This window comes from Seriola dumerili, unplaced genomic scaffold (genome assembly GCF_002260705.1).
Source record: "Seriola dumerili isolate Sdu_G_001 unplaced genomic scaffold, Sdu_1.0 BDQW01000068.1, whole genome shotgun sequence".
In the NCBI taxonomy this organism is placed as follows: domain Eukaryota; kingdom Metazoa; phylum Chordata; class Actinopteri; order Carangiformes; family Carangidae; genus Seriola; species Seriola dumerili.
In genome coordinates this window covers 15,323,873-15,454,208 of record NW_019174323.1, presented here as the reverse complement: position 1 = coordinate 15,454,208, position 130,336 = coordinate 15,323,873, and the positions used below count along the sequence as shown (strand labels likewise).

The following is a 130,336-nucleotide window of genomic DNA, read 5'->3' as shown; positions in this document are numbered from 1 at the left end:
TGCATATAACATGTTTGTTACACCTAAAGAAACACACAGTGCACGTTGTGTGAGAAACACTGAATGTAAACATAACATTATTATATGTCACCTGTGTTGGTGCTTTCAGGCGCCTGTTACTTACAATGGCCACTGTTTGTTTTACCTTTAACAAACAATGTATATAAAAATCAATGCACATCTCCTGTTATTGTCAAATGCAAATACTTTAGCATCACTGGAACAAACACGCAGGCTTGCATTTGTAATTGTTAGATATATTTTTATACTTTTTACACCCTGTACGTCTCGTCGTTTTGTCAGTTTTTTGTCACTATCTATTATTGCTAGCGTCATTGTGGTATTCAAAACCACTATTTCCATGCGTTTACACGCCTATCTTGTATGTTGCCTGTTCGAATGCTTTCCTGTTTTGCCTTCATCCCCTGTCAGGCAAATCGCTAAAATTGTTTCATTGCACTTTGCTTAACACAATTTTAGTGCCTCCGATCAGCATTAATCAATTAGATTATAGAATAGAACAGAAATATCACCACGCTGTTTCCTCTGGAAAAATACGGACAAATGGCAGTTCACAGGCCGTCACAAATTTGAAGGAAAAAGTGTAATAACTAAAACAAATTCCTGTTAATTAAGCATCATCATAACTCATTAGTGGACTGCATTCAACATGGTGGTTCTCTACATTAAAACAGTCCCTCTGTGGCTTTTCCTTTCCGTCGCAGGACGTAACGAGCCTCTGAAGAAAGATCGACCCAAGTGGAAAGAGTGACTACCCGATGACGGAGGGCCAGCTACGGAGGCAAGGCGGGACGAGTTCTGGGACACGGCGCCGGCTTTCGAGGGCCGTAAGGAGATCTGGGACGCTCTGAAAAGCCGCCGCTTGGCACTGTGAGTGCAACGACCACGAGCTGGCCCCAGGCTATAGTGGAGCGTGAGCCAGTATCACACTGCCACATGGTAAAACAGAAAATACACATTCACAAAACCAAATAGTTCGTACTTCATGTCTGGGGAAAAGACACTGATGGACTCAAATCCACTGATGTACATCAATCACAGGTTGATCCACAGTATACAGAACTTATATTTAGATTGCACAGAATAACTGACCGTAGGTTTAAATAACAGCTTGTATTCTTTCCCTCTCCAGGTACTCTCACAGAGTGTTATGATGAACTCGGGAACCGCTACCAGCCTGCCCGTCTACTGCCTGGTCCACCTGTCAACCTCATCTCAGAACGCAGCCATGAGGACCCCAGCGACAGGCCCGAGCCCCCCGTAGCACCCAAAAAGGAATTCCAGCTCAAGGTACCGAACAGACTTATCGGGTTGTGTTATCAGATGTTACCTTTAATTCATAGAACCCCAGTTACATCATTGTAACTACTTTTAACATTCAACTACTACTTCAACACTGCCAGGAAGTATTGCAAGTTCCTGTCTTGGTTTATCCTTGACAGACAAATTTTTTTACCTGTGTTCCCCGTGTAGGTACGACTGTCCACAGGTAAGGACCTGCGCCTCAGCGCCAGCATGGCTGACACCATAGGGCAGCTTAAGAAGCAGCTGCAGGCCCAGGAGGACATCGACGCACCCATCAGCGCTGGTTCTTCTCCGGCAAGTTGCCTCACAGACAAGACACGGCTGCAAGACACTAAGATCCAGAAGGACTTTTGTCATCCAAGTCATCGTCAACCCGCAGGCCCTCCGAGCCCCGAAGCCATCGCCCACCTCATCTGAATAGCTAAGAACAAGAGGACAAGTGGGAGAGGTGGTGCAGTGGTGGCAGACACTAAAGGACCAGAGGTGCCTCCTAATGCTGGATTGAAATAAAACTGTGGAGTACAAAACTACATGAGGGAGAAACTCTACAAGTGCTGCTTTCTTTCATCTACCACGTGTTGTATTTGGTTTTGTTTTTTTTTTTGGGGGGGGGGGGTGGGGGGGGGGGTGGGAGGTGGAGGTGGGGTATTTTGGGTTGGCTTAACGTCAGTCCATTCACCACACTAACTCTGGAGATTCTCTTCCCCTTGTCTCTCTGAACCATTTCAAATGAAAGCAAAACTCGTGCTAATGAGCAGCCTTTTCAACCGCATATCAGACTGTGCACATCCGCCGTGCACACGCGAGGACTTTGCCGCTGCCGTTTTTCTCTGCACTAATAGGTAACTAAGTGCCAATGGAAGAAATGCAGAAGTGTTGTGTTGGTTCTAAAGCACATTTCTACTAGGACTGCACTGCAATCCTCTACTCCTCCACAGATACAGGAAGGGAAGCAGAGAGTGTGATCCCGAACATTTCTTGTTTCCCTTTTCTTTTCTTTTTTTTCTTTCTTTTTTTTTTTTTTTTTTCTTTTTATTGAGGAAATAATGTAAATCTGAGCTTTTTTGCACATTTAAGATATTACTATACTTTTGTGGTAGTTGGTGTGCCTTCTACATGAAAACAAAAAAAGGGTCAATGTCCTGAAAGATGCTAGTTTTACCACTAGATTAAGCCTCTTGTATTTTTTTAGATTCAGGAACTCTTAGATTGACCCAAGCTATAACTGCTGCCTTTTTTCTTTTTGTTTTTTGTTTGTTTTTTTTGTTTTTTTTTAAATGATTTCACAAATCTTGCTGACAAAACATGGTGTGTGGTGTGCTGGCAGTGTGTGTTTGGGCAAAAGGAATATGTAATTTTAGCCATATGATACATTTCAGTTTGACATAGCTCATAGGACACAAGACTGTTTTCCCTGGTCTACAAGTCATAAGCTTTGCAATCAATCATATCATATTGTCTAAGGAATTACAAATTCCCATGCAAAAAAAAATGGTCTTAAAATTGGTCTTATTGACCACTTAATGACCCCCGGACCACTAGGGGGCAGCGACACAGCCCTGATATAATCAGTTCAGTTGCTTGGGGCACCTGATGAATGTAAATCCAGTATTCATTCACCTTTTTATCCTCCGCATATGGTTTAGGAAATTATAATATTTGTCACTTTTGTTCTCTAGATGTTTGACTTTCCTTCACCAGCATACAGATGTCTTAGAGTGAGCTGGTTTGCCAGAAATGGCTGCCAACAAGTTTTATATGCGGGGGGTTGGTGAGAGCCGTTAGGACTTGACCATATGGAGCAGTGAACCGAAACAATGAGCAGAAAAAGCTGCGGATTTGAGCGTCAGTTCTCAGCAGATCCAGCTGTACAAACTTTACATACAGGGAGTTATTTGTTTGTTTTGTTTGTTTTTTTTGTTTTTCAATTTAAAAAAATATATATAATAATAATATAATTATATATGTATATATATTTATATATTTAAAGGGCCACTTCACTGATTTTAGATATGAAGATCAGTTTAAATTACATGGTTAGTACTACTTTGCCTTCAAAACCAAAAGAGGTGTGGAATTTCAAAGATGTGGGCGTTTAACATTTATTGGAAAGGGTTGAAACAAATTTATCATTTTATTTATGTTATGACTTCTTTTCTTCAATTGACAGCATACTTTGAATCCTGTACCACCACATAGACATTAGACTTTACTTTTGTTTTAACCTCTGTCTAGGTCGGTAAACACATTCAGAGTCTTTGCACAAGCCATTCTGCCTGACAGTTAAAAATGTTTCTAACGAAGCAGTAAGCTACTGCCTTTTTTTCCTTTTATATAGTTGTACAGAGACAAACAATGTCAGTGTGTGCGCCGTGACTCTGACTGATTGTTGTTGTACAGCAAAGATTATTGTTTTGAAAGGAAAAGCTTTGTCCAGGTTTGTCGCCAGCCACAGTGGCTGCCAGAACACAGAAACATGTCGGCCTCGAACACGACTGCCCTGAAATGATGCCGGCAGCTCATGGCGGACGTTGCCATTTGTCCTGACAGTCTGATTGGTACGAACGCATTAAAATACAGTGGCTATATTCACACTGCAGCTGAAAGTGCACGGTTTTAGATATTTCGCATATATCCAATGTGACATTGGAATCATGAGTGCTGTGCTGTGAACATCACAAATATCCACACCCATGTGAAGTTTTGCATTTTGAAATCGGAGACATTTATCGTACATTTGACTTACATGGCAGGTCATAAGGTCATATGACACAACAGAGAGAGAGATGGCAGTAATTGGTATTTTAGGAGCCCTCTGAGTTTGGTCCATATGGAAGCAAAGAAATGCCATAATGAATTCAATTTTAAAGGAGCTATTTGAAAGTTTTGGTATTGCTACATAGCTAGCGTTAGCATTAACAGCTGTTTACTTACCAGTCCAGTAGAAATGTTTCATGTTCAGTATCGAATACTATTCCTTCACTCACTAAGAGCTGTCTCCAGCACTGAAAAGCCAATGTTAACTCTTCTTCTGTTTCAATTTCTATCACTTCTTTCCTTCCACTGAAGCTAGCTCGCTAACCAGCTAGCCCTAGTCCAGCTGGCCTGTCTCATCACTTTCCGATAGCGAATCTCTGTGGCATCCACTCTGCCCTGAAGACGTGCCGCTGCTTAGACGTTGCATTACCTCTTGTATTGTAAATACAATCATTGCTGATGCTCTTGGCAAGCGACCATCACCACCGCCCGACAGCGTATTCCGCGGTGGAGAAAACGTACAAATAGCCCCTTTTTTTTTTAAATTGTGAAATTTAATCACTGTGGAATACTTTTGTTGTTGGATGTTGAAAATTAAATACCACTGAATTTATAGGACTGAAATATTTTAATTTGAAAACAATAACTGAATTTATATCGTTTGAATTACCCTCTTAATTAATTTTACTTCATTCAAACGACTTAAACATTGTTTTTCATTGTTACACACATTTCACATAGAAACTTCAAGTGTCCAGGGTGACTGACAGAATGTAACCTGGTAGGACGGAGGTCTGATGGCTAATGGATTATATTCGGATGATTCGTTTGTTTGGTGCCTAAATTTCTCGAGCAACTTGAGTTTCTGACTTTACTTGAATTTCTCTGCAAATATGACCTGCTCCGCTTCTGTCCATCGCCGTCACTTCCAGGTCATGTCGGTGTCAAATGCGTGTTATAGCTCAGAATAGGTCAAGGCCTGCTTTGTGAACGTAGCCGGTGTTGTACCGCTCATGGTGCAATTCTTCCCGACGCACAAGTCTGCGGCTCGATGAGCGTTGTTTTCATTCACTGCTCCTGTTGCACAGTTCTCCAGCAGTATGATCACTGAGGAAGTGAAATAGTTCGAAACCTAACTGAGCCACGCCCAAACACATCAAGAAAAATGTTTTATCTTTAAATGAGTTTGTTTTCTAACATCTTTTCTATACAGTTTCAACTTTAACGCTCATCACAATCACCCTGTTTTTTTTTGTTTTTTTTTATTTACAGGACCTTTTTTTGTTTTTGTTTTTTGCTTCCCTTTACCAATGGTTCTTTTGGGGATTTCTTGATCATTTTATGCAAACTTGAATAAGCATCATTTTTCTCTGTATGTGCAATACAATAGACATAGACCTCATATCTTCTTTTTGGTTCTGACTCTATAGATTTCATAGAGCACCAGCTATGAGTATTGTTAAAGTCATGTCAAGCGACAGGTACAAGCCTGCTACAATCTGACGCCTGTGTCGACTGTTTCAAATGTTCACGTTTGTCACTTTGAAATGTATTTCTAGTCTGATGCCTTGACCGTTCAGATGGGCTTTCATCTTTCACAGACAAAATATCTAAACATTAAAAATGCCTACACAACTTTTCTTCCCCAGTGTCCATTTAGCATTCTGCCCTGCACGTCTCAGCTGTGCAGGTCAGGGTGTCATTGAGCCTCAGGTTGGGGAAAAGCTCTGCTGACGACTCTATCGATGGCGTCTCCTGTTACAGCGTCCTCGCTGAAGTGAGCCGTGGGTGGGTTGTTTTTTTTTTGTTTTTTTTGTCATGTTGCGTCTCTGACTGTCATCTCTCCCTGTGCTTCACCGGCATTCGCCCTCTTTTTAAACTCAATGAAGTAACGTTGAGCAGAGGTTATCGTATCAGGTTAAACTTAAAGGTACATCTTAATGAATTGTAAAAGGGCTTAAGGAACTTTTAAGGTGTCCCTCAGGTTGCAAACTAAAGAGAACTCCAGAAGGAAGCCCCTCGTACCGTGCTGTAAAAATTACCAAAACCAATCCCTGTCCCACCAGCAATTCAATACAGTGTCTCTCATGAAGTCACACTCACAGCTAAGGAGCGCTCTCTGTTTTAAGGGAAGGCCATACAAATGCAGATAAGCTGCCCCCCCCCCCCGATAAATGTGCTATGAAATGGATGAGATCTTGTTCTTTTTGTTTGTTTTTTTAACTGATGGTTGCATGTGTGGAAACCTACCATGATAAATCATTGGAAGAAAAATGTAGCAAAGTCTAATCTGCAAATTAGTATTTGAAGTAAATGCATATGTTTCCTCCATTCCCCGACACTTGTGTTTAGTTGTAGTGCAGAAAGTTGAGTGTGTCTCACAGCAGCTGACAGTTTGACTAGTAGGAAAAGCAAAGGTGTTATTAATAACATTAACAATGGCTCTGTGTCCCAGTGAGCCAACATGTAAAAACCCAGAACCCTGAGACTGAAGCAGCTAAATGGAATCCAGCCATCGTTCATTTTATTATTTATACCTGTGCTTTAACCTTAGACAGCCCTGCTCTTGACAGGCTGACAGGCACCGCAGAATTAACAGCGTGAGCAGAGTTTGTACATTCCCACATAGTCCTATGGTCTCTAATCAAGCAAAGTGGAAACACCTGTGAGCCGACCCTCAGGGTGCATGCGGCTTCCGGTCTCGTTAAAATGCTCTTCTCCACCCCTCAACGCGGGACGGAGGCTTCTACGTTGGCTTTCTGTGTGAAATGATCAAAACTCATTGAGTTGAGAAAGCTTCATGGTTTACAGCGCTAGTCCAGTTTCCCTCCGCAAATCAGACTCATCGTCAGACACTGACATCACACCCTCTGCAGAGGGTCTGTGAATTTGACCTCAGTTGTGATTTTTGTTCTTTTCTTTTTTCTTTTTTCTTTTTTAGTAAAGTTTAATCCCACTGACACTGAGTCACATGTCTCATTTTAGTGAAGACACTTTAGAAAATTCTGTTCAAGTCTGCAAGAAGTCGAGTACCAAAAACGTTCAGGTGTAGAGGAAAGGAGAGGCGGTAGAAGTAGTGCTCAAGTCAACCCAGTGCAAATCTCAGATATTTGGAGATGTTTTATTTTGACACAAGATTTTAACACAAGGTCCACTTGCTAGCTTTTTCCAGACCTTTCAACCACATCTTGTGGTCTTCCTCAGTGGAGTTTGCTTAGTAAACGTAACAAACTCGGCAATCCCCCCAAACTTCTCTTCTGAGAAACACCTCGAGATGTGTGAAAGCCCCAGAAAAACTTTTGTAAGCACCGTTTTCCACAGTCAGGAGCAGTGTAAATGGACATGGATCATGACACCAATCAAGATGCAACACTTATTGTTTTGCACTCATTTCGAATGTATGTAAACTTTTACATCGCATATAAGACCTGACTTAGACAAAAATATAATGATGTCTGCATGACGTCGTGCACATGTATGTTAATGATACACAGATGAAATTGAATTGCATATGAAGTTGTTTATTAAGCTGGTTATACAGTAAAAAGCCATAGTAGGCCGGAAATATTTATTTTTCACTTGTAACAGCAAATAACATCACGATCCTCTCCTTTAAGATCTCAAATTCCCAAAAGACACTGCAGTTAGATAAATCTTATTGTATTAACACATTAACAGCTAAACCACTTAAAACAATTTTTTTTTCAAATTGTCTATACCACCTAAGGTATGGTGTTAAAAAAAAAAAAAAAAAAAAAAAAAAAAATCTGTATATTTAGTCAAAGACAGAAATCAAGTCGTTATATGGACATTTCTTGATGATGAATGACACCCACAATTTATTTTACTACTTGGTGTGTTCATTTATATGCTGAAATCATTTTAAATCATGTTTTTAAACTGTTGAATAAAATCAAACTATTGTAAAAATGAAGATTGTTTTCTGCTTTTCTTCCTTGGAATGAATTAAATCAGACGTGATTGAGTTAAGTTACAATTTGCCTTAAAATAGAAAATTCATACCCAGCTTGTTGATCACATGCTGCAGCAAGTCCTGATTTATCGTCACCACAAGATGGAGCTCTGCTCCTCTGCAAATACTCCAGTGAAGCTTGGCTTCTTCGACAGGGGGAATGAACATGAGTAGACTGAACACACACACATAGCCTTGTTTGTTTTAGCCAACATATTCAGGCATAAATCAGATGATTTACAGTGTGTTCCTTGAAAGCAGTGTTTCCCAACCTGGAAGGTTCAAAAAAGCACCATGGAAAAGTTATTTTTCAAAAAAACAAAGTTTGTGCTTTAGCATTTTTTGGAGGAAGGAATGAACTCAGAAAAGTTACTTTTTGGCTCACTCCTGCTTAACCCTCCTTATGTTTCCTTCATGCAATGATTTCCTACATTTCCCAAAATACCTTTCGACGCCCCTGAAATGAGGGTGTGGACAGTTGCAATCAAAGGTAGCTTTATGGGCATATAAATGGTTTGGAAGTGTTTAGCTGTGGGCTACTGTACACGTGTGTACAAGTTACTCATGCACAGAATTCAACAATCCTCAACAACTTTTCCCAGCAGCCACCTGTCAGTCACACAGGATGGGTGGGAAGGTAGGAGGAAGGTCTTTATGGAGTTTTCTTTTGATTAAGTTTGAGGTTCTGTAGGTGGGGCTCTTTTCTTCAGCTGCTGAATTGTGATGAGAATCAACAGTTGCGGTAATCACCAATTTTTTCCCCTCTGTTTATACCAAACACACCGTAACTGTAAAATCTGTAATTTCCTGTCTGAAAGGCAGGAAAAGGCTGCTAGACACCAACTATAAGTGAAGCAGAAAATTGTTCAACTGTGCTCAGGTTAAGTCCATACTTTGTCTTGTAAATCACCAATGAAGTCTCTTTCATACTGGCACTTCATGTGAAAATACTGCCCATTATTACTGTCATGCTGCACATCTTGTTGCAGCTAACATCACCCTCCTTGTACATGGAGAGGGAACTTTTTAAGCCGTGCAACTCTGACTCGTTTTCTCTTTCGGTCTCTGCAAATACAGTCAACACGGGGTCTCCGGAGGGCTGTGGTGCACCGGGCCTGGAAAAAGCCCCTATTGACGGTGGAATTTCACAGAGAGCGCTGTTTGTGGTCACTCGCCCAGTCAGCCTTATTCTAAGCTCTGTTCCCCCCACCGACAGTCCCAGGATGACCCTGACGCCACAGCAGAGAGTTTGGAGGGTTTGGACAGAGGCATATGTCTAAGGGGTCATAACAATGTCCAAGGCTTATGATTTTAATTTGACTTTGGATCTCATTCAGTCTGTTTTATGAAACTCCCACATTGTAATGTGTGTGTCTGATTTTCTCTCCCTCTGCCTCTTTCCTGTGAGCAACAAAACCACTGGAGTGGACACCATAAAGTTTAACACTAATCCTCCCCAATGAACTACAAAATCATGACTGAAATTTTATATGATAACTTTAACATACATTGCTCGAAAGTACCAACTGACAGTGAAGCCAAGACTTATCCCCTTTTTAAATCTATGTAAAGTATATTATTTAAATTATCTATTTTCATATCTATGTGCATACTGCTTTGAATACGTTTGGTTTAGGACTGACAGTAGGTTAGTTTAAACTTACTTATTCTGTGCAAAACTCTTCCAAAAAAGACAAAACAAACCTGAGTTTGTCAAACTGAATCACAAAGTCAAGCTACAACCACACCGTACATTTGCCCGGGTGAAAGTCTGTTCTCAGTATGATGGAAAGTCTGCCCCACAGGACGTGGTCAATCAAAAATGAGAGAAAAATAAAAAATTGTTCAGAGAAAACCTGGACTCTCCAGCATATTTCATCTACACCCCCACCAGACATGAGCTGTATGTTGTTTCATTGTTGGAAATTCCCAATTTATAGGCTGTAATTACAACTTCAGTGGGTTCCACTCCCGCTGACCATCAAACTTACCCGCACAAAACAGTAAAGCTAATGGTCAGCAGTGTTTTCTAGTTAGCGCAAACAATTTGAGAAGGGTCCAACTGTAGACTTATTGCTGCTGGGGGACCCAAGGTTTGCTAGCCCACAAACAGGCTTAAAATACGACCTCTACATCTTCAATGCAGATTGGAGGTTACAGTGAGTCAGTGTCAGAAAGTGACGGGTCAGGGCTAGCTGGTTAGCTAACTTCAGTAGAAGTAAAGATAATGGAGACAAGAGTTAACATAGAGGTAAATAAAATGGAATGAAGTTTGATACTGAACCTACAACATTTCAACAGTTGTTCATGTTAACACTGGCTATGTAGCAATAGCAATAATTACAAAGCGCTCCTATACGTTTTATAGGATGTTTGCAACTAATGCTAGTTTTTTAATGTTAGCAAGTCCAATTAAATACTAATATTAAATGTTCACCTAATGTGCTATTGATTAGCTTGTTGTGTAGGGTAATATTGTGCTTTTTTTCCAAAGTTACAGTGGTTACCCTCTAATCCCAAGTGAAAAAGAGTTTTCACGGAAGCTATGCATCTGAATTATGAGGACACTCCTCATTCTTGTTCCACTGGATATCTCCCCAGATGTGCGGTCTGCAGCTGGACCTTCATGGACAGTTTGCCACACAAGTGCGTTTTAATAGATAGTAAAAAAAAAAAAAAGGTGGTATTGCTATGAAGTGTAATATTTATAGCACCGGCAATTTATATCACCGACAACAGATAGCTGTGGCTCGGAAAGGGCGGAAAGTCCTGAGAAATCTTGACAGTCTCCAACTTGGAGCACTTACTTACATTTTTCCTAGTAGTAGTAGTGGAATTTCCTATTATCCAGCATCCCAGAAAAGCACCAAGTGAAAAATAAAGTTACTTCACAGAAGGTAATGCATGATTTCTGAGTGATGAAATGTTTGTGGTGCTAATTTTGCAACCCTGTTTGAGTTCAAAGTCACAGCTCTAATTTCTACTCATTTTCAGCCTTCACTCACTCTTTTCCATCAACAAAGCTTTTCCAGCTTTTAACACTTTAGGAGACGCTTTCCCTCATCACAATATTTTTCAAAGTAAATATTTTTGACACTAACTATGTGCATGGAGTAAAATCTATGCTTCATTTTTGACATTTAGTAAAATCTTGACTTCATTTTTGTTTTTCCTAATCTGTTGGCCTGATATATGGAAGCCTATAGGGAACTTTATTCAAATGATAATGTAATACCACACTAACATTTTAATTTTTCACATATGTATGTGTTATTTGAGCAAAAATGAAAATGAAAATGCAATAAACCAATTTGCATTTTTTGCACATACGTGCATACTATCAGGCATATACTGTACATACATGTATACATACAGTTACGCATGTGTGGGGCAGCAGCCTAAACAAACCACTGGGTATCACAGTTGCGATGTTTATTCTCAGGTGAATCGCGGTTTTGGTGTTGTTTGGCTGCTGTGGGACACCCTAGTTTTGAGGTGCGTTCTGTGCGGGACGCCATCTTGGTTTAATGTTTTCTTTTTCTCTCACGGTAAAAGGTAAAAGGTAAGCAGTGTTAACAGCAGCTTGTGTTTTTAAAAACTAACTTCGGGGCTGAATTAACTCTTTCATCCCCGAGCACAGTGTAGCCGCGGTGTTTTGCAGCAGGTGTGGGCTGGACAGGTGACAGGTGACAGGTGTGTTTACAGTGTTTTATGCTCTGAAAGACGTTTCAACAGGAAAGGGGTGAAAATCAGCGGGTTCGTCCGGGTATTGAGTTTATGTCAATGCCGATCGGAGTCGGAGCTGCGTCTACTGCAGAGCCATATTGCCGGGATGAGCAGTTCAGATCAACACTGGTTGGATAGTGAAGCAAATGAAGCATCTTTTTTTTTTCTTTTTACATATTTTGGCAATTTCAGGACAGTCGAGGAAGATGACAGTATTAAACATACAGCCAGTGCAGGCAGACAGGTTTTTCCTGGTCTTGACTGGCAAAGTCATTCACATGGCCTCAGTCCATCTGACCAGGTGTGTCACAAAATCAGACCAAAGGCAAAAGGTCAGTTTGCAGTTGAGGCCTAGCAGAGCATTAAAAGGGCAGATATCACAGATCCTCTAGAGTTACAAGCCTGTTTGACTTGTTTTCTCATTTATCCTCTCCCCTGCAGCTCCTGGAGCAGCTGTTTAAAAGAACCCACAATTATTTCTAATGCTGATCCCTTTCAGTGCAATGTGTCCTTGATGTTAGTGAACCTACAGTAATCTGCTGAGCTAACTTACAGGAACTGGAGGTCATTCATGAGTCATCAGGATGTTTATGAGAGGAGTGTGTGTGCTCTCTGTGGGATAAATACAGGGGATTGTTATGCACAGCAGACTTTTGTCCAGAATTACAGCAGACTCTAACCAGAATAGATGAAGAAGTAAAATCCTCTCAGGACAGAGCCCATGTGGCTGGTGTGTATGTGTGCACGCGTTTGTGTTTGTCTGCATGCATACGTGTGCTCGTAGGGCTAGTTATGGTGGCTTTAAAGATAATCCCTGAACTCCTGCTCTCACTGGACTCTCATCCACTTACCGAACGCTCACCTGGCGCGCACCTAAACCTTGCCTAATACTATGGTGTGTATGTGAGTCACCTAATACCTTCTACTGTAAATTGTAACTGTGAACCTGGTCACCCCATGGCCTGACAGACCACGTCACAGTGCCCAGTAGGAGCAGAACCAATGGAAGGTGTTACGAGACGAGGCATGTTCCAAACGCTTAGCATGGCGGGATGGTGTTTGTGTGTGTGTGTGTGTGTGTGTGGGGGGGGGGTGCTTGACAAAAGTTAAAGGTTTGACCCTGTTATGTTGACAATGTAGAGCAAAGAACAGGCTTGAAACAACCATTTTCAGCCATACTGTCAGACTTTGTACAACAATAGGGAAAATGAGAAATGAAAATCATGTCCAGCTGTTTGCTGCAAGATCGATTGAAGATGTTTCATAATCATTTTATTATATAACAAAACTGACACCAGTATTCACTGTAAATGCCAAGCCACCCTCAGGATTATGATACTTTCAACCCTGAGATCATGTTTATTATGACATCAGTTTGTAATTTTTTATGTTGTTGCCATTTTTTCCTTGTAAAACTGAAGAGTTTTATGGGCAGCTTGAATAGGGAAAATCACAGGAAAAGTATGCATGCCTGTTTTGTGGGGTTATGAATCAACAAGAGTCTGATCCGTCTCTCAGTCACAGAATTTATTATTAATTCATAATGTTTTCCCTTTAATGCTTCTCGAAGGCTGCATCACAGATGGTCAGGTCAGCCCCAGACTGCAGCAACAGGTAATTTAGCTCCTTTTATCCAAGTCTGATTTCAAGATGAAATACAGTAGGTTATATTATAGCAGATCAACAAGGCTTTTCTTTGCCTGAATTTGCAGCTTCACCACAAGCCTCCAGTCCTCTGAATTCAGGGGATGCTTCCCATTTCAAGACTGAATATATTGTACAAGGTCAACAAGGCCGATCCCATCTCACAGACGCCTCTAAATGCTGCAAACATTGCAAATATTTGCAGGTTTAGTCCACAATTCTGCACCACCTCTTCATGAGTTCAAACACACAGCACGTGTCTAATGAAGATTTACACATTATTAGATTAAAACTGGTTGCACCACACAAGCTACTTGTTATGTACACTAGATATAAGTTTTTAGCAAGGTGTAACTTGTGTAGCTAACTAAAGTAGCCAGGAACTGACAAAACAAACATTAGCTTGTAAGTGTGTGTCCCATTTGAAGCGTTTAAATGGTGATATTGAGAGCTTGAAAGTAGCTAGTATTTATTCAGAACTAGGGAAGGACTTAAAGTTTAAGATGTATTCTCCAAAGAACACATGGTCTTAACCCACAACACAACAACAGGAGAGACAGTAAGAAGAGTCTTCAGTGACACACACATCAGGTATGAGAGCAGGACAGATGGAGGTAGTGCTGTATGTACACCTTTCACATACATGAGCATGGGAACGCATACATGGAGAGCTTAATAACACTGAGACAGAAACCCAATTAACCACACTCTTTGTCCAGGATCAACGCAGCCTCTTCCAGCTCCATGTCTGACACTTGTTGGCCTCTACCTCCCCACAAAGCTGGCCAAGTGTGCCAGCCAACCACACAGATACACACACTTCCTCCCCCCACTGCAGGTGCATTGTACAAGACACACTGATTCAATCCCCCAGATTCAAAGTAACCATCTCCTCATTTCCCTGCGGCCAATCAGGAGGCTGCCAGGCAGCTCCGTTGTAATCGGCAGACTACCTCGGGGCTTTTACTGTACCAGACTGTAGCTTAGGAGAATCTCCCGGTGGCCTGCAGGGTATTAGATGCTGATATGAGCTCTATCAAAGGCAGACTTTCCCATAGTGGGGGGAAGAAGTGAGGCAGCGGTCGCCTGAAGGTCAGAGAGATGGATCTCTGACTGGAAGGGCTCAGGTTTGAATAAGACTGAAAGTGAAACCCTTTTGGAACTCACTGTGTATAATATCGACATACTGTACATAAACATACATATTTGTATGGGCTAGACATATATGTCAATAGAGGTTATAGGTTTTATATATAATTTGTGCTTTTATTTTATATGTACATACATGTCATATATGGAAATTTAATATGTATACATACATATTACATTTAATTCTGCTCCCTAATACCCTGAAAATGACTCTGGGCATCATGCCTAATTGTGTTTTTTGTCTTTTCCCTGTCCTGTCTCCGCTATAGCTCCGTCCAGGTCCACCCCGATTACTTCATGAGATGCACCTGGCCTGGGAAGAAATGCTTTAAAAACTGTGCTCCCAACATCAGAAGATCGTTTTTGTTGTGTTCTCTTGTGTCTTTTGTTGTCTTAATTTTGTGTCCTGATCCTTTTGCACATTTATGTTGAATAAACCCTTTGTTATTTTAGAGGTGTCTTGTGAGTTTGTTGGGTCAGTGGAGTGTGCTGGGGCTGAACAATTGCGGTCTGGTCCGGGATAGCTAAGCTAGTTAGCCATCTTGTTGGTGGCAGGTTGGGGTGCCATTTAAATAAACCCAATCAATCCAACCAGCGAAGGCAACGATCGTTAGCCAATCAGAGGCAGCGTAGGGCGGGGCATGTGAACTCTCGGTTAGGATTCGTAAGTTTACATCCGGCTGCTGTAGCATTGATAGCTAACCGAAGGATAAAGTCATAATGGAGGAAAAACGACCAGCTAAAGAGAGCACAGGTGAAGTCCAGTCTTCCCAGGAGAGCAGCTCCACCTGCACTACATCGTTTCCGTTTGGTTGTAACTTTTCCTCGGAGACGTAGACTGGAGTATCAAGCTAGCACCACCACAATTGAGGAGTCTGCTGCTAACAGGTGTCAAGCTAGGACTGATTTGGCGGCATTTGAGGAGCTTTTCTAGCCACACAACTTCAAATTTTCCGACCAGACGTTTTGGGAAAGAAACTTTCAGCCGTGTATTTACACCATCTTGGTTTGCTAACTGTAAGTGTCTTCATTACGTGGCGGAGTGTGGTCAGGTTCTGTGTTTTGGTTGCGTGAAGAGGCAGCTGAGGGGAAACGGTTGATTTGGTGCCACTTCACCTTCCCGAGGAGCTGGACCCAGGCCGTCCTGATCTCCAGCTCAAAATGCCGGACGATGTCACCGGAGAGTCTCCTGTCACAGTTCAAGATGAAGCAAGGTGTCCATCTAAGATCCATCCACAAACAAGAACTCTGTTTACAGAAGCTGAAAAACTCATAGTTATATCTGTTCCCGCTCATCTCTGTGGGCTCATCCGTGCGGACCTTCACCTTGTATCACGTGAAAACATGGCTCCAGCAACACCATGACCCAGAAGAGACTGACTGACCTCTCCCTGATCCATGTCCACACTGACATTTTGAACTCACTGGACCTCCATGCCCTTAGGAGAGACTTCATTTCCACAACACCATAGCGCAGTGCCACACTTGGATTATTATGACTACTGGAGCAGCTGACCTGCAGCTCAAGGTAAGACATCTGGTTTATTATAAACTGCCGCCGAGCAGTTTAATATTCAGTTGTCAATTACTTAACAACACACTGATATACCTTTTGAAGATGTGCCTATTTGGATATGTTCTTGTGTTCTGTGCTCAATGAGATTTTGGACCTGTTTGTTACCTTAGAGGCATACATTTGATGGTGTAGTGTTGTAAGCAGCCGCAGGGCAGTTAAATATTCAGTTGTCAATTACTTTTAACATCACACTGATATACCTTTTGTTGAAAAACTGTGCATATTTGGATATGTTCTTGTGTGCCCTGCGCAGTGGGCTTTTGGACATGTGTATTGCAATGTCACGGCATCATTGTGAGCCATTATTGTGTAATATTTACATTACTGAGTCTGAGTTTTATAGACATAGCTGCTATTGTTACTGCTGCTGCTTTTTCTGTCTGTGTTGCAGTAGTACTGTTGTAGGCCTATGTTGTATTTGTATGGGTTTGGGTAAGATGCTCCTCCCACTGCAGCACCCCCAATTTAATACATCTTCCCCCATGTAAATCAGTTGGTTGTGACAGAAGAGGGGCAGCAGTTACATTCTTGATTGAAACACCCACACATACACACACACACACACACACACACACACACACACACACACACACACACACACACACACACACACACACACTCTTAATATAGCATAATTACAGATGACCTACATAATGCTCTATCCAAGCCGCATGACATGGCAGGATAGTGGAAAAATGACAATTTATGTCACTCGATTTCGTCCTATCAGATTGCACTGGTGTGTGTTTTTCTCTCTCTGTGGTTGGTGATGGCATCTGACTGCCACTGCAGCTGTGAGGGAGAATCCACGAGCATGAAGTTTGACTCTGCTTGTGTTTCGAAGTCATTCAGTTTCGTGATAGTTGCACTAGAAGGCTTACTCATTACTTATGTAAAATGTAGTTTTAATGTTGACGAAGGCTTGAGTCACTTCCTGAGTTATTTGTAATTGGCTTGCTTGCTTGAAATGTAAGAAATATAGTAAGATTACACAGTTAACCCAGGCTTCATGCTGTGTTTGCTCTAGGAATTCTTTGTGGGTCCTACTTCCACAGAACCAGCTCTGGTTCCCATTCTGACATGATGCAGACACAGCATACTGATTTTCAAATTAGAGGTACACGATTGAACACCAGTTGTGTACAGATTGCTTTCCTCCATCTCACCTTTTTTAAAGGAAAAGTTTTGGGAAATAGACTTATTCGCTCTTTTGCTGAGAGAGTTAGTTGAGAAGCTCTAGACCACTCTCACGTCTCTGTACTAAATATGAAGCTATCTTAGCTCAGCATAAATGGTCAGCATAACAGGACACAACACTTTCATGTGCTAACATGAGGCTGGAACATGTTTACGGTGCAGCACACTGGCTGCCTGAGGAGCGAATGACGGAGCCTGAGTTTATTTCTTATAAACAGCAGATTTATACACTCCTCTTATTGCTGTCAGCTAAGCTGGCCCCACCTATGAATAATAAGGTATTATTAATATAATGGTTTGTTTGGTGTTGGTTATGATTGGGCATGATTTTAACAGTGTGTAGGCTTTAATATGATTTTAGATCATTTACCCTCTGTGTGCAATGGTGTATTTTCCATGCAGTCATACCACACCTACACTTTTTCTTTAGTCTGTGGTTGTTTTTCTCAGACTATTGTGTCATTCAAATCCACTTCTCTCGCTCGCTCGCTCTCTCTCTCTCTCTCTCTCTCTCTCTCTCTCTCTCTCTCCACTAAGCATTACTTTGCACATGGTGTTTAAGCATATAACTTTGCTGGATACTAATGTCAATGTACGAATGTATAATTACATTTCTTCTCTACTACACAATAGATGGTTGCAACCAAAATGCAGTTGTTGAAACGTGATTGAAACAGTCATTTAACCCTTAAGTCCTTCATTACATCCCCCACTGGAACACAGCAGTCAAATACCCGGTGACATTTCATGACTCAAATGTTTCTCTTCCATATACTTTCTATGAGAAGTTAAAAGGCACGACGAGATATGGGGATTAATGGAAGTTAGGCCTGCGTTATACAGAACCTAGAGAATTTGGAAAAGTAAGTTTGCACATGAGCACATGTGTGGGATGAGAGCCAATCCGACTCAAGCCAAAGTACTGCAGACTGTGGGTGTCCTGGCCGCTCAGTTGGCTAATGTGCCCACCGTGTAACTGTGAGACTCGTATCCGGTCCTTGACTTTGGTCACGTCATGCCCATTCTGTCTCTGGTCCTGTCTCTGGTGTCTTTATAATTTTAGGCGTCTACAGTTCCTTCCCAAACTCTAAAAAACAGGAGTCTGATGGTCTTCTTTAGGTGTGTGTATTGCAACTGGAGACGTCTGAAAGCTCTTTAGGGACTGTACAAAAATGATTAGGGATGGAGCGGAGGGTCAGCAACGAGTGAGAGTTATGTATTTATTATGTGTGTATGGATGTATTCATTTATTTTCTGAAGGGAGGGTAGTCAAATTTTTGGGGAAACACGGGGGGGGTCTTTAAACTTTCTCTCAACCTAGATTCATGTTTTATTTCAGCGTTCCTTTAGCCTTATTTAATTTAAATAATTAACAATAATTTTCAGACAGTCCCTTAACTACTACAATTATATCAGCATGTTTGCTTAGTTCTCCTACATCACCCATGATAGCTGTAATGAAGCAAATTTGAAGACAATATTCTCCACTTGTATGTTTATAGTTTAGTCCTATGTTTAAGTGAATCACACAATGAGAAGCTAAAATCCAAATGTAGGTGCTCACCCACTGTGAAACACTTTCCAGAAACAACTTTTGCCAGAACAATGTGAAAATGTTTTTCTTGGTTTGCATGTGCCTTAGCTTTATATACTGTGTGTTTCCACAGTATCCCATTAAATCTCCCTTTGAACCAGGCCACCCTTATTTTTCTTAATCCCTTCGAACAAGGTCCATATGTGTGTGTGTGTGTGTGTGTGTGTGTGTGTGTGTGTGTGTGTGTGTGTGTGGGTGGGAGTGTGTTGGAGTCTTGGAGCAAGCTTTGTTTATCTTTCTTGTTCTTCCCACTTCCTGGTCAGGGGGTAGCAAGGTAATAAAGGTTTTAAGGTACAGTCATCCTTACAGGAGACTGTCTGGGTCAAACTCAACTTGGACAACCTCCAGCGTTTCCTTACAAAAGAGTCTAGTTACTAATCATTAGTCTAAATTTCGCAAACATAGATAATACTTTTTTCTTGCTTGTTAGTCAATGCATGATTGCCGTCTCGAAAGAAATCAATACATCTTAAATGTCAAAATGACAACTTTGACTATTTCATTTGTTTTTATTAGCTCTCTACATCACATGACACATGAACATGTGCAATAAACCCATTGAAAAAGATGGGTTTATTGCACTTTATTGACCTTTGTCTGTTTTCTTCATTCAGCTTCGCTCAGCAAAACTGTGTACGCTCACTTCAATATTTGTTTATTTATTGCAAGTGATATTGTCATCACAAAATTGAACGGTGTCCTCGCACATCCCAAATTTTCCTCCTACCATGCAGGACTAATACAAGAGAACAATGGTGTTTTCCCAGTGTGGTGCTGTGGAGAACCACTTCAAATAGTTCTCCACAGAATTGTTACGGTACTGTGAAGTGGTGAAAGGTCACGACACGAGGTGGACTCACATGTCACTGTACAGTCAGTAAGGAGCCAAATACATATGAACAGCTTCACTGAGTTGGATGTGAGGGGGAGGAGAAGATGGAGGTGGGGAGGTGGGGAGGGGATACTGTGCCACACAAGTTGCCCCTGGGCCCCGAGTGGTCGTGTTGGCTTGGCAGGAAGAGGGAAGGAAGCGTGGAGGAGGGGGTGTGTGTGTTTATGTGTGTGTGTTAAGAGGGGGGGGGGGTCTGTTGAGGGCAGCTCCTGGTGCCACGTTTGCATCACAGAACTGTAATCCTTTCAGAGCTGAGCAAAGCAGAGCTGGCACTGTGGCTGCTTCACTTCTTCTTTTTTTTCTTTTTTAACCCTTTTTCTGGTCTGTGCATCCAAAGATTCATGAGATGAGGAAATTGCATGACTTCCAGGCTAATTGGACCCATGGAGACACATTGAACGACGTGTCTGTAATTGTCACGTCACAGTTGTTGCTTTTCATCTTTGTTTTTCACAGTCTAACTCGCACATCGTGCTGTTCAGAGGATTATCTATGGATCACAGCTGCAGCATCTTTGCATGCAAACATAGTGTGATACAACTGGAAAAAACATTAAAACTTAATTTAACGCATTTTAATCAGATGAAATAAATGACTTGTTTTTCTCCAGATTTTGTCTTTAAACAACTTTTCAACTATGTGGCATAAGCAGGGCCTGATGCATCGGAAGACAGTTTGTTGTTATTCACATAAATCAGAAAGACTCTCCACACAGTCATTCAGAAATTGTAACCAAACATCATTTATTAGAATAAAAACTAAACCAAAACCAAACCTGAAATAAAATTTTTAAAAATGACACGCATTAAAAACTGATGGGAACTGTAAAATCATAATAACCCTTGTGTAAACCAACCACTGACACACACACTCACACACAGTGTTGACAGCTATGTGAGTCAGCAGTAGTCAGGACCTCGGGGTTTTCCAAAGTCCACAACATGATCAGTGTTGGAAAATCACCGAAGAGCAGCAACTGTTTTGGTTCAGAGCTGACAGCCAGGTGGAATGAATTCAGCCTATCTGCAGATTGCCTGTTTTCAACAAGAGATGTTGCAACCTGTGCTCGACCTGTAACACAAATATTGTGAAAAGGATGTTAATATTTGACAAATCCTGTAATTTATATTTTCTAAATGTCAACATGATTATATTCTTTTCTTTTCTTTTCTTTTTTTTTTTAATTCCCTTTTACTGACATGAGCTCAGTTAGTCCATGATCGTTTGTTAACGCAAAAATATTGATTATAGCAGCTTTAAAGTTCAGGAAAGATTGCCTTCATGGTAAAATAAAAACCGATGCTGACTGATGATATAAGAGAGGATGCAGATAGCAGTCTCTGGTGTCACAGGTATTAAAAATTCAACTGTGATTTTTACAAAATAGTTATTTAGGCCAGGTATTTAGGTCGGGTTGATTCACACTTTGTGGAATGAAGCTCCCACACTGCTAATTGACTAACAGGCAATGTTTGAACTCATTTGACCCTTGTTTTGCCTTGCTGGCTGTCAGCGAGACAAACGGCCATAATACAACATTACAACAATGATAAGGAACATTTTTTTTTCAAATAGAAATGAGGGACGGGAAGGGCTAAGAATCCACATTAGGGTCATATATCATATCGACACTATGCTGGAAATTTTTATGGAGAATGAAATCACATTGATGCTAAAAGCATAGCACCATGTGTTAATTTGCCAACGTCAATGGTTTGGCAGGAAGAAAGAAAAACCCTTATTGCATATGCGTCGTCAAATGAACTGTTCACCTGTCGTTATTGGATTAAAACAACCCGTCACAGTCAGTTGGATGAGCGCAGACGAGAAAGCATTACACGTTTTCCCCATGTAACCTTGCGTAGAGGATCAGAGACGGTGAATATGGTTATATAAACTCAGCTTTAACTGCGAAAAAAAACCACCACTGTGCTTACAGGACAGCTTTCCATCTTTCCAGTCGACTGTTTGCACTCACACCAGTTACCCTGGAGACCAGGGGCATCAAAATACAGGCACAATGACAAATACCAGCATCTGTGTGTGTGTGTGTGTGTGTGTGTGTGTGTGTGTGTGTGTGTTGGGTCAGTGAGGTTCAGTCTGGGCGGTAATGTGAGACCAAGATGAAACACTCAGCCATCAGCACATTCCTATGGGCCTCAGTTTTCTTCAGCTGGGGGAGAGAATGACAAGAAAGAGAAAGAAAGAAAGAAAGAGAAATATTACAGAGAGAGCAGCAGTAAACATGTCATCCACTGTAAATGATGCAGTTACCTCCTGGGCCATTGAGTAACAATCATAATCATGCAGCAGGGACTCCTCTAGCTCTCATTAGAACAGTATATGTCTGTATATTGTAGCCTTTATATAATGACACGTTTTATGGAGGCTTTGCGCAAATCCGCCTGCAGCCTCGCCTGCTTCATGACAGTGGTTGACGGAGGAATCTACTTCCCACAAATATTGTCTGAATATCTGTGAACCAGACTAGAGATGGAGAGCTAGGATAAAATGCTTGTTGTGATGTGGCTGCAGAACCCATTTATAATCCAGTGTACCAAGACATTTGTTTGTTCACATAAATTAGGATTTAGACGACTTTATAAATTTACAGCCTGCCATTCAAACTGCCTGGCTGAAAAGACCAGACTCGGGGGGGGGGGGCACATGTAATACTTTAAGTTTTTAAGGAGTTTTTCTTTTTTTTTTTATCCAGGCCACAAAGTTGAGCTTGTAAAATGCCTCTCAGGACAGTAAAAATCTAGAAACATCCTCAGGTTTCCTCATTTAACAGTATAATAATGACAATCTAGTGTCTCCAGCATTTTGATTGACATTCTTTAAGCTACAAGATTATAGTCAGAGTGAGCAATCTGTCTGGTGTCTGATTTTATTAGCAGATGGAGGTCACTACGACTCAGTAACTGTCTTTTCTTACTCCAAAACACCCCACACTATAGTTTAAGAAGGATTAGCTCATTTACTAACATGGAAAATGTGTTTCTGTGTTAGCATGCTAGCATTGTGACTTAATCACTGTAAGCAGAAAGTAGTGAACATGCCATGGACACCATTATTGTTGTTCCACTGTGAAACCTTTGACGCCACAGTGGATACGTTTAAACACTCAGAATACAGACATTCAAATAAAATGGTGGCCAGAAAATGTAGTGCGCTATATCGTAAACAGGAAGTAACCGCAGACACAGCCTTATACTCTACATAGTTGCCTCAAAAATGTGCCCAATGGAACAATAAAAGTAGAATCCATGGCATTTACTTTCTGCTTACAATCCCACAATGCAATGCTACACATATTATACATACAGCTGTCAGTGATGGTGCAAAATGCTGATTGTTCATGATCAGAAATCTCAACTCAGACAGGAAGTGGTTCAATCTGTGGCCTGAATATATTGAAAACACTTCAGTTTCAAACAGTACGGACAAAACTAGATGGGAAAAACTTAAGATTTTGTGATTTCGCAAAGCCTGACCCATGCCTTCCACTGGTAACCATGAAAATATATTATCTAGATTTGTCCATCTCTTCATCAACATCCTTTCAGGTCATTATGGTGTCATGGTAAAAGCAACTGCAAAGAGCTGCGGTTCCAACAAACAGGATGTGTATGTACACTAAATACAGTGTTTGAAGTTAACATCACAGTGTGTGTAAAATTATACACAATCATTATATAAAAAGATAACCATCAAACTTAATTTAAAACCAATATTTATGCAAAAGTGAGGCAGGATGAAAGTGGAGAGGGAGCTGGGGTTGGTGAAGGTGATGGGACTGTGAGGGAAGGTCCCAGCTGCTGTTACTTTTTTTGCTTTGTTCAGCTCTCCGCTTGGTTCGGCGTATCTGTTTAAAGGACTGACTGCCCGTCTGCCTCATTTTCTCCATTCTTTTCTCCATTTTTCTGATTCGGCCCACCCTTCTCAACACACCACATCCTTCTCTCCTCTGCATGCGGAGGGGAAAAAACGCAGACCGTAATTATCCAGCTGGAACTGCTCATGGGGCCATTCTGGCTGTATTAAATTCATTACCAGCCAGAGAAACAGATTTTTGAATACTCCCTCAGCACAGATTGTGTTTTCATTCACATTAGGTTATAAATGACACTTTGATTGTCAGCTTCAGAGTCACATCCCTGGAACTGGTGGCGATGCTCTGATACACTTGACTTCAGGTCCAACGGTGACATTGTTTCCTACCTCCTCTCTGTCTCTTGGAGATTTTAGAAGTAGAGGTCAAAAGGTCAGTTACCGGAAGGTAGCCAGTGGTGAATCCAGCACATCCGTGGAAAGAAGCATTTGGGGAAATTCAATGGAAAGCACTCTTCCCTCCATCAGCAAAAAAGGAAGCCTCAGGAGGTTTGAAGGATGAGGAAAATCCTCCACAGCAAGACCACTTTTCTGCTTCGTTCTTCCATGACTGGCTAGCTGGAAGTGAAGTAAATGGACTGGATAATGGCTAACTTAACATGCTTCAGGATTCTGTTTTTCACTTGGTTACGCAACTTACCTTGTTTTGGGTCACTACATGTAGTCTTACTCAAATGTACAGTAATAACTCAGTTAAACCTGCAATAACAGGTTTTTTTTTTTTTTTGGCAGCAAAACAAGCTGTTGGCTGTTTGGTGACTTATGTGTTAGCAAACAGCAGCTTATTTATACATCAAGCAGAAACAGAATTTGCATTCATTTGTTTCTGTGAATCTGTTGAATATAAGTCCAACATTAAATCGCTTTTTAGCGCTGTTTTGGTCTCCACCACCTCCTAAAGGAAATCTCTGAAATATCTCTTTAGCTGCTAAATGCGCCACTCTGTTCAACAGCTAATTGCTAACTTTGTCTACCTAGTGTTTGGTGCTGGACAGGTAGTGTACAGTGGGTTTATCAATGATTTTTTGGGATAAAAAAAAAAACAAAAAACATTTTGCATTACACCTATTCATTCGATCCATTATTAATATAAACCTTTTGAGTAGTGCAGCTTTAAGAACAACCAGAACCCTGAACCTGAAGCAGATAAATGGCTTTCAGCCATTGTTAATGTTTATTATTTACACCTGCAAAGAGGAACGTTCTGTTTATTACTCAACAGACCTTCCTCACAGCACACATTTTGATTTATAATGAGTTAAAATAGCTACTGTGAAAAGGGTATTTATGGCAATAAGGGGACAGATAAAGCTAAATACAATCTGTCTTTGAGGTTAGCCAAAATTTTGAATATAATAGTTATTATCAACTGTCCAAACTTTCAGGGGTGGAGCTGCAAAAAGGGGGAAATTAGTCAGTCCACTGAATCCTGTATTACACAGATGTCTAAGCAGAAATCACACACAGAAACTCTCTGATAGAAGCTTGGAAATCAACCTTTATTGAATACTGTTTTTTTAAAAAAAAAAAAAAAAAAAAAAGAAAAGAAAAAGAAAAAAGAGTCATGTCAACCAACAAAGAAAATCATATACAGTTGGGTCCAAAAGTCTGAGACCACTTTCCCATTCACATGGGAATGGAAAAGTGGTCTCAGACTTTTGGACCCAACTGTACGTCTTTCATATTTGCTTCAGTACTGCTGTTTATACATGTAAAAAAAACACTGGTTAACATAATGCATCTCAACTCATCATGGGATGACAGATCTGATAACAACTGTTTCCCTTTAAAGCACTGATCTTGCATCTTTATGGCATTTATACTGTAATTCTTTCTTGGGTATCAATCTTCTACTATGAGAACAAATTAGGAAAAGATGCACTGCTGAAACCAAGGTAACACTGTATTGCATCTCTAGACAAACTTTCACGTTAAAAAATGTTTATTTCAAAAATGAAAATGCATTTCTCATTGACACTGTGTCATTAATAAAGCTCAACTGAGGTGATGAGATCTGCTTTGGTTTAGTTAGAGCTCCTGATCACTCAGCTCCATGAGAAGAGGGAAAAAAAAACAAAAAACCAAGGTGCAGTTTGATGGTGCAGCAAATTACAAAGTAAAACACCATAATTGTGTTTCTGAGTTTGGGATCTGGTTTACTTTTTTTTTTTTTTTTTAAGGCACAATGAATTTCTTGGTAGTGCCACGTCAGAGGCAATACTGATCTACAAACAGTTGTGTTTTGTATGTTTTACTTTCAGTAAATGAAATGAAAAGCCTGTCAGCCTATCAGCTTCTACTATGCATTAGTTTACGAGCGAAGGCAGTATCCAGTGGAGTCTCTCAAGGTCATGCTACCAATCAGTAGGAATTAATTAAATGGAAGTGTACCAATTGAACACTTGTCAATTTTCCCAATGATATTACCACATTACACAGCTCTTTCTATGAATTTTCCAAGGCAATTGTTAGGAAATTATTCTGAACAGACTCCTAAAAAAAAAAAGAAGGGGAAATACAGTCAAATTTGATGCTAGAAATTTTTTGGGACATACATGCATATCTTGCTCGGATCTCATCTTGTTTACGCTTAATTTAGCAATGTATCACAATTAATTTGATAATTGTTACACGTAACACCTTGTTATTAAAACTCCAGCAGGCTAATTAAAATTTCTTAAGCGAGATTAAAAGGCGTTTTTTTTAGTGAAAATGTGAATGTGGATTATACACATTTGTGAAGCAATGTACATATGGACCTTTCCCTTAGCTCAGCAGTGGAACCGCTTCTAAGACGCGGTGACTGATAACGAATGCATGTAGTAACACAACGGTACAGGGCATAACTGAATGACGTACATTAAAATGAAAGTATATAAAAGAAAAAAAATAAAAAATCAAAGAAGAAAATTCCAGAAGGCACTGGATATAAAAGGAATACCAACATTTTTCAACTGCTTTTCTACACCCTGAAGTCAAAATCTCATATTTCTGTTCTTTCTTGTTCATTTGTGGAGGATTGATGTTCCCTATTTTTCCCAATTTAGCATGAAGTTGCTAGCGGCGTCTTTTCGCCGGCTGGAAAAGAGCAATGAGGGCATAGTGCACACCAAGAGTCACTCAATTTTTGGTGTCCCCCCCCCCAATTTACACAGCATAAAATGTAACTGGATTACTTTGTTTTTCAATGTAGCTGAGGGGTTGAGAAATGCTGGTAAGACTTTTAACTGGCTAGCTGTTGTGTTTCTAAATTCTGCGCACAGTGTCCGTCTTGGTGGTTGGACACCTTGTCGATATTCAAGTACTCTCCTCTATTTCTCTCGGGGAGTAAAATAAATTAGATGCTCTTTGAACTGCCCTGCAGTTGCAATGTGACCTGCAATGTGACCGGTGATGATAAAATTGAAGACATAAAACACACATAATGGTATCAAAGTACAGTATCAGGATTGTGTATAAAAAAAGGTGAGGAGAGACGTTAACCTGATTTCTGTTTGCTCGATTTCAATGTCCCAATGTTAACAAAAACAAATACATACTGTAGTTGCCCAGCAGTCTATGTGCGCAGATACCAAAACAAACAAAAAAAAACAAAAAAATATATATTGCTGTTATCTAAATTTAACTACATGAAAAGATGGTTAAGGACAATATCCAAAGCCTCAAAGACGTCAACCAACGTAGCATTCAAAATCGCATCTCAAAGTAAAAACATACCTTCCATATAACATCTGTACACTTCCCTGTCACTGAATGGTACAAAGACTGGACCACAAAATCATGTAACTGTATCATTTCTGCATTAAAGAGTTGGAATTTGTTGGGTTAGCATGTTGTTGGATGAAAGAAACGTCGCAAAAAGGTGAAGAAAAAAAAATTCACTTAAGCTCTGAGTTTCCCTCATGGGATTCATAAAATATATCTATCAAGAACAAAGGTCCAAAACTTAAATTTTTGACAAATCACATGTTTTTCTTTGTTACTTAACACCATTAACAACATGACTGATTTTTGAAATTGCTTTAAAACCCAATTCCCAAAAAAAAAACCTCACAACAATGGAGTAATACGCCAATCTATTCTCTAACCTGGTTACTCAGATTTCCATGTACAACCTACTTTTCACCTTAATTCTCAATGGCATAACTCAGTAGTTGATATAAACAACAAAGAAATTTCATCCATTGCAGTATTCTTCTGTGGACTTCCTGTCCCAACATGCTTTGCTGTCCAGCAACAATCCTCCCTGATCTCACAAACGCCAACACAAAGTAAAATATTTCTCAGAATCACCCCATTCATTCACTCTGTATGGGACCGAGCGTTAAGTCAAACTGCTCGTCAAAATCATTTTTCTTGCTCATGAGCGAATGCTAATACCCTGTAGGAAATGACCACTCTTCACTTTGGCACTTGGGCATCGAGTTTAGTAAAAATTCAGTTTTCATATCAAGTTTCTCTGATGTTATCATGCTAGGTGGTAGCATGTGTGAAATAACTAAATTACCAGCTTTAGGTTTAACTTGACACTCTTTCCCATACAAGAAGAGAAGCACAGAATGGCTGGGATTCATAATCTTTGGCTTATAGCAGGAGTATCTTTGGCAGCGAGGACCACAGCCTTCAAACTGAAAGAACTGGTCAACAGAGCGTTAAGTCTGTGTATCAAAGCGGGTGCGTTTGGGGGTGGGGTAGGAGAGGGGTTTGTCTATGTGATTCAGGGGCGGAGGCTGGGCGGGGGACGCGATGGCGGTGGACAGGGTAGCCCCGGGGGCGTGCGGGATGGTGGCGGACCTGGGAGTACCTGGCCTGGTGGGGGTGATCTGGCAGGAGGGCTGCTGGAGGTGGGAGACGAGGAGGCGGTGCGGGTGACGGGGCGGTAGTCTGGTGGCGGCGGCGAGGGTGTGTCCATCGGGGTGCGAGGTGCGGCCTTGGCTGCTGCTGCTGCTGCTGCCGACTCGTCCTTCACTCTTGTGAAGTTGATGCAACGACCCTAAAGGAAAGGAAAGAGACATTATTGATTAAAAAAAAATGATAAAAAGATATTAGATTTATTTTTTTAGCCAGTGTTCCACCACTGGTCCAAAAAGAAATGTCTGCTCCTGTAATTTTGTACAGATTCATGGTGTCCAGATGTTGAATCGCAATGACTTAATCTTGTGACTGGTCAAATTTTTTTTACTTCTATTTATGCCCAAAATACCTGAAAAATGGACGTGCCCAATGTGTTTAGTGCATTTAATTACGAAATATTAAACTGTGAATGTGGTAAACATTATACCTGCTAAACATCAGCGTCTTAGCATTGTCATTATGTTTCCATCCAACGTTTTGAATGTATTTTAAAATCTGCACATAGAAAAACACAAAAACATCACATCTGTGTGCAGCGATGAAGAGCATGTCATGTTCCTTAAATTAATAAACAACCAACAGAAATTTAATGTTTTCATTATGTCTTCTATGTGGTTTTAGACTTCAGCGTGTTGCGCCCTCTTCTCCGACTGGAGAATTAGCACCACCAGCTGTTTTTTTAGCAGATGGAAATTAACTTTAATTTGGGTTTTTTTTTTTTTGTTTTTTTTTTCAGTTTCTGTAAATAATTAAATTTTAATGAAAATTTGTTCTACATTTGGATGGAAACCTGACCAGTGATGGGTTTAAATAAGGATTATAACAAAGAATAAAAGTTCAGAGTATACACTGTATGTGTTTCACATGAAAATACACCAAAAATATAAAATTAATATGAATATGTATGTGATATTAGAAAGAAGAGTATATGTATGCTTAATCTACAATGTATATGCACAATACAACAGCTGGCTTACATGAATGTAGAATCAGGCTAGAGTATGACATAGGATACACACGCATATACCTTCAGGTAAAGACACACGGGTCTCTAACCTGCATTTGGGCTAAGAAGTGACATCAGTTGACCACATGGTCACAGTACAGTCACCACTCTTTGTCTCTCTTTGTGTGTGTGTGTGTGTGTGTGTGTGTGTGTGTGTGTGTGTGTGGCCAGCTGGTGTTCCAGATTACACTTAAATCCCCACTCTGACGCCCCCACTCCAAATTATCCCGGTTAGTCCAATGTTCTGTCCCGGCAACCGTGACTCGCCATGACACCATATGGAAACATGGGGGAAGGATTGGGGTTAGAGGCTGGGACTGGTGTGTGTGTTTTTGGGTGAAGGGTGGCAGGTGGTGGGTGGGTGGTGGTAAAAGGTTGCAGTTTATCTGGAAGTTTATACCAGTGTAAGGGTGACTTATATTGTAAAACAAATGAATTTGTTCCAGCAGAAATCACATTTCACTCCTTAGCGTCCCGTAAAATATTACACTGACCGCAAACGTCAGCCAAGTTCATAGAGGTTGCCGTTGTCATAGCAACCCCGCCCGCTCCATAGTTGCATATGGTTGGCAGCCGGAGCGGAGTGAAGTAATGTTAATCTGCTAATAACCAGTATCAGTGATTGGAGCCACGGGACCATGGTTTTACAGAGTGGAAAATGAGAGAACAGGAATTGATGTCACTCATAAAGCTGTGTGGGATCAGTACAGCTCATTCCATCTTTCAAAAGCATTACGCATAATTTGGTCTTTTTTTAATTTTATTTATTTATTTATTTTTTTACATTTTTCAAAAGGTTTTAACTTATTGAAATGTCTATAGAGAAAAGGCCTGAATGAAACACAATGAATGTTGAGATAGTGTAACATATCAGAGACGGGGAAAACAATACCAGACAGAAGAAAATAATATATTAACCAAACTTAACTGAGGTAATTCTTCAATATCCTACACTAAACTTTTGCCCTCGTCTCCAGCAAACCATTCCTGCCCTCTTTTATTTAGCTGAACATCTCTGCATCTACCGCAGACTCCTCTCCAGCACTGATGTTGAACTTCAACTTTGCCTCTCAGCAGATCAGATGCAGATTAAAGCTACCAGAGAGGTTGGATGATTGAGATCTGAGAGATCAATGCATCAGGAACTGAAATGCATACACGACATGGTATACATGATATAAGCAGAATGATGTCTATACACACATGTATATAGTCACACTGAGGCAACATTTGGCAGGAAATCAATGAAAACAGTCCTGGAGGACACATTCCATTCATCCCGACTGGTAAATTAGCTGCTGAGAGCAGACGCAAAAAAAGTTGAGCAAACAGAGGGGAAAAAGGACAAGAATTTAGCAGCGACCTCCAGTTTCTGGTCTGTCGCCACTTATCCAGTCTGGCATTCCAAGACGTAGATGGAAAAAAAAAAAAAAAAGCCTGTGTGAGGATCCTCTCAAATTCTTTAAAACTGTTTTCTTGCCTGAAGTGTACCCCTTCCCCTTTTTGCTTGTTTAATGTATTCTCTGAACTAGCACTGCACTTTGGCTCCATCCCAGACAGGATTTAATGAGAGACAAATGCAAAGCTGGTTTGGGTAACAAGTTGAATCAGAGATATGTGTTGAAACACTTTGTAGTTCCACAAAACAGCTTGAAGTGCCAAAAATGAGAAGTTGCAGGGGAATGCCTTCCCCTGAATATTAAGACGCTCTGCTGGGAATGTTTGCATGCTACACTATGGTAATAGGCCTCCTGATTTTTATCACACAGTAAAGGAAGTGAATAGCATAATGGCATGAAATTAAAATAAATGCATGAAAATGAATGATGCAGAAAATAACAGGAAAATAATATAAAAATGATTTTTTTGTGGCAAAATTTTTCACATTGAGTTGTTTCCAATTAACAGTAACGACAATACAGGACAAAAAAGAGAAAAAACATTGGGAAATATGCTTCTTTGCTTCATTGCCAAAAGTTTTAAGAGAGGACTGACCTGACTCATGTCTGTACGATAAACATGAAGCTACTGTACTGCCAATAGATGGCTAACTTGGCTTAGCACAAAAACTGGAAACAGGTAAACATCTAGCTCACTAATATACTTGTTATATCTTGTTTGTTTGATTTGTACAAAACCAGAAATGTAAAAACAACAAATTAATTAGTGAGTTTTAGAGGCGCTGGTAGTCCGTCTCGCTCTTTCCCCCTGTTTCCAGCCTTAGTGCTAAGCTAAGTTAGCCGTCTGGAAGAGGCGTCGTATTTAGCATACAGACATTAAAGTGCTAATCATCTTTTATGTGAGAAAAAGTGGCAGGTTTAAAACTAAACAGATACGGTTGAATTACATGTGCATGTTTTGTGCACTGTATATATATATATTTTTTTTAACCCAGCTTCGCTTCATGTACATTGTTCTGTTAGCGGCCAGCTGTGGTTTGAATCTCCGAACATTTTCCTGGATTAAAGAAAGCCACACTCTTTGGTGATCTCCTCCACTGTCTGCAGTCTTACCAAGGTCATAAAATTGTCTAGGCTTGGGCAGTGTGTGTGTGTGTGTGTGTGTGTGTGTGTGTGTGTGTGTGTGTGTGTGTGTGTGTGTGTATATGTTAGTGCGTGTGTGAGACATGGTCAGTTGGTCGATGGAGACAGCCTTGGCAGACATCTGCCTTAGGTATTACCTCATGTCCTTTAGCCAGCTAAATGCTTCCCTGGGGAGGATTGTATTTATATGAGAGAGAGAGAGACTGTGGACTAGCTCTACCTCATACTGTATACTCTGACGTCAGTGTAATGATTGTGGTTTGGTGACACACACGCTCATAATGGCTAACTCCTGTCTCAAATTTAGATAACTTCATCTAGCGGCCTTAACTCTGGTGAATTATGTGGTTATGTATGTATACATATATAAAGTATGCATGGACACACACACACACACACACACACACACACACACACACGCTCAGCCACTCTGCTCTACATCATAGTACTGTGCAGAGCCTATGCTAAGCAAACAAGAAGAGGGGTTACTGGGTTCATTGCTGGGAAAGAGGAAAGTGTGTTTATGTGTGTGTGTGTGTGTATGTGTGGTCAGTAAAGTAAATGAACACTACAGCAGAGGAGATCCATTTTCTATTAGTGCGGCTGGATTCATTTGGAAGAACTAACTACATTACTGTCATTAACCCAGGTGCTGAAGTCATGAGTTGCTTGTGTTAAAGTTAAAGTCAAGTGATTTTATCAATTCAAGAAAATGTCAGATTGATAGAGTCTTGAGACCAACTGACATGACTCATGTCCATTAAAATAAGGTCAGCAGTAAACATGACAAACAAGCCACCCGTGTAAAATGCTTCATTTCCTGTGTGGTAAGAGATTATTACCGGTACAGAGCTAACTCACAGGGAGTGTTTCAGACAGGAAATGGGAAAGGTTTAATGACCTGGATATGGGCTGAATTGGTGTTGCATTAGCTGTCATTTATTAGAAAATGTTTGGTTTTTTTGGGCCATTTGGCCTTTATTTCAATGACAGTGAGAGAGACAGGGAAGTTGGGGGTCGGGGGGTGACATGCAGCAAAGGGCCACAGGTCGGACTCGAACCCCGGAAATGATCATAAATCATTATGGTAATAATAAATAAATAAATGGTACGTACTCTACCAGGTGAACCACCGGGGCGTCTTCATTATAATGAAATCCCTTTGAGTACAGGGTAAATGTACTTGCTAAAACAGACACTGACGCAAAACACTCTTGAATTTGCTGCACAGTGGGGCATTCAGCTGTTGTTGTGGCGATCGGCAATGACAAACGCACCTTGGTGACAGAATGACCAATCAAGAATCCAGACTGGACTCGGCCAACATGCTCTCAAAGGTCTGGTCAGGGTGAGACCGCCACAGGAAAGTTAACACCAAACAGCCTCTCAGGTGACACTTAAAGCAAGGAAAGAGGTGGCCACTCTTTCCCCTGTGAAATACAGAAATGAAGCGACCCGCTGGTCTGGGAGATGTTTCTTTCATAACAAACCGCAAATGACTTGAGGAGGCGACATCATTTCAGTGGAAAGAGACACACGATTTCTTCTAGAAAATAAGCAGTGCGTCATGCACAGCTTACGTATGCGGCCATTGCTAAAAGCGTCTTTGGGGGAAGAGAAATTCTTTGAGGAAGGAAATCAAATCCCAAATCTTTTTTTATCTGACTGCCAGTTTGCTTTGGTAAAGATCTAAAAAAGCTAATGGTGACTTTTTGTCTCATTTGACTCGGGGATAGCTGAAAGCTTATCTGGCGGCAAATCCTGCGTCTATACCTGCTCGCGGTGCCAAGAAAACACTCTTAAATGTGGAATTCCCGTTAAAAAAGATCATCGGAAAATTTTCTGCTAATAAGGCATGGTTTTAACTAGCGCTCAGGACGCGACCTGATCAGCAGGAGAGTCGGCTGTGGAGAGGAGCAAGAATAGAAAAGGTGTGGGGAAAACGTGCCCAGTTATTTACATTTGATTCACATATTGTTGCATGTGAATTGCATGTAGAACACGGAAGTCCTGCAGTTTATGTTTACCATGCACCACTAAATTTCTCGTTTTAGTGAGTCTCATTTAGACTCATGAAGGTGGAAATAGTTATAAAGAATCACCAGAACACATTTTGACATTAAAACTGAATTTGCTAAATGTGTCAGGGAGATTTAAAGCCCTCAAGAGCTTCTAAACTCAGTGAACTTCCATCTTCTCTCCACATTCAACCCAAACCCTTATCTGGGGCGTTTTGATACATGAGGCTGTGGGAATTAAAACTAAAACATGTGGCTGATCTGAGAAGAGATAATTTTTACCATCTTACACGCACGAACACATCAGAAAACATAAGGATGTGTCTGAGTGCGAGCTGCGGTTCTGCTTTCTATCCGATTTATAGCGTCTAATGTGAAGCAGGTGTGAAAATGAGGTTGGCTCAATGGGATGGACTCGGGCCAGCTGAGGTGTCAGCCAGCACAGGAACACCAGGAGTGAGGGGAAACAGGGGAAAAGATGGAGGAGGGGAGAACAGGATGAGTAATCCGTACAGATGACTGAAACATTTTCAGACTGTAGATACACCGGGGTTGTTTTAAAACTGAGCCAGTTTGGAGCTTAATAATGGGTTTTTTTGGTCAATCAGACATATTTTTCTCACCCTAGAGAGGGTTTTATCACACGTGTGACTGTATATAAACGAAAACACTTTCTGAAACTTTATTCGTCATAAATGACAAAACGTCAAAACTGAGCAGCTCCAGCACGGAGGGATGAGGAACAAGCTTCGGCTTTCTCTATATGTTAAAGTGATGTACATGGGTAAATACAGAAATTTTTAAGCCTTTACAAAACCAAAAAAGTGTTTGTTTATTTGCATTAAAATAAGCTGCAAACTGTTGTCTGGCTAACTAGCTTCCTGCTGTACAGTGAGCTGGTTTATATGGTTTATATGTTTGTATGAAGCATTTTATACCACATTATTTTTGGGGTGTACAGGTTAAAAGAAATCCTTTAGCGTATCACATTCGCTGTGTAGACGCTGGTTGTAGATGCTACTAACATTAGCATCTCTGTCCTGCCCTTTACTTGACTTCAAGAGTGAAACACACTGAAATTATGAGCAGTGAGTCTAACCTCTGGAGAAAGGAAGGGTGAAGGAAAGGAAGAAGAGGGTGGTGCTGCTGTGGGTCACTGCAGGTATAAAACACTACAGGAGGGAGGAATTGCAGGCATAACAAATGTGAAACAGGGGAAGTGAATGAGAGGCGTGGGTGAAAGCATCTCATAAAATGAAAAAATTTCCCACAGTACACCGCTGAGTTACTCACATGATCCCCGGGCTGGGGTCTCATCAGAGAGACCTGGTCGTACCCGCGGCGAAACAGAGCCCAGATAGCGTCCAGTTTACCCTGAACAGGACAGAAGCAAGAGACAGGTTCAACAGCTGGTCACATCTGGACGTCAAACTCTTCCACACCGCAATCCATAACTTCATACAATCCTGTTAATGCTGATTATACAGTATCAGCGAACATTTGGTCTGTGGTTCTTGGTGAACGCCAAGCGTCCGCAGGTTTTAACCCCAAACAAACACAACATACGCTGATTTGACTGATTAGTTCCTTCCTCTCTGGCTGAAACGCTTTAATCATGATTAGTCACTACGGTTACATCAAGACTCGTGGTTATATTTTGGTGCATTTCTCATTAACCTAATACACAAACGCATGAACCTTTTTCATTCCCTATAAATGAGCGTCTGTTTCCACAAATAAAGTTTTTCCTTTTCACAAAAAATACGACGATCTGCGTGGGATAAAAAACAAATGAAAGACTTAGCGACTTGGCAGGAGCTTTCTTCTAATACACAGGAAATAAATGTTGATCCCAGCAATAACAGTAATAAGAAATCCAGGGTACATGTAGTTCAGCGAGAACTGTATGAAGATAAGACTGAACATTTAACTTTTGACTGAGCTGAAGGGCAAAAGCCACAAATCTGTTGAATTAAATGGATTAAAGGGGAGAATCCTCCTTCCTCACATAACGGGTAAGGTACAGTGTTCCTGTAGACTTAAACTGATTTTAAAATCATACACTAAGGTGTAGCAATGCAGAGCTGCACAAGGACCAACCACAACCCAACACACAGAGACTGTGTGTTGTATAAATTCACCTTTTTTTCTTTTTTTTTTTCTTCGAGTGTAAAATTTCCCTGTGAACCACTGCAGTGCTGTCTGTAGAGCTGTGGCATGTTAAAATAAAGTTGTACGGTGGCAGTGTAAGTACAGATAACAGTGCTGCTACTGTATAAAAGGCCAGTGTTGCTACACAGAGCTGTATTGAAGAACAACCAGCACTGACGCCAGGTCTACTGACGTCTGACTGTCTGCAGTAAATGTTGTATCACTAGTTATGTGTGAACATTGATAGTTGTTGAATTTTGTGCTTATGCAGCAAATGATACATAAACATGGTTGGATTAGGCTTTATTTCTCCCTGCTGTCTTGAGAAAACTTGTGGTGCTTTCCATGTTTTAACTTCAGCTGGAGGAGGAGAACATTTTGCCACCCTCAGTTATTTGAAACTTGGTGGGCAAGAGCTTAAAAAAAAAAAAAAAAATGTACAGTGGTCAAACTGTAAACAAGGCAGATTTTTGAGTCCCTGAAAAGCTGGTATTTTGTTTCAGGACGGCAAAGGATGCATTTACAGTATGTGCGTGTTCTTCTGTAGATTGTCTGCCTGCAGTATGTAGGTCAATTAATGCTGTTATATTATGTATCTATTATTGTCTGCTGGTCCTGAGGGAAACCAAGGCTGTATTTACCCGGATGGGTGTGTACCACTTCCGGCTCTGAGGCGGCTTCTTGCTCTGAGGTTTCTTAGGTTTGGGCTCGAAGGGTTCGTACTCCTGCTCCGGCATTTTCACCACAGCATTCTTCGGCTTCTCCAGCTTAGCCCCCTCCTCGGTCGAACCCTTTCCTCCCCAGCGCACCTACAGACGGCAGATGAAGCGTGACTATACAAACAAAATAGAGGCAGTGATTGTTGTCTAAACTAGTGTAACTCCATCAGCTTTATGGGTTGTGGATTTAATGATCACCTCCATCCTCTTGATTCCTCCAATTCCTCTTCCTCCATAATATGAAGCATCCACAGTCGGCCACTTCTTCTTCGGCATGCCATCTTCATCATCTGACTCCTGAAACGCAAATAATGAAAGAAAAACAGACTTTTTTTCCTCTCTCTGATAATTACTTTCTAACGTACAGAGGCCACCAATAGTAATAGATGACAAATAAAGATGTATTCATGGCTTTTCATATTTGTTTTTCTATACTGTAGGAGTGCATTACAGTGTGTTTAGTTGTGTTAAATAATGCAGTGGTGTGTGTGTGTGTGTGTGTGTGTGTGTGTTCTGACGACCAGGCTCAGGAGGAGGTGGAGGAGGTGGTTCTTTGATCACCTGTGGAAAAATAAAGCACATGACATGTTCAGTGTTATGAGAGCTGGAAAACAACAGGCATCGTTTAGCTTGTCACAAACAAATTAATCACGCCTCCTTTTACACCTCAAAGGAGCTCGTAAGATTTTTTTTTTTTAATATGTTGTAGGATGTAGTTTTTGTTTCTTACCACAGTGCAGCAGAGAGGCCAGAACCACCACATGAAGAGCAGGGCCAGCAGCAGGAACAACACCAGCAGGGTGATGAGGAGAATGGTGCCATCGAACTGGTGAAAAGACAAACACGGCAGTTGTACTTTACTACCATGGCACCAAGACTGATGTAGCTGGACAGAGATTTAAACTACAAATACATAGGGAGCAAATGTCTTTACTACTTTCCCCCTTTCCACCCCTGCCTAACATTCGGCCAGAAGAAACCCTGACTGAAGTGATATGTACATTCATGCATCAGTATTAAAATATCTGAAACTTTAATACAGTGGCCCTGAGAAGCTCAACACACCACAACTTGAGAAAACACATGCAAACAGACAAAACACAAACGAATTCAGAAAACAGCTTCCTAGATTTGACAACACAAACATGCTGCAAATACTTTGAACACACCCAAATACAGAAACAAGACAACAGAGGAAGTGTTCACAGGGGACACATAAAAGTTGTTGTTCAGTGCTTGATGTGATGGTTGGAAGTTGTCATCTGTGATTCTTTGCAGTGCTTTTCTGTATTTGCTTATGTCGTGAGTATTTGCACGTGTTTTGTTAAGTTGCAGTGCGCAAGGCATAACTTCCATCTTCTTATACACTGTGGTATTACTACTTTTTACTGAAGTAAAAAGTCAGAGTCCTTCTTCCAACACTGGCAGAAGTAACAGCCTTTCTGCTGTAAAGTAACAGTAACTGTAGCGATAGAAAACAATAGAGGTAATAGCGGCAGCAGCAGTACAGTACTTGCAGCAGTGATATTATTAGTAGCAGTAGTGATAACAGTATAATCATAGTGGGTTGACGGGAGAAGCCTGCAGACTGATTCTCTTTGTCAGTGTTGATATTTGTGTTTTTCATGATGACACTAGTTCATGTAAGTTGTGTGATTCCTGAATGACTCCCATCAGTGTACATTGCTCACTTAAAGCAAGGCAGGCGTGCGTGAGCCAAACATGGTTCCCATTACAGACCGCAGATGGGGATGACATGTAGTGAGACTTTCCCCTATCTGTCTTGTGGCGAAAAAACGTGGGGGATTTATCTGAACTCGACTGTGGGGTCGGTCGCAGAAGACGCTTCGCTGGAACCAAATTACTATTCCTCAGAAATCTCCCAATCAGCAAGTTGGCAACTCTTGTGGGACACTGGTTTAGCAAACAATTCAGAAAATTTCAACAGTGGTCACATCTGCATTTTGCAGCTTATGCACATATGAAGCATGTGTTTTCCCATGCTATATGGGCATATTTTGTGGGCAAACTTTTAAAAGGCTGGAACCCATCAATATGGTACTTTGACGGAGTGTGGGGAGGGGCTGCAGGGGTTTATTGGGTTTATGAAGTTTGTTTTCAGACTTGATTTCTCCCTAGACTTTAGCTTGCATGCTGTTTATTGGACCAGGCGTATCCATCTCCACTCAGCAACTTGTCGTGCCATTTTAAACCTGATGTGACTTCAGCCTATATGGTTTAGTTTAGTGGTGAGAGGCGGCTAATTGGGATGGTATGTCTAATTGAGCTCTGTATATCACTAACCACAACACAGCAGTTTGAATTCACAGTGTTTTCATGGACATGATGTCACATGGACTGATGGAAAACAGCTTCAAAGCGTATATTTCTTTTTCGCTGGGTGGGATTCTGCTGGAGCCTCGGCCCATATGTTCCAAAACACGTTTTATTTTGTTAAATTGCTTTAAATTGTCTTAAATTGCATCTTGTTTAATCTTGGTTTTTTAGGCAGTGAAGCTCCACCCTGCTTCATGCTGACACAGCTATATACAGTCACACACCTCAGACCTATAGGAGTCTCAGAGTGCAGCTCCAGCTGAGGGGAAAATGGTTTGCACAAGAGCACTTCAGTGGTGGCTGTTACAGGATGCTTCTCTTTCACTTTTACAACCAAAATGTTGAGATTTGAGCTCCGCAGCTTCACGGTCATGAACTTGCTTCTCTAACCTCTTGTCTCCTGCCAACCCTGTGGGGGGGGGGGTCAGATGATCTTTTTTTGGGTGGATCACTACTTACAAACCCCCGTGGTTTGGCTCCCGAAAAAAATGGGGGAAAATAACAAAAGTGAGAAAGGGAAGATGAAAGAGATAAAGGAGGTAAGGAAACTCACTGCAGAGAGCAAAAACAGCTGGCGTCTAGAAACAGTTGGTAAGAGACGGAGGTCGGAGAGGAGAAAAGAAGAAAGAAGAAGACTGTAAACCACATGCAATTCAAGAAGAGATTACAAAACCTACTAAAATCTCAAGATTAAATCCATGATTTCATCTTTGAAGTTAAAAATCTTTAATTTCGCCATTTGAAGATATTACAACCTCCTCGGGTACAAAGTCCAACGTTTTATTTTTACTGCGTGTGCTGTAATTTTTGCATTAGTGCTGCACTTTGCTGCACATAAGAAGAACTCGTTGTGTGTTTTTTAAAAAAAAAAAGAGTTTTTTATTTAAGATGCACTAATATAATTGTACTGAATCACACCCTGAAAGATGAAATGCATCAGTTGGGGACGGTATAAGAAACTTCCACTTACACACTCTGTAGTGGTGATGTGCACGTTGCTGCTGATGAAGGACAGACCGTCATTCATGCTCACTTGGAGATAAATCACCCTGAAACAAAACAACAGACACAAACGGTGAGTATCTCAGTGTTTGGATGAAACATCACTGTTACAGATGCAGCTTTATTAGTTCACACTGTTTGGACCAGCTTATTTAGTCTGAAGCACTTCCTCCTTCAGCTCCGTTTGTTTGATCAGAGTGATGTCATTTGAACTCATGTTCAGGCCAAATAACGTCACTGCAAACCGCCTGCAAACTGTGAGCTGCTCCGTTAGTAATGACACTGTCATTTGAACCAACAGAAAACAACCACAAAAACACACAGGGCTCAGTCAAAGCAGACTGATTTTCAAGCTAAGAAGAAAGTGATGTTTGGGTTGACGCTCACATCCAGCTGCTTCTTCTAAGATTTGAGAAACTGGAATCACATTAGTTTTGACTCTTTACAGCTGGCAGAATCTCATACCTGGCAGGAGGACATGTTACGAAAAAACTCTGTCCAATAAATGAGCTGCTCTCTCAGTCTTGTGACTTTTGTTTACGAGCCTTGCTTCACTTGTGCTGTTTTTTTTTTCACAGCGGTTAAAAGAGAAAAAAACAAACTGCAGACATGATCTTGTGACCCAGTGAGACACACAGCAGGCACGGAGGATATGTGAATTTGAACAGAATGGAAATAGGAAAAAAAAAAAAAAAAAAAAACACGACCTGCCTGGTGAGATTGGGTTTTTTATTTTATTTTCGTGGTCAGGTTGTGTGTTTTTCCAAGACATGACACCATACTCCTTAGAGTGCAGCTCGAAGGAATGACAACAATCTCTCACATCCGTTCTTTTTTAAAAAAAAAAAAAAATCATAATTAAATCAAATCACACAGCTGATCAAAGTGCCGTAAAACATCAAGCAGAATACAATCAACGCAGAGAATCAAAACATCAACAGACAAGAAAGTAGCACAAAAAAACCCCCCAAAAAAAACAAGCAAGCAGACCAAATGAATAAATATGTTTTGAGCCAAGATTTAAGAGTTGATGGAAACGGTCTATGATCTCTACATTGACCTGCAAAATAATTTCCTTCAGTGGCAACAGAAAATACTCTGTGGGACCCCCCCCCCCCCTGCAAGAGTTCCTCTTGATGGTCTGAATCCCTTCCTCCTCTGAGAGGTGAAAAACAATTCTGAGAATTTCATGTGACGTGCTGTTCTTGTTCAGTTCTTGAAAACATTTGGATGAAAGACATGCTTTCTAAGCCCCCACCCCCCCTCTCAAACCCCCCCCAGGTGGATGTGAAAGAGGTCTGGCAGATGGAAAGCAGACCATGTGACCGATAAACCTGTCTTTGCTCTGACTCGAGCTGTCTGGGTTTAAAAAAAAAGAAAAAGAAAGGAGAGTGGAAAGAGAGAGAAGAGTTGGGTCAGTGGGTGAAGTTCATTATGGACAGCATATGAACCAACAAAAAGCTGGTACTTCAAGACAATCTTAAGGCTTAACAAGTGGAAACTTGACAACATGACAAGACAACATGTGACCACTTACATACATCTGTATATGTGCCAAAAGTCCGGCTGCCCACTTCGGTCAATTAACTTGCTTATTTTGATTTTTATTAATGATTAGAGGAAGAGAAAGAGAGGGGAAAATGACAAGAAGAAAACTGACCAGCGTGAATTTGAGGATGTGGAGGAGGAAACGTTTGTTGTAGAGCACTGTGTCGGACAGCTCTTAAGCAAGGAAATGAAACAGACTGGACAGACAGTTCAAGCATGAACACACACAGTTGAAAGAGACGGAGCAGACGCAGACATTCATCTGCCACTCGTTAGGTGGTGGGGGTCACCCTGAGACCTGCATTAAAGCACTTAAACAAGTACCTTGACATAGCCTGCATTCCTATTTACTTGTCTTCTTCTTGTGTATAACCAGCAAAACATAGACGACATTATGTCATGTCCTGATATTTCCAGCTGGATATATTTAGGCCGTCTAAAACATCAAAAGCAGATGCCAGGTTTTGGCATTGGTCTCTTATAATAAAAGAGCCTTTTCTAGAGCTCATATTTTGCACCAACATTCAATTATACATGAAAAAAGTTACTGGTGGAAGAGGCAGAAAGAACTATTTTATTTTATTTTATTTTTTACCGAAATGTGATTTTAGAAAGGAGATGGGTTGGGTTTTTTAGTAAAGGGCCGATTTAATTCTCAAATTTGTTGCCAAACAAAAGATATGAACAACTGCTAATCCATCAAAGACCGAAAGTTCATTTGTCTGGGTTTCAGTGGAGCTGAAACACTCTCTCAATGGTTTTTCCACCCTGCCGTGAATCAGGCTGCATACAAACACACACGGCCACACACTTGAAAGACCAGACGAGCTGCTACACAGCTTTGATCAGCCAAAAACTGGACGAGGAGACAGTTGAAAGAGAGTGGAAGACTGACAGGGGATGAAAGAGGGAGTTTCAGCGTGACAAAGATAAATAAATGACAGATACAGGGAGAAAAATGAACAGACGGGCAGACGGAGAAGGTGGGCGGGTGGGGGTCTGGAAAACAACCAGCAAGGCGGTGAAAAGAGCCACGGTGGCACTGAAAGTAAAGACAGAGGTGGAGAGGAAGAGGGGGGAAGGGGGAAAAGATAAGTGTGGGACTGGAGAGTCAGGAGGTTAAGTGTTCAGGCGTCAAGCGATAGAAAGTTTAAGAGCACTGAGGCAGCATTAAAAAATATACAAAGGCAGAACTGAACTGATTTAATGGTACGTTTAGGAGAAGCAAAGGTCCAAAATGTTCCCTTAGTTTTTACCACCTTTCTGCCGAGGTATCGATTAAAGTCCAAGTCATCCGTCCAGGTTGTTTAAATCTTTCACCGGCGCAGTTAAAATCCATTTTTCTCTTGCTTCCCACACCACAGCGGGTGCTAAATATTAACCGTTTTTAACCTGATTTATAACTTCTGTGGGATATTAAAATTAAGGAATTTGTATCATAATTACAAAATACCCTTAAAAGGTCAAGACGGCGTGCAAAGAAAGACGGGGACCACCCCTCCCTTCTTTGTCTCTCAATGTGTTTAAAGTCTTTAACCGCCGTCCACTGAACCATATAGTCTGTGGCCTGGTGTACTTTTCCTCCCATAAAGACTAAGGTTAGAGAGGTTTGTGGATTGTTGATGTTGGAACACGGTCGGGCTCTAAAAGGAGAGTATGGTCAGCTGATGAAGAGCAGTTCTGGCCGGTGGTAGGGTTACACCAGTAAACTGTGCGACCGTCGTGTGGTGAATGTTCGAGTGAACTCAACCTCAGTAGTCTTAGTTTTCACAACCCGTCACCTTCCCCCCCCTTTTGTCTTCAGTCAGCCAGAAAATAATGAAGTGATTATAACAAACTGAATCTTTAAATGCACACGCCAATAGACTTGATCTTAAACTGACAAACACAATCCACCGTAAAGAGATCTTCTCTTAATTTTTGATCAGAAAGGAAATGTTGATCGATTAACAGTTGACAACACAAGGAACGTGAGTGTCACAGTGAATCAGGTTCTTGCACATGGATCCACCATCGTCACGCAAAGGCACAGGGACTGTTGTATTTTTGTATTTATACTGTTTATTTGTCATTGTGTCGTATTTAACAGTCGTTTTAAAGCCTTTAAAGCTGCATCGTTAGATTCACTGTTCACTAACAAGCTTTAAACACAACGCTGACGTATTATCACCTTATAAAGTTCTTATGGAGAACATGTTAGCAAACAGTAGCTTGTTTTAGGCTGCTCCAGCAGAAAGGGAACAACATTAACGTTCATTTGGAGTCGCATTTCTGACCACTTTCCAAATGTAATCGCTTTTCAGCTCTGTTTTGGTTTTTCATGTCACTCCTCAGGGAAGTGTCTCGGCCCAGTTGCATAAAACACCTTAGGTTAAGATTTTCCTTAAAGTCTGAGTTAAGTTTTTCCTTAAAATGAAAACAGCCGCACAAAACACCCTTAAGTCTTCTCCTTAAGGTTTTCTTAAAACGTTCACTTAAGTGTTTCAGGATTTCTCCTTATCTTGGTCTTATACATAAGGAATCACTTAGTCAGTTAAACCAAAAGACCTTAGTGACCAAAAAACTAATGGTACCTCTGACTCTATCTTAACATCCTCTCAAGAAATTCTGTGATACACCCTTAAGTAACTCCTTCAGCTAAGGAGAAATTTAACCTTAAGTGTGGCTAGTCACTAACTGTGTCTGTCTGCTGTTTGGCAGCTGGGCGGGTAGCACACGGTGTGTTTCTGCCTCCTGTGGCTGGAAATGACTCTGATGTGACACTTCAGTGAGGCTGAACCTAAGCAGCACAAGCTATGGGCCAAAAACCAAAACGGTCGACTCAAAGACGCTAAAATGCGTTGCTAGGCGATAATTCTCTGTGGGTCTGTCGCTATGAGAAACCCCTTTTCATATTACACATCGGTTGTTTGTAAACAAATTTGAGGAGAGCATCTTTGAGAACAAACTCATTACAGATACATGCTTAACATTTGGCCCACATTCCTCCTCTAAGACTAAGGAGTCAATTAATAAAAAAACATCAGAAACTAGTGTCATGGCAAGTCATCAGCTGAGTCACATTAGATTTGTAAGTTTCTAGCATGCATGAAGGGTTTACAGCTACATGTGGTGGCGTGGCTGCAGAGCCGCTTATGTTTTGCTAAGCTGTACTGGGATCTAGAAAAGAGGAATGCGGATAGGGATCGTAAAAAGAAAAGAAAAGAAAGAGCTAATGTATGGCAGGCTTCTTATGGTCTGTGCACGTTAGACACGTGTCTGCGTACATGTGGTTTTCTGTATTTGAGGCAAAGAATGTGATCTAAGATGCACGTGGATGCCACTGGGTGTGAAATATAAGCGCTTTCAACTGAGAGGCAGTTGAAAGAAGATATCTAAGAACAAATGAAATCGTAAAGAAGTCATAAAAAAATAAGAGGCACTTACTTCCCGATTTCATCGATGACAGGAGCTGGACACAGCAAGAATGTGTTTTCTACTCCAGCCGGCTTTTCATCTAGGAGGCAGAGACAGTGTTTTGATAAATGTATTGTATATTCTTTCGGTTTAGACTCTGATTTATTTAGCTGTCTATTAATGTAAACTAAAGACACTATACAGACAGGTACTTGTAAACTAGATTTGATCAGTAAAGGCTTTAGAAGGTTGATATTTTGTGCCACTTGTGACCATTTCCTGGCAATAAAATTAGATTCAGTAGGAGATTTAGGAGTCTGTCGTATCTCCATAAAGGCTTTAGTACAGTTGCACGTTTCCCCAGGAGGAATACGCAGGTTCATACACCGTAGAAAGACGAGACTATTGTGAACCCTGCTACAGAACAGCTGGGTTTACATTAAAAAGGAAGTGTGGCTCTACTCACTGATTGTAATGGTATCGTTGATTTTGAAGCTGCAGAGCACCTGGTTGATGTTTCTGGCATGGAGGAAACCGTTTCCTCTCACCACCACTTGGAAGGACTCTGGTTACACAACGCACACTGACATTATTACATTTCAAACACTTAGCAGACATTTGATACTGTATGTATTGTAAGTGAAGCTCATTTTCAGCGTTCAAGACTACACAGTTACATTTCACACCCATCGTGGCAAGAAGGGCTGTATTTAAACATGGTTTCTTACAGTAATTCATTTGTTCCTTTGAGCTGTGTCACCCGGATGAAACTGCAACAGGATGTTATGCGAAAATATGGGGCTCAGTCTTCTGATCTCACAAGTGTAATGTGGTTAATTAGGGGGAAAAACATAAAGTATCATCCATAGAAAATGACACTAAAATGCAATCATGAAGGTGTAGGAGAAAACTAATCTAATGAAATAAATAATACTAATTCTAGACTGACGACTCTTCACTTCATCACTACCATTTTCTTGTATGTTTACTTAATGTATGCACTAGTATGTATGTGTATAAATGGGAATCTACTTATGTATATGGTTGTATATGTGCTCATATATATATAGTTCCACTTTTTTCTAATATAGATTTTTTTTTGTTATCCAAGTTGCTGTCACTGTTAAGGAAGGAAACGGAGGAAGGAAACTAATTTGTCCACTGAACAAACTAGTTAGGCATGTGACTTTAATTTATGAGCTCTAATTGGCTCGTAACTGGATGGATAGGATCTGAATAAACAAAATAAAAAAAAGCTTTCCCACACCACAACTGAGCCACTTGAAGTGCTGGACATTCACTTAAATAGCTGCTAATAGTTGCCTGTACCACAGGGAAAACACTCTGATGTCATCTGTAAATGTATAAAGATGGGACTGAACGTGCAGGTTGAGATACTTTTGTCTTTTTAAAGGGTGAAAGTAATCCACTGCTTAATAAAAGGCAAAAGCAGATGTGAAAAACAATAAAAGTCTTTTTGCTTTTGCCAGAAAATGTTTAATCAACCCCCGGCTTTAATCTGTTCATTTCAATCTTTTTAATGTCCATTTAATGTTGCTTTAGCTGTCATAATCTTTCTCTTGGCAGGACACTAAAGCATGTTGTCTACTTTATATTTCAGCTGCAGCCAATCTCACCACTGCTACTCTTCTCGCAGTTAATCCTTTTAATGAGACCGTGTGATATTATTCCCACTGTGGTACTGCGTCCCAATAGATTTCCTGTAAATGACCTGAACGCCCATATATGGTTGTTTTTTTCAGTCTGGGATTGTCATTACTGAAGTGAGAGAAGGAGAATTGAGGCACCCAGTAATAAAATTAACACACACACACTTTGAGAAATGATGGCAGGCTGGCATCTGTGTCAATGACTCAGGCGGGACCCAGTTCAATTTGTGTGAGTGTGTGTGTGTGTGTGTTTCTAGTTTTCTCACCTCCTGCACACACACTGGAGGGCTCAGCTGCCAAAATTTCAATGCAGGATTTCTTGATGATCTGGAAGGGAAACGAGGAGAAAAGACAGTGATTATTTTTCCACACTTAAAGTCTTATTGATTACAATCTGCTCTTACCGGCAGGTTTTTTTCTTTCACATTTTACTGTAACAAAGATTCGCTGAGCTTGTTGACCTTGTTGAGCTTCGGATTTCTCCTTTACACTGTGCAATGGGCTGTAGTACAAATGATCTTATGTTTATTAACAGTTAAGAGGGCGGTGTCTTTGTCTTTTTTAGCCTTTTCAAACTAAAAACACAGAGCAAAAGTGTAAAGAATTGATTTAACAGTGTGTTAGCTCTGCTCCAAGATAAGATGCAGTTGTTAGCATGTCTGTGCTGACTAGCTGACCAACAGCAATAGCCTAGCTGCGAGTTACTGCCGCGGCCAAAGAGCACATCTTTAGCTAACTACATTAGCTTGTAGTGCTTGATATAACTTCTTAGATATACTCCGGTCACAATATCCAAATAGGAAGTAGGTAATTCTACTGACACAGAGCACATGAATGTGGACGTCTGCTTGGCTGCTGTTTAGCTACAGGACCACTTCCCTGCACAGAGACGTGTTTATTTACCGAATCAATGACCCCCCGGAGGGCGTGGAAGCCACCCAGGACAGGAAACACATGCTCGATGGTGTCGGCAATGGTGGCCAGCTACAGGGAGAGAGGAGAGACGAGAGGAGTGGATGGAGGGAAGAAGGGGAGAAGAATGAAAGAATCAATTAACAAAGCTTTTATTAGAAAATTATGGAAAGTTAAATTTCTTCACCACTGCCAGGGATGTTGTTCTGAAATTATGGTAATTGAGTAACCTCAACATTCAGCTCACTGGCTGCGATTTGATATTATCATAACAAGCCGAAATTGGCCTTAAATGTAATATAATATACGATTTTAGAGATTGTAAAGAGGAGGAACTGCACTAAGAGTATGGGCTCTCCCTTTCACATCCTGTTCACATTAATAATCACACCTTAGCAATCAGATAATGGATCAATTTACCATCAATCAAATGGGGCTTGAACTAAACTTGGGGGGGCTGGTTAAAGCCAAATGTATCGGTTACAATCCCTTAGCTCTCAAATATCCATCACATTAAATACAGGAACCTGAATCATCCTCCTCATCATGTTGACGCAAACTCTTCAGGATTATTCAAGTTACATACAAATCTCCAGTCCAGCCTCGCGTGTTGGAATCTGCAGCAGCACTCAGATTGGTTTTCAGGAAATTTTAAATTATGGGTTAGCCAAATTGCGCAGAGGCCACTGAATACACACTAGAGCATGCAACATGGAGGTAACAACATTTTGGATGTTTCCACGGCTCATGCAGTACAGTACATACATGGTTAACTGTGACTGGCTCTGAGATTTCAAAGATAATCACAGTGAAGTTTAGGGAATTGTTTTTTATTTCAAACCTGATGTATAACATGTATGGCATATAAATGTTAAGTTAACCAAATAAAGCACAGATTTATTGCCCTGGAATGGGTATTACCTGTGTCTCATTGAAGTCTTTGACACCAACGCAGTACACAATAGCTCCAAGAGACCTGGCTCTCTCCGCCTGTTGTTAGAAAGAGAGAATAAATGTGTTATTTTCAGAAATCTGGCGCTCAAGCAATGAGAGTATCCCTGCTTCCAGAGCAACCCTGTCACCAGAGCTTTAACTGCAGCAGTTTGGGAAATCAGCCTCAGTATTAGGTTTCTACCTCTTGCTGTGCAGTGATGAGCTGATGCTCCTGCAGCTCCCCGTCTGTCAGTGCAATGATCACGCTGGCCGTGCCTGGAAAAAACATAGAGCTGTGCTGTAACTTCAGCATAATACGATTTAGCCTGTAGTAAGTATTCACAAGGATGAGTCATTTGGTGCTTACCAAAGTTTTCACGGTGTATCTGCTCATTTGCCTTTAAATAAGAAGAAACTTTCAAGGTCAGATTGTCAGGAAACAAGTGATTCAATGAACTCTCATTTGCTTTTAGGTTAAAAAAAAAAAATAAAGGTGAGACCATGTTAAAAAGCAACAGACTTACCCTCTGCAATCCAAGGTGCATGAACGTGTCTCCACCTGGAATCTCCCTTTTCAGAGCATTCAGCCCCTTTCTGATGTCCACTCTGCAGAGAGGAAACAGAGCATAGCTTTTGATGAAGATACAATTCATCTGCAGCTTTATTTCTCACCTGTTTGTCAGTTTAACTCAAGTACTGCACTTAAGTACAATTCTGAGCTACCTGTACCTTACTTGAGTATTCCCATTTTATGCTACTTTATACTTGTACGTCACTGCACTTCAGAGACAAATATGGCACGTTTCAATGCACCACATTTATCTGTCAATCATCTTGCAACGCCTCAGATTTATCTTGTGACCCGATGGAGGGGCCCGACCTCTTATTATAATAATAATAATGATAATAATAAAGCTTTATTTATATAGCGCTTTTCTTAACAAAGGACCAAACTACAAACTGTATATGAAGTAGCTAAAACTCGCTCCACCTTGACCTGCTGCAACAGTAAAATGCAACTTATACACGGATTTATTAATATTAGTAATCTAATGATGTCAGTCAAAGGGGAGATTTTTACTGCAGAATGAGAATGAAGTACGTTTTGCTCTTGGTCATTTTTGTACTTTTTTACTTTAGGATTTTAAATGCATGACTTTTGCTAGTAATGGATTTATATATATATATATATATGTGTGTGTGTATATTTACAGTGTTGTATAAATACTTTTACTTAGGTAAAGGAACTCTTCTTACATCACTGACAACTCAAGCTGGAGACAGCTTTGTTGGAGCTGGAACCTCATTTTACATGATTGTGGTTAATAGTGAGTTTTCCTCTCACGGCACAAAATAACTCTGAGATTTATGCATTGACAGTTAAAGGGTCTTGGGGACTTGGGCCCATTTTCAGCTTCATGTCAGTTTAGGGATCATCTGCTTTCACTCTGGTGTTTGGGTTTGAGTTTACTTTAGGGCTGATTGTTTCTCCATGCTGAAATAACATTTATTTAGAACACACATTCAGATTAGGTTTGTCAGTTCGTTGATAACATTAATCAACAGACTGCGTCAGCCGTAACTTCATTCACCTGTTTTCCGTCAGTTTCATGATGGTGGATGCTCTGGAGGAGAATGTAATGAAGGACATCCTCAGCATTGGACTGGAACAGAAAAAAAACATCATCACACCCAATATTCAGCCCATGATTGGTTTCAGTTTTTTTTTTTTTTTTTTTAATAATAGAGTAGATGACGTACAAAAATCCCCACTGCAAGTCACTGATCATATGGCCAATGACTGATTGTAACTATAAAAGATGAATTTCCACAGCATTTGGCTGCTGGTTGGTGTTTCCCTACCTTGCACAACATGTAGTACAACTAATGCACAACATTTCAACATCATCATCAATCATTGCAGGAATACTTGCACAGCAACATATTGTTTTCCTCAGAATCATAAAATAAGTAAAGATCCTTTCATTTAAACAATGAATAGCTCATTGAGGACAAATTACCTCACTTCCTTTGTCTGTGCATGAGCTATTTTGTTGTTTTGAATGCAGCTCAACACACTGAGACGCAATCTGACACCATGCATGGCTCCGAGCCAATGTCAGGATTTGGTCCCTTGTGCGTGACAGTGACTTCGTTGCTGACATTCAGATGTGAAAATATTTGTTACTTTTGTTTATTGGTGAAAAAGCATAATAAGAAAAGAATTGCATGCATGTAAACACACACATGCTTAATTATCTGACCTGAGAAGTGTGTTGCTTGTGAGACGGAATAAGTTAATACAGATTTGTGCTGTTTATAACTTTCTCGTGTGTGTTTCAAACTGAAACTTTGAGGAGGTTTTATTGTTTGCTTGGGCTAAACCGCAAACCTCCAGGTGTTGTTGTGGAAGCAGAAACAAAGCCGTCCATGAGCTGAAGGACAGATGTTAGTTGAAATATTGCATTTTATTCCACACTTATTTTTCTAGTGCTGCATTGCATTAAAATGTAGATTTCATTTTGATTGTTGCTGAAACTTATCATAAATATAAGATCTGAGTATCATTTGGCAAAAGTGTTATGTTAGGTTTTGTTAGCCTTGTCCATTTAAAGCATCCATCACACCACCATTTCCCAGCATTCATAGCACTTTGCCTTCTTCTCAGTCTAAAGAGGCCGTAAAACCAAGACCGGTCATATCCGTAAAGACCTTCAAGCCTGTATTCACTGCTGGCAACCCCGCTGACATCAGACGTCAAGCCAGCTACTGCAGAGACAGAGTGAGACATCAGCCTGGAGACTGAGTGACCAGTTGTTGCTGCAGGGACAGATTTTATTTTACTTTACCGGGGTGACTGGTGTGTAAAGTGTGGGTTTCTCATCAGTAATCTACATCTCCGGGCTCCAGGAAGTCAAGCACAGAGGCAACAAGGCTTTTAGTGTCTGGAGACTCGCAGTCTATTTGTGAAACTTTTCACGGCCTATGTAGTTCCACTTTTTCCTGCATATTTGTTGGGTTGATTGTGTTACCATGTACTGTATGTTTACATACATGTTTATGCTCTTACCTTTTGAATTTCTCAGCTAGATTCTCCACAAAGTAGTAGATTTCATCCCAGTGATTCTTCACACTGCCAGACCTAAGACAAAGAAAAATGGAAAACCATTAAGAGAAAAGTTAAGCCTAAGAAATTCATCTTAATTCAACATCTCAGCGTTCCTGAAACAAATCAAGTTATCGGTTGTGTACAACAGTCATGAATAAACATACAGTAACTGATACCTTTTCTTCAAAGCACATATTAGTCATTATAAGATAGCATGGTTGGAAGATAACAGATAGTTGCAAATGTAATTTCTGTGAGTCACAAATGATTTGTCCTGGAAGAACTCAAACAGAATACTAAGGTTTAAGCTATTTTTCAGACACACACAAATCTCCATATGGCAGTGCAGTAAAACAAGAAAAACACAGCTTTGTTAGCCAAAGACAACAGGGGGTAAAATCATTAGCTCCATAACATGAAGCACAAGCTGAACGTGTACTGGGAAGAACACAACTGTTTAACGTGTTACTGAGTCTTTACTATCTATCAGAGTTATCTCTAACAAAAATATTTGTTTTTTGTTTTTGTTTTTTTACCAGAAGAAGAATAATTTATTCCACAGTCACTATCAAGAGCTAGCATGCTCTTTAGCTGTCTAGCTAGCAACAGATAGCTAGCTAGTACATCCTTTTTATCTGTTACAGACCCTTGTAGGAAAGGATATTAAAGCTAAATTTGATAAAGAACATGGACCTTCCTGTTTATGTATCACAAACACCACTGGGGGAAACTCTTTAAAACAATTACCCTGTGCTGTACATTTGGGGGGGGGTGGGGGGGGGGGCAGTAATGCACTGGTGAGATAAAAGAGGCTGGTGGCGTGGTCTGGTGTGTAATTTAGCACCCCTCTGGTTCCTGAATGAGCCCCTGAAGGCTGAGGAAACAGGCCCTGCTCTCCCCAGGGGGACCTCCATAAAACTGGACTATCATTTACAGAAAAAAAAAAAAAACTCCCCATGGTGCTACCTTAATTTCCTCTGGGCAGACTGCATGTGTGTGCGCGCATGTGTCTGTGTGTATTTTTACCAATTTCATTAAGTGTGTGTGTGTGTCAAGGGAGAGGGCTTCCGGCGCGATGCGACCAGTCAGCAGGTCATTCGTTAGCTTAACGAATGAGCCGGAGAGATGACACATGGGAAATGAGCTAATTGACTGTGGTAAAACTAGAGGCCCGTTTAGGGGATGAAGCTTACTTAGAATAAAGAGCAGGGCTGACTGAATGTTATTCTAGGTGCCGACTGCCTGATGTAACAGCCTTAGACGCACTGGAATTGGCCAGCGATGATGTGTTGTTGTTTCTCTGTATGGGACAGAAGGTCAACACCAATTTTTATCCACAGGGATTAACTGGATTTATTGAAGAACCTCCATTTAGCACAATGCAGTCCACTGAGAAGTCTTTGTTTCTGCAAAACCCGAAACTTAAGAGTGCCTTTAAAGGTCTACCTTTATTGTTGACTGCAAGAAAATACTTTAATTAGTGACATCAAACTGCAAGTCATTTTAAAAGTTGATATTTTACATAACAACAACAACTCAGATATGACTTCAATTCATGATGTAGGATATAAATAAGTTCATTAACAGGCAAATTTTGTAATGACTTGTGTTTCGAGGAAAAAAAAAAAGGAAGCAGACTAAACAGTGACTCTGTTATCGTAGTTTACCTTCAGTTGTATCAGTTCCCATCAAACTAGAGGCCCAAAACTGTGTTTGGGATTCACATCTAGACACAATAAACAGAATGAACCATTTCTCATTTCGCCTCTTTGAACTTTCCGTGCCTTGGTGGCTGATGGGAAAACATTTGTTCAGCAAATGAGGTTAATCCCAATTATCTCTGCAATGTATTTTGATTATTTGGATATTTAAAGATACAGGAACCAACTGAGACTTTAGAAAACAGCACCAGCTACATGGCCAAACCCTGAAATGGAAATGAATTGTGACTGATGTTATTTGTCTGCAATTGAGTGTCACAGAGGTTATACCCAGTGGTGTTTTTATGTTATTGCTCAGCAGTGGAGGGGTAATTATCTGGCTATACTCTGGGGTGGGAATAAGAGGGGACTTTCCCATCATGCCTCAGTAATTCAGTGTTTTTATCCTGCCAAACCAGACTCTGGATCTGGATTAAATGCCCTGTTTGGTAGACTGAATGTTCACCAAATGGACTGTGTTTTGTTTCCTTGTGCACCCAAATGTTCTGCTTTTAAAATAACAATAAGATGGATGCCCCATAGCTTATATATTATCTTTAAGAGATTAATAGTCAGCCATCTTTTCAGTTCAGCGATTACTTTTGCAGATGCTGCAAGGTCTGACTCTTAAAACTCAACTCAAAGAAAAACTCTGCAGCTACGAGCATTTCAGGGAAGATCAGCATGAGCAACAGTAGCTGTCAGAGTTCAAAAGAGAACCAGCTCATACTCGAACGTCAGCAACAGAAAATCCAAAGAAAACAAACAGATCGATTGCTCATAAGATGAGCTGCCACAAAGGAAGCAAGTACAAGATTAGTTGACCATTGAAGTAACACTGCCAAGGCTCGAGGATCAGGTTTGGGTTTCCCACGGGCCACCCATGCTGGGATGTCTATTCCAAATACAATAAAGCATCCACAGTAACATATACATCTTACGTAAGATTCAGTGTTTTCCCTCTTCTTGTCCGGACAGATACAAATGCCGGTCAACTAAACATCTTATGCTAGCGTTTTCTCAGTTTTGTTGTTGTTCTGATGACATGACTTGTCCCCCCACCCCCCCCACATCAAGGTTTTACATTCCTGTGAGGCTGACGGTGCAAAGAAAGAGGACAAGACCTTACAAGCTAAACAAGAAAATCCTCCCAAAATAAAAACGCTTGAGGAGGAGGAGGAGGAGGAGGAGGAGGAGGAGGTGTTTAACTTGGATGTCCAACAAAATGTGCAGCGTAAACAGAAATAGTCACACAAGGATTGCACAGAGACACACACACACACACACACACACACATGCACAGAGACGGCCTCTAACCTGAAGGAATGGCAGGAGCCAGTTTCCTGTGCAGATTGTTCCATTACAGCAACAGAGGAGCGGAAAAAAAAAGAAAAAAAGAATATAGAGTCTGGTAAAACTTTCCTGCAGCTAATACTCATGTAGAGGTGTGGGGATCATTTTTGAGTGTTTATTTAACATCAGGGTGAATCTGAGGACTCCCAGCTTTTGGTTTTCAGCTGCTTATCTTTATTTCTGAACCACAATGACTCTTGTTTGCCTTGGAACGGTTCAATTGTCTTGAGGTGGCTGCAGTCGTGGGACCGAGGCCTAGCTTGCAGTTTCACTCACCTGTTCAAACACCATAGGGAGAGGAAGTGGGCCATTTCATTCTATGATTCTTGATGAAACCATTTAATGCGGTGCCCTATTTCCCACTCAATCCTTTGATCTAATTTTAATGGTCTGAGCTGAGGCCTGAAGTTCGGCGGTTTGGGGTTTGGACGCAGAAAATAAAGGTTTTGAGAGGTGAGAGTGGTTATAATTTGCAGACAAAGTGATTGCACCCAACAGCAGTTTGAACTTATGTCATAGCAAATCGTCAAAAGCTGGGTGACAGTGTTTTCCTGATTTGGATAGAATCACAGAGCAAAGATAAAAAGCATGTGTCTGGCTTTCTGCCATTCGAGGGGTGAGAGGAAAAGAAACAAAAGACAGGAGGAGAGAGGAGGGAGACAAAGAGCCTAATTGTTGAGATTACAGAGATTACAGTAAATTTAGCTGACTAAGAGTGAGATAATTTGTAAAATCTGTTGGCTCGATCGCAGACTTGTCTGCCAGAGGAAACATGGCGATGATTCGACGAAAGCTTCAACCTAAAGGCCAAGTTCCTCTCTGACCTGCTTCAGCCAACGCATCTGGCAGACACGTCAAAACAGCCTCACGAACCAACACCACCAGACGACCAAAACAAGGAGTAAACTACTGATTAAATCTCGCTGCGGTTTACATATATTCGTTTGACTTTCTTTTTTCTAACTTATTTTTACTGGGTCCACAGCACTGATCGGCATTACTGTTAATGTGCCAGTGGTGCCAAATGCGTTGCTAGTTCCCAGCTGTTTGCCAGATTTTTGAATTAGCCATTTAAAACAACATTAACAACCATTTGAAATCAAAGCAAAGAGTCGGGCAGACAAAACATGAACCCGATCAAGCAAAAAGGACCAAACCTAAGAAAAGAAATATTGAGGAAGGCAAGAGTAGATGCCAAGTAGTGCAGAGCAGAACATGAAAATAATGGTGGAGGTAATTAAAGCAGGTAATTACTACACAACAAAGTATAGTGCGATGTTAAAAGAACAAAGGTTGTGCAGTAATCTGGCAGACAGAAAAATCAGGACGATGACAGAGAGGGTGTGCAGACATTAGGCATTATATCAGCTCTTAAAGCTAATTTGAAACCAAAACAAGTTTTCCTCCCTGGGAAACCAGTTTTCCCTCTTATCATTGATCTGGTAAATATGTCCTTAGTATTTTTCTGAATTATGAAATTCTGAGTGGGAGGAAATGCCATGTCATGATGAAGAATAATTTTCTTTCAGCTAAAAATGTTCTGTCTCCATGTCCAGGGATTGTGTCGCAGTAATGCCTCTAGGGTTTGTTGTCCAGGGATCATAAGAGCTTGTTTACAGCTGATAAAATGAAACAAAGGACAGCAAACAAACAAGGAATAAACAGTTGATGAAATCCCTGAAGGGTCTGCAGGATATCCACTGTAGTCTGCGCTCTCCTAACGGACAAACACTGCATCTAATATTTAAAAAGCTGTGGTTTTAATGTCCCCAGTGGAAGTTCAGCTTGAAGAAATGGTCTGCAAAACTATACACTGTCTAATTTAGTTGAGAGTTAAGTTGTCTAAAAGTTTACATAGTTGTGATTTACAGTCATTTCTGCTGCTGCTGCATCAGTGCATCATTCAGTGCAGTAATCTACTGTTTCCAAATAGCTGCAGGCATTGAGGGAGGTAATTCCCATCATCATTAGTGTTCAGCAACTCTAAACAGACCGTGTAAAGAGGAGACAGGAATTTTCTAGATCTCCCCCATGAGTCCGAGAAGACTTAAAGAGTAAAAATATCTATAGTCATTTGTAATGAGGCCTTTTTCTGCTGACTGGGTGAGATTGCAGAAACTGAGTCACTCGGTGAGTGTTTTTTTTGTCTGTGTCTGTGTGTTTGTGTTTGTGTGTTTGTGTTTGTGTTTGTGAACAAAACAAGCAGAAAAATGACATCAACATACTTCTGAGGAAACACACAACAGTGAAACAGAGCAATCTTTAAAGGATCATATCAGTGTTTCCATGTTTTAGGTGCTAAGGCTATGAAGTCTTTATCTTGTCTACCTTTCCCCGTCGTGTCAATCAAATCAATTAGCTGACTGTTGTGCATCACATATTGTTGTCCCATCACAGTGATTACATACAACATTGTTGAATTGGTGCAAATGCTGCAAATTTGTCGCCGTACAGAACGAGACGAAGAGTTTACAGCCGCACTCTAGTGGCTCCGTCGGGCTGGACTTGGGCATAGTGGTGCTTTTGAACACCCAGAGAGAACCCACGCAGGCACAGGGAGAACATGCAAACTCCACAAAGAAAGGCCCCAAGCCCGTGGGTTCAAACACAGAACCTTCTCACTGTGAGGCAGCAGTGCTATCTGCTGAACCGCCGTGCCGCAAATAACTTGTTAATTGTGATCTAATAAATGATTTCCAGTAACTAGACAAAGAGATACAAAACCACTGGTGTGTGTGGCCCTTTAAATGCCAATTCGGAAAACACCCGGGCTTTGTTAAAAGTAAAAAAAAAACAGCTCTTGTCAATATTTTATCCAGTGGATGAAATCACTATGTGTAATGAGAGAGGGGTGAACCCAAGGAGAATTATTACCCAACTCTGCAGTTCCCCTGAGCTCTACAAAGTGTTTTAGCGTTTTACAGCCCACAACCTTGGTTCAGTCTCACCGTTTGCATCAGCCTCGATTCCAGCCATAATGTCATGATATTCCATTGTTGTGTTTACAGCTTATTCGCTGTACTGTTTTAAGGTTCCTTTTATTTAATGTCTCAAATAAAAAAAAAACGACCGTTTTACATGTCAGGGGAATTGTTGACCATGCCTGCGATTCTATAACTCGAGCAAAGGATATTACAGCTGAAGCAAGTTTGTTTGATACTAAGCCCTTTCAAATTATTGTCAAGGAGTATCTGTTTTTCTTCTTTAATTTCTTAACCAAGTCCACTCTCAACTATCCAACAGCCACTCCTGTCCCAGAGGGGGATGGGATGACGGCATGTGGGAAAAAGCTCCAAGGGTCTGATGGCTTAGCAGCTCTCAGCTTCGTTCTCACGGTTCAAAGTGTTGGAGAAGGAAAAATAAAATAAAAAAATCCCAACTCCTCTAAGGAGGCTGTCTGCCATTCCAGCTGGGCCTACCCACACCACCCCAGGCTGTATCCAATGATGGTGCTCCAATTTAACTGACTGGGCACAAGGATTTGTTTGTTTAAAACCACTAACCTACTTTTACAGCCATTGCAGAAGTCAAAGTCTTTACTGCGTGATTTCTGAGCTAATGCTTCACGTCTATTCCAAAACCGAGAGGAATTGTTTGGAAAAAACGATTGGATGACTCGTTGGTGGAGAGGTATTTGAGATGTGCGTTAAAAGATACTGATTTTTTTCTTCTTCAGTCTTTATGTGACCATCTAAAAATGTACTTTGTAATGCCCTTTTTTTTCTGTTAACTGAGGCAGAGTCATGTATGGAATATTACCAGGAGGTTTGGATTAGAGTTTGACTGGCATTCATCCGCTTTTAAACCTCCTCCTCGTCCTTTTTGTGTCCCTCAGTGCCTGAAGGACTGATACCCATTTAACAAGACATTTCTTCCTGCTGAAAACACCAAAGCAACATGCTGTGAGAGGCCAAATGACACAGAGCGGGTGTCATTCCACAGCTCGAACGTATTCCACAGCTAGACATATTGAAAGTATTTATGGACTGCAGCTGCAGTTTGGGTTTTCCGCTGACCTGCCTGGATTCAGGCGGCGTGGCCGAATGCCCAACTGGAGCGCTAACTCGTGACTACACCGACAACAAACACGAAACATTTTGAAGCGATGATGAGTGTTCTTCAAAATGAGGACAAGACCTTTGACTTTGGCCATTCAGAATAGATTATTATTATTATTATTGACCTAAGAGGCAATGGCATAAAGGGAAAGAGGGGAAGACAGCTCGTCAGAATACATAGCTGTGTGATTACTTATTAATCTCTCAATGACATCTGAATTTTAAAAAGTAGAGTTAAACATCAGCATTTGGCCTATAGGTGAATTCCTTTATCTGCCATATGAACGCACTCAAAATTCCTCTGGCACTGTGTTTTATATAAAGCAGCAAGCTGCGGCCTGCCTGCTCTGAATCAGCATATATACATCCTAATATGCACACATGCAGGGCTTAGAGGTGTACACCTATATATTTTAGACTTATGGTTTCTATATTTCCCAGCGAAATGAAGCAACAAGCAAATCTCTTTAAAAGGTCTATGCTCCTGAATTATGCAGCTGTTAGATTTTGGTACATTTTAATCCACGCTAACCGTGTAGCTCCAGGAATGGCAATATGTCGGCTGTACTTTCTATTTAGTGCTAATTAGAAAATGTTAGCATGCTAACACACTAAACTATGACGGTTGACGTTGTTACATATTGTACCCCTAACATCAGCATATTAGCATCGTCACTGTGAGCGTCCTAGCATTCTGACATTTCCTCTAACACTAGCATGGCTGTTGTCTGTGGCCCATATGTTCCCACATTTTATCTGATCAGAACATACATTTCAAACTTTTATTGGCAGGTACAGTTTTTTTCTACAGCCTTGTAACAAACAGTTTAATTCGGAAGCACTTGCATTATATGTATATTGTGTACTGTATCAGCTGTTTTAGCAGCATGTTGTTTGCTTCGTCAGCTGTGTCTTAGCCTATTCCTTATTAAAGCATTACGTTTTTAATTAGTGCAAAAAGTCAGTTTGACACCTGCTAGAATTTGAAGGGATAACTACAGTCATGTTTTTGTGGTTGCAGCTTTTTATTTCGGTCACATCATTGTTGACTTGTCGCTGCCAATCAGCACAGCTACAGCGTCTAGCTGGTAATGGAACAACCCTGCTTCTCCTGTAGCGTATCGTATACAATTTAAATTATACACACCACTTAGCAACTGAGGATAATGTGTCTTGCTGAAGCCCAAATTTTCCAAAACCCAGTCCATCTAAATGTCCCAGATCCAAACTGGCAACCTTGCAGTCATTACCCGCCGGCTGTATGCTTCAGACTGCGGCCGCCTATATGTCTCAGAGAGCACTGTCCGACATGTTCAAGCCGTGACGTGACATCATCTGCTTGAGTCGGCAATAAATGCCTTTGGAGTCAACTTTATGAGCCAACGCAGCAGTTATCTTTCCTCATTACTGTAAAACTCATGACCCTCTCCTCCACCTTCAACACGGTGCCCAAAGCATGTTTCTCATTCTAAAGCAAATGAACCCGTATCTGCAGACATCATGTTGATACGAATCAGTTCGGCAAATTCGCCCCATCGCACATTATTATCATTTAAGATGTTTTTTTTTGAATGTGCAGATTACAGCATTGCTGTAGTTATGGCAGTGTCAGGCCTGCTACAGCCTCCTCACACTGATCTTTACGCCTTCCATATGGATCAACCAGGGCACAGAGTTCAGACGGTGTCTCATAAAACCAGCTCAGGCCTGAGGGATGGGGTTGAGGGACGGCTGTAGGAGGGCTGAGACTGGTCTCTAATGAGCTTCCTTCTGTTTGAAGGTTTGAAGTCCACAACTGATTACTAAACCTTGTTAGTGACCCCAAAGCACGCAGGAGAGCTAACAATAGCATCTGACATCAGAAAAGAAGAAAAAAAAGAAGCAGTTTCCTTATTTGTAGCATATGCTGGTGTTTACCACACAGCACAAGCCAATAGCTGCCTTTCACATCTGGGATGCAGTCCCACAATGTTTCTGTTCTTTTCTGCTCAAGAAACAAATGTAGGAAAAAGGTTTATGAAGCACAGGATGTATAGCAAGGTGCTTATACGGTCACTATACAAAGGGAGTAACTACAGATCAGTGTAAAAAGTGTGAGTCCTTTGGATAAAGCCATCCAAACACTGACATATAAGTCATTATATAGTCACTAATGATGCAAATCTGTATGAAACTTCTCACCAAACCTCAGAAATAGGCCTTTTAAAGGTGCTGCATGCAACCTTTTTTTTTTTTTTCCTTCTCCAAATTAAGACCACATTCTCTATAAATGTTGTTGCTTCCTGTCCTTTCTTGTTTCTCCTCCCCATTCCTGGCATTGCTCCATCAGCGCAAGAGGAAGGAGAAGAGCTGATACAACAATATGCTTTCATCAGAAGGGAGATCATCTCAAGATAGAAACCTGATAGTTAAAAATAACAGGGCAAGAAAGTTTTGTGTTGCTCATCACAAAGGTTCTTATTGTGCTGTAGCAGATTCTCCATCAAATTTGCCCCAGTGGTTTACAATGAGGAAGGTTTGGTTACAATGATTATAATGAATGCAGCATTGAGGTTTAGATCTTAGAATTCAACAAGAAAGCACCTTCAGTCTCCAATTTCTTGTGGATATTGGATCACAGTATCGCACAAAGGATGATTCCTGTGTTACATAATGCCAGAAAACATATGTCACTGCACTTTGGTGTCTATAAATGGTGAATGCACAGAGAAAACAGCAGGCAGTTCAGAAGTTTCCCTGACATTTTATTTTCTCCCCGGCAGTCTGAGTCCAGCTGCTGAAGTCCAGTGCTAAGATGTCACACAACCACAACATTTTTCCTATGTGGGCGTACAGAGTGGAAATGAAAGAGTGAATGGTGAGCGGTCACTGAGTAAAAAGAGAAGAAAAAGTCCCTCTGATTTCCCTCTAGAAGAAAAGTCCCGTTTCTTGGACAATTTCTTTTAAATGTAAAACTTCAAAAGTTCTGGTTTAAATTTAGAGAGAGCGATTTTTTTTTTTTTTTTTTAACTGTAGCATCCAAATCGTCACCCGTCTTTGTGCTTGTTCAGCAAACTGTACTCTCTGCAAGTCAGCCTCCTTTCCAGCGTCATCGCGCGCGCGCACTCACGCACGCACGCACTCACACAGATGCTAAGCGGTGCTAATCAGCCAAATTCAACAGGACAGCCCAAACTTAAAAAAAAAAACATTCATGTTAGAAGCTGAAACTTTAGGCTGCCATTGAGTTACTTTGTCTTCAGTCGCAGCAGGACACAAACTAGGCAGAAATAAAGATATAAAGAAATACATCTTTAACTGTAACACATCAAGTTAATGCAGATGCCAGCTTGTTTTTTTTTTGGTGTTTTGCCATCTTCTTTCACTGCTGCAGCATCAGCGTTATACCTACTCTTATTAGCCTTAGACTTTATGAATAGCAAATCGTGCCAAAGCTGGTTCCACTTACTTATCAAGCACAAAATACAGGTCAAAAGCGCCCTGACAGGAACTCTCCTCCTCCTCCTCGTCCTGCAGCTCCGGCTCGGCTCTTGCAGATGGAGAAGAGAGCAAAAATAATCCGAACAAAACCAGAACAAGACGCATGTTCAACAAAAATCTCGCCATAATTTGTCCTCGTGATAAAACAAAAGTTAATTCCTTTGAGGATGAAAAGAAAAAAAACAACCCAAAGTACTTCAGTGGCTTCTTACATCCCAGAGACAATAGGATGCAGGCGATGCTCCCACGTCTCTTATGTTTTGCGCTCAGTTTACAATCACGACCACCCGCATCCCGGTCACAGTGCCAGCGGAGAGATGCTGTCTCTCAAAGGGAGCTTATTACAAAATAAAAGTTTCGGATAGCTCGCAATCCACATGCAGCTGGCAGGAAAAACGTTTCAAAAACTTTGCAGAAACAAATCCAAAGACAGAAAATGGATAAAATGTTGGAGTGGGTGGTTCGTAAAAAAAAAAAAAAAGAAGAAGAAGGAAGGGAAAAAAAAGAATAAAAGTGTCCTGTCAAAGTGTCAAAACTGGTTTAAGTCTGAAAAAGCCAAATGAAACTGGGTAATGCAGAGCAGTGTTGGCGCTGGAGGAACTGGGAGCCCAGGGGACAGACTTGGCTGAAATGGACCAGGTTTCATATTTCATCCTGAGGAGGAGAGAGGAAGAGGAAAAAATGGGTCAAGATCCCATTTTGCGCCTCCCTCACGTGGCACACTGGCGCATTTTGCGGGGAAACTGCGCAGGGCAGGAGGGGATGATGTTGTTGTCACAGAGGTCTTTTCACCGGATAACAAATGTGTTTATCAAATGTTTTATCATTTTGGATTATTTAAGTTTGTTTGTGTTCACTGTGCTGCTGCAGGGGCCACGAGCAGCTTCATCCTCTGCAATTACACTCTCAGAGCAGAAGCTTTTCCCCAGAAAAATAAGTTTCCCTTAATTAGTCTGATTAGCCTACTTTGTTCTCCCTTGTTGTTAATCCCACTAAAGTCTAAATTTAAACATAAAATCATACAGGTGAAGGTTTTCAGAACAGCAGTGAATTTAAAGTCAATAAGCTGCTAATTGCTGGTGATGGAATAATGTATTCCATGTCATACATCAAGATACCACTGTGTTCAGTAGCAGAGAGGACAGAATTCAATATTTAACAACACAATGACTGATAACTTTTTTCTGCAGTTCAACTTATAATTTCTTCTGAACGGGACACTAAGAAAACCTAATTTGACCTTTTTATTTTTCGAATAAAATTAAAAATCCCATGAGAATCTAATCCATGATTTACTGTGAAAATCTAGCTACAGATGTCCCAATGCATAAAGAAGACACACAGAGGACAGTTTGTTGTCTGAACCATCAATATATCTATGGTGAAATAAAACATGGCCCCAGAATTGCACCATCATAAATGTATCTGCATAAAGTCACAGTCCTTTAGATTTTATCCACCAGTCCCACGCGCATCTTTTATAACTTTCTGCTATGACTGCTATGGCTTTAAAAAAAAAAAAAAAAAAAAAAAGAAGAGAAAAGAAAAGAAAAATGTTTACTTTTAAGTGAAACATGGAGTGACTTTTATTGTAAAGCAGTCAAAGTAAATGCAGTGTATTTCAAACTGTGGTTAGCGCTGACAGCAATCATTCATCAAAAACACATCTCCAAAACAAGATGTGGTCATATTTAGCATTTTTGAATGTGGATCACAACAGAACATGCCTCGTTTAAGCTTAAAATGACCAAGTGGTGGTTAATAGTGCATTTCAGAATGTAAGTTGTTTGTAGTAAAAAAAAGGAAGCCCTATTTTTTGGCTCTACCTACTGAGTTTTCCTCTCGGAAGAGCCACTCTTCTGGGAAATATTTGTGCAATTTAACTATAATCTGTTGTCCTGTCTAATGTTTACTCAAACCAGGCAGACAAACAGATTCCTAAAGAGTGAGCAACAGACAGATTTCTTCACAAGATAGGTCCTGTTGTGGAGTTTCAAGCCTTAGACCCCCCCCCCCGAGCCCCCTCCACACACACTTACAATGCCCCTTAACCCTTTGGCCGCTGTTTAGGGTCTCAACACTTGTTGATGTGTGCTGACTTATCCCCCACTAAACTGATCCCCTCTAATCCTTGCGGTTTACAAACGAAAGTCTGTTGCTTACTAGAGCCCTGCTCCTCTGCCTCACATCCACTCATACACTTTAACAGGCACTTGTACTTGTATACAACACACCCATTAACACTCAGACCGCTGTCTAAAATTATATGCAGTGATAAATAAAAACAGTCCTGGCCTGTCTTTATGGTTCCTGCATCCTAAAACACATTCTTCCCACAGATAGTCTCTGCACATTGTTCTCATATTTGGTTTGTAATATTCAATTAGTAACACATATAACTGTAGCATTGTGTTACACTAGTGCCCTTGAATTATTTATTGTTAACTATGACTTGTTCAAAAGGTTAACGGAAAAACTAGAACTTGAATAATCACATTCAACTAACATTGCCAAGTGACTGGTACATGTTTGGTATTATGTTTTTTCTCTTAAAAATAACTGAGGGAAGTACTCTTGCGTGAAATTACTTTTCTTTTTTCTCTTTTTTTAACCATTTTCTTTAATAAGATGAATCGAAATTTAAAGACATTTCATAGATTAAGATAATTTGGTTACTTGTTTGGCTGAGCATTCAGTATGCACAATAGAAATGGGTTTTGTATGTGTTTATTTATTTTATACTAAGACCACATGTCAAGTCCTTGNTAAAATAACTGAGGGAAGTACTCTTGCATGAAATTACTTTTCTTTTTTCTCTCTTTTTTTTAAAACCATTTTCTTTAATAAGATGAATCGAAATTTAAAGACATTTCATAGATTAAGATAATTTGGTTACTTGTTTGGCTGAGCATTCAGTATGCACAATAGAAATGGGTTTTGTATGTGTTTATTTATTTTATACTAAGACCACATGTCAAGTCCTTGATAGATGTGAGTGAAATTACACAGTGCTAAAAAATTCAGGACCTAAACCTCTGAAACCACCAAAGCTGTCACTCATCAAAGACTTGCCTGTTCCTACTGTACTTGACATAATTGGCCTCAAACACAGTGTAATCTTCAAATTATACTGTCCCTGACAAAAGGCAAGCTATGAAAAGCTGCGTAACAGCAGCAAAAGCACATTGTGCTTGTGATACACTTTCAATCTTGATAAAAATAAAAATAAAAATTGTGGCTTCTCAGTTGGATGATTCCATTGGCGCCACAAATGTTTTCTGTTCTCTTTGCAGGTGTTGGTTCATGGTGTTGTAACTGACAGTTATATGCTATATTTGGTTTTCTACAAAATTAAAAAGGAACTTAGGAAATCATGATAGTTTCTAAAAAAGTATTTTGTAATGGTAAAAATAAAACATTTTTTTATCGTATGCTTCCTCTGTGAAACATGACAAACACACACTTGTTTTGTATCAGTTCTCTTTTTTTTTATTGTGTCTCACCACTGGAATTGATACAACCCAAGTAGGTCCACATGACATTCACTGGAAAATGGACATACAGCATATTTCCCATACGCAATGAGGACATCACATGATGATTTTCTTACCAGAATGACAAGCGGACTACTTTACAGAGGTCCGTATTTCAAATATCCAACATAACAAATGTGTTTACTTCACTTTGTTTAATTTCCTTTGCGCATGACTTCTCAAAAAATTAATTTTTGAAAGTTATTTTACTGTTGCAACTTATCTTTGACACAGATTTAGACATACTCTCTTCACAAAACAACCGCACCAGCTTTTCAACCAGAAATTCATTCTGAAAACCTTCAACAGCCCAGAGTAGCATTTGACAGAAATAAAAACTAAGTAAATCCTGTTCAACCTTTGCTCTACATTATAAACAGGCTAAAATGGCTTAGGTATTGAGAAATAGCAGATTACACTTTGTACTCAACCTACATTCATCACTTCTTCACAAGTCTAGATTCTAAATCTTGAAACAATTTGGCTGCCAGAGCAAAAGTGACTGTTGAAACTCCAGTTCAGGACATGGTTTACTTTTGGCCTGCAAAGTGCTTGTTGAAGATGCCCTTCGCAGTCTCAAGGGCGGCATCAGCTGAAACAGGTATGTGAGGAGCGATGCCAGCTCCCTCCCATGCTGGCCCGGCGGCAGTGTCAGAGTGGACAGTGGGAATGCTGAGGAAGATGTCAGTCTCACCAACACGGAAGGTCTTGGCTGGGTGGGAGGTCCCGGCAGTTGTCTCTCCAACAATCATTGCACGGCCAAGCTTCTTCATGATGTAAACGAACTCCTCAGCGGCACCGGCAGTTGCTCCACTGGTCAAGATGATCAGGCTCTTCTTGGAGCCGTACCTTGTGCCTAAGGAAGAGGATGAGATGGAGGTAGAACAAGGTTAAAAATGTGTGGTGGACAAAGGGAAGAAGTGATTTTGTGGATTGAGAAAAATTACCAGTGAGATCGGGTAAGGTTCGGAGCTCTGTGATGGTACCGGATGGTCTGTCGTATAACTTGTCCAGCACAATCTGCTTGTCGGCATCAAAGAAGTAAGAGCAGAAGCCTGCGATGGCTGTTGTTGGTCCACCAAGGTTATTCCTGCAAATACAGTTACAGAACAATCATAGAAAGGAGAGACTGATGATAACATTGAATGATCCTTTGTGAACTTCTCATTTATGCAGGCACTGATAAAACCATCTCATCTTGGCGAGGGGGCCAGTTGATTTTGAAATAAGAAGTCACATTCAAATGAGTTTGTTAAGCAACTGATCAACAAAATGATCCTAATAACCCTTTTCTTAGTAGATTCACTCAATCCTCCAGATCTATTGGTGGTTCACGTTTAAAAGTTGCATAGACTGTTAATAGAAAAAAGTCCTCTAAATTTAGATGTGGACTGATGAGCTTTAGCAGCTTTAGTGGATGATTTGTATTCCCAAATGGACACTGAGAGTTTTTAATATAAGCTCTGACTTGCACTGTTAGCAGGATTACGAACCTGAGGTCGATGATCATGGCATCACTGTTGACAACTTTGTTCCAGACGTGCTCAACAATAATCTGGGCGATGGCCTTGACCTCCTCAAAGTCTCCGAACATGTCAAAACGCAGGTAGCCGATGTTGTTCTCGAAAATGTCGGTGTGGAATGAGACTTTGATCAGCTCAATATACATCTCTGGAGAGTAATTCTGGCAAGAAAGACAAGCAGAAACTAGAGCTAAAATTTGCCTTATAATACCAATAGCACATAATAATACATACAATACTAATTTGTGATAATTTGACTTTAACAATGTAAAAAGCATTTTGCCTCTTCTACTGTTTGTCTATCTCTAGTAGCATAACAATTGTGTTATTTTAAGATCTGTAAGAGGACAAAATTTATTTTAGGAACATTTTAGTCTCTGAAAAACCAACAGTAAAACAAAAAACATGTCTTTGTTTTAACCTTGAGAGTTGACAACCATAAGAGTTGACAATGACAACTATTCTATCTTATGTACAAAGGTCTCACCATGGGGGGCAAGGCTGGGGTATTGCTGGTGGTCTTCAGGCTCTTGTCCCCAGAAAGGGTCTTCAGGTCAGCAGACAGCTTCACCTCCAGGTTGTCCTTGGAGACAACCATGCTGTACTTGCCATCTGCCAGGAGCCCTTTCAGCTTTTCTGCTACATCAGCCCCAATATCCTCAAAGGCATAGTTTTCAGCAATCAGGGTCGCTGATCCCTCGATGATGGCTGGAACTTGGGTACGGAGGCTGACGATCTTGATGGCGGTAGCAAGGGCGTCCTCAGCGTTAACCTCCACATCAGGGGTCACCCCGACAACCTCCCAGGTGGAGCCAGTGATGGGATTGATTGACTTTGCAGTTGGCACAGTAATGTAGAAGTCAGTCTCAGCGACTTTGATTTTGTCGATTTTCACTGAGCCCCCGGCGGTCTTCTCACCCACAATGGTGGCCCTCTTCAGGTTCTGGAGGCAGTAGGCAACATCCTCAGCAATGCCCTTGGTATTTTTGCTGGTGAGGATAATGAGGGGTTTGGTAATGCTGTATCTGTCCCCCAGCAGTGTGGACATAGATAACAGCTTAGTGGTTGTGTTCAAGGGACGGTCATATACACTGTCAATGTGGATCTGAGGCTCGGCTTCGGTGAAGTAAGACACAATGTAGGGGATTCCTGAGATGTCTCCGCTGCTGGTGTAGCGCAAATCAAAGATCAGAGCTGAAGTTGGCAGGATTTTATTCCAGACCACCTCTAGGAGTAAAGTGCCAACCTTTTCAGCGACCTCCTCCCCAAGAATGTGGTCGATCCTCAGGTAGCCAATGTTGCCCTCCAAGATGTCAAGCTTGATGGAGGTCTGCAGGACAGCAACGAGCTGCTCAGGGGGCAAGGGAGGCATCTTCGGGGGAACCACAGGGACGTAGTTTGGCTCATAGGAGACCATCAGTCGTGGGTCACTGACCGTGGTCTGGACTCCAGAGCTCAGGACATTAGCCAAGGATTCAGCGTCTGGGATGTTGAGAACCTCTGTGTTGCTGCTGGCTGCTTCAATTGCCTCCTGCATCCCTACCAGCTTCTCTGGTGAGCAGTAATTGTCCATGACGATTTTTGCCATATCAACAATGAGGCTGGGGGCAAACGAGGCATGGATAAACAAAACATTTCCTAAAACTAAAAGAGATGCCACCAGAAATAGAGCCCTAGCCATATTCGTCAGTATAGTTTAGTTTGAGTAAATGGCAAGTGGCTGCTGAAGAGCTGAACCTCCTTCTCCCAAGAGGTCCTTTGTCAAATGGCACTGTTTTGGCTGCAAGGTTTCTGTTAAAACACACATAAGAGGATTTACCCCACAATAAACCTCTAATCGTATTATCCCGAGTGCTTCTGTAAGGCAATAACAACTTAGCCAAGTAGGTGTAGTAACAAGAAGGTGTTGCTAAAGATATGAGGCTTAAATTTACACAAGGTATTTTGAAAACCTATTTAAAGCTACCTGTGTCAAATAAGGTAAACTCAGTAAATGACAAATATCTAGAAAGGGATTAAGGGTGGTGAAAATATTCATCTTACAATGGCAAGTCATTCTTAACTTATTAAGCCCCTTGGTGTCAGTAAATATAAATAGAGGTCATAGATGTGGAGGTTTTGTGCCATTTTTTTGCAAATGAAATCACAAGAAAATGTTGAATTAAAGCCTGTGATTGTCATATAATTCAACACAAACTGTGTGGTTTGCTCATTGAGTTCTTTGAGGTAAGTAATATTATAAGGAAAGTAAATCAAAAACAATTCAGAACCACTAATTTCTTTATTGTTTTATAAATAGTATACATTTGATTGCAGTAGTGTTGCTTGTTTGGTGGTGGTTGTCTCTTTTCTGAAGTGGTGTGGAAGTGAACAGCAGTATTCAGTTTCAGTCTGTTTGGTGCTTGCGCCCTCTGCTGGTTAAGTTTTGTAGTTAAGGAACAGAAAAGCTGAGATATTTAATACAGCAGACTGAAAAAACACAGTGCAAAGTGAAAAGGGCAAACAATGACCCAAAAATAATATGCATTCCACATGACAGTCATAAAGAATGAAGAAAATTAGCACAACATACAATTACATAATGATCAAAATCACTTTTCATGCATAAAGTACAGAACATTGACCAATAGATGGCATTTAAAATGAAACGAAAGGGAATCAGACAGAAATTGATAAAACGAGAGAAGGAGGCAACCTTATATAATGTGAATAAAATATACAGCTGGGGGTTTATACGGTTGTCATATAAATAACAGTGCAATGTAGTTTACTTTAAAAAACACAAATGTTCTGTGATTTATTATTCATTTGGAATTTTCAACACTTTCTCACAGTTCACAGTGAAATTAGGCAATTGTAATTTTAAGCAGTTATCAGACATTACATCCTCTTTACTGTTTTTAATGCCATAATAGATAAGTAGTTTTATGGGTTGATCCTATCCACAGCTGATAAGTTCCCTCCTGTAATGAGATGTACACTGACTCCATGCTCATTCACTGCAAGTCTGTCTGGATGAAGGCATTAGCTACACTTTAAATATAAAATTTCATATTAAAGCTACTAATAGTTACACAAGCCCTTGGTTTCTCCCTTTTCTATATTCTTGTGAAAAGGCATGGTACACACCCTGTGACTATAAATTTCTGTGAATCTGACTGCTGTGACAAGAAGACGTCTCTGGTTACAGCCTTTAAATGAAGGAATAATTGGCAAAAACATAACTCAGTTGTTAAATATCATTACAGGACAAGACTGTTTTACATACTGTGTCTGTGGTCAGTGGATCACATGTCCTAACACGTGGCTCTTAAAATGTGGACTTTTTTGGGTCAAAGTGGTGGCTTAACAGAAGAAAAATTAAGTAGTAATTTTTTAAAGGAAATGAAAATACAATATGAGGAGCTATTCCCCATGCTCTCTCTTCAACAGCTTTCCTGCTATAAGTCTCTGTGCCACATGAAGGGCGTCACTTGCCTGGGCAATAACATGAGGCTCAACCCCTGAAACACTCCACACTTTCCCAGTGATGGCACTCAAAACAACCTGGTTAGGGATGGAAGCGTACAGAACACTGTCCCTGATCTGATAGGTTCCACTTGACAGAGACCCTCCAATTGTTGGCTCTCCAACGATTGTGGCTCTATTTAGGTCCTTCATAGTGCGGGTGAACACTTCAGCTGCTGACCCAGTCATGTGACTGGTGAGGATGTAAACGTCCCTGGAGGACCCATACCTTTGACCCCTGACTTGAGGTAATGTCATGATCTCTGTCATGGTGGTTGTGGTGCGGTCGAAGATAGTGTAAAGATGCAGCAAAGGTTCAGCATCAAAGAAATATGTGCACAGTAGAGGAATTGCTGTTGAATAACCACCAGTGTTGTACCTCATGTCAATTATAAGGGCATCTGTGTTTGTGATCTTGCTCCAGACTAATTTTATTAGCTGTGGACCAATGGCTCTTAACACCTCTATATCTGCCATCATGTCAAATCTTAGATAGCCAACATTACCTGGCAGAAGCTCAATTTTAAACAAAGCATCAATTATATATCCAACTTCTTCTGCTGTAGGGATCTTTGCAACGTCATGAAGCAACTCAGGCTCGACGTCGCAATGGAAGACATGGAGGCGGTGATCGCCTGAAGCCTCTTGAAGGTCTGTTGTCAACTGAGATGCCAAAGATTCAAAGTCAACTACTGACCAGTACATTCCCTCGACCCATTTGCTCAGCAGCACCTTACTGACCTTTAGGGCGACTTCATGGATTGCGTAGTGTTTTTCTAACAGTTCTCCAGTTCCCTCCATGAGGGACCTGAGCCCTTGATGAAAGTCTGAAATATCATGAACGTGGTCCACAGCTTCCTCGGCTAGCACAATGGCATCAGGGACAACACCACCCCCCAGCCAGCATTCCCCATTGTTGTCTATGAAGTTTATGAAAGGGACAGTGATGGCAAGGTCTGTCCCCTCTACTTGAAACATCTTTGAATGCATTAGGGTACCAGATGTAATTTCCCCAATGACTGTGCCAAGATGTAGAGACTGTATCAGGTAAGCAAACTCTTCACCAACACTTGCTGTGTAGTAGCTGGTCAACACATAAACCCCACGTTTGGAGCCATAGGTTGGGCCTGTAATTTGGGTACGAGAGTAATATTCTGTTGTTGTGTTCTGAATTCGGTCATATATTGTGAAAAAGTGATGCTTCTGGGAAGTGTCCTGCAGATAAGACAGTATAAGGGCTAGAAAGGTAGAGCATCCACCGGTGTTATAGCGTAGATCAATAATGAGGTTCTTGGTGTCTTTTAGGGGCTCCCACACTGTTTTGGCCATGACCTCTTCTAGTTTCGTCAGTGCAGGTGACTCAACAAACTTGTCAAAGCGGAGATAACCGGTATTGCCTGGGAGAATTTCCACTTTAAATGTTGTATCAACCAGCGCTCTTAATAATTCTGGATCATCAGGAACTTTGTAAAGCTCAGGGTCCTCCTCTACAATGGCACCATTATCTTGCATGTATTTGATGATCAGTCTTGGATCTTCGGAAACAGTTTGGAGGTCCTGGTTGAGTCTGACTGCCAGATCCTCCTCAGATGTGACTGAGAATAAGTCTGTAGATTGGAGTTGTTGTTGAAGAGCTGGAACTCTATCAGTGAAAGCATACAACCTCCCAATGATGTCAGAGATACTCTTCACAATGTTTGGAATGGCACTCCTTATAGCCAGAAGGGACTTGGCTTTTGCCACAGCTTCCTTTGCGATGATGTTGACTGTTGGGGAAACGCCACTTACTTCCCAGCTCTGACCTGTGATTGGACTGACAGATCTTGCCACGGGAACTGTTATGTAGAACTCTGATCCTCCAATTCTAATCTTTTTGACTTTTACTGACCCACCAGCTGACCTTTCTCCAACTATGATGGCCCTCTTTAGGTTTTTTAGTGTATATGCTACTGCCTCAGCAGCCCCCACAGTACGCTTACTTGTCAAAATAATCACATCTTTCTTCTTTCCATACCTTTCTCCCTTCACTGATGGCATGGTCCACAGCTCCATGGTTGTATTCGAGGGCCTGTCATACACTGTGTCGATATGAATGAGGGGCTCGGGGTCTGAGAAATAGGAGATTATAAAGGGAACGCCGGACAGTTGTCCAGTTGTGCTGTACCTCAGGTCCAAAATCAGTGAGGAAGTGAGAGCAACTTTGTCCCAGATGTTGTCCCTCAGCAGGGAGCCAAGCTTTGCTGCTGTCTCTTCCCCGATGATCCGATCTATTCGCAAATAGCCAACGTTGTTTTCCAGTATTTCCAGCTTCACAGAGTTCCTCACCAGCCGGATCAGTTGTTCTATGGGGAGAGATGGCAGCATTGGTGGCGTCACTGGGACAAAATTGGGCTCGTATGAGACAGTCAACCGTGGATCGTTCAGTGCCCCTTGTACTCCGACTGTGAGCACACTTGCCAGGGTCTTCCTATCTGAAATCTGCAGTATTTCTCCACTGGTGATTGCTTGTTGGATGGCCTCCTGCATCCCAACCAGGTTCTCAGGGAAGCAGTAGTTTTCCAGCAGAATCTTGGCCATTTCCAACACCAGGGCAGGCTGGAATGATGAGTTGGCAGAGAAGGTACATAGAAGAAGTATGAATAGCAGTGGTGGCGTTTGTTGCTCCATCACCACTGTCTTCATCTTTACCCTCAGAAAGAGAACTACTCAGTCTTCCCTTTCACTGGCGTATTTAGATAAGTTGTCTGTATCAAGAGATGGTGGTTTTTGTAGGAGGGAACATTGTCATTCTGGTAGGTTTTTTTGGACAACAACCACATCAACATAAGCGGCTTTTGTACTCAATAAACCTTTAATCGCATTAAGTGTGGTGCATCAGCGAGCAGACAATAGCAGATAGAGAAAAAAAATGGTACATTACATTTTTCAGTTCTTACTTTAATTGAACTCTTATACAGTTGCTTTGTCTTTGTCCAAAATACTTAGTGTAACAATTTACTACTTATTATAATTACACTGTTTTCTTATTCAGGCTTGAATTACAGCCTGCATCTGCATCTGCAATTACCCCTGTGTTGTAATATACTACCTCAAACTTCTTTTTAGAAACAAAGAAATAGAGAAATATGCTGATGGGTGCAAAAGCCTAACCAGAAACTCTCACCCTCTTTTCCCCTCACTCTCACTCCCTCTCCCTTGTCTGTTATGAAAGCTTAGGGTAGTGTATTTTGGTGCCATTGGTAGCTTTACGGGTCATGTCTGGGTCGCTCCACTGGTGACATGATTACACAGTTTGTGGACACGTGGCAAAGCCTTCTTAAAACACATGCGGGATCAGAATGGAAAAAAACATACCCACACTCTGGGGAACAAAAGGTTGATTGTAAAGTTTTTATCTGGACTGAATGCTGAATTACTAGCTTACTTCCCTCTTTCTACTGCCTTGCTTTATAATATTGCTTTTCCTGGTATACTCTTTAATCAAAAGTGACATATTTTAATTTAGTGGATAGTGTTAAATGGAAAATGTCCCCCTGAATAACATTTAATTGCCCAAGTGCCAAGCGGACAAGTTGTAACCCTTTCATTTAATTTGAAGAATTAGATCTGTATGTTGAGCTTGAACCTGACATGAATAATGACTTCAGTGCAGGACCTCATAAGACCCTGATCCAGACATTTTTGCAGCTCAGAATTATGAAGCCGGATGTAATCTCTGCCCTGTGCTCAGCTAATCTTAATGTCTTAACTTTTAATACCGCCTCATGCATTACATAACACAATCCCCTCTTTGCCAATTCCCAGGATGCTAATCAAGACTTTTGAAATGCTGAATTCTGTAATACTTTGTCCTCATGTGTCAAATATAAGAACAGCAAGGAAATCCCTAAATGCTAACTTGCTTAAAATACAATTACAAATAGAAATGCAATTGTGTGAAATGTGGAGGTGTGGAGGTTGTTATTCCAACTGTGAGTGGATCATTTAATTCTAAGTGCATTCCACTGTTTATATCCATGGTTGTTGCAGTTTGGAGGTTAGTGTGTATTTTCTGTTTTTGGTATTTTTATTTTGGCAGTAAATGATATTGTGGGCTTTATTGTATAGAATAAGACCTCAAAGAGCAGCACATTGTTTGGCACTGGATGACTTTGAAATGGATAATGAGCATTGGATCAAATGCAGGTAGGAGTCCATGCAAAAAAAAGTTGGTAATTAGGTCTCAGCGTAGCAGTTGGCAGCATAGCTACACCCAACTCAGTGGTTGAGGTCAGTAAAGCTATGCTGGGAACTTTCTTGGGTCATCAAACTCCATGCACAGTTTCAAATTGAAGTCAAGTGAGGTAGCAAACTAAGTGAAAACACTTGTATGTAAGACATTAAACTTAAAAACTTTTATAGATAAGAGGCAAAAAGAAAACTGAAGTAAACAACTCGACAAAGAAAACTCACAGCCTCACGGGAATCTATTTACATATCTCCAGAGAAATTCACACTTCCTTTAACTACTTGACAGTGTCCAGTCACTGCTGAGAGAATACAACGATGTACAGCTTTTTTCACTGTCATCTAATGAGGAGTGGGACACAACTGTAACTTGGTGCAGGACTCACTCATCCCCCTGCTACTTAATTTATTTAGTGGAAAAACATCCCGCCCCATAAAAGTGTGTGTTTAAAATGTAATGCTAATCCACACATACGGACACTATTTTAATGTTTATTCTACAAGGGCTATTATCCACAACAAAACAGTTTCGTGTGCATTCAGTATCCTTATACACAATGTTGTTTAACAGATCTGCACACAGTATAAAAAACAAACTTTTTATGAGTAAACATGGACAGACAATGATAACAACACATCTGTGCTGGTGGTGGTAACTGCATCCTTCTTTTTATTTTGACAGTGGATATACCCATCAATTCCAGACCATTAAAAGTAGAAATACAGCTGTTAAGGCCGAATAACAGCTGATCCAGCTGTGCCGCCATCATCAGAACGTGTTACCTTGATTCTTTAGTGGCAGGTACTAAGATACGAGGAAAAAAAAGAGACAATAAAGATGGAAATACGTGTTCTTGTGTGTCAATTGAGTTGTATTTGGTGAGCTAGTCTCTGGTGGTTTTTATGTCTCTTGGTACACTACTGTATAGTCACCACCGGAAGTTAAAGGGGTAGGAATTTGACAGAAAAAGACATTATGTCATGCCAAAACGTTATGCAATGCACTAAGTGCGGGATAAACTGTATCAAAACCTCAAAATGGAAATGTAGACATCATGAGACATACAGCACTGTAAAAACTCTCCACTTCATGCTAGATGGATTGAGTTATATTAGAGTCAGCAGCTCTAACACACAGAGGAAAGCAGATTTTATTATGCATTTGGCAGATTGAAACTGCATGGTTAAGCTATTATTCTGTCCGATTTGTAAGAATGTCAGCCTCATATAGATGAATACAGACCTTGCAGTCATGTCCACTGCTGACGTTTGCTACAGCTGCCCTGCATAGCAATACAGAACTTTCTACACAGTTTCTCCTATGGTAGAAGCAACAGCAGCAATGTAGCATGCAAAAACTAATTGTATAAGCAGAACCTTCTGTACAAGTCTGTGTGGCAGTAATTTGCAGACTGCTACAATATATATATTATTATAAACACTTACAATAGCAATATACAGATTTACATTGTGTGTAGCATGGGATTAGCAGATGAACAGCTGTGCCATTAAATGCCATCCTATTAATGCCAACTGGTCAATTTATTTGTTTTACAAACACTGCATTATTAATGGATCTGCTTAAGATTAACCAACAGTATATATATTATACTATATATAAATGTATGTATATATATATATATATATATATACATACATATTAAACATTTTGGTCCATTTTACAGTATTTCCTACAAAAAATGTATTTTTATTAGTTTTGAAACTAAAAACATATTAAGCCAACATATTGCAAGCTTTTTACATACAGCAAATATACAATGTAAAAATGTCTGTGTCCTTTGGTTTTCTGCTGGATAGTGTTATCATGTGAAAAATGACATAATTTTAGCAAAGGTCAACTGTTCTAAATAAGATCTATTTCAGCACATCAATATACATTTGGAAACGAAAAGAATTGACCTGTTGGTGGTTCTTCTGTTACACTGAATTCAAGACATTTCACTATTTTTGAGTTTATTTCAAGGCTACAGTGTAAAAATATTCATACAGTATATGTAATTTCAGCACAGCTAATTCTATTAGCCATGCTAGTGGTAAGGCTTTAGATATGGCAATGTTGGTCTGTGAATTGGTCCACACTGAAATATCTCAGCAACTACAGGATGGATTGCTATGATGCTTTGTGTGGACATTCATGACCCCAAGAGGATGGATCCTACTGACTTTGGTGGTTTTTTGGATTTTTCCTTTTCGTATCACCATGAATTTGATATATTTTTAAAATATCTGGTCAACCATTGGATGGATTGCTGTAAATTTTTGGTATGCACATTCATGATCCGCAGAGGATGAATTTTAATAAGTTTGTCTTCTCATCTAGCACTTTTTGATCCAGTTATAGCCTGGAAAACGTATGAAATTCCCAGCCTCAGCTGTACTTTGTATAGATATATAGATGCTTTATTATCATTGCATATCAGGACACGGAGCTGCTATCAGAACTGCTAGCATGGCTATTGACTCTAGGTCTTATTATAAAATATGACTGATGTAATAGACGCTGGACATGTTTTATTCATATTATTTATTCATTATACATTCACCTGGGCTACAACAAGAGCAAATCGACCATCCTCAACTACCTGCAGCCACACTCTGCCACCTTCATCTCCTCATACAGGTATCTTATAGTGAGACGTCCGTTCTCCTGATACATGACTGTGATGGGGTCCAGTTTGATGGGGACGCAGCATGCCATGTTGGCCTTCTTGGGGTCCCTGATGTTGAGCAGTGTCTGGATGAGGGCGTGTTTGGATGGGGTCGATTCGTCCGTCAGCGGGTGGTAACACAGGCCTCGACATTCGAAGGCGTCATATTCTGGAGGCGCCACAATCCAGCTGTCCCAGCCGATGTCTTTAAAGTTGACCTTGAGTGAGGTCCGCCGGCAGTATTCCCGCTCTGCCTTTCTTTTGTTTCTTCGTGGATGCTGAGCTTCCGGGATCTCATTTTGAAGTTCCTCTTCTCTGTTCCAGTCGGCGCCTGAGTGTAAGATGGTTTCTTCTTCATGGAGGATCATCTCTCTTACCTCCTTCCTTGTCTCCCTCCTCCTGCTACCCAGGTCATCTGAGAACACTATCATAGCTGCTGAGGTGTTATCTCCAACAGACACACTCATATTTAAACAGCCTGCTCCTTCCTCTCCACCATCAGGAGCCCCACAGTCCTTCCTATCCACCACTACATCAAAAACAGTTGCTCCATTGCTTGACTTGATCCAGCTCTGAATAGCTGTGGTTACATCAAACGTTGTCCACATACTCTGCAAGCCTATCATCTCTTTGCCAACCAGCAGCTGGGTTGTGGATGTCAAATCGTTGTGATCCACTTCATAAACTTTGACGGTGGCTTTGAAACTGTGGAAGGTGACCCTTGCCCTGGCATCCGGGAAGAAGAAGAGCTGTAGTTTAGCCGTGGTGATCTTTTCATGGCTGGGGATGCTGACATTGAACTGCAGCCTGTGTTTTGACTTTGTGCCATTTGTCACAAAGAGAGTGATATCTGTTGGAGAGATCAAAGACATGAAAGGGTTCATTTGAAACAGCTGTGATTTCTACAGTATGACTTGGGGTTACATACATAGACGTCGGACTGAACTTAAAGTTTATTTTCCAGAAGAAATCAGCACCCTATATCCCTGGTGTTTGGTTATATATATATACACCTAGACTTGTGTGTTTGTCACTCCATGTTGTGGGTTGTCAAATCTAAGTAACTTATAAGGTGTTGACTCAGCAGTTGCTCAGCTAACTCGACTAACACTAGCTAGACCCCCGCCTATTGTTGATAAGGACAAAAACTAAAGTGTGCAGGAGCTGCCGTGCAGATGTTGAAATAACATGAACCAAATGTAACATCTAACGGGAATCAGTGCTTATGTCAGCAAACTAAGGCTAAAACTAAACTCGCTTTCACCCTCAACATGGAAGCTAGTTAGCCTAGCTTGGTAGCTTCCACTTTTTGGGTGGAATACAAACTTAACAGCATGATGGTGGGTCCAGCTCCCAAATGTTGATCTTTGTAAGGGACAGATTCCTTAAATTGCTAACAGTACATAACCAACGCTACGTGGGCTTGTTGAAAAGTGGAAAAAATGTTTTATATCATTGTCTGTAGGCTATACAGGGCTCTGACAGCCTGTCCCGTAGCAACAGTGGTTGTCGAATGTGAAACACTGCCATGGGAAACTCCAGTTGTGAAGCACACTGTTTTCACAATTTTCACAAAGACATTTCAACACATAAAGCAAGGAGAATTCAAATTTCAGTTCAACTTTAATACAGTGGGATTGAGTAACTGTTAGGTATGTTTCTATTTGGTCATTTGTAGAAAAGATCCAAGCATTTTAGTCTTTGGGGGCAGAATTTAGGCTATCATGCTGTTGTGCAACTGTTCAATGAAAGAAAATGCTCTGGGATACTCTAAAGCAATGGTTCCCAGCCTGGGGGTTGGGACCCCAACAAGGGGTCACAAGATAAATCTGAAGGTCTGCAAGGATATCAGATTTCTGCTACACAAAATTACGTTGTTTTTTTAAAAATTATTTTTAATTGTTTTTTTCCTTCTTATGTTTTATCTTAAGGCCTTTAAAAATATCAAACAAAGATCGCTTTTGATTACAGTGAGGAGGGTTTTAGAAGCGTCACAAGCCAAAAACGTTGGGAACCACTACTGCAGCTTTAATGATATGAATTACCCATATATATCTCACTCCCATCAACTTGACAGAAAATGATCTCACTTCTTTCTTGACAAGTTAAATGCTGCTCACCTTGGACAGTGAAACTTCGTATGACATCAGACTGAGGGATTGCCGAGCTGTCCGAAGCGTACTTGTTGTAGAGCTCCATCATGAACTGTGGAGGGCAGATCTTGCTGTGCTCCTGAGGAACATCTGACAAGTTGAGTTTCCTCAAAAAGCCCTCCTTCATGGTACCCAGGAGGGTCTCCGTCCTCAAGTCTGTATCTTCCTCCTCCAGAAGGTCCACCTCTGACAGCTGAGAGTAGAATCCCTCAGCGTCCTCGCTTTGGATATCATTATTGAGAGGTTTACAGGTACAGGAGCCCGTAGAAACAACCAGACTCAAACACACCTCAAATAGAAATGCTCTGAAGCTCAGCATTTTGAAATTATATCCTCTCCAATCCACTGAGCTGGCACAATCTTTACCTTCTTCCCGGCGTGAAAACAGACTTTGCGATGGCAAGGTTTGAAAATGGAGATCCCCCATGCAAGGACAACAGTCCTGATGTCCGCTCCCATGCTCCCAGAGTAAACAGGGGGACTTGTGTCAACCAAAATAGTAGCTTGGCCATGCTTATCACTGTCATTGATGCCTTCTTTTAAGCTTTGTTATCATTAGAGGGCTGGCTGCTAATGAAGACACTGTAAACACTTGACGGCGATAATGAGGGAGGCAATGGAAACTGTGAGGTTACTGACAAGCAGACATTTCCATAAAATGCCTTTTCCCAGCTTGAGGGTGAAACTGTTCAGGCCAGTGGAAACAAAACTGCTTAAAAGAAACAAAACAGAACATTGCATTCTTTACCACCATTATTACTACGTGTTCCTTCCAGTTTTTTTTTTATCTTGCATCCAACCACTGCACATTGTAGACCACACACTTTTAATAGTACTGATAAGGGAAGATAATTTCTTTGAGAGACCCAAAATAAGCACAGGAATGTGCAATTTTCAAGAGAGATAATCTCAAAAAACCTCTCATAATCAGTTACATAGAGGGCAGTATGTCACTCTATGTTAACTAGACTAAATTAACATGACTGAAAACATATTCACATTATCACAGAATAAGCTTTGAAAGTTTAAATTTGTTGAACTTTGACCTGTGCTGTGCCAACTTAAGATTTTGACTTGATGGAGGCATTAGAGGAAAGGTCATGGAATACCAAAGTTATTTTAATATATCCTGGTGGGGCATAAAAATCTCATTCAAAACCATAAATGTAAACCTGCTGGTAAAAGTCAGGGGATCACAAAAGTCAATGAATTTTTCCTGTACTGCACTTCCGACCCTGTCAGTGTGTGGTACACTGTATAGTGGATGCAGTTGAGTTTATGTTAGCGGATCCCTTTGTAGTGTTCTGTTCATCCATGGTGGCCATCACTAACTGCCCAGTTCTTCTTATATTTATTTCAAGAAAACAATAAACAGAGAATCACTTCCTGTGAACATCAGGATGCTTCAGGGCAAAAGAACAACTCATGGAAAAGTGTTCATAAAGTGATAAAGATTAATAATGGGAATCTGTAAAATCTGACGGGTACAAGAGCAGAAATGATTTCTATTCAAAGACATGAAGGTGGAGGCCTTCATCACTACATTCTGTAAGTCCTGGATGGTAGACGGGATAGTGGGACTCCTAGGTTCCTGTGGGGATTTTGAGGCCTGAACCACAAGCTGATGTGTCTGGGGACGTTGACCTATCTTGGAATTTCTGTCTTTCAGCCATGCAGTCAGTCAGTACTCGGCCCATGCGGCATTTCATAAAAATGCTTTCATTGGCTGTGCTTTCTTGGAGTCAATCAGTGATGAAAGGCAATGACAAAATCTACTGGCATGGATACAGCAAATAATGTCGGCACGCAGGATGAAAACAAACACAGAGGGTCAAAACTGGACTGAGAAAGTTCTGTTGTGAAACTGTGGTCATCTCATTACACGGTAGAGAAATATGTAGTAAAATCCTGTTAGATTATAAGAGGGTTTGGCCAATAGCCTGTGGTTTTTGATGACTGATACTGATATTTGTTGAGGGCTGCACGGTCAAATGTGCCACTGTTCTCTCCTTATATTCAATGTTTATCTGTTTTCAGGTCAAGAAATTCACAAGTACCCAAGTGTTTCCTTCAGAATATCAGGGAGCAAAAGGCTTTGAAACAGCAATTAGACCACCATGGAACATTAAAACTCTCCAATTAATTATTTTATTTTTAACAGCTCCTTGAAGCAGCATTAACTTTTAGCTATTTGGGAGAAGAACCACAAATCACCTTGTAAAGTTGATATGGCTAACGTGCCTATTTACACATCCAGGATACACGCAGCAACATTGGTGGTCCTGTTTCTAACCCTAACCTGGCAAATATGAGTCCAGTATTCACACTCTTTTATATCTGTTTTTGGTCTCCACCAACTCTTTAGGGAAAAATCTTTGCTATGTGTAAATGCTTTGCTATGTTCACCAAAACTGTATGTTAAAGGTCCCATATTTTACACTTTTACTGTATTTTATTTGAAGTGTTGGTATCTATGAGAGCTTTAAGAACCAAAAACCATCTCAGTGTAGTTTTACATCTCCTCTCTCGGGTTTCTCTCTGGAGCTCTAGTAACAACAGGTCGGTGAGCCAATCAGAAGAGAGGAGGCTCTGATTGGCTTACGGTTTTCTGAGTAAAAATATAGCAAAGTTCAGGTAAACACTCAGAGAAAGTAAATCCTTTAAGGTTGGATGGGGGGTCCGGGTGGATGGGGCTCGGGGCTCGGGGCTCAGTTACTGAATACAGGCTGTGTGGATTTCTCTGTGGACTGAGCGCTTTGATACTTTCACAGTATTGATATAGAACCTAGACCTGATCTATAATCAAACAACACATGGAAATGTCACTTTATACAATATGGGACCTTTAAAAATAAAATAAAATAAAATTGAATACAATCACTTTTGTCTACAGACGAGAGACTTCTATTTCAATTTCAGTACTTCAATTGTAGTTTAACTCAGAGAAAAAACATAATCATGGCATTTGACACATTTAACTGTCCAAAAACCTATTATTTAATAAAAAATAAAAAATGATAAACAATTAGCACAATACACCAATAAACCAAAATATCAGCCTTAAAATAAAATATATGTAATCTAATGTGTTGATATCTAATGTATATGTATGGTGGATGTTATATTACTATATATTATATTGTTATGCAGTATGTTATGCTAAGATACAGTATATGTCAAATGTAGACGTGTAGCTTTATATACTTATAAAACCTAATAAAGCCAATATTTATTTTTGGCTGTATATACAATTCAGTTTATTTCCATACCAAGCATACATTATGTCTGTGGTTTGTTTGTTAAAGCACACATAAAACTATTCAAATACACTTTTAGCCATACAGTCAGTTAGGTTGGATACATTTGTCTATCTTTCATCATTACTGTATATATTACAAACTGTACAATTGGATAAACAGTATTTATGTATTAAGGGGAAACACAGAAAGTACTTAAACTTTTTGAATTGAAATTATGTCCGTTCAACTTTCCCAAAATGCACAGCAGGTGGCAGCAACGCACCATTTTTTTTCTCCCTTTGCTGTAGCAGAAACATGCAACACAGTGGTTCTGTTACTTAAACTCTCAGTGGCAAAATACACACATTATATACAAGATATCAACAAATGACTACTGAAATATATTTCAAAGACGATATTACCTCTCATGCATGAATAACATTTCTTGCTAACATATGGGAGGCGTTCAATGTCTCCCACTTGGAGTGACACATCACTTAGAAACAAGTACCCTTTAGTTTTGAGTTAGTAGCTGCAGTATTTACACAACAAGGGTTGGTTTAATTGGTGGAATGTAAATGAGCTGCCATTCAACCTCTGTCTCCAAAACCCTTCTGAGTCTGTGAGTCAATGTGCAGTTCATCAGTTTGTCCAAACTTCTGTCTGAATTTGAAAGACAGAGGCAAGCAGCGGAGGATACAGATGTCAGAAGGTTTCAGAAATCATTGAAACCCAGATCATCTGATCAAGACTGAGACCAGAGCAAATCAAATCCGTTTCAAAAACAAAACAGGTAAAAATCATTTTATAAATCTTTCCAAATTTAAAACAGGAGAAAAACGGAAAGAAAAAGCTTATTAAGTATCAAAGAAATGTACCTACTGGACCTCTGTAGAATCCAACATCCAGCTAATCAATACAGAGAATTATAAATACAGTTTTCTTTAAGAGCAAGGAAAAATAAGTGATGGTGGACCAATGAAGAAAGACTATGGAAGTTGTTAGATAAGCAGGAAAAAGTTAAGGCAACGTCAAACCACGGTAGACACCAAACAAGTCCAAGAGCTCAGAGAAAAAGTTATTCAGGCGGAGACTCTGGAACAACAGCCCTGACAGTCATATCACTTTAGTTCCAGTCTGTCTCAGTTGCCTTCAGTGTCTGACCACGACTGGCCTTCGATCTGAAAAGTAAAAGTGTCTTCCTGCTGTAACCTCAATCTATAGTTATGTCCTTCTGACGGATCAGTGGCTCCAGCCCTACCGACAGGCACACGTATCCACAGACATGCCGGGGTAAACCTTGAGAACCATATTCCTGTTTGGGTCGAGGAAAAGCACGCTGAGAGGACTCATCTTCTCTGGAACGCAGCACGGTTCAGGGACGCCGGGGACGATTCCCACAGCTCTGACGATGCTCTGGATGGTCGCGTGATTGGAGGGCCGCACCACCTGAGACAATAAGTGACAGCAAAAGGCATTTTTTATTAAAGCAAATGAACACAAACTGAGAACTGTTGTAAAATATTACATCTATTGTAATTTTAATATTTCGAGTGTTCTTTGATTTTTTGCCTTTTTTTATTGACAGATCATCTGGACTCTTTCTTTGCTTTTGAGTTTGAATGTGTAGTTTGGATTTTTGATTTAAATCACAGGGTTGATTCCCAGCTCCTGCTGTCACCATGCATGATACCTTGCTACCACTGTTGTGTGAGTGTGTGTATGAATGGGTGAATTTCAGTCCATTTCCCATCCATTCAAATCTGGACTTTTCTATAAAACTTAACTTTGTCTCAGTCCACAACTCACAAAAAGTAGAGATTTCTTTAAAAAAATACAAGTAAATACTGTGTAGTTGTGTCCACCAATACAGCAATGTTCAACTTAAGCCAGCAAGTATCTAATAATGTGGATACACACTGCAATACATCCAACTTCAGAAGTTACAGTTTATTTAAGTCCTGATGTGAGATACAGTGCATGAACACATGCATGCTGTAAGTTATTTTATTTAAATCCAAGTGTAATCTTTTATCATGCTCACTTTAGGGATGGGGAACCCACAGGTCCCGGCGCAGTAGTAAGCATCGAACGATTTTGGCGCCAGAACCCACTCGCTCCAGCCGATGTCAGCGAAGTCCACCCTGAGGTACCTCCTGGAGCAAACCCTGGGCTCGCTCCACTGTCTCCTCCGCGCCTTCTTCATCGTCCTCTCATCGAAGCTCAGCACCTGTGGCTTGTTCAGGCCCTCGCTGCTCTCCTGGCCCTGCTTCCTTCCCGGTTTGACTGCTGCTTTGGCTTTAGCTGGGAAATATGTGTTCTGCCACAGTTCGTGATTCTTCAAGGTGTTGAACTGGACCTCGGGGATGTCATTTGTTTGGATCTGGAGGTGAAGCTCCCTCCGGATCCTCGAGGCTGAGGAGGATGCGTCGTCCCCTACAGGGAAGGGCCCGTACCGCTGGAGTGACATGGACACACTGTTTGGCTCATCTATTCCTCGGTCGTCAGCGTATACCAGAATATACGGCAGGTTGGCTGGTGAGAGGCGCTCTTGTCCGTGAGGGTTCCTCTGCTGCATCCGAGACACCCCAAACTCTGTATCAAACTCCACTGTTACCACGAGCGCTTTGACATCCTTGGCGTGTTTCACCACCGCCGTTACATCCCTCGACTGCCAAGAGCCTTTCTTAAAAGGAGCCAGAGTTATGTTTCCCAGCGGTGTTGCAAAAGCTGAGTTTGGGGATGATCCACGGAAGAGGAGCAGTGGGGAGGAAGGATGGGGATGATGGAGGCCACCGGAAGGGTGGCGGGGCCTTCGGAAACGCCACGGTCGCTGGTGCTGGCGGGGCCGCTTGTAGAGGAAGTGAAACGATGCAAAGAGGATGAGCTCTGAGTCTGGGATGGAGGACAGGTTGAACTGGAACACTTCTTTGCCATGTGAGACTCCTGGGAGATTTGAAAAGAAATTAGAAGAAGAATGAAACGGATGACAAGAAAAACAAGTTCTTCAAGTTGTAAAACGTCTGAGAAAACTGAAAAAAAAACCAAAAACATTTTCATTCCAAGCTTTTTCTAATATCTAATAGCTTTAAGAAAGGAGTCATCATACAGATGTTTTGTCAAACAGATGCTGAAGCCCTGAAGGAGCACCCCTCTCTGAAACGAACAATACAGACGACCGAAGCGATCAAGTTGCTGCCTTGAACCTTTTCCCCTCTTTCCTCTTTCTCGGCTTTATCATCTCATTCTGGCACGTTTGACTGACCATGAATAACAGAAGCCAATATATCTTCCACAAAATGTTTCTCAACACATCTGACTGACATAAGCGGCAGCATGGAAAATATTAAGTGCAGCACAGTAAAGTGGCTGCCTCACGCATGACCAAAAAAAAAAAAAAAAAAAACCTCATCCTAGATCACTATACTCTTGAAGTTGAACCTTGTCTCCCACACTTCCACCACAGCCTGAAAGACAAACATTGGATCAGTCCAGTAGGCCTGTAGTAGGCATATGGAAATGCTTATAGGAGAAGGAGCTCCTCTGAGGCTTTTCGCCGTGCAGCCGCTGTCTGGGTGTGATAATAGGCTCTTGTCTAACACCTAGGCTGTTACAGCTACCGGGGAGCTAACGGTGCTTGAGACTTAAAGTCCCCGTGTTCAGTAAATCACAACACTGACGGAGCATGGAGGTGAAGATGTTTAGGCCAAAGGGAATCCAGAGCTGCTGCGTGATTGACAAAACCCCCTGCATTTAGGACGTCCCACTGTTGAACTAATTAAGATCAGATATTTTTACGAGGAGTTATTTCATGCATAAAAATTGGACTTTGCAAGTTTAATGTGAATTTTCGGCCTTTTTGCTACAGAAATAAGTGTAACTAAAACAAGCAAAGTCTGCTGAACAAAAATGAGATTTAGATTGACATACACAGCATTCTTTACATGGCATAAATCTAGAGTTACATTTAAGTGCCATAAAAATGGTTATGTTACTTCAAAATGTGTTTTAAGGTAAAGCAGAAAATCATTATGCTGTATGTTCTGTATTTTTTTTTCTTATTTTTATAATTTATTATATTTTATTATTTTTGCTTCTGGACATAAAAATTGACTTTTAACCACTTTCTATTGTTTGTGATTAAAATGACGAGCAAGTGGATATCAGTTGAATTATTATGACTTGAATAACACAAAAATATGCTTAAAAAACTAAACACATGGTATTTCAGTATTTTAAAAAGCTGAGAAATGTTGGTCTTTTAAACTTGTTTAGTCTTTTTTTTTAACAAAATGCCCAATCAATATTCGTTAATCAATAAAAAAAATAAAAATAAAGGTAGGCTGAAGATAAAAGGTTTTTAATAAAGCAGAAAGTAGTGATAATGTATATAAAATAATGTACTGACTTAGACTTCCCTTCCCACATGTATTAACGTTAATGTATATTAATATTAATGACTGGATAAGTCTGGTTTGTTCAGTCTGATAACACAGCTCGTGCAGACTCGTGCGGTCACTCACTCGGGACAGCTTTAAAACTTCTCACGGTGTTTCCGTCCCTCTGGCTCCGCGGCTCTTTGCTGTACTTCTCGTACACTTTGAACATGTTGACGGAGACCATGTCCCGGTTTGCGCTCTCGTGCGCAAAGACGCGCTGATCCACCGCCGGTGCGACATCAGCACCTTGACGCACGGCTCCACCAAGATCCTCAGAGACGAGTTTACCCGAGCTGAACTCCACAATCAGAAATAAATGCAGCAAGTGGAAAAGCCGGCTGGCCATGGCTGATGTTCAAGGAGATAGTCCCATTCAAAAAGAAACTCTGTGAAACTTTTATGTGCGTTTTATGAGAATCAAAGAAACGCTCCTTATCTATTTCTCGCTGCTTGATGCCCACCCAGACTCCCGAGCCGGTGTCCAGGTAATCCGTGTCAGAGCCGCACTCCACGGTTCACGGTCTACAGCTGTTTCCACAATGGGAGGAGATCGGGGAAGGACGCATGCATGAGGCGCTCCTGCTGGATGACAGATGATGACGCCTCGGAGCGCACAGCCAACGAGAGCCATGCAGCCTCTCAGACCAACTACTTACCAGTATCCATTAGAGGCGAAGTTTGGAAGAGAAGAGATTCCCATGAGAGCGGTAACTTTTACTGTAAATATATTTACAGTAAAAGTTATTTATGCAACATCATCAGGCTCAGAGGCAAATATCTTACAGTATCAGAGTTTTAAAGCTGCAATAAGTTTAAAAGAAAAATGCAATTTCTCATCATTATCAATATCCATCTGTGGCATTGTGTGTTTTTATCTAAATGGTCCTGAATCATTCCTCTTTTGTGGAGCAGTTAATTCTCTCTCAGTAGAAAGTAGAAGGTGCGACACAGCTAATAAGCTAATAGCATAATCATTTTAGACTCTCTTTTCAGCTTGCATGGTCAACAGTACGAGTCTGCGTGTCAAAGTTCAATAAGAACAAAGTTCACTAAAAAACATAAGCAAATACCTTACCTCACTTTTTTTGTAATTTGAGTGAACCGACCCATTAACATTAGAATACCGACACTGTCCCAGTGTTTATATGTCAGTATTAGCTGGAGTGAACTGTTTGTAGATTTGAAAAGCCGCCTCAGATTCTTATCAGCTTTGAGTGATCCAAAAAAAAGTCAACACTAACACCACTGTAGATTTTGCAGACCTAAGAGAAGATGGTTATCGCAGCCTCAGGATAGCTGACGGCTCATCCAGATGAGTGACAAGTGTTAGGGCAGGAACTTCACTGTCTGATGGGCGGGCGGGTGGGGAGTCCGGCCTCAAGGTGAGACACTGTCATTCTGTAGCTTTACAGCTTCATTTACAGAGAACTCAGCCAACGGCAGAAAAAAGAACCGTCTGACATTTTGTTAGAGTCTCCTCTGCTTTCTGTGTTTCTGATGGAGCATAATAGTTTCCCTGTGTGAGAGATGGCAGCAGGCTCGAGCCACCATGGGTCAGACAGCTATTAAAATACCTCCTACTGGTCCTCAGGGGGGTCACAAGGGGCTCTTTGACACCACCATGTCCTACATGAGAGATAAAGGACTCTGCTGGGACTGGGACCCCCTTCAGTAAAACACTGGAGTGTTTAAAGGTCGTGCAGCTTCAACGAAAGAGCCAGATAGCATCTGTCTCCTCCCTGGGAGTAATCAAATGCAGTTATCACTCAGCATGAGGTTGTCTAATTGGTTTTCATGGAGTTAGAAAAACTATTGCTGCTCTTGTGTGTTTTCTTTTGATGGTGGAAATGTTTTTTTTTCTGAAACTGAAACAACTGTCCTCACCAGAGAGACAACAGCATCATTCATCCGATCAAACATGTAAGACGACCACTGCTTACGTTTTCCTGACGAGCAGCGTCTTGTGGTCGTGCGATTTCTGACTGTTCTCTTTCAGAAGCAATGACTAAAGCTTGATTTCCAACCGGCCCCTTGGGATCTGGGACCCTGAAAGTAGCTTGATGTTGTTATAGTGCCACAAAACCTTTTGAGAATGAAGTCAGGGAAGATGTGTGGGTGTGCAGAGACAACTGTTCACATCCAATCTGCTACCAACAATCTTTCATTCAATGACAATGACAAACTACTTAACGGTATGAGGACTTCAAGCACTTCAAATCCCGATCTTTTCCTAAACCTAGCCGAGTAGTTTTAGTGCCTAAACCTAACCATGTCCTTAACCGTTATTGTAGTAACCATGACGACGGAAGTAGCTACAGTTGTCACAACAGATCAATTACTTGATTAAAGTGTCGCTCACTGAAATTTACATTTTTTTCGACACTTTCGAGGTTTTTCCAAAAAGTTCAGGAAGTAAAATAATCAAAAGAGACAAAGCTGTGCTCAACATCCAGTGGTTCAGTTAATGAAATGAGTTCAGGCTGCACCTGTGTTATCACAAGGTAGGTTTCTATCCAAATGTAATGCAAATTTTAACCGAATTTTATAGAAAGTGTAAAATTAGTGCATCATGGTAAACACTTGGTGGTGCTGATTCTCCAAATCAGGTGCCATTAAACCACTGCAGAAGAAGAGAGTGCAACAAGTCAAACCTTGGACAGTTGTTACACTTTCCTTATTGCTCCACACAAAACCAATGTTTTCATCTGCCACTATTTTCAGTCTCTCCAGTGGAGCAGAAGCTTCTTTTCTCGATACACCAACTATCCCACATCTGCAAGGCACAAAAACTTTTTGATTGAATTTTAATTCAAATTTAATTTAATTTGATTTTAATATTCACTATGGTGCAAAGTGCTGGCTCTTGAGAGAAGGCCTTGCTCATCTCTTCTGACGAACATTTACCATTTACGTTCGACATTTTCTGCTATCAAACTCCGTTGTGCCGTCCCGCCTCGTGGAAATACGTCATCCAAAAAGACCCCAGCTCCATATCGACTCCTCTGGTTCACCAGCTGTAGCCACTGAGCCAAAACTGCTTCGGCACGGTGATTAACCGCCACTTCAAAGGTAATTCAAACCCTTTGGAGTATGTGTCACACCCACGGCAACCTTCATAAGAACCCTCACTTAACAGTTTGCCTGCCATATGAGAAGTTGAGGAAATGTCAGAGCTGAGCTTTAGAAAAGCATGGCTCATAATTTGTTGAATTGAAAACTGTTATATCCAATAAGCATAAATTCTCCGTGATCATAAAGTCACCTCATTATGGCGGGTTTGCTGCCAGAGATCAAAGGACTGTGACCAGGCCCTGTGTCCCACACACGTCAGCCTGGTTACCAATATAGCTGCTAAACAAAGTGGAAAGTGTCATTATTACGTGTTCAAGCACAAATATTAAAACAAGTCGAGGCTTTATGCTCCAGGAACAGTTTTTAAATTGTTCTATGAATAAACCAGAGGAATAAAGACGCTTCAATATTTTTTCTTCTTTGTACTCACTGTACTGGAAATATCCCAGCTCATCATATCCTCTGCATGTCGTCAGTTAAAGGTGCTATTTGTAAGTTTTCTCTGCCGCCAAATGTGGTTTCTTTCCAGGAGCGGGTGGTGGTGATTTTTCAATTGGCAAGAGCTTCAGCCATCGTTGCATTTGCAAGACAAGGTTATAATCAACCCTGTGAGCAACGCTACGTCTTCAGGGCAGATTGGAGGCTACAGTGAGTCGCTATGGGAAGGTGACCAGACGGGCCGAGGCTAGCCGGTTAGCGTGCTAACCTCAGTAGAAAAATAGTAGACGTGACAGTTTGGGAAAATGGGAAAATTTGCTTTATTTCTTTCTAGATGAGACAATTGATACCGCTCTCATGTTTGTCCATTAAATAAGAAGTTAAAGCAAGCAGGCGGTTAGCTTAGCTTAGCATAGCATAAACACTAGAAATAGGGGAAACTGTTAGCCTTGTTTATTCATTGCTTGGTTAAAAATAAACAGTGAGGCTGATATCAATCAACTAGTGGAAGGCTAACAACTAATACTAAACTAATACTAACAACTAACAATGAAAACTATACTATAACAAAAAACAAACAAACTCTATACTACTGTATTGAGAAGTAATTACAGAATGTAAATACGTTTAAAAGTTAATAGTAAATATAAAGTAGATAGTCTAAAAATTAGATTTGGTTATAACTATAAATCTTGATCATAGTTAAAGTTCCTTTACGAAGGAATTTTCTTTTAAGACGCAAACAAGCAGTGAAAAGAAACCTGAGCAGTGTGAGTGAGCACTTAGCCTAAAAAGGCTGAGAGGCATCGCTGTTGTACAGTAATAGAAGTACCAGACCGAGAAGCAGGCCAAAATTCACGTCCTCTTTTGCACATTGAGACTCATTTAAAATTTTTCATCTCGTATGACATCATGGATGAATCACCTCTCCACCACCACCACCTCCTCCTCCTCCTTCTCCTCCTCCTCCTCCTCCTCCTTTGCAGAGTGAAATGGAAGCGTAGCCCCCCAAAATATGCTCTCATTCACAGAATATTTGCCTGGGGTGCTCGTCAGGACAGGGAGGAGGACAGACGAGCCCACCATGTTTCTTTTGGCTTGAGACCCCATCCTTCACCCCCACACCCCCACCCACCCTTTTCCTCCTCCTCTTCCTCCTTTTGACTTGTTTTCATACTGCTGGCTGGAGCTGAATGACCATTCATGCTCACTGCTGTTGGATATGGATGTTTGTGTTTGTGTGTGTGAGAGACTCTGAAGGGCATGACATCCCCTCATCTGATGTCTGCCAAACCGTACACACACACACACACACACACACATACCCCACACCAGTCTGGATTTTGTGCCATACCTCCCTCATAGAGAGCCACAGTCATGCCACTTCAGCTCACATCAGCATCACTCAAGCAAGAATGACAGGTCCACACACACACACACACACACACACACACACACACACACCCCTCTGGCTCTCTCCAGGAGATATCCGGTTGTCTCATGCATTAGTGTTGCAAGTAGTCGCAGCAGTGCCAGCTGAGAGAGGAATGTCTGCTGGAGTCAGAGGGGAAACTTATGCATGACAAATTTATGACTGCAAATCACTGCAATTTGCCAGACTTTATGGTGAAAAAAATAACAACTGACACATGAGGAGAATGAGACCACGTTTATTCATTCATGCAGCACCTGGGCAGCTCACTAGCAGAAGAGTCGCCGGCGTAGTGTGACTGACCGAGAGCATGCATGTGTGTGGTGATGAGTGTTTACCGGAGTTTGTGCAATGTTGTGCAAAAACATTTACTGTGTGTTCAGAGAGAACACGAACGAATACTGGAGCCAGGACCAAACACGAATTCACTTGGGGTGACACAGATTACGAGATGAGAAGCGAAAGGAGAGTCACCAGAGGGAAACGGAGAGAATTAGCAAGGAAAGCGTTGTAGTACAGTTTTCACATCCAGAAGAGGTTGAATGGTCACTCAAAGTTGCGGAATCGCCTGTGTGCAAATATCCACGCAGCCAAGAAACTCATGACTCATAAAGACTAATCTTATTTTCACTCACTTCACTCTGCTCCAAAATAAAAAGTTGTAGCTTGGCAACAGTCAAACATGTTACCCTGAACTAGCAGTTTTTATCTTAGCTGGTTTACAAAAAGCAGACATGATATTTTAACCAACCACATTTAAAATGAACTTGCAAGCTTATTAAATAAGTTACATCTCTGTCTTTACATCAAAACAACAGTGGTTAGCTTATCACATGCCATGGCTAAGCTAGTGATTAATAGTTTAAAGAGATCCTCTGCAGTTCGACAGCTCACAATTTGTCTCCAATAACAGAAATTAAAACTAAAACTGTGTAGGGGATGCAGATGTGCTACCAATTAAGTTCTTAACCTAATAATAAATGTTGAGGCTCTAATTTTCAGCCATGTTTTCATCCAGATTTCAAATGGTTTAAAGGAAAACTGCAATTTATTATAAGAGCGGTTGTGTAGGTTATGATGTACTCACCAAAGTAATTCCTGAGATAAGGGAAGATGGCGACATTGGCACACAACCGGTCGGGCAGGTTGTAAACATCCTGACAAAGCTAGCACCTTATTTTGGGGGTAAATCCCCGAGCGAGCGCACCTGTAATGTCGCTAATAATCCCTTATTGCGCAGCATCACTCATGGAAGTATGTCAGCTTAAACCAGGAGGCAGATTTGTGTGTTGATTCAGCCTTTGATTTATTTTTCCCCTTGAATTTTTCTTTTGTTTACATCCTCATTTGACCACGTGCAGTTTGCACTATTTTTAGTGATAATGCAGGATAAAAATAAAAATAATCAACTCTAAACATTGTCCAAACACAAAATTAATCAGACATAGACTGTCAGTGGCAGAGCGAGCACTATTCTAGTCAGAGAACAGAAAATGAGGATAACAGTTCAGCTCCGTTGAGATGGAAGTGAAGTTGTTTTGTTTTGTTTTTTATTAACTGTTCACGCAACTTCTGCTGCCAGAGAAGACCGCCAGTGCAGCCACTGGTGGGTGTGTTTAAATTCCCAGAAAGCTCACAGATTCTCTGAGTGTGGCTGCTTCTCGCTCGGCCTCCCCTGCTGTCAGTGCCCCTCGATGGATGTCAGCTTGACCCTGTGCCACAGGGCTGTCAGAGCCACACATGAGGACCTGCTCATTTATCATCCTGCTGCAGACAGTGGGGGCCGATGACTAACCGAGGTAATGAGCGGCTCTCGGACGCGCGAGGGCTTCCCTCCCGAGATCCAACTAGCATGTGCAGAATCCAAAACCACAAGAACCCCAACAAAACCCCACACAGCACCACCCCCATGTGGCTCCACAAAGACAAGGCCAGCAATCAGCATGATGGATTTCAGCCCTGACACGCTTTTCCTCAAGCGGCCCAATTAGGAAAATACTTTTGTGGGTTGTTTTTTCTTTCTATAACAAAGCTAGGTTCTCATTGTGTCTTAGTGTCTGATCCGGTGGTTGATGTACTGTACTGTACGCCAGAAGATGGATTGACTTTAAAGAGGAAATTTAGTTTCATTATGGTCAGGAACAAGGAGTTGGGGAAATCCCTTTGCACAAAAGGAAAGTGAGAAACCAGATCTTAAGATTGAGGCCGTAGGTGGTGAACTCGGAAAACCAAAGACAGACAGGCGCAGAAGGGGCTTGAAAACTTGCAGACACACCAACACGCACTTTTAAAAAATGAGTTTGCGGTGTCATCCAACGGCAGATTTCCACTGAGGAGTGTGAGGAACTCGCTTAGATCTTAATCTCACCAATCATAAGAAAACATGTCGGTGGGGGGGGGCGCCTTCACAGCTGAGGCCCAAACCTTACGTTTGTAAAACAAATGTCAATTTGTGACTGTGTGACGGATGAGTCTGAATGTCTCCCATGAGAAACGCTTTCATTAGTAAATGGTGATCACTCTCCTCGAGTGTTTTCAAGACTGCAATTTTCTCCAAGCCAGTTGTTTTGGCAACTCCTCCTCAGAGGCCCCCGTCTGAGAACAATCATCCGCGATGTGTTTGTCAGTTATTTGAAAAATTGACAACGATCTCAAATTGCACCTATTATTCACATCTCAGGCTTCTGGAACAGCTGTATTTTTTAAAAAGCCAGCCATGATTGCGTATCTTTCTTTGCCAATAGGAACGGTTCGCAGCACCGGGCCCTCCAGTCGATTTCACACTCCCGGGGCAGACCTGAGCTCGTACTTGGCTTCGCCTTGTTAACTGTCTCCAGACCGTGCTGTTGTTTTGTCAGAAGGGAGGATCAAGGGAGGCTACTAGCCCTCTAACCTTGACACCTGACTGCCGTTACCATGTAACCATGGGCAAGGTTGATACCCCGATACTCACACCTTATAAAAGAGGCCATTTTTAATGATAAATATTTATTTATTGTTAATTACAAATTGTTCATTTGTGCAAAGGAATGAAATTATCCACTGATAAACAAAACCATTTATTTTCTTATATGGCAACACTCTTACCATGTGCTGTCACACTGAACAACATTCACTTAACAAAGGAATAAGAGGAGTTCATGTTTACATCATTATGGGTTTTATAATATTTAAATGTAATCCATTTGACCCAAGGTTAGGGATAAGCACCACCGCTGTGGTTACCTGCTGTTCAATATGATCGCACGCTCATTTAAGGTGGTGGTTAAACAGTTGACAGTTGAGGTGTTCATTGTCGTGTTGCAATTTGCATTTTGCAGTTTTAATTTCTTTATACAGAGGTAGAAGTTTTGCACTTTCATTAGTGCAGTGACGAGCAGAAAGAAACCAAAAGCAGCGGCGACTTCTTTAAAGCTGATGCAGAGTAAAGTTAAAGTTACGATGCACAAACAATGGAGGTCGTACACTTAAGTTTGGTTTGGCGCTGCCCCCTCTTTACAGTAAAGGCCCCCTGTTGTTTATGCCCGAGCTGAGGAAGGAGGAATCAGCCATCGAGTGCTGCGCTCCGTCCTCACAACTATACATCACTTCAAGGGCTGCCCTACAGGAAGGGCCATTTTCCCATCATCCCTCACTCAGTGAGGCCGTTACTCTCCACATTAATGGACCAAATGGACCGACGACTGGCACCAAGCACTCTCCATCTCTCCCCCCCCCTCACTTTATTTCTCTCTCTTTTTTTCTCTCTCTCTCTCCCTTCCCCAGTTCTGCTTATTTCTCCCTCTCTCGCTTTCTCTCAGTCCTGTTTTCAGCATTTTGGCCGTGCTGTCCATAAATCACTTGTCAAATCACTGTGACGTACTCTGGCCCTGCTGAGGCAGCCTGTGGTGTGATTTAGACTCAAGTTGATTTTCGTGCAGAGTGATACTTTGTATGTCAGTGCCTCTGTCAGTCGCACACAATTCGGACACAGCGAGTTTTCCAGCCAGCCCTGAACTTTTTATTCTCTTTTCATGCGAGAGAATGGAATTAAGTCGGTGCATTACAGACTTCAGTTTTTCTGGCCAGGCATATTGTTTTCCTTGGCCGCCGCACTTAAAGTCTGTTGAAACGGGCCCTTTTTTTTTTTTTCATGTCTATAAATGGGCTCTTTTCATGAATCCATGAGGGAATGCTTGCTTGCTTTTTGAAGGGATTTAAGAGGATACTGCACCATACTCAGTCAGGGGCCCTAGATTTGTGCTCCATATTCACACACTCTATCATATTGAGGCTAATATGGTATGGCTGGGCCCGCTGTATATGAATCGTCATGGTATTTATCAACATGGCTTGCCAAAGTGCTGGAGACGGGAACAACTGGAGTGGTGATGAGAGGGGTTAGTGAATTGCTTCCTGTCTCTCAGAGCTGATGAGTGAAAGAGAAAAGGAGGCAGCGGGCGCTCGGAGCACAGATAGCTGGGAAATGAAGGAAACCACTGGAGTGATGAGACAATACTCAGAGTCAAACTTTACCAATTCACATGTGATAACACATTACAGCACTTTTATCTGTAGTTTAAATGCCAGTTTGTGGTTTTACAGGGGGTTATGCTACGCTAACTCGCTGGCTCTACTTTCAGAGAGAGCCAGGCTAGCTGTTTTGGCTAGTCTTTATGCTAAGCTAAAGCAAAACGAGTAGAGACTCCAGGAAGGACAGTGTGTTGACAGGTTGTAAATTAGTGAGGTTAGACTGTGTTGGTGGCAGAGTTTGCTTCCTCTAGACTGAGTCGGGTCTTTGTGCTAACCTGATCTAGCTAGCCGCTGGCGTTAGCTTCATATATACCGTATGCTGTAGGTATGCAACTGGTATTGATCTTCTCATCTAATTTTCAGGAAAACAAGGAAATACACATATTTCCCAAAATGTCAAATAATTCCTTTGAGGATTTAAACGCGCAACAACTTTAACTACTGATGATGTGCAATATCAAATATGTCTTATTTCATTTCAGCAAAGTGTTTGTTCTTCCACTGAGCGCTGACTTCAAGCTCGGTCTTCCACTGTTGGCTGCAGACTTTCCCCTGGGAAAAACTAATTTAATACTTCAAATGGTCTGATTTCAGCTGGGACTCTTCAAACTGAAAACCTCTGTTCTCATGGAATTAAAACCCTCCGTACAAACATCAGCTAAATTGATCTTCTATTAAGGCTGTTTAATGGTAAGTTGACCAGGTTTCTGAGTTTGGGTGGTTTTTGAGGTTTTGGGGGTTTCTTCCTCTCCAGGAGGGAAAAACCTGAGGTGATATTATGTTACCCAGCCTGTCTGTCTTCGGCTTGACCCACAGGCATTTAACTCAAATAGTCAGATTACTCCTCCAGAAATGTTTGCAAAATTATATCGTCTTCCTGCTATTATTTTTGGATTTCTATGTTTTTTTTGTTGTAATTATTTTTGGAATATTATGTTAAACTGTGATGTACAATCGTTGTACAACCAGACCTCTGTTGTGATCTTGTAGCAGCTTGTTTCGGTTTCTGAATTTCTCAAGTCTCTGATTGACTTCGGCTTAGAGGAAAATGAGCTTGAATTTTTAAATGCTGCTTATACAGAAATGTGTTCCCCGTTTTGGAATTACCATGAATGCAATGTTTCACAAAAGGTTGTTGTTATTGTTGTTGTTGTTGTTTTAAATACGGATAAATATTTTATATGTTGTCTGGAATTTGTTAAAGGTTCTCAATTCAGTATTTCATATCAACAACATGGAATCTGAAAGATAAACCCATATAGGATAATGCTTCACCTCTGCCCCCTGAAACTCTCTGTGTCGTGATTATCTGATCAACATGACTTTGCTCACTAGTGTCCTCCTTTCATTTTTGTTTATAAGCTCAGATTGTAACTAGCTGTCACAGCTTTCTGGTTTCTGTGTCGTCAGTAAACAAACTGTGTTTTAACGGCAAACTAAATCTATAAAATTCAGTACTTACGTTTAACTTTTTAGCAGTACACATCCTTCAGTAATAATTGTATTCATTAATTACCCCTAATGATAATTCCTTCCGTCAGTAAAGTGTTCATTCGTGTCTCGCAGCGAGCCGCAGACAGAATGAGCCTCTCAGGTGTCGCTGCTGTGGTGCTGTCACGTCAGATTAATATCTTTTGATTGTAAAGTTACACCTGCTATAGGCTCCATTTTCACTGACGCTAATTAGCCCATATTTCGGTTGTTGCAGGGTAAATGGCATGTGAAGGCCCACTGAGCACCAACACGCACATAATCTTGTCAGTAAACCGGCGCTGATACGAGTTGAGCCAATTTCTGGTTCCGAGTGAGTTATTTCTGTAATCACCGTCCTCCACCGCACACCGCGCTGCTACGAGCTCTCGGGTTGCCATTAATGATCCTGTGACCCGGTCCTGAACCTTTGACATCAAATACTCTCAAATGTAGAATGATGTGATTGTAAAGAGTTGACTGCTGCATTTATCAAACCACAGTGAATCCCCCTCCTCCCCCTGTTTCTGTTTCCTCTCTTTTTCCCCCCTCTTCATAAAATGACACAAAGGAACTCCCAGCTCACGCCCCACTTTCTTCTCTTTCACTCTTCCTTTCAGTCAGTGTTTTTCTGTGCGACAGATGTGTGTTTAGACGTGAAGTCAGTCTGCCGCTCTCTGCCAAACACCTCTCAGTAAGACATTTGATACCGCTACTTCATAATTCTGCGGGAGAGGCCCGGAGGGACTTAATGTGTCATTTCACAATTAACCTTAACGTCTGTCCTGTGACGTGTGGAAACTGTGTCAGAGGAATCGTAAAGACTGAAATGTAAAACCGGTATAATGGTCAAATACAACTATAAATTAAAAAAATATTAAAAACTGAGACACAAATGACAAATTTTTTAATTGGTTAGCATTAAAATGAACTCATGAGCACTAAGGCCCGTTTTCAACAGAAGTGTTCCACAACATGACATTATAGTAAACGAGAAACAGGTTCTACTAAACAAATAGAAATCTGATTGACCATGTGGCATTGTGATAATTATTAAATACATAAAGAGTAATAAAGTTTACAGATGACTAGAATGTGGACAGGATTATACATGCGAATGCCCCATTTCAAACAGAATAACGAAGTATGGTTTTTGCTCTAATGTGAAACCGTAGCTTTCATATGCTGGATATTGAAATTTGAATATTAACATTCAGTTCCTTTAATGGCCACTAGAAGCTAGTTTAATGAAAACTGACTGACTGTATTGAAGTGAAAGCTTTTATAAAGCTAGCTGTAGTTACTAATGGTTTGAGCTGGAAGATGCCAAAAAAAGCAAACACCTTACACATGACATGATGTCATTTAATCCATTGTTAGAATAAAAATATTGACTCGTGCAGCTTTAAGAGGGACTTGTTTGGGAGTGCGTTTGATTGTCAGATCAGATTGTAACCCAATGGTGGTGTTTAAACCAGGTCCAGGACTCTTAAAAAAGCCTCTTTTCCTGGTCAAAAAAAATTATTATTTTTTGTATCCAGGGGACACGAGTTCAGTTCTCCCGTCATAAAATGTGAAACTGAGTCATAAAACTGAAGATATGTGAGATAAATGTGGTGTCAGTCACACAAGCAGCACATCAGTGTCTGCTGCTGCTGCTGCTGCTGCTGCCCGTTAAATCCACAGCTTAGCCTTATTTATGAGAACAGGTAGAAGGGGCTTAGAAAAACATCAGAGATGACAGAATATGAATATCAGATATCGATGTTAAAGCGCTGCTCCGCGGGCAAAACCAACATCCGTGTGGAAATGACCCAGACGCACTTCTTCATCAGACGTCCAGAATGAATCCCAAAACCTGACATCTGAGGGAACCTGAACCTGTGTGTGTGTGTGTGTGTGTGTGTGTGTGTGTCTGATGGGAGGAAGATGAGAAAGAGAATGATACAGATAACAGGATTGTTTCTGATTCGTCAGCAAGATTGATTTTCAGGCCGGCGCGCCAATGAAAAGGTTTGGTAATTCAGTTTAAATGAACTGAGGAAGAGACAGGGGAAAAGGGGGAAAAGACTGATGACAGAAAGAGATAAGTAGAAAAGGTAAAGAGACAGAAAACAGAGGAGCCAGTTAAGGAAAAGAGAAAGACGCAGAAGGGAAAGAGACTCAGAGGAAAAACAGCGGAAAGAGAAAGACAGGCAGTTCGGCTTCATCTCATCACTCATACGGGTCCGTGACTGATAGCAGCCAAAGGCCCAGTGAGTGGCCCGTTCCCGCCTGCCGTCCGCCCTCTGCTTTATTTCATCATGAAAGTTTTATGCGTGGAAAAATAACAAGACGCGGAGCCAAGTGGCTCGATGGTCGAAAGAAAAGAAAGAAAAAAAAAATCGGAGCCCTCTGAGACAAAAGGCTTCTGTTGTTCCCTAAATCAATGTTAATTTGCGAGTTGGCGGACCCCTGACTGGAGGAAGCTTGTGGTAAAGAAAAAAGAAAATGAGTCGGGTTATTTTGTTCACATTTGCCATTTGAGGGCCAGGGTTGTTTTTTATGCAAACCTTGTGGTTTAGTCTTAGAGTTTGGATTTCACCTCTGCCCCCACTAACACCCACACCCCTCCCGACCAAAATGACTCTCTGACCAAATGGGAATCTGCGGAGCGATGGCAACAAATCAGAGCGAAAGCTTCATCGTGGGATTTGTCCACATCAGAGCGGTATAGCCCTCGTAGAAGCCTTTGTCCTGCGTTTGTCCTCTAGATGATTTGTTCTTTAATGCCAGGACATGGATTAAAGTCAGTGTGTTTTAACTTCAAGCTTGTCGTGCCTCTTACCATTTGGCATATCCCTGATCAAAGAGGTCACAGGAGCAGAGGTGCAAATGTACAGTAAAAAGCAGGATTTATACAGTCGCAGAACATTACACTTTATGGATCCCTCCGTGTTTCACAGTAACAAACTGTGAGAGTAAAGTTACAACCTCAAAACATCTTTCCTAGATATTCCCCCTGCTTTTCTTCTCTTCATCTTTTTCTCTGTCGCTAGCATCCCTTAGATACCATTAGCATGTCTGCAGGATCCGTTAGCTGGGAGAGTGTAAAGTAGAGATCTATCTATCTATCTATCTATCTATCTATCTATCTATCTATCTATCTATCTATCTAATGACCTAAGTGTTTTTGTAGTTCCAAGATAGATAGATTAATGATAAGTAATCAATAGTGAGAAATTATCACGACAGAGATCCTTCAGCTGTGACTGCAGGTGGAGGAGCGCAGCGACACCGAGCGGTCTGGTCATATTTTGCATTGGAAATGAACAAGCAGAGACGCAGGAGGTGGAGCAGGTGATGGAGTGACGTCCGGACGGGCGAGGTGCGGCAAACGACTGGTTGTTGTAACTCGCTGCACAGAGGAGAGCATCAACAACTGGTGTCGCATCACCGCTATTCCAGTAGCTGTGAGATTTTTGAACCGGGGCCTCGTTTATCTGGATCACACAAAAAAATAAGGTGTGTGAAATTTAGTAGCTACAGCTGTTGTGGTTGAGAACCTCTGTCAGCAGAGGGAGTGGAACTAGCTGAGATGCTAGTGGAAAGCTAAAAGTTAGTTACCAATCTACTGGATTGCTGATATATATATATATATATGAAGGTTACCTGGCTCCAGATGCTGAGTAACTGAGTATCAAGGCCACATAATGCTGGCCTCTCATTCACTATCCCTGGTCTCTCACCACAACACTTATCGACGACGACATCAGTTTTTATACTCTCCAAAAATATGAATTTACTCAACGTTAAGTTCTGTTTGAATACGGCCGAATGCGACACACAAACATTTACAGCTCCACGTGAAGCTGCAAAGCAAACACAGCCCGTACGAATCAAGTGTCCGAGGACAGAAAAAGAAGGCGAGACAATGAGCTCCTAGAAAAGTGAGAGAAAATAGCATGAAAGAAAGAAAACATTTTGCCCCACGTTCTGCTCTACGTTCACTCGGGAGGAAAAGCATTCCTGCTTATTCTCTCAGCTTCAAGACGTGAAATGAGAGAAATTCCATCCGTCACCGACGATAAAGACAATGTTATTGCAAGGCTCGCAGTGTTGGGTTACATGATGTTTGTCTCCCTGGAAACAAGCCCATTGGAGAGGCGGCCGGGTTAGTAGCTGAGGCGAGATCAGAAACAGGTGAAGGCTCTCCCTCGGTCGCACCGTCTCTGTACCGTATAGTGCACGAGGGCGCGAGGAGGCCTGACGCCAGCGGCAATTATGTTCAACGTGGTCAAATATGACAATTTTCTTGTCAAAAAGCAGAAGTGCTCGGTGTGTGTTCTGGATGAAAAAGGCATTTGCAATCGTATTCAGGTCATCATGGGACACTAAACCCCAGATGAATTCAATATTCTGACTCTGAGCGGCTCGTACGTCCGCACGGCAGTGACGGAGCACTGACTTCGTGTGGCTGAGTCAAGCAGCTGTGAGTTTCACCTGAGTGCCATCGATCTCCATTTTCAGGAGCGGTGCATGCGTGAGAGCCAGGTCTGGACTTGATTGGGAGGCGAACAGAGAGGGCGGCCAATTTGTCATCATTTGGGTGACAACTTATCTGACTGACATGCTCCCTCACTGACCTCTCTTTGTGCTTTGAACTGATAACAAAACTGTATGCGTGCGACTGTGCGCGAGGAGGGGGAGAAATAAGAAAAATGACAACGACGAGGGAAAACGGGGGACGTTAAAGAGAAAAGCAGGGTTTCTGGGTTGAATGGTGAAATTCCCAACGTTTCCAGACTCTGGCGTGTTGATTTAATTTGAAGGTCTTGATCTTCACAAAGATTTCAGTTGAAACTCTGCCTGCTATCATGTGCTAGACTTTGCTCAAAACCAGATTCACAGTATGTATATAGTAAGAACAATATTTTTCCATACATAACCAAACTCTTCATGCAACGGTTGCAAGTTCAACAGACGGTAAAACAAACAAAGTATTTTAGTCCTGTGGAATTGTCTGAAATATTTTATCTTTATACAGCAGGAAAATTTATTTAATAAACCCTCTGTTCGCTTCCTGGACCAAAGAGCAGGCTGGCAAAGAAATTGACCAGCTGATGAACACGGTGGAGAATTCACAAGCTAAGTGAATGTTAGCTAGCTTAGTCGGACTAGCTAAAGGGTCACATGCTTCCCTCAGGAGTTGGTGAAGACTAAAAACATCTTAAAAAGAAAGTTAATATTGGACTCGACAGGAAGATGAATTTTGCTTATGATCCAGAGGTTTCCCTTATATGTTGGCAGAGACCAAAACAAAGCTAAAAGGAGCGTGAATGTTGGACTTACGTCGCTCCAAATAAATACAAAAAGTAGCTAAAAACCTGCTTGAAAAGTCGCTAAATGTCTCCAGATGATGTCATGTGCTAATTACCATATTTACTGCTTCAAGTGGCCAAAAAATAAAAAATAAAAAACCCATCAAATATCAATTAATGCAGGTTTAACTAGAGATGATGGCAGAGCTTCAGTATTTAGCAGTAAAATATTCCACATGAGGAAAAGTTCAAAGTAGTCTAAACTGAACTTTTCCATATCAAAATATTTGCTGACAGTCTTACAAGTGGACTTGATGAAAAGATATTTTCTCCTTGGGCGTAACATGAACCGAAGTGAGAATCTGGTTCAAATGACGTCAAAATTAGTCAAAACGGAGCAACTCCTGCACAACACTTGTGTAAAGTTTGTCTACAGGAAACTGCGTTATTATTCTATTAAAACAATGTTTTGCTTTGAAATGAAAAGCTGTCCATTCTGGTCAGCATCAGCGTCTCAGTTTCATAAGTTCACAGAGACTTGGTAATGAAATAACTGGCTCTGTCACTCTTTGTATGTATTGGTAATTACACTCCGTGTGTGTGTGTGTGTGTGTGTGTGTACACATTAGTGTTTTATTCATCTGAGCGTCTACGTTTGAGACGAAAAGTTTTGTGCATTTACTTTGAACATCATGTCACGTTAATGGTTCCTAAGATTTCCAGAGTGCTGCCATATTTTATTGCCTGTGATTAAACAGACACATTAATGTGTCCCCAGACTCTTACTCACACTGTACTGTCAGATACTCAGCACCATCAGCATCTAAATCACAAGCAAATGAAATGGCCTGGTTTTCATAACGCTAAGAAAAGCTGCAGTTGATGAATAAACCAAATCTGAACTTGATTAGGAGAAGTAATGAGTTGTTCTGTTTCAGAGGCTGCCTTTTTTTATTTTTTTATTTTATTTTTTACAAGCAATTGGTAGCTGAGCAAATAACCCTGTACGGGGAGCCAGCCAGGTACGCAGGCAGGCAAGGCTGCAGGCATTGTGAAAGGTGAATAATTACATCGCCTAAAATGTTTTTTTGGCTGCAAGCATGGAATGGAAGATTAGCTCCCTAGAGAGAGAATTTAAAAGATCCAACCTCTCTAACCCTGCTGGCTTGCGGACGACTGCTGAGGCAAACAAGATGTAAGAAAAAGCTCTTTCTCCACACATGCTTTTTTTTATTTATTTATTTTTATTTGGAGGAATAAATTAAAGAGAAAGGGTAAACAAGCCACAGGTATATGTACGCCAACAGTTTTAAGAGTTTCCCACCTCTTTAAGTTGCTTCACGGGTCTTCTGGGGTTCTCGCGCACCAGAAAAAAAAAAAGAAACGAGTCAAGGACAGAAGGGAGGCAAAGATACTGTGGTGCAAATTTCAGAAAACAATTGAGGAAACAGCTGGTGTGGTAGACAGTAGAGGTCTTCACAGCTCCACTGGGTCCCTGCCAACCGAGAGACCACACCTGCAACCGAAGCTGGAGCAGGTCCGAAGTGGATTCAGAGTGAGGTGAGTCCCTGTTGTGGTGGTGTCTTAGATCTGTGTGTCAGCACGAGTAATACTGGGGATCAGGAGGTAACCAGCAGGTCGGTGGTTCAATCCCCAGCTTCTCCAATCCGGATGTGGAAGTGTCCATGGGCAAGTTACTGAACTGCAAATTGCCCCCGGTGTGTGTGTGTGTGTGTGTGTGTGTGTGTGTGTGTGTGTGTGTGGTAAAATAAAAAATCACTATGCTTAGAAAAAATGTGAAAGTGAATAGATGAATATCGCTTGTAAAGCTTTGTGTGGTAAATTAAGACTAAAAAAGACCTTTTATAAGTGCAGTCTATCTTCCATACCTGCATGGATCCTGATCGTGTGTCATAACCTTCGAAGAAGAGATCATTTCTTCCCTGATACGAGACACAGGGTGTCAACTTTTTCTCCGTTCCTGTGAAAACAAAACACACGTGTACTGCCTTGACTTGCTTGTTAACCGGTGCTGCGCCTGTTAAAACCTTTTACTCTGACATTTGTTCGTCAGCGCCTGTATTCGTTAAGATGCGCTCGCCGGTCTCCTTTAACTGCGAGGATGTGCTCGGTTGCATTATCATAATACCACAATATAAACTGCAGCATCTCTCTCACAGACCGTTGATGAGTTGTAATCACTCCCGCTCAGTTGTTTATGTATCACCCGCACTGGAACCGTGACATCACATCCCTTCTCTGGGCTCATTGGACGATGGGTGTAATGTGACTGTACCTGAGTAACCTTCAATTTAGGTGGAAATCAAATGTGGAAAAAGGGCGTGGATCACTTATACTGTGAAATTTAGCCGTCAAAAGCTTGTAATCAGAAGCTGTGTAATGCTTGTTATAAAAGGAGAAAACAGTATATTATAACAGTATAATAATTTCTACGGCCTTCACAGCTGTAGGTCACCACTATCAACATATATTCAGTGTGGCGTTGTTTTGAAGGATGAATGTATGAAGAAAGTTCACACCGGCCTTGAGAGAAAATGAAAAAAAAAAAAAGCCCATTAAAAGCAAAGGGAAATATTTGTGCGTAAACCTGTTTTGTGTTAAAGAGGTTTTTCGTTATCTGAAGAACGCTCGCCAGGTTTTTACAGGATTTTATGTAAATAGCTGATAGAGATCAGAGTCTGTTTTACACTCGGGACAGAGCAGGATAAACAGGATAAATGCACGGCTCCCGCAGGACGTATAGACAACTGCTTTGCGACACAGTTTGGTCTGCTAACATGTTAAACAGTGGTTCTTTGTTAGCAGACAGAAACACTCTCCCTGTGCGACCACAGCAGGATGCAGGCCTCATAGAAAACACACACACACACACACACACACACACACACACACACACACACAAAGCTAAGGGAACGTACACATCACGGTAGTCGGCCTCCTATGAATGCTTAATAAGCGAGGACAGGGGCCAGTCAAAATTCACACACACACACACACACACAAACTTAATGAGGGGTGTCTCACACGTAGTGCTTCAACTGACGCCAGGAATGGTGGGAGAGGGGAAGGTGTGTGTGAGTGTGTATATATAGTAGGCCTGTGTGTGTGTGTGTGTGTGTGTGTGTGTGTGTAAAACGTGGGGGTGCTTAAAGGTGCGAATCAAACACTTAACTAAGTTGCTCCACTCGTGATTTCCAAAGACTTCGACAAACACATGAAGCTGCCGATCACATTTGTGTGTGTGAACTGAGTGGATGATGAGGTAGCTGTACGCAATAGACCCAAACTAGATTTCTGTAAAAGAATATATATATATATGTATATATATATATACCCATTCAACTGGCTGTTCAGTGTTCAGCCACTGTTCAAATGAAAATTACTGTAGTTAAAAGCTGTTGTTCTTCCTCTAGAGACTAAAGGAGCTGTTTTTGTGACGAGAATAATAAGTGAAACAAAACGTGGAGGAGGAGATTTTGTTTGTTTGCAGCCTTTTAACACCCTCGCCGGTCTTGATTGGTTGTTTGTCCGTCCGATATACACTGCGGTCACTTGTGATGTTATTATTTAGCAAGGTCAAACATCAGCACATAGTTAAACGCTCATTGGAATCTAAATATTGTAACGAGTTTGGATTGAAGTCCGTCAGCGTCCAGCATCTTCTTCTCTGTAATTTCCATTGTGGTCGGATCCTGAGGGACTTCGGTGATATAAAAAACAGGAAGCGGGACCAATTCTTTCGGACCAAACAGAGCTTTCAAAGTCTCTGGTCATGGCACTTTAAAAAGTCCCTACCAACATAGTTTTCGATTCATTTTTCAATGACATGCATGTGTAAACTGCAGCCACAAACTGAATGTGAGAAGTAATTTGGTCATAACAGAAAATGTTACAGCTCCTTCATCAGTAGACTGAAAAACATGACAAAGAATAAAGACTTTCCCATGATTTCCTTCACCTATAGGAGACATTAAATGCATCATCTGATATAGAGCACCTGATATCTGCATAGGAAACGCAATTTGCATTTACCGAGCTCATGATCTGGCTGCATTCTTGTGTTTGTTCAACCTCGCTGTGCACCTCTCTGCCGCCGCTGCTACGACTATCACCGTCCACACAGTAGCAGCTCCGCAGGGCGTCGCGGTCGGCTCTCCACAGCACCTTGTTTTCTGCAGACGAGAGACCGGCTGCGTCTGTCTCGAAGCGCCCGCGCACGACTCCTCCTGTCGCAGCTACCTGATGAGCATTTGCTTCCCCCTGAGGCCTGAGCTGTCTCTGCGGCACTCAGCATGTATTTGTTGTTTCTTGCGCCTGCACAGCCAATTAAGGTTAATGTGACAGACATGACTTAAGCACATGAAAGCGTTTTAAGTTCCCTGGCAAAATACTTGCACTGGAGAGGTACTCCAAATAAGTGTGTGAGAGAGAGAGAGAGAGAGAGATGGGTCATACAGGACCTGAAGCAAGCCCAGAGGGTGTAAATTGTCAACGATGTCTTGAGAAAAGCCTCCCTTCGAAATAAAGTCACGAGAGTCAGTATTTGTGGAATGCACTTTCTGATATACACAGACAAGTGTTTATTCATTTTCATCTCTTTACTTTCCAGTTTGTTGTTTGTTCCTGGCCCCAAAATACTATTAATAATGATAATGATAATAAAATCAGGGGCAATAAAGTTTTAGAACCTGAGCTATCAAGCCAGATATATTTCTTGTTTCCCTGCTCTTTGTGCTGAATACTGAAACGAGACGTGACCTTATCTCAAGAAGAGTCCGTGTCAGTTCAAATGGCAATTTCACAGCAAAATTTAAACAGGAAGTGTGTTAACATTAGCGAACTGTAGCCCCAGTAAGCTACTGGCCGTGCCGGACCAAGTCAACTTTTGTTTCAACTTCTGTCTGTGAAAAAATGACTAAATTACACTTAATTACTTACTTAAACGGGGCTGTAAACACAACTTGAACATATTATCACCTTATAAAGTTGAATGTGTCAACGTGTTTGTGAGTGTGTTAGCAAACAGAGACACAGAGGAACATTAACAATACATCGCTGCCATGTTTCTTGCCGCCCAACAAATGTGAAGTCCACGTTTCGCTCTCTTTTAGCTCTGTTTTGGTCTCCACCAACTCCTGTGGGGAAAGTCCTGGCTCTTGAGCTGCTAAATCTTTCACTCAGCTCACCAGCTAATCAAACTCCTGTGTAACTCCTTGGTCACCGTGCTGCCCATGCTCCCTGTGTGATCTCATTTTTTTTGGGGGGGGGGGGGGTTTTTTAAAAGCGCATGCAGACCCACCGCGCATCCAGAGGAACGGTGGTCCGCTGTGTGATGATCTGCAGCGCCCTGTGGGAAAGAGAATCCTACAGTGTGCGAAGGAGATTCAGAACTAATCCAAGTTCTCACCTATTAAAACGAAACAGATCACCACCTCAAAGAGAGGGCAAAATCCCCACTAATAGCGGTAAAGGCCTGTGGCATACCCACATGCTCATGCTCACACACACACACAGACAGAAAAGACAGACAGTGATGAATTGTAGTGGGAAAATCCCTGCTGTACGGATCCTTCAAAGGCAAAAAAAAAAACCTGCAAAGCTCTTCAAGGCAGATCCTCGCAGCGCTCAGAGAGAGCTCGCTTTCCTCCAGTAAAGAGAATAAAGCCGAATGAGAGCACTGGAAAGTCATTCAAGCACTTTATTAAGATCTCAAGTCATAAAGCCACTGGAAAGCCATCGGATCCACGGCCATTTGGGCGCCGTGTCCTATGGACAGCAATCAAAAAGCTTGATGCATAGCATACATCTGGGATAGTGCTTTAGTGCTAAGTCTCCTATACCGTAGACCAGTTGAGAAAACACTCACGGAGGTGAGTTGCACCCGGCGTTTTCTGTGTGTGCCAGCGCTGTTCAGTCATGGAGGGTTTTTTTTTTTCGTCCACCGAAACACCACGGCTGCGGAAACCTGCAAACTTTTCCACAGCACTCGACTGAACGCACGGGAACATTGGACACGGTAGAATTTCAGTTACAATCACGCCAAAGAACTTACGGGCTGCTCACAAAGTCACCAGAAGTCACCAGATAGTCATAAAGTGTCCGACGTCCTGTATCGTGTGCCGGTTCAGAGACGTCGGCACAGCCAACTCCCAAAGACTGTACCGTGGACGGAGCGACGGAGAGAATATTCCCGCCAAAGAAGAAATACTTTTATTTAACTTAAGAGGTGGCGTTTTTGGATTTTGTGCCATTTTTGACAAAAAGTATTTTAGCATCTTGAAGCTCATTGTTTTTTTTCGCTCATGGTTTTTCCTCGACTGTTTCGGTTCACGCTGACCTCTGTCTGCACACACACTCACGTTAGCGACTAACTGGTGAGATAGTGGAGCCTTTACGGCGGGAACACGCTCACCTGCGTTGGGCTGCGTGGCGGCTGCCGTCACGTCGTGTTCACACACTGTCTTTCTCTTTGGATTTCTCTTCATTATTAATTAATTTTTGATTTATTTTTGACAGAAAATGGTTAAAATTTATATTTATATTTTGACATGTGAATAATAAATAAATAAAAACATTGCTTGCATTGAAAACCGCTCGATAAAGTGCAGAAATGTCTGAGGAATATTCTTATTTTTCAAAAGGCCTTAAACAGACCCACTGTGTTTGTGTTCTCACGAAGAATGCTTATTCATAATTACAGTAATTAGCACACTTGAAATTAGTGACTTTCCCTCCTTGGTGATGACAAACATCTTTATGGTTTCAATTATGTCTGCTATGCAAATAGGCATCCTGTAAATTTGTGGTATTTTGAGGTTACACACTCTCGCAGGCAGGCAGGCAGCAACCCATGCTGGCTTCAACACAAGTACGTTCACACACTGAGACAGACATACCCAGCTTTTACAGCCATTTAACTCTACAGTCGCAAAGCAGCAGTGATATTTTTACGAGCCTCACACAGAGGGAGAAATGGCTGCCTCAGGTCGTTTATGTGTTTTAGGCAATGATGGCAAATGTAGCAGCGAAAGCAAAGTCTCGATTCAGAAAGATCATGAATGATTTGAATCTGTATGAGGGGCGATCTTATTGAACCAGTTACATAGCTTCTGTCCCATCTATCATGTCTCTTTGCACCATTTCTTTTCCCTCCACAAAATGACTAAGTAGCTATTTGTGAATGTTTACAGTGGTAAAACTTTATTCACACATTGTCTGAGAACACAAATGAACAAAACCACATATTGCTGAAATGTGATTTCACTAAGTTCCCTTTAGAAAACTACGCAGGTGATATCCGTGTAGTTTATTACTTGTGTTTTAATTATAAGTCTGTAGTTTATGTGCAGCAGAAATCCAGAAAAGTCTTGAAATTGAAATCCCTGAAAGTGAACAAGTCACCCACTCCTCCTCTACAGTCGAGGCCTCAGTAGCATCCTTTAACCCTTCCTCCTGCTCTGTTGGGGTCACGCAGCTGTCCCATAAAGACATCCTCTTCCTATCTCTGTATAATGCGCCTTTTTCACAGCCTTGCCTTGTCTGTGTCTGACGCTTGTAAAGATTTACTTTTACCAGATGCTCTCTGCCTCGTTAACTTCAGCTCATTTGTCCCATTGTGGCTCCGCTTGTTTAATAAGATTTGCGTGGCTGAACGTGAAGTCAACAATTCAGGAGGCGACCTGCAAGCTATGCGTGGTGACTTCTTATTGGCTGAAGACTCTTCCTCACCGCAGCTCCTGCAGCTATCGTCTTCTTCTATATGGACTGAAAGTCTCATGTGCATAAGCCTGGGGAATTTAACACTGAGCTGCCTCTGAGCTGCGTCCATGAAACCAGAATCAGATTTTATTCATCACTTCCATAATATACACTTTGCATTCATGGGAGCGAGACACCGGTCAGGGAGAGTGACGGAGACACGTTAGAAAACACATAATAAACACATAATAAAAACATGGTGCATATTTAGAAACAGAGAGAGACATTTTTATGTGACCTCCTGTTGCTAAGCAGCTACTCGTTTTGATACTCCAGTTATATATATATATATATATATATAAAAGAGGCCTCTTTCACAGGCACAAACACACACACACACCAGGTGACTCATGAGGAGCTGATATAGGGAGGAAACATTCAGATCTCAGTCGTGATGCCTTTTGGGCCATGTGGCTAAAGGCAACAGGGTCGTCTCCTGGGAGCAGTTTGTTTTTATCTTTGACAAACTTTTTTTTTTTTTTGTTTTTTTAAAGACTTTTACTGTTCAGTTTTCCCCTTTTTACTACAGGCGCTTTAAACGACCTGTTGCCCAGGCCTTGCAGGCCGGACGACCTGTTTTTGAAGGTGTGACTTGTGGCTGAATCTGAGTCCTGGGGTAACACATGGCATCAGGTAATGTGAACGTTTGTAACACATTTTTATTGGCAGCTGTTGTGCTGGAGCTCACCACAGAGAAGGCGTTGGAAGTTCAAAACCCCGTTGAGGTAGAAGTTATCTTGTAGTTTAGTGTTTTGTTGTATGAGTGTGTATGTGTGTGTGTGTGTTGTTTATAACGTATAATTTTTGGTTCATATGATACTGCAGTTGCCTTTAAATGCCCTGTGGCTCTTGACTCTGGAGCAGATCTGGGTTGCCAGATCCTGCATTGTTTGAGGTAAATGACCTAAACTAAACTATTGTTTGTGATTTTTATCATGTCTCTCGATAATTGTACTGTTTTGCAAATGATTTTTTCTCGTCCCACTTGTGCGCTGTGACCCACAGGTTGGAAACCACCAATTCTAATGGTAATCAGTGCTAAGCTTAGCAAAGCTAGCTGAGGTAACTTGCACTTAGCAATTGACAGATGGCGGCCTAGCTTGCTAGCTTCTATTGTAGTGAATACCTTTTAAAAACTTGTAGATGAGCATAAAGTTAAAACACCCAAATTCTCCTCCTCTCCTCTTCTCTTGCAGGACAGACCTGACATCAGCTTGACATTCACCAGACTGTTTTCTTACTCCACCTCAGACTCTTGAGATGGAGCCGCTACATAACAGTTAAGGCATTCTGTCTGAATCATCCAATAGATAAGATGTGTCCCTCAAGGACGTGGAAGGTTTTCAGTCCGACAGCGGAGCCTTTGATGCAGTAATAACAGCGTCTGACCTTCTCTGAGAGAACAAGAAGCTGTGAACTGTGATCAGTTATCGGCGCTCTGTCTGTTGATTTGTACGTTGCTCATGACTCTCCCTGTGCCAAACAGACAAAGATGAATTAGAGATTAATGAGACAATAAAATATGATATCGAAGTGCTGCACATATGTGAATGGTAACGTTACATTTAATATTATCTGAAATGACTTTTCCCTTCACTTATCAGCTCTTCATACGTCTTTGAAGATGAACCGTACTTGTAAATAGAGTCATTTTACTGCTTTAGATATTGGCTCTCAGTGGTGAGGAGTGTCAGCTTGGCGTGGGGATTGGAAGATTAGAGATTCAACTGAAATTTCAGTAGGAAAAAAAAAAGGTTCAGCTCAGTTGTAATAAACTAAAATGACGTTTGGCTTAATGTTAATCAATGATCGTTTGTTGCGTGTTAAGATGAGCTTACTGAACTTTGCATCCTGTCAATCTCACAGATATTTATCGATAGTCAAGTGTATTACCTGCAGTAGATTCAGGTTAGCACACTCCCAGCAGGCAGGAGCACAGAAGCTGAGTGATGTGCTGCTGTGTGTGGGGGGCAACAGGTGGAAGTTTTTTCAGCTGCCCCCGTCCACGGCAGGACATCACTCCTCCCTGCTTCTCCACACTGAATCCACTGCAGGTAATACACTGTTCAGTAGAAATAAGGAAGAGATTTACTACAAACATCTCTTCAAATAAGTGATGCACTACTGTGAACCTATAATTAAGATAGTTTTTTTTAATTTGAAGTAACCTCAAATACTTTGGCTGCTAACTTTGCTGTCCCATCCCATCTGCATAGCTGTAGCAACATAGCATCTAAGAGCAAATCGTCATTCCAGATGAACAATTTCCAGACACGGTTATGGAAACTAAAACTTAATCACAGTTATATTTCCAAAAATGATGGATATTTGCACCCTTTAACATTCCTCCTTCCTTAACGGCCTCTGTGGCTTTTGTCTTTCCTGACTCCTGGGGCCCGCCTGGCTGGTACGAAGGGAGGGGAGGGTGCCGTCGTTCTCGTTAGCACTGGGGCCATTTAAAGCTGATTATATGGAGCTGGCTGTTCCATAAAGCGTCCCTTCATGAGAGATCGCCCCGGACAAACCGCACGTCCGACTGTCAATATGACGGCTGTTGCCGGGCCGGCCAAACACAGTCTGCTGGAATGCGTGTGTTTAATCAGAAGACAAACGCCATATTTTGAGCAGTTTGTTTTTATGGCACAGCGGGGGTGGGGGGTGGGCGGGTGTATGTGAAGTAGCGTGAATGAGTGTGTATGCTCCTTTGAATTTGTGCTAGACTTATATAAACATGCATGCAGTATATTTTTCTCATTTTTTGTGCATTTACATTATATGAACTTGAACAGGTGTGTTGCAAATTAAGAGTGGTGTGTGTGTGTGTGTGTGTGTGTGAGAGAGAGAGAGAGAGACATTTTGTGTGTGTTTTTGTAGAAGTGAGAGAAAGGTAACTGTATATTTGTGTATGTCAGACTGCAGTGTGCGTGTGTGTGTATGTGCACGCAAGACTGCGATTATAAAGACAAAAAATGTTTTGTGTAGTCCAAGTGTGTGTGTGTGTGTGTGTGTGTGAGATTAAACTGAGCATTTGGCATGCTATAGCATTTATGAGTAAGTGTGTATGAATGTCCGTATCTGCTGTGCCAAGGGCCCAATGTGGCCACCCATGATGATTGTGGCGCCTGAAAGTAACACAGCTTGAATCAACAGCGAGACAAAACACATTTGAACCCCACTGAGTTTCCCTGTAAGGAGCCAGTTAATGGTCCCGTCCTGAGAGTACTAACAGCTCACAAACGCACGGTTCAACACACAGTAGCAACCATTGTGTAAGTCCGACTTCATGCATCTATCCTGCTTTGACACTTGTGTCTTCAATTCAGAAGAATGTTATTAATAATGAGAACTTGTGCGTGAAGGAGGACCGGAGAATAAATGGTCTCTGTGGGAAATTGACCCCGATTTGACTAACTTCTGCTCTGGAGTCAGATGAGCTGGGGTGCCCCTCCCACACTACTGGACCTTGTGCTTTTAACTCGTGTTGCAGGTTGATGTTGTAGCACAACCTTTTTTACACCAAAATTAGCAAGTGAAGCAGGTTTTTTAAAGGGCGATTTACTCCTTTAAGACCCAGCCGAGTTTGTCTTCCTGAAAGGACACACACCACTGCAGGGGAGAAGGAGTGAGCTGCTAACTGCTGCTAATCATCCCCGGGTTGGTGCTGCTGTAAATGCTGGAGCCTCCGTGTGAGACGCTCCCATTGTGTGTTATTAAAACTTATCACGGGGCTGAAGCTCAATCCTGTAGCGCAGTGTGGCTGCGGTGTTTCTGGTCAAACAGCATCGTGCTGGGCAGGTGACAGGTGTGTTTACAGTGTCTGTGCTGTGTCACGTTAGCCGGCCAGACCTAACAGGTTAATGATAAGATGTTCACCCCTATTCTTTTTCTATGGAACATGAGATATGGGACCTTTAAACTACTCCGACATTGTGGCCACAGGTTTTCTACCCCCTGCTGCAGACGCATCCTGCAGTGTTACATGAGATCCGTCTGTCTGCACACTGTCATGCACTGCATGGATGTAATTCCTAGAGATACTTGGCTGTAACATAAACACCAGGAAATGTAATCAAATACAACACCACATAAACCCCCCCTCAGAGACTCAGAGCTGCAATCTGTAACTTTCAAACTACAGCAGAGATGACAGCAGAAATTACTCTTATTATATTAGATTGCCTTATATCACTGTATTTGGAGTAGCTATTATTTCCACTATATCCTTGGATTTCAAGTAAACTCCAACCTAATTTTTGAAATGCATTTGCACAAGAAAAGACAAGAAAATTGTCATGGGACATGTCATTAGTCATGTCCCAGTTTCATATTTTGCCCCTTGAAATTCGTTCTAAAACTTTCTCTGCAGCTATTTTTAAGACACCAAGAAAAATAGAAACGCTCTTGTTTCAAACAGAACTAAATAATCATGTTTTCAATTTTTGTGGGATTACCTGTAACAAGGGACATCTGTCTTTAACAAAGTGTGGAGGGCCACAGAACAAATAATAAATAAGGCAGATTTGCACTGGATTAAAATCATAAACGACCGCTGCAATTACTAAATAATAGCAGAGCTTTTGGCAGGGAGATTTACAGGAGACTGTATTTCTTTTTGTTCCAGTGCTTATGTACGATGCAGGATAAATAAATGTATGACGGTTTTCATGGCAGTTTTTCCTTAAACACATTGAAAGGTCTGGGGAGTTGTGGTGCCAGGTCTCCTGGGCTGGCTTCTGTAGATTAGAGGGGGGGGGAGCATGTTTTGTCTTCCACACTGTCCTTTTCAAACTGTATAGCTTCATTTTGTTCTGTAATTGGTTGTTGATGAGTTTGATTTGAGACAGGCTTGGAATGACGACCTGCAGAAATAAATAAACTTGAATAAACAGCTACTGCCGTTGCAGCCAGGGACTTGGAGAAAATATGCATTTAAATCAGTTCCACACTGAACATATAAACACCATTTAGCATGATTAGATACACCAACCCAGGAATGGATGTGGATAACACTCGCCTCCAACCACAGAGAATTTGTACCGTGTCGTCCAAACCATGAACTGCACACTTGATGTTTTTCTACTTCCTGATAAGGCCTGATCCTCTCTGAGAAAGGACTTTTCACTCGAACATCTCCGTTGGAAATGATCCGGGTCAGTCAGTCAGTCTTTCCCTGGGAACCTGGCCCAGCGATCTCACTAACCACCACTCTGTTTCTGAAGTGGAGAAATAAATAACCGCCTATCGGAAATTTGTGTCTTCCTCAGTCAATAAGTTCAAACCTTTTACAGGAATGGCCTGTTTCGCTTCCCACTTGACATGAGTAACCTCTGATTGTGTGTATTCTGAATGTGTGTGTGTGAGTTTGTGTATGTTTATTGGATGTGTCCAAACCCATGGCCCAAGGTCGCTCTTGCTCCAAGACATGAAAAGCACGAATCAAAAACCGCAAGAGTTCACTCACATACACAACAATGCTGACCATACTGAGAGGAAGACACACCCCAAAAAAACTTGGAATCCCCCCGTGTTTGTGAACGCAGCTTTTTGAACAATGCATAATCCTTATATTGTTCCAGTAAATTTTTTTCTGTGAACAGTTCGTTTTCCCTCCGTCAGAAGAAGCTCTTCTTGCTCTTTTTTGATTTTTGTCCGCTCTGAAGAAAAACGTAAGAGAGGGATAATCCATCACAATAACCAGAGAGCTTGTTTATCCTTACTTCACTGTGCTGAGTTGTGTTTTCATATCAGCGCTGCATGACATTATACTCTGCTTCCTGCCAATCACCTGATGCCCACAGGAGAAAAAACAGAAGCTCTGCAGGAAATAATCCCTCAAAAATGTGGAACGTTATGGACTTTGGCACGTCAAGGATCTGAAAGTGGGATTTTTCTTCTTTAGAATAACGCTGCAGATGTTGTCTGGCCTTGGGTCTCGGTCAAATGGGTCATGGTGCAGATGCTGTGGAGATGAAATAGGCAATGGGAGAGGTTATTCATGAGGACTGGACAGAAAGACTGAAGCTTGTTTTATATTTGATGCGAGGGGTTAATGGTAGTTGTAGTTCATCATCGTCATCATCCTTTATCTGTGCCTGCTCGCTACAAGGTCGTATCCCACATAGTTACTGTTCATCAGCCCTAAATATCTTGAATGCAGCACAGTTATCAGCAGGCCCATGTGTTGTGTTTACTGTCACTACACCAGGAGTAAATTCTCTTCTTGTATGGCACCATTTTTTCAGGCTTTGCCGCTGCTAACACAACCAACACCTCTGTGAGATCGGGGTCTACATCTGGCAACTGCTCTGCTGCTTTCCGCACCTCCTTTAATGACAGTCTCTGTAGTTGATATAGCCCCTCCTCTGAGGTCTGTGTTGTACCTTCGGCAGCCGTGTGCACAGGCTCCGACGCTACATAACGTCAACGACAACTTACAGCCATGCTAGCAGGCTACGTCCTAAGATATACACACAGTGACATTTGTAACATACAGATGTTTGCTCCCTGAGACAACAGTGTAGAGTGGTTTCTTAAAAATGTTTTATAATTTTATTATACAAAACGTAAACCACGTTAAGCCCAGAGCTGGACTGTTTCTAAATGTAAATATGTGTGCACTCTGACAGCAGGTAATGTTTACCATAGTAAATAGTTCAGCACATACTGCATATATGAGTATATTATTATGCTATATAGCACTAAACACAAAGCACAGCTGAGGCTGGTGGGAATATTGTCAGTGTCACCCGCTTGGTTGACCTCCATTTATTTTTATTAATGCATTATAATCTACACACATTAACCATTGTCTAAGCCTCCCATCCACACTTATGTTTTTTCTACTATTTTTCTTCTTTTCTTTTCTTTTAAAATTTTTTTATGGCGTCTCTCTTCAGCCGGCGCAGAAATATAATCCAAGGTCTATAATGTTTAGATTTCAAAATAATGAAAAAGAAGTGCATGAACAAAAATCTGTGTGCAGAATAAGTGAATCTAACTTAGGAAAGCAGAAGTTGAGTAAATGGGCTGTAACCCTCACTGACACTGATATCCGTCAGCGATGTAAAATAAATGGCTCCGGTAATGTCTATTCAACATTTCTCTTCCTCTCCCTGCTGCATTTTTACCCAGCCAGGAAAACCACATGCGCAGCCTATACGATCTAGCCCATATCTAAAAACAATACAGGCCTGCCTTCTGACTGGAGCGCCAATAGAGCTTTTGAATGGCAGTCAAAAGAGATCATGTTTTGTGTCCCATTTAGCGGTTTGGGAGAGGAAAGACGCTGGCGGAAATCAAAGAAGTGTCTTTGTGGAAACAAAGATCATCTGTCTCTCGTCTATTCTCCTTTGACAGGAAAAAGAATGTCTGAGGGTTGTGATTAATGAAATTATGGCGAGGGTACAGTAAGTCAGGAAACATGCTTCCATGCACACACTCTCACACACACACACACACACACACACACACACACACACACACACTCATGCACAGTCAAACAGAGCCCGGGCACCTGGAGGAGGAGGTATGAATATAATATCCATCACAGTGAGAAAAGATGACACGTTTTCTGAAGTGAAATGTTAGCTCTCACCAGCCAGCTCAGCTGTGTGTCCTGGGGCATTTGTCTTTGGCAGGGAAACACACACACACACACACACACACACACACACACACACACACACAGGAACTGGAGGAGCTTCAACTGTCATCGAAAGTTGAGGATGGATTCCTAGTTAGTGAGAATTATGGAGTTGTTATTACAGTGAGGTAATGGCAGGTGGATAAGGCAATGTCACACACACACACACACACACACATAAGAACACATTCTAAGCCACTATACACCTGTTCACATAGACAGGATCCACACACTCGCCCTAACACTCAAACTAAACAGCGATACATACACAACTTACACTGAAACACCTTTCTACACGCACACACATGCACACACACACACACACACATTCACACACACACACACACACACAGAGGTTTCTTGCAAAATAAAACATTACACGCTCACCGTTTTGTGGAACTCCCCTTGAGAACTGCTGCTCTTCCGCTCCCCTGCAGGAAGCAGAGCCGAGTGTAAATGTGACAGACGCTGAGTTCCACTCACCGCGCTGTCATTACTCTAGACTTATTTGTGTTGCTTTTGGAAGAATTTAAACCCCCCCAAAAAAACGACTGCAGAGCCGCAGATTTTGACACATGTGAGGCTTAACCTCAGTGGGTGACGCCATAGAACCACATGGCCGCAATCTGGTTTTGCTGGCTGACGCGTTGACACGCTGCACGTTCAGTGGAGGGCGAGGGCAGGGGGGAATAGTGACAGGTGTGATGTTGAATGTGAACCAACAGGTAGTTTTAGCTCACAGGTAATGTGACAGATGCTGTGAGGATGATTTGTAATTCGTATGTTGGTGGGTTTTTTTTTTTTTCTTGCAACAAAAGCTGTGTATTCAGACATGAGCATCACCCGCCATTTTAAACTGAAATCATACTTCTGCAGGCTGCAGGTTTGTGTGTGGGATTCTGTACGTTTCCGTTTGGACCCAAGTGCTGACAGGAGTTTGAATCAACCGACCGGCTTGTTTTAACCGCACATCCTCAAATTGAGTCGTTGAGATTCAGCGAAGCGAATTCGCAATCTTACCCCTGCAAACCAACAAAAATGATGATATGGATACCCGTGTCATAACTTTTAATGTTGAGCTGTATAACTTTATAAGGTAGCTTTCAGCAGTGTGTGTATTTTGTTGTGAACAGATGTTGAATTGGCCCGAGTCAGTGAACCAGAAAAACAGATGCAACTCTGGTTCGCTCCGTGGATACACACAATTACAGCAGGGCACTAATAATGTCAGGCTGTCTGTGTGTCTGCCGCATATGCACTTGCACACAACCATAAATATATTCATGAAAACACACACACACACACACAAACACACAAACACAGACACACACTAATAGGACAAATTTGAGCAATCTGATGGTCTGTCTGCTCTGGTAACGGCCAAGCAGACAAAGACAGAGTTAGACGGATAGTTGCATTTATCTTTAATGGTGACCACACACACACACACACACACACTGTAGGATTCATAAAGTGTTTCTGAATTTGTGAACAAGCTACAACCCTTGTCCTATACAGATGAACTCACGTAGAGATTAATCCACTATGATTTTACTTTTTTTCCACCTGGATTTGTTCTGGAAATAATTGCAAAGCCTGTGTATAGATATATATTTTTCATCAGGTCAAGTGCAGTTAGTACAAAAGGTGCAATTATATCCGTCTCAAATCCTGAAGGCAGCGTATCTCATGACTTCTCGTTGGCTCCGACCCCAGGCTGAGAGCCACCGATCCGCACTTCAATCTGCGGGACATGCAGCAGAGCGACAGGGTGTAATAGTGACACCAATCTAAGCTCTGCACTGCCATCTTCTGGATTATCACATACCGTGGTAAGAAAGTGCATTTAGATCACAGAAAGCAAAAGTAACAAATAGTAAAAAGTGGGGAAAGAGCAGATTTATAGAACATTTACATCTTTGCATCAAGGTACAGCAATAGCATGTATTCACAAAGTCATGAGAAGCAACATGAACAACATAGTGTTATCATGCACCATCAGTGGCTGAATGTCCACCTCTTTAGTATATATTCAAGCATGCAGTAGAGAATATTCTGCACAGACTAATACATACTAATACTACTAATACAGCCTATGGGAAAATATTTAAAAGCATAAAAAATGTGCACAATCTCACCGAATGCATTTGGGAAAAAGAAAAACATGAAGTTAAGGAGACGTTGAGAGAGGCTGCAGTCTAATCTTATCAATCACTTTTACTGTACAAACATTAGCAGTATTAATCAAAGGAAGGTTAACTCAGCAAGCCGATCGCTCATAGCAGCCCTGTGTGCTGGAAAGTGTGTTTACATACTACTAAAGACGGTTTTAGATGAACGTACTTGGCAACATGATTACATGTAATGGCAACAACCTAATGAGGAAACGATAATGAAAACATCTGCATATTGTTTGCACAGAAAATATAAGAACATACGCAAAACTTCTGAGTCCCCTCATAATTTTAATGTTTTCCGACCAGTACCTGCACATGCAATACAACAGCAGCTAAAGTGTAATGTTTTGTGTGGTTAGTTTTAGGCACTCACAGAACATGGTTACGGTTCGGGGAAAGACTGTGGTCTGGCAAAAAATATTGAGAAAGTAACTCAAAGCATGAGTTTAATAATTCTGGGCACTTGGGTGGAGCAGAAATAAGTTGTGAAGAGAAAACGCAATACACTGTTTAAATGAACTTCTTGCAAACGTTTAAATTAAATTAAAATTTTAATGTGTTTCTAGCCAATATCCAAATGTAGTCTGGTGCAGAGCAGGTCGTGTCTGTTGGGTTCAATGAAAACAGTTTCCTGCTGTGAAACAAAAACAATAGTATAAGAGCGGTGATAGGGAAACGCTAACACCCTCGCCCAGACGACCCAGCCGGGGTTGATCAGGCCTGAGCCAAATATGATCTGCAATGGACTCTGGGAAAAACTACATATTATGGCGACTTACACTAAAATCCAAATCGTTCCCTCACCTAACGTTCGCCAAAGTGCCTTTGTTGCCTAAACCCAACCACAGTCAAGACTCGTGGGATGTGAACCGCACTCTCCATTGCCAACATTTCCTTGAAAATACACTGTATATAAGTGTAATTCCTGCAGATAGATCCATGTTATGGACGTAGCACTTCACTGATCTTTCAGCAGGATTTCATACTCTTTCATCCAAGTTCCTCTCCAGGGTTGTATTTACAGGGACTGAGGTCAAGACCCATAAATGATTCACAACATGCTGAAAAGATTCTTTGTAGCCTTAAATTTGCCAAAAAAAGAAAAGCAACAGGAATGACTATAGATACAAAATAAACAGGTGGAGACAATTTGACCCCGTCGGGTCAAAATGCATTATGCACACAGAATTCTATACTTGCATGCGTGCGTCCATCCTTGATTCAAGCTCCAGTGCACCTTGTAACAATCTGTGCATGCTGTGCATCAAATTGTCCGTTCCAAGCGGTGATTGAAACAAGATGGACATCGCATCGGGAGGATGATTTGTAAAATACATGGCAACAAATTATTTACAGGGATCCGTGCCACCCAAAAAACCCATTTACAGGGAAAAAAGCTTGAGTTTTTACTGGCACGAATAAGACTTTTATGAGATGTGATGGACAGATACAGAGCTGAGATTTACGACTCTGGCGTGGGCCTGCTTGTCCACGGGGATACATTAAGGAAAAGATGGGAAGAAGAGATAAATGAGGAGGAAGAGTAAAGGGTGAAGGGGAGGAAGAGGGGAAAACTAGAACAGGCGAGAGACAAAGGAGAAAGAGAGTGCTGAGGGGGATTCCTTTCACTCACTGCTATTATCTTAATGTCAAATAAAAGAACAGTGAGGCGAGGTCACGGTGCATTCCTCTGCAGACTAGAAGCACTATCAACATCTTCAACTTGCCCTTGATCAGTTGACGCTGATGCCGCTGTTGGACCTTGCACTGAAACACATCCTACATATTACATTTCCACATTCTGCAGTTGGAAATTATTGGACCCTTGTTCTTTCTCTCTGTTACACATCTCTGCTGGATTGAACCGGGCCGTGATCACAAGGAATGTGGACATCCATCCGTTTTAAGAGGAAGTGGGAAGCACATTGGATTTTTTATAGTTGCAAGCAAACATGTCTGGAGCAGAGCTGCTGTAAAAGCAGAAATGATCTTATTGGCTTGGCTAGACCTATTTTAAAAAAAACAAAAAACAAATGCAGGTCAGCTGGGAGTTTTACAACTTATTGAAAGATGAATTCTAGACAAAGTAAATTTCTGCAAACCTTCCGACATGATTGATACCCTTCCATCAATGAACTTCAACACTGCAAGCGACACCTTTCATTTTTCCATCCAAAATTCTGACCAGTGCAGTCTTAAGTTTAATGTCCTTAAGACAAAAGCTGAATGATAATTATTGAAGAATTCTTCACCTCGTTTTAAGTAATTTATGTTGTTTAGTTGCTGCTACATGCCATTTATTCCCCATATCTTAACGTGGTTTTGAGTTAATGAATCTGAATCTATATCTGAATCTGAAAAAGAGGTTTTTCTACGCAGCAAAACTGCGGTCCTTTGCCACAGTTATTTGTTTGTTTGCCACTAATGCAGCTGCTGCTGCTAGGATGGATTATTCACTGTATGATTTTTGAATCTGTGCGAAATGGAGGCTCTAGAAAGAAAAAGAAAAAGATTTGACCAATTCTCTAAAAAACAGTGCCAGAAAAGCTCAAATTATGAATCGAAAACAGACACTTTATATTTATGATGTGGTCACCATTAGACCAGAGTTCCTTCTTTGTTGGTTAAAATTTCACGCTTCAAAATACTGCTGATCTGTGGCTCCTGCCCAGTGAGATGATTCCTGCCTCTGCCTAAGAGAACATTTTCTTCAAGCAAAATCTCAAGCTGTGAGTGTTAATGGGACCTGGGGGAGAGGTCTGGGATGGGGAACAGGGCCTTTTAAGGGTGGGGAGGGGCTGATTGAGGGCAGGACAGAGAACGTAGGGCTTGTAAAACTTGTCTGGGGTTGATGCGGTCTCGCTGCGTTTCACAGAGGCTGATGTTAACTGCTGCAGCGAGGTGGAGGGTCCAAGTTCAGTCTGTTTATCCTGGACAGGAAGGTAGCTGGGTGCATGAGGAGAGAGAGAGAGAGATGACTCTGGATGATCCAGGCTCCGAGTGCAGATGGGTGGGCTTTACAGTACGTGTGAGAGTTACACCGCACATGCGTTCATGAGGCAGATGCTCATGCTACCCGACGGACAGAACGATTATTACCTTCACATCCATATGGGACCTTCGCATAGGAAGTAACTCTCCTCCTGCGCCATAAAATCCATCATTTACAATGTCGTCTGTGTTGTACATAAACACACTTTCTTCGTCGCAGCTGGATGCAAACCTGAAGCTCAGCTCTGTCCGCGGTCTGAACATGTGCAGGGGACACGGGTAGAGACGTTCTCACAACTCTCTGACATCTTTGTATGAAGTCTTACACTGTGCAGGATAAGTGCGGTACAGATAGTTTTCCTCCTCCTACTGTAAAACAACAATCCTCACCTTGATTTATTTCCCTCTCTCACTTTCTCATACATATCTGGGTGGCGCATTACATCAGGATTTCGAACCATAAAGTTTCAATGGAGCGTGTTTCATTCAACAGCACTGTACATTCGGCCCATTAACACGCCCCCGCTTCAGTGTCCCCACGCAGGATGGGCCTGTGTGGAGATTCCTGATTTCCTGTGGAGAATCAACTTTCTGATCTCACACTCGACTGAAATGTTTCACCGAGGGTTGAACGCTTTAGCGATCAGAGGCTGAGTGGTGTGTCATTATGTGTGTTTTATTAAGATAACCGTCCAGGGAGGGTTGACTTTTGCTCTTGTTTCCAGCTCAGTCCTTCTTCTGCATACTATAAATCATACCGATACTCAACCCTAGATGGCTGCTGACCAGCTTCAGTGACAGAGGTGGATAGCTGGGAAGCATCGATTTTGATGGTTGACAAATGTAGCGGCTAGCAGCTTGCTAGCTTATTAACCTTTTCAGCCTCATGAGGTCACCGTTACCGTAACTGTAAACACTTAGCCGGACATGCTAACATTTGCATCTTTTGTTAAACCAGACTAACACATTATTTAATCAATAGTTTTGCCTTGTAATTTGGGTTTTGGATAGGGAAATTAAAAAAAAAACAAATAAACATCAAAACGCTTTGCAGCCTCATGCACAGCACTTTCACTGCAGAGATCCATAGCTTGACAGGCCACATGTGTAGTTACAGGTAGAACAAAATGAATCCAACTGAATGAAAAAGCATTAATGGTTAGGAGTGAATAGCTGTTGTATGACAGCAGTAAGAGAGAAAGGACAGTAACTGGCAGTGGTATGAAAAATCAGCACATTAATCTGTAAAATACCTAAATCTTTGTACTCTTACATTGAACAGTGGCAGGTTCCTGTGTGATTCTAGTTTTTGGCAACACTGAGCTCCATCCCCTTTATGTAAGTCTCATTAAGGCTTTCGGAAAAATGACTTAATTTGTAGAACAATACCTCATCCTTCTGGTCTTATCATCACTGTAAAGGGATTCAGGGAAATTTAAGTCCCATCTCTCCTCTGTCCATGTCTGTTACAAGTAAAATGCCTCCCTTATTGTAAGTCCATAACCAGAGTTTTTGGCCTTGAACCATAGAGAACATCGGGCCCTGGCCTAACCTCCGCTGCAGGGAGACTGAGCCTCTTTCCTTTTGGCTGTTTGATCCTTTGCACAGATGGTTTTCTTCAGGAGAAGGTGCTGAGTGAGAGATGAAAAAACAGATTTATGATATCAAAAGAATACGGACCGTTCGTGTCGCACTGCCAAGAATGGCTCTACCTAACGGGGGAATGAGCAAACCAAAAGATTCTAACTAGAGGTAAGGATAATTGTTTTTATTGAGAGACCTGAGCCATAATGGCATATAAAATGGTTTTTATGCAGTTCACGAGCTTTAAATTTTCCAAGTGCTACTCACAAATGACAACAGTGGAGGAAAATTTGTAGTTTATTTGAGGCAAATGATGGTAATTATATATTATAATGATTATTTATATTTCATAAATACTGAATTTAAAAAAAAAATGAAAATTAATCTTTCATCCATGAATGTGATATTCGTGGTACTGGGTGGTCAACAGGCAAACTAAGCAGCTTATAACTAAAGGCCACTATGGGTTATATCTTGAGAATCAGCCCATTCTTGAGGATCCAAACCAAACAGCACTCATGACAGCACAATACAAACTACAAGATGGGTCTTGGTTCAGACTTGGGCTTTTTTCCCCTTACGCTTGATTTATTAAGATACAATTTCCTCACATGGTGTTTTACTCATATCCTGTCACTCATCTCAATTATTTATTTCCTTTCTCTTAAACTACATCTGGACCTCATGCGGTGATGAGCTGACTGAGCACTTGAAGATCAAACCAGACAAGAAGTCCTTTACCTCCCGCCATTTATAAGACTGTGAGTGTGATGTCACGGTGTCACCCTCCAGAACTCCCACAACGATGTTGGTGTCATTGATTATGAATGATGAGTGACATTTCAACCATTCCCGCCCAAGATGCAGCCCAGACGCTGGTGCAGGCGGTGGTCACCTCCGCATCACATTACTTCACCTTACTGGCTGGACTTGCTCTGCAGACAGTCAGCCTCCCCCCAATACGATAATGCTAGCATATCAGGACAACAACGAAGAGACGCCTGTCTGCTCCAGGCTATGGTGATGTTAAAACCATGTGCTGTAATTAAATTTATTTAATGTACTCCTCACTTAAAGTGTAATTATCAAAGGTCCACCCAAAAATGTGTAATATGTAAACAATGTTTTTGTGTAAACTCCATCCTAAGTAGCTACTTTAGCTACTAGCTAGTAGTGCTATCTTTTACTTTTGTGATAACACAAAACTAATGTCTTAGCTAGCAAAAACTTAATGTCACTGTAGCATCAAAAGCTGTAGTATAGTTTCCAGTAGTTTTAGCAGGTCAAGCAATATATGAAATGACAGTCCTTTGCAAATGTAGAAAGGACTTTGTTTTGCATACGCAGAAATATGTTTTTTATATGAGTTATTTAATGTTATTTAGTCATGTAATGGGGTCATAGCAGTACAAGCTAACTTTCTGTTGGTTCAGTTAGCTACGAAACAGCTGCACCTGGCATTTACTGGGTGTAACTATTAAATAACGACAAACCTCTGTTTAAGAGATTATTACCTCTACATTTATCTTCATTAGTTCCACATACTGTACTTTCTTTTTTAGGACTGACACTCCTTTAACCAATTATTCTTTCAAGTCAGTTAGCTCGCTAGCTACGAACATAACAACAGAGGTCAAGGGAATTGATAAAAACAGATTACCACAGGAATATATGGTGATAGATAAATGTGCGACAATGACATTCATTCTAACAATTATTTATATTACCCTTTTTTTGAATGTGATAAGCTTATCTGGTGCCAGAGTTTCCCCAGACAAAGACTTGGTGGTAGATTCTGCCAACAGATTGTTTGTGGTTGTAACTGTCTCACAACCACAACAATCAAGAGCTTTTAGCTTTAATTGGAGATCCTCAGCTGCCAGCAGACTATTGATGCAGTGTGTAACTCCCAGATGTAAATGGGTGTAACCACGTGTGAAGTGGGGTGTTACTGAGAAAGAGCATGTGCATGAGACACATTACAGTCACCTTTCCCCGGATATGTGGATCCTGTCAGTATGTCTTAAAGTCGCCCTGAGGGGGGAACTGAGTATTTATTTCACAGAGAGCAGGAAAGCTGTAAATCTCATCTAATGAAGTAATCGCTAAACCTTTTTCATCAATCAGAAAAATGTATAAAACTCTGGCACACCTGCCTTATTATGATGATTTTTGTGGGGGAGGTTAGCACATGCCAAACTATCCATTTAACGTTTAAATATTATATCTCTTTCACCTTTCCGACAAATTAAGTATCAGATTCCTGTCGTCAAAACGTGTAAATCTTTCACGATCCTTTCCAACCCCGTGGACTGAGACGACCACAGCTCTGGCTCCAACTCAAGGCTCCATGGTCCTTGATGTTTTGCTTTCCTAAAGCGGTGGAGATGTCTTGATGAGGATTTCCGCTGAAAGAGCTGTTGAATTTCTCCCCTGTGAGTTGGGCGGCGTCCCCCTCCCCCGGGGGGCGACCTCCCACACTGAACAATGTTGACACATTATGAGATATTTCCTTTGATTCCCTCACTTTCCCTTAAACTGTGTCTGTGTGTCTCACATGCGAATATGCGCCCACTTACCCCCTCACCCTCCATTCATCTATTCGACATATTGAACTTTTATTCTCTTTTGACCACTTCCTTTTCATTGACGTCCCCTCAATTACCTTTTCAATCTCCTCTGCCTTTTCAACTCCCTCAGAAACCTGGAATTCTTTGGCTTACTGCTCCCTTAAAATGTGCAATTACCATTGTTTTCATTTTTAAATATCGACTCATTTTGGTCAGGATACAATTATAATTAGGATATCCTTTGGCACTTGCCAGTAATAAGTCAAATTTGATGATTTCCCCTTCACGTTTCAAACAGAGCTGGAAGGCTTTTTCCGAGCCCAGAGTTTATGTCAGTGGATGTTTGGCATCGCAGCCATGGTGATGGATTTGAGGCCCTTCTCAAAAACAACATGGCTTACCTTTAATCGTGGCAGTCCACTTTACACATTAGCACAATCAATTTAATTGGGGAAATAGCTGAACGAGAGGTGACATCAAAGACGCAGGCGAACAGCCCGACGCATGCAATCACCCAGCATCCATTGCTGCCCCTGGACAGGGCTGTGCGTCACGGTGGCTGCAGTGGAAAATGTGAATCGTTCACAATGCCTTGTAATGTAGAGAGAGGTCTTTGAGGCCTGCCAAACTGCATCACTGTGCCCATTTGTCTTGGTGGTGTTTTTCATGTTACTTTGGGGGTCATGGAGCTCCAGCATGTGACTCCACATCAGGAGCAGAGATGTTTATCCACATCCATGTGGTTGGACACAGTATGAAACAATCTGCAGCTTTTATGGTTTTACCAGCCAGATTCTCTTGTGTCACATTCTCCTTTCTTACATCCAGGTTAGGACAAGGTCAGACCAGACCGCAGGTTTGAGTCCCAATTACTGTATAATGCCGTTCTTTGTAAATCTATACAATACACACACTGCCATGTAACACGCGTCTATGGGTCACACCTTGTTCGTGCCCTCAGCCTGTAACCCTTTTAAGAGGTATAAGTGCAGGAACTGGAGCTTTTTATGTTTTGCAGAAAGCAGAGTTGATCTGGAGTAAGAAATGATTGGTGAGGTAAACCAAGCAGTATTCATTGTTTTGTTTTTTATGGCCACTTGGCAAAAGTGGGCAGCAGGACAAGCTGTAAACACACAGTTACACAGCTGATGTGTCTAAAATGTGAGCCACTCTTCTTGTCCCTCTGTTTTGTTCTCCACCAACTTCACAGAAATATATCTGATGCTTTAGCTGCTAATTCGACACTATCTTTGTCAGCTGCTAGCTAATGTTGTGACAGCACAGCCGACAGCTGGTTTATTGGAGCTAAAAAACAACAGCAGCCTACTACCGTTGGAAACGAGCTGCTGAGAGTGAACCAAACCAATAAAGCTGCAGGCTGTAAAACAAATAGCTGAGAGATGCTAAAACACTCTGTAGAACTGAGGAAAACTGCTGGTTCATTTCTATAAGTGAGTCCTTCAACATTATAATAAATCATGTGACCCATTGTAAACATAAAAAATATTGATTAACACAGCTTTGATTAGTGGCAAATTTTATTGCTAAGTAATGACAGATAA

At 41.3% G+C, this 130,336-nt stretch overlaps 4 protein-coding genes and 1 pseudogene across 5 annotated transcripts; 1 reads left to right on the top strand and 4 right to left on the bottom strand.

The window, feature by feature from the left end:
* Positions 1–670: 670 nt before the first annotated feature.
* On the top strand, positions 671–1,747 carry LOC111219656 (annotated as a pseudogene).
* Positions 1,748–28,331: 26,584 nt separating this feature from the next.
* LOC111219907 (anthrax toxin receptor 1-like) lies at positions 28,332–62,662 on the bottom strand. Its single transcript, XM_022742754.1, has 18 exons — positions 62,486–62,662; positions 51,888–51,959; positions 50,410–50,481; positions 49,342–49,423; positions 49,185–49,215; positions 49,020–49,093; positions 48,806–48,874; positions 47,876–47,956; positions 47,239–47,299; positions 45,769–45,867; positions 45,333–45,402; positions 40,327–40,405; positions 37,750–37,845; positions 37,543–37,580; positions 37,218–37,317; positions 36,942–37,109; positions 35,443–35,523; positions 28,332–28,721 (listed from the first exon to the last, which is right to left on the bottom strand). Exons 1-18 carry the CDS (start codon positions 62,641–62,643, stop codon positions 28,446–28,448), a joined length of 1,707 nt encoding a protein of 568 aa, XP_022598475.1. The 5' UTR covers positions 62,644–62,662; the 3' UTR covers positions 28,332–28,445.
* A 3,293-nt stretch (positions 62,663–65,955) lies between these two features.
* On the bottom strand, positions 65,956–73,757 carry rbp3 (retinol binding protein 3). Of its 2 annotated transcripts, XM_022742752.1 has the most exons (5): positions 71,084–73,757; positions 68,061–68,372; positions 67,544–67,734; positions 66,998–67,140; positions 65,956–66,906 (listed from the first exon to the last, which is right to left on the bottom strand). In XM_022742752.1, the coding sequence occupies exons 1-5, from the start codon at positions 73,745–73,747 to the stop codon at positions 66,581–66,583; spliced, it is 3,636 nt and encodes a 1,211-aa protein (XP_022598473.1). In that variant the 5' UTR covers positions 73,748–73,757; the 3' UTR covers positions 65,956–66,580. The 2 variants fall into 2 exon arrangements, with proteins under 2 accessions (XP_022598473.1, XP_022598471.1); XM_022742750.1 differs by lacking the exon at positions 71,084–73,757 and having other exon boundaries at positions 68,061–69,328.
* A 3,228-nt stretch (positions 73,758–76,985) lies between these two features.
* LOC111219908 (growth/differentiation factor 2-like) lies at positions 76,986–80,597 on the bottom strand. Its single transcript, XM_022742755.1, has 2 exons — positions 80,097–80,597; positions 76,986–78,826 (listed from the first exon to the last, which is right to left on the bottom strand). Exons 1-2 carry the CDS (start codon positions 80,554–80,556, stop codon positions 77,907–77,909), a joined length of 1,380 nt encoding a protein of 459 aa, XP_022598476.1. The 5' UTR covers positions 80,557–80,597; the 3' UTR covers positions 76,986–77,906.
* A 2,636-nt stretch (positions 80,598–83,233) lies between these two features.
* Positions 83,234–88,322, bottom strand: gdf10 (growth differentiation factor 10). The gene is made up of 3 exons (XM_022742756.1): positions 87,892–88,322; positions 85,413–86,314; positions 83,234–84,817 (listed from the first exon to the last, which is right to left on the bottom strand). The coding sequence occupies exons 1-3, from the start codon at positions 88,151–88,153 to the stop codon at positions 84,626–84,628; spliced, it is 1,356 nt and encodes a 451-aa protein (XP_022598477.1). The 5' UTR covers positions 88,154–88,322; the 3' UTR covers positions 83,234–84,625.
* Positions 88,323–130,336: the final 42,014 nt, after the last annotated feature.

Excerpts from the sequence above, each read along its gene's own strand:
- LOC111219907 (XM_022742754.1), bottom strand. The coding sequence starts at position 62,643 with ATGGCGAGATTTTTGTTGAACATGCGTCTTGTTCTGGTTTTGTTCGGA. Across the intron at positions 50,482-51,887 it reads CTAGCTGAGAAATTCAAAAG|TCCAATGCTGAGGATGTCCT; the intron begins GTAAGAGCATAA and ends TTTCTGTTCCAG. Across the intron at positions 49,424-50,409 it reads ATGAAACTGACGGAAAACAG|AGTGGACATCAGAAAGGGGC; the intron begins GTGAATGAAGTT and ends TCCTCTCTGCAG.
- gdf10 (XM_022742756.1), bottom strand. The coding sequence starts at position 88,153 with ATGGCCAGCCGGCTTTTCCACTTGCTGCATTTATTTCTGATTGTGGAG. Across the intron at positions 86,315-87,891 it reads AAGTTTTAAAGCTGTCCCGA|GAGTCTCACATGGCAAAGAA; the intron begins GTGAGTGACCGC and ends CAAATCTCCCAG. Across the intron at positions 84,818-85,412 it reads GTGGGTTCCCCATCCCTAAA|GTGGTGCGGCCCTCCAATCA; the intron begins GTGAGCATGATA and ends TTATTGTCTCAG.
- rbp3 (XM_022742752.1), bottom strand. The coding sequence starts at position 73,747 with ATGGAGCAACAAACGCCACCACTGCTATTCATACTTCTTCTATGTACC. Across the intron at positions 68,373-71,083 it reads TCACTGGGAAAGTGTGGAGT|GTTGTCGGGGTGACCCCTGA; the intron begins GTTTCAGGGGTT and ends TCCACCTGGGAG. Across the intron at positions 67,735-68,060 it reads CCCCAGCCTTGCCCCCCATG|AATTACTCTCCAGAGATGTA; the intron begins GTGAGACCTTTG and ends CTTTCTTGCCAG.
- LOC111219908 (XM_022742755.1), bottom strand. The coding sequence starts at position 80,556 with ATGGGGGATCTCCATTTTCAAACCTTGCCATCGCAAAGTCTGTTTTCA. Across the intron at positions 78,827-80,096 it reads ACGAAGTTTCACTGTCCAAG|ATATCACTCTCTTTGTGACA; the intron begins GTGAGCAGCATT and ends TCTCTCCAACAG.